At 42.3% G+C, this 120,957-nt stretch overlaps 6 protein-coding genes across 10 annotated transcripts in view; 2 read left to right on the forward strand and 4 right to left on the reverse strand.

Annotated features, from left to right (window-relative positions):
* Positions 1-1,894, forward strand: part of cd5 (CD5 molecule) — a 15,478-nt gene extending 13,584 nt beyond the window's left edge. The window contains exons 5-6 of the mRNA XM_084379828.1: positions 303-368; positions 500-1,894. Coding sequence (XP_084235954.1) covers positions 303-368; positions 500-570 — 137 coding nt within the window. The 3' untranslated portion in view covers positions 571-1,894. The remainder of the gene's footprint in view (positions 1-302; positions 369-499) is intronic.
* Positions 1,895-14,255: 12,361 nt separating this feature from the next.
* Positions 14,256-29,388, forward strand: tmem132a (transmembrane protein 132A; the record flags this gene model as incomplete). Its single annotated transcript, XM_084364358.1, has 13 exons — positions 14,256-14,343; positions 19,519-19,745; positions 19,875-20,087; positions 20,171-20,352; positions 21,462-21,599; positions 21,724-21,987; positions 23,380-23,532; positions 23,878-24,073; positions 24,212-24,355; positions 25,620-25,822; positions 26,655-26,874; positions 27,083-27,274; positions 28,429-29,388. The coding sequence occupies 13 exons, from the start codon at positions 14,256-14,258 to the stop codon at positions 29,386-29,388; spliced, it is 3,180 nt and encodes a 1,059-aa protein (XP_084220484.1).
* Positions 29,389-32,330: 2,942 nt separating this feature from the next.
* Positions 32,331-58,009, reverse strand: LOC311271721 (uncharacterized protein). Of its 2 annotated transcripts, none has more exons than XM_084377513.1 (8): positions 57,511-58,009; positions 49,657-49,760; positions 49,422-49,539; positions 48,109-48,266; positions 42,354-42,441; positions 40,974-41,089; positions 36,083-36,491; positions 32,331-35,122 (listed from the first exon to the last, which is right to left on the reverse strand). In XM_084377513.1, the coding sequence occupies exons 1-8, from the start codon at positions 57,803-57,805 to the stop codon at positions 34,443-34,445; spliced, it is 1,968 nt and encodes a 655-aa protein (XP_084233639.1). In that variant the 5' UTR covers positions 57,806-58,009; the 3' UTR covers positions 32,331-34,442. The 2 variants fall into 2 exon arrangements, with proteins under 2 accessions (XP_084233639.1, XP_084233638.1); XM_084377512.1 differs by having other exon boundaries at positions 32,331-35,125.
* A 4,103-nt stretch (positions 58,010-62,112) lies between these two features.
* On the reverse strand, positions 62,113-67,810 carry LOC311250927 (uncharacterized protein). 2 transcript variants are annotated; one of them, XM_084343082.1, is made up of 4 exons: positions 67,293-67,810; positions 65,846-65,922; positions 65,461-65,572; positions 62,113-65,299 (listed from the first exon to the last, which is right to left on the reverse strand). In XM_084343082.1, the coding sequence occupies exons 1-4, from the start codon at positions 67,567-67,569 to the stop codon at positions 64,263-64,265; spliced, it is 1,503 nt and encodes a 500-aa protein (XP_084199208.1). In that variant the 5' UTR covers positions 67,570-67,810; the 3' UTR covers positions 62,113-64,262. The 2 variants fall into 2 exon arrangements, with proteins under 2 accessions (XP_084199208.1, XP_084199207.1); XM_084343081.1 differs by having other exon boundaries at positions 65,461-65,575.
* Positions 67,811-70,891: 3,081 nt separating this feature from the next.
* LOC311267426 (uncharacterized protein) lies at positions 70,892-82,561 on the reverse strand. 3 transcript variants are annotated; one of them, XM_084370498.1, is made up of 4 exons: positions 82,443-82,561; positions 79,275-79,339; positions 78,860-78,980; positions 70,892-72,259 (listed from the first exon to the last, which is right to left on the reverse strand). In XM_084370498.1, exons 1-4 carry the CDS (start codon positions 82,459-82,461, stop codon positions 71,013-71,015), a joined length of 1,452 nt encoding a protein of 483 aa, XP_084226624.1. In that variant the 5' UTR covers positions 82,462-82,561; the 3' UTR covers positions 70,892-71,012. The 3 variants fall into 3 exon arrangements, with proteins under 3 accessions (XP_084226624.1, XP_084226623.1, XP_084226622.1); XM_084370497.1 differs by lacking the exon at positions 82,443-82,561 and adding an exon at positions 81,468-82,039 and having other exon boundaries at positions 79,275-79,324; XM_084370496.1 differs by lacking the exon at positions 82,443-82,561 and adding an exon at positions 81,468-82,035.
* A 10,581-nt stretch (positions 82,562-93,142) lies between these two features.
* Positions 93,143-108,732, reverse strand: LOC311264208 (uncharacterized protein). Its single transcript, XM_084364892.1, has 5 exons — positions 108,294-108,732; positions 106,904-107,034; positions 103,711-103,908; positions 96,188-96,254; positions 93,143-94,453 (listed from the first exon to the last, which is right to left on the reverse strand). The coding sequence occupies exons 1-5, from the start codon at positions 108,580-108,582 to the stop codon at positions 93,468-93,470; spliced, it is 1,671 nt and encodes a 556-aa protein (XP_084221018.1). The 5' UTR covers positions 108,583-108,732; the 3' UTR covers positions 93,143-93,467.
* Positions 108,733-120,957: the final 12,225 nt, after the last annotated feature.

A 120,957-nucleotide genomic window follows, 5' to 3' on the forward strand; every position in this document is an offset into this window, starting at 1 on the left:
GGGCAATTGGAGACACACACATTGAGTCTGAACCATTGATGATTAATTAGAGCTGGATTTTTGCCTGGAAACTCACAGGCAGGGCCAGCAAGGGCAACTCAACTGCGCATAGTCAGTGGGCTGCATAATCGATTTTGAACCCTGTCAGGCCAGCAATTCTCAATGGACTCAAGTGGGCCATCTTTGGGTTCAGAATACAGATCCATAATACATCCATGGCATACATTAAGAACAATAGAAACAATGACACCAGATTTATCCTTTTAATGTTTGTCTCCCATCTGTTTATGTCTCTGTCTCAGTGTCTTACCATCGAGGGAAAACTGCAGTTAAAAACAATGATGGAGAGAAGAGACACTCCTACCCTGGTAACACACACACACACACATACTATACACATGTAGAATGTTAAACCAACCACGCAGTTGGCTCAATGCTCCTCCAGCAGACATTCTATTGGTTTAAATCTGGACGCTCTTCCTGTGTGTTGTCAAATCAGCTCTGGAGCGACTGGCAGTCAGTGACAGCAGAGAGCCTTCATCCAACAGGAACAGTGACTACAACTTCTGACACACCTCTTCTTCCATCTCCATCATCATCATCATTATCACCATCACCATCATCATCATCATCATTATCACCATCATCTATATGTGGGCTGAATATTTTGTATTTTCATATGTGACTATTTCAGGATTGTATCTTTGTGAAGGAATATCACCCTGGTTTGTTGAGGAATTATTTACTAAGAAACTCAAGACCACATGAAAGTGATAATTCATTTCTTGTTATACCTGCATTTGTTGTATCAGATACTAAAATATTCTGAGGACCAATAGTCAGTATTAATAAGCATCAATGTACATTATCATATTTAAGCTCAATTTTGCATCCCTTTTATAAACAAAACTTGAAAATGACACCAAAACAACTTATAGTATCATTCTGACTAAAGTAATGTTGAGATATTCTAATGGAACCTGAAATATTTTTTAGGGAAGCACATTTTATTTGTCATGGTATACTGCACTCTTACATTCTGGTTTAAGTCTTTAGCAATGGAGCTTCTTAAATAACAACATGCAACATCTCAAAAAATCCTGAAGGCTGTTGCCAGTTTTGAGCTCCATCCAGGTGACTATTTGATATATGGCCGTCTAGTTAGCTTATTTGCTAACAAGTGCCAACAATTTGAATCAGACAGCTTTGGAGTTGTTGGAAGATGTATTTTTCCCTTTTAGCTAGGCTAGCAGCTTCCTCCTTCTTCTAGTCTTTGTGCTTAGCAGAGCTAAACGCATTCAGAACTCATCTCTGTACTGGACATACAATAATAAAACTGACTAGTTTCCAAAATGTTGGAACATTCTTCAATTTAAAAATTCATGAAAAACAATGATTAAGTGACATCTGATTCACTGACATTGTAACATGAATAAATGAATAGTAGTGAATTTCTTTTGCTGACAGTTTGTCATTTTGGATTAATATTGTGAACTTTTTATTTTCAGGAGACTTTTTTCTAAGTTGTGTTTGACCTGATTTGTTGTTTCTGAAGGAGGGGAATGGAAAATGTTGCAGATTTTGGAGAACACAGAAAGACAGAGAGGAGGAAGAGGAGGAGAGAGTGAGAGATGAAGGTGGTTACTAAGTGCAGATGTGTGGTTTCCTCTGCCGTTGACACCAACTTCCTGTTTATGTTATTTCTGTCATAACCTCTATATCTTTCTCCCTCTCCCCAGTCTCCTCTATCTTTCTCTTCCTTGTTGTTTCTTCCAGTCTCTCCTCTTTCTTTTCAATCTTCTCTTGTCTTTTCCTTTCCTACTTCTGTTCTTTTCTTCCTAGCACTTTCTCTCTTTGTTCTCCTTCAGAGTCAGACTTGTGGTTCATTGTTCATTTATCTGTTCATCATCACACAACATAATCTAATCAATTTGATTCAAATTTTAATTAATAAACTTATTAAAAAGTGTATATCCTACCTTTTACTTTCATACCCATACCAGTGGCTGACCAGTGTTTACTTACAGTGTTAACTTGGCATTGTATTATCTCGTACATTACCAGTTACTGTATATATACATAATTATATACATGAAAAGCCTATTCATAAAAAGTGATGCAGTTTTCCACATTTCATATTTTTTGTTTTATTTAAACGCATAATGGATTCATTTCTGCTGTTGCCGCTAGTTAACATCGCTATGACTCTTGCCCCAAAGTGGGGTCAATGAGTGCGGGTCGGGGTAAATTGGGCACTCTAGAGGTAAACGGCCACTGTTTAATACTGATATTTAAATGACACAAAATCAAACAATTTTGAGATGAAATTTGATTTAGACTGGTCTAAGTCCAGGTGTGTGTGTGTGTGTGTGTGTGTGTGTGTGTGTGTGTGTGTATGGCGGTAGAATCGTGTCATAATGCGTGCGCACCTATCAACTGAACGTGTCACACGCGCGTGCTTTGACGCCTGTGCAGCAAGCAGCGCCTGACGTGTAATGTAGTTTCCTCATTGACTTATAATGGTCCCCCGTTCACACGCACGTTCACGCGTATGACTGCTGCACGCCGGTAATCACATGACGCGTAGTGACTACGTGTAACATTCATGCGTTTTTATGCGAACGCACGCATTAACGCTCGCATGAAGATAATTGAACATTTTTGTCACACGCTCACATGTAGGCGGAAATGACGTGCGCAAACTATGTCACGCGTAACTATGGCGGTAGAATCGTGTCATAATGCGTGCGCACCTATCAACTGAACGTGTCACACGCGCGTGCTTTGACGCCTGTGCAGCGAGCAGCGCCTGACGTGTAATGTAGTTTCCTCATTGACTTATAATGGTCCCCCGTTCACACGCACGTTCACGCGTATGACTGCTGCACGCCGGTAATCACACTACGCGTAGTGACTACGCGTAACATTCATGCGTTTTTATGCGAACGCACGCACGCACGCACGCATGAAGATAATTGAACATTTTTGTCACACGCTCACATGTAGGCGGAAATGACGTGCGCAAACTATGTCACGCGTAACAAGATGCTGCGTGCGTATGAAGCAGCGTGCGCACGTCTGTCTGTCACTGTTTGACAAATGTTGTCACGCGTTCACACACGCGTGCGGTCGCAGTTTCTGATGTGCGACCGGAAGTTGATCTGCACCGTGCGCAACACACCGCGTACGTGAACGCCTCGCGTAGTCGGCCTTTTCATTTTATTGAAGTGTCGTCAACCAGGGGAGGCAGCAGTGAGCCAGACACTGCTGCCAGCATCTCAAAAGAAGAATGAGAAGGAGGAGAAGTGTTTTTTTTGTTTTATATATATATATATATATATATATATGTATGTATAAAAAACGCTGCTGCTCGAGTCCTCAGTGGGACCAGGACGGTGGATCATTGATAAAAGTGCGTGCTTCCCCCGCCCCTCCCAACAAAAGTCCTGGGAGTGTGTTGCAGCTGTTCAGGTGCACAAACCTAACGCACCTCTCCAGCGGTCCCAGCAGTTCTCAATGAACTGATCACCTGCGGGGGGCGTGGTTAACTTACAAATGTTTGTCATTGATTTTGTGTCTTATGTGAGAAACAAAGTAAAGAAACAGCAACAGAACTCTTTCTCTGTCTTCATGGAACAAATGAATCATGTCATGTAAAAGCCTGTATGTCTGTATCTCGTATTGGATCGATTGCGCCATCTACTGGATGAACATGGAACACAGAACAACTACGCGAGGCGTCCAAGTACGCGTTGTGTTGCGCACGGTGCAGATCAACTTCCGGTCGCACATCAGAAACTGCGACCGCACGCGTGTGTGAACGCGTGACAACATTTGTCAAACAGTGACAGACAGACGTGCGCACGCTGCTTCGTACGCACGCAGCTTCTTGTTATGCGTATGAAGGTATATCAATGTCAAAACAACCAGAGAGATGCGCAGCAACGGGTGTGTGCACGCATGAGAATTTTGTTATGCGTGCGTGCGTGCGTTGTTACGTGCAGACTGTATTTCACGCGTAACAAGAAGCTGCGTGCGTACGAAGCTGCGTGCGTACGAAGCAGCGTGCGCACGTCTGTCTGTCACTGTTTGACAAATGTTGTCACGCGTTCACACACGCGTGCGGTCGCAGTTTCTGATGTGCGACCGGAAGTTGATCTGCACCGTGCGCAACACACCGCGTACGTGAACGCCTCGCGTAGTTGTTCTGTGTTCCATGTTCATCCAGTAGATGGAGCCATCGATCCAATACGAGATACAGACATACAGGCTTTTACATGACATGATTCATTTGTTCCATGAAGACAGAGAAAGAGTTCTGTTGCTGTTTCTTTTACTTTGTTTCTCACATGAGACACAAAATCATTGACAAACATTTGTAAGTTAACCACGCCCCCCGCAGGTGATCAGTTCATTGAGAACTGCTGGGACCGCTGGAGAGGTGCGTTAGGTTTGTGCACCTGAACAGCTGCAACACACTCCCAGGACTTTTGTTGGGAGGGGCGGGGGAAGCACGCACTTTTATCAATGATCCACCGTCCTGGTCCCACTGAGGACTCGAGCAGCAGCGTTTTTTATACATACATATATATACATATATATATATATAAAACAAAAAAAACACTTCTCCTCCTTCTCATTCTTCTTTTATAATTCTGGCAGCAGTGTCTGGCTCACTGCTGCCTCCCCTGGTTGACGACACTTCAATAAAATGAAAGGGCCAACTACGCGAGGCGTTCACGTACGTGGTGTGTTGCGCACGGTGCAGATCAACTTCCGGTCGCACATCAGAAACTGCGACCGCACGCGTGTGTGAACGCGTGACAACATTTGTCAAACAGTGACAGACAGACGTGCGCACGCTGCTTCATACGCACGCAGCATCTTGTTACGCGTGACATAGTTTGCGCACGTCATTTCCGCCTACATGTGAGCGTGTGACAAAAATGTTCAATTATCTTCATGCGAGCGTTAATGCGTGCGTGCGTGCGTTCGCATAAAAACGCATGAATGTTACGCGTAGTCACTACGCGTCGTGTGATTACCGGCGTGCAGCAGTCATACGCGTGAACGTGCGTGTGAACGGGGGACCATTATAAGTCAATGGGGAAACTACATTACACGTCAGGCGCTGCTTGCTGCACAGGCGTCAAAGCACGCGCGTGTGACACGTTCAGTTGATAGGTGCGCACGCATTATGACACGATTCTACCGCCATATTACGCGTGAAATACAGTCTGCACGTAACAACGCACGCACGCACGCATAACAAAATTCTCATGCGTGCACACACCCGTTGCTGCGCATCTCTCTGGTTGTTTTGACATTGATATACCTTCATAGTATATCAGTGTGTGTGTGTGTGTGTGAGCCTTTGGCTCAACTTGCTCCAACATCACTGGCACATTTTACCCCACAACCTCCATTTTGGCAAAACCATTTCACACAGTGGCTCAGATCCACAATTAATAATTTTCACAAATCTATTTTATTTAACATACAGGACTGAAAACTCTACAGGAGGGTGCTTATTTTACCCACTGGCTCGACTTACCCCGTTCTCCCATACAGGTGTTTTTCCGCTAGCAAAGCCAAACTGAGTTGCACCAATTTGCCTTTCCATCACCAGTTTCACTGCGCCGGGTTGAGCTGAGGTACGGTCACGATGGACCTGCTCTGGAGTAGGGCCAAGCTGGGCCCGCCCCGCCTCCAAGCAAGCTGCAGTGACGTCTCGTGACTGCAGCCAACCTGTAACAAGCACCCGTCTCCGTCTTTGTTCTTTCAAACATCTGCTTTGTTTTACTGTTTCATCGTTTTCACTTTCAGCTGGTTCAGGAGTCATGTTTAGTTACTGCTGCTGAAAACACAACTTTTCCTGTAATGCTGCTTCATAATAGAAGCTTTTAAATGACTAAATAACGGTGGGCTCTTACAGCTAAGAAGATATAGGAAATTAAATGTGTTTGTAACTGAATTAGTGGAGCCACTTTGTTAGCTGTGATTCTTTCATAGTACTGTGGGGATTGGGACAAGTGCGTCATTGGTTTAAGACACACCTTCAAGCAGGTAGACCAGTTGTGGAAATTCAAATCCCTGTTCTACCATGTCAAACCGAGAAGAGCAATGCCAGCAGATGTATATGGAAAAATGCCATACATGATGCTAATGTTATTGCATAGCAAGCTTCATAACAGCCTAACATTAGATAGCAGGGTACATAAATATGAACATTTGTGATATTAATATAGCGATAGTAATCATAATAAGGTGGCGAACAATGTTTCACTTTCCTCTCCACAGCCGAAACACATTAATTCATGGACCACCATGTCAACACCTGCTGTCACTGCTCACTTCTGCTGTGACATTGTGACTTTTCCATTCTGGGCCACCGTATTTGTAAGCATCGACTCCAAATAAATGATGATCCATATCTGGTTCCTGCTGCCAATCAATTAATGACACTAAGAGAGAGAGAAACATACACTGTTGTCTATCTATCTATCTATCTATCTATCTATCTATCTGTCTGTCTGTCTGTCTGTCTATCCGTCTGTCTGTTTATCCGTATGTCTGTCTCTCTGTCTATAATGTCTACACACAGAGAGAGAGAGAGAGAGAAAGAGAGAGTCTGTGTGTAGCCTACAGTACAGAGTCACATTTCACAGTGTGTTTGCATGTGTCGAGTGTGTGTCTCCATCTGTGTATGAGTGGGTGTATTGTGCCTCGTCCTCCCATGGTCAGGTCACGGTATGAGATGATAATCTGGCCTCATTGCAAATGTCCTATCCAGAGAAACAATGACAGATGACTGCAGATTACAGCTGCAGATTATCCAGCAGGGATTGACACAGGGGGGCAGACATGGGGGGAGAGGAGGAGAAAAAAAAGAGAAATATGTGTGAGTGTGTGGCATATACAGACAGATGAAGACATGCTAAAAGATAAAGGAAAAACAGACTGAAGAAGGGGCAGTTTGGGCAGGATAGACTGTCCATCAATTTTAACATTTAAAAATCAAAATCAACCATATTTATGTTACAGTACATATTTTGCAGTTTCTACTACTAACTTAGAATACCAGGAATTTATTTGTGCTCATTAAGAATACCAATGCGGAAAAATTATTAATATTTTCACATCCAATTATAATCTGCGTATCATCAGAGGGTTTGATTGACGGATGATCTCCGGGCAGCAAAAACACTAGCAATAAAAATCCAAAATATGAAACATTAAATTCACGATAAGCTATGAGCCATCTGGCCCTGTGAAACCAAACCCAAACACAGAAACAAATTCAACACAAGGCTCCCCAAATGACAGTCCACTGAGTGCCCCAGTGTCCTGCCCCCTGGCCTGCCACTGCCTCTGCTATGATAGAGCAACCAGCTGACTTGGCTGCTGGTGGCAGATCAAAATAAAAAGGGAGGTTCTGGGATTACCATTTTAACGGTCACTATTTTATGCAGCAGAAGGGCACCGAGTAAATGAAATGATAACCTAAATTAGGCCTGCATGAACATTAAGCCCAATAAGCTGTTTTTTATTGCAGCAATGAGTACGTAACTCTACACAGAGGTACATAGATGAGGAGGCAAACCTGTAAATAATGAGGCAGCAACAACAGAATAAGTCAGGAAATAGTGCAGGATATAGTTAGAGGTAAATAATGCTCTCTGCAGTATGTGAGATCTACCGAATACAAACAGGAACTGAATACTGTGACCTTCCGTTAGCACTGGAGCTGAAATGGTATCCCACATAATGAGACGGTTCTACTAAACTCTTGAACAATGAAAAATGTATCTAATTGAAAATACATTTGTATTTGTAGAAAATATTCACACACACAGCCGGAGTCAGGAGAAGGGATCCTGTTACATATCTGCTATCATTTGAAATGAATAAAAAGTTAATAAGACCCATGTTAGATTAATTATGTTGAGACGTCCGGCCATGGAGACCAGATTGTGTTCACATAAATTCTGCTCCACTCTCACCAGGATCCTGGGTGACACAAAAAATGAAAAAATAACTGACTGTAACTGTCCAGCTTACTTGTAATGGAAGTCCATGGTATTGATTAGCAGTCTGACAAAGATAAACCAATGTGTTTTGACTCAGACAAGTCTTCATCAGGGACCAAATGTCCATTTTATGTCTAAGACTGCCGATCAATACCATGAACATCCATTATAAGCAAGCCACACAGTCACTGTTTTTAAATTTTACTCACCAGATTTTTTGCTCTTATTATATTTCATTACTATTCCTGACTCATTGCATTCATTTGAATTATGGCTACTGACATTGTTGAACACCACGTTACATCCTGGGCTTTGGGCCACCCAGGACTATAGTTATAGGTTTAGCACCTTGAGCCACCCAACCGCACTCACATGAGTTTGGCATAAAACAGCACAGGTAAGAAGCTTAGTTTCTGAGGTAACACACTTTCACACTTAGTTTGGATATCACTGCCAGACACAAATGTTACAAGTGTGCTCTGCAATATGAAACTGGTGCTGGGGCTCATTTACCTATAAAATGCTGTAGCTGTAGCTGTAGTATTTTCAAATGTGTGAACACATCTGTCACGGACAATCTCCTGTTGTGTGCTGCATGTGTGAACAAGCAAATGTGGACAATATCCTGAGCTGAGTTTCTGGATATTGTCCAGAGTTCATATGTGAAAGGAGCTTAAGTCAATAATGAAAGGAGTCAAAGACAACAGCGTGAGAGATTAGAGTAAAAATATAACTGACCATGTAAGACTGATGAGAAAGCAGGCAAATCAAGTATCTGATTATGAGCACATAGTGTGAGAAACAAACATCAGATATAGAGAGATGGACAGAGAGCTTAAATCTGCTCTTTTTCTCTGAGCACATTGAAGCAGTCATTACATAAATGAACAAAACATTCAGAGCACACCAGCCACAGGCTAAAAAACATGCAGCAGCAGTCACACATGAATCTGGATTAATGGCCGTCACTTCAGTGAATCATACAGCAAGCAGCTAAACAAATGTGTGCTGCAGGTCTAGTACCATAATGTACAGTATGTACATGGCTCTGAGTAAACATCAGGTCAGTTAAATATGTGTATTCCCAACAGATTTTTAATTGATAAAAATATCACTGAATAACTAAAACATGTGGACCGGGTGCCTCTGGGGGTCTGGGCCCCTGGGCTATTGTCTGGTTTGGGTTAGGGTGATGGTTGCAGTGCAGGGAGAGCGCACAGCGTGGAGGATGCCACTACTGCTGACAGCATTTGTGAAGTCAGCATGACGGATGTCTCTCTCTCCTCACCTGCTGCTTCCTTTCTGACAGGAAGTTGGAGACCCATTGGAGGAAGGAGGCATGCTGATCTCAGTGAGTGTTTTTCAGTCCTGATCCCGGGGGGCCCCAGCGCTGCATGTTGCTCCAACAAGGAAACATCAGCACATATGAATTGGTCATTATCAGGCTTCAGCAGAACTTAATGACAAGCTGATAAGGTGTGTCCAGAGGTGCAGCTCTAAACAGCTGGTAGACCTCTGGTTTTATGCTATTGTAATTTACTTAAGCATGGCTCCTAGCTGATGTCTTTCAGCTGTTTTGAAAACCCAACATTTCCTAAATTTTAGTGCTTCATATTAAAACCTTTGAAATAACTATATAACTGGGGATTTACATTTAATTTATCGGAAAGGTGTTTCCGATTTTTTTTTATATGTGGATTTTAAATGTGTAGCTCCATCCAACGCAGGACTGACCATGTGGAGTATTGCAAGGTCTCCTGTTTGGTGAATGGAAAGGAAAACAACCGGAGGGAGAGGGAGTCTTGCTGTGGTAACTACCCCAGTCAAGTGTTTTGACCAGACCACCTGCCCCTTTACTGTTTTTGTAGTATCTGTCTACGTTATGTTGGGTTATGGCAACATTATTCTCAACCACAGTAATTGCTGAGGTCTGGTAACACAGCAACATTGCTAAAAATGGAGATTGTATTAACCTGTCACTAACTAGCCTCTATTTTTTGTTCATTGCTCGATAATTAACAGAGTGTATCTCTGCAACTAAGCTCTATTTCAATAATCAAGGTATAATAATAAAGGGAACACTTGAAATATTTGTTCAGATGTGTAAGTATAAGTATATGTCATTGGGTCCGAGTAAATTAAGTTGGCACACAGCATAAATGAAAGATTTTTTAAACAATTGTACAATTTTAGAATTAATATCCCTGAGGAATGATGCAGCTGCAGCTCCAAATCTCAAGCAAACCATAGCAAAACATCTGAACATGACCTCTGCCAACTTTAATGCTAATAAAGTGAATCAGAACAAAATTACAGAGGTTTTTGTACAGAGCACTTTGGCACCATCTGTGCCATTTAACATTTTCCTAGGTACCAAACTATATATTTCACTTATATGTTCACATAGTTGCTCAAACAGGTTAGAAGTATGGAGTGCAGTGAAAGTAGGTGGCGGTCTGTTTTGATGCTGTTTTTCATTTTTTCTCTCTCCTCTGGTAAGCTCCTCTTTCAGTGTCGGATCCATTGTCCTCTAAGCCCCTTCTGCTGCTCTATTACCTCTCTCACCGCAAACACACACACACACACACACACACACACACACACACACACACAGCTGTCACAGACATAGAGGAGGGGAGGGACAGAGAAATATGTATATACATATAGGGACAGAGACAGGAAGGGGGATCGTGAGATGGGATGGAGGGAGGAGAGAAGAAAAATTGAGGCGGAAGAAAAGAATATAATATTAATTAAATGAATGTGATGGTTCCCACACTCAAATATACAGCCTACCTCCTGATTCCCTTTTTAGTTCATTATGCTGTGTCTCAGGAAGAAAGCACTTTCATTATTAATCATTTATCTTTTTCTTTTTTGGCAGTAGATATAAAGTGGGAGGGAGGCTAAATGTGTTTGCAAGAATATCTATGTTTTTGTTTTATTTGTTAATTATCACATGTTTACATCCATAGTTAGATTCTTTAGGATGCAGACTTGCAGCAGGACAAAACTTCTCTGATGCTGACGACACACTGAGGTGTTTTCATGGAAGTTTGTCAACTGTCCTGTTGAATAACCTGTCCATGGGTCAAATCTCTTGCCTGCGCCCAGGCACTGTTAACTACCTCATCATCTTCTCACATTTCTCACGCATTAATTCCAACCCAAACACCAGAATAAATGTTGACAATGTACGTTTCTTCAAACCACAGACATGTTGTTCTTTTATATGTCTTTATGTACTGGTGTAAATGGTTTAAAGAGCCGATATAGTTATTAATCCCAAATCTGGTTCAATACTTAAACAGAATAAACAGGACGAGAGGCTGATGACTAACAAGAAACAAGTTATTCAGAGAATTGTAGATAGTAAAAAAGCACTAGTAAAAGGAGGGCCTAAAGCTACACAATAGTAATATTTAAACAACGAGTTGTGCAATTAGCTAGGCACTGCCAGTCACTTGATATAGATAGAAAAAGATACACTGGGAGAAATTTAAGGTACTGCTGATATATTTAAGGACCAAACACACACACGATGGAGACTGAATAAAACTCCTTAGGGCAAAACATCCCTGCACACGTTAAGACTCACAACACATTATTTAACTATAGATTCTCAAACTAATGGAGGTGATTCAGTTTGGTATAATAAGATGGTTTGCTTATCAGAATCATTCATTCACACTACAGGATTTTGTAACAATCATGATATCATTCCGCTGAAAGGCATCAAACAATAACACTGAATAATCACCAGGATCAAAAACAACTAATTTTGCATGCATTGTGTGTCATAAATTTACAGAAATGAAGTACTGTACATTTCCTCATTCAGTACACTAACAGCTGGCATATAGCCTATCAGGTGAAATGATGTTATATGATGATGTTAAATATATGTTATGTGATGTTATGTGATGTTATGTGATGTTGTTATGTGGTGTTATGTTATGTGATGTTATGTTGCGTTACATTACGTAACGTGATGTTACGTTATGTTAAGTGATGTTATGTTGCGTTACGTGACGTGTATTACGTGTTGTCACTTAACTATGTTAGGAAGTTGGAAGTGGAAATGGAAATGGAAATGTGATGTTATGTGATGTGATGTTACGTGATGTTATGTGATGTTATGTTATGTTATGTTGCGTTACGTTACATTACGTAACGTGATGTTTTGTGATGTTATGTTGTTATGTGATGTTGTTACGTTATGTTACGTTATGTTATGTTGCGTTACGTGTATTACGTGTTGTCACTTAACTATGTTAGGAAGTTAAAATGTTATGTGATGTGATGTTATGTAGTTATGTGATGTTGTGATGTGATGTTATGTGATGTGATGTAACATTACGTGATGTTATGTGATGTTATGTTATGTTGCGTTACGTTACGTAACGTGATGTTATGTTATTCATTACATGTTGTCACTTAACTATGTTAGGAAGTTAAAATAGCTCAATGTTGACTTTTAGTTTCACACTGGACATGAACAGCAATGTCCTGGATGAAAGTCCTGTGCTTCTTTATCCATATCATCCCCCCCGTCCTCCTCCCTCTGAATAAAGGCTGAATAAAGAACTAATGTAGAGATGCCACGGTCATCCCAGTCCAGCTGACAGTATGGGATTTACATCAGACTGCTCTGATAAGCATTTGGCTTTTACTGCTAAGCCTAAATTTACATATTATCATCTTAATGCATAGCCACTATACAATAAGCGGGGCTAAGAGAGACAGTTTGATTCTAATTGCAACACACACTACATACACACTCCTAACTTTAGTGTTTATGTAAGATTATAGTTAAAATGCATTCACCACCATGCACACACAGACATAGTGAAGCATTTGGGAAAGCTTTCATTTTTTTAATAAAGTGATGTTTTATTTGGCAAAATTGTTTGTAGAAAGAGGGGGAGGAGGGACAAGAGATAGGGATGGACAAATTGACTAACTCAGAGGGGAGGGGTGAGGAAGGGGATGGAGAGAGCAAGACAAAACCTATAAGAAGAAAAATGAGATTGTAAAGAAGGGGAGGGAGGAGGGACATGACAGAGAGAGGGGGGAGGATTATTTACCGTTTAAACGAATAAATCTGTATTGTGTGAATCTGGCACAGAGAGGGAGGGGAGAGAGGGGGGGGGGAGGTTCATAGCAGCAGCAGCAGCAGCAGACCAGCAGAGAAGAGCAAGAGGGACAAAACTGTACACACATAATTGTGTATTTTCTGGGACAGTTTTTATTGTATTAAGTATTTTTCAAGCCTGCTTAAAAATGCCTCGAGGGATAGGTGTAATCTGGAGCTGAAACAGACGGATACAGGTTGGTAAAAGGATGCGTGTGTGTGTGTGTGTGTGTGTGTGTGTGTGTGTGTGTGTGGAACTTTATGGTGTTGTATCATCTGACCTGTTCACAAAGATTGCTGTCATATGGGAACATGCACATTTATATATTTAGCTGCATGTTCTGCTGCCCGCTCTTTAATCTGGTGCAGAACATACAGTGTCTGCATTCAACCTACTTCCACCCACCTGAGGTGTGTGACTGTGACATTAAGTATGTAAAATTCCCTTCCTCTGTGGCTGCTGAGTGACAATAATAGGCTTACTATAGGCAGAGCTGACCCCACCCTTTCTGGGGACCTCAGCACATTTTCACTTTTCTTTTATAAAAACACTGTTTTTTAACACTTACTGTACATGGAGAACCAGCATCTTTAATGGAATATTCCTTCATTATGTGCACATGGCTAACAGTATTGATATGGTTCAACATACTACATGGAACTTTCAACTGGATATGAAACACTCTCAAAATAATACAGATGCCTCTTTATGACCTTAAAAGGAAACCATCAGTGAGAAGTTTGGCTGTTTCTGTATATTCATTATAGTTCATCTTAATGCCTATTTTTAATCTGGGTCGGATTCCAGTTTACCTTGTTGGATAAGTCATAAAATTAAAACAGTTGTTTTATGGTGGAGTGCTGAGGATGAATTGAGGAGCACCTGGCTAAGATTAGAGATTGTCATCATGGCATCTTAACCCTAAAACCTAAAGTACAACTTAGGTAAGGGGAATGTGGACGAACAGTTAAAATGTCAAACACTTCCTGGACCAGTACTGTATGAGAATATGTAATCCAGAATAGTGTCATATTGATTGAATCCACAGCGGACTTGTCACATGATACTGTGTTGCATCAGGTCTGTAGGGATGGCAGATGTCAGCTGGGCCGGTGTGCGGTGGGGCAGAAGACGAGAGGAGAAAAGCATGCTGCTGCTCTTTTGGATTTTCGCAGAACGTGAGTCTTCATTGTGGTAACAGTTTTTTCATCAGTGGGACATTATAGAGTCTCAGTAGGGTGGACTTTTGCAGAGCTCAACATCTTGTTTATGTTGTGTTAGTCCTGCTCTTTTCAGCCATGAGTTCTGGGACACTGTTTTTATCCTCTCCAGACATGCTTTATGATATTTTAAAATGTTTCTTTGATGCTGATTAGTGCCTGATATAATTTTCAAACAAAAAGTTTAACTACACATGCCTCCATCTCTTTCCTTGTGTAATATGTTATGAAATGTATTCTGCAATATGTTAATATTGCTGACCTATAAGTTTAACTGCTGGACACAAGATGTCTCCTGGTTCAATGAAAAGTTCATTCTCAGTTTTTGTGTTCTGGAGGCTTCAGTCTTCCACGTGTTAGAGCAACATGTTGTAGAAATAGGTATTTTTTGTGATTTGGTGGTCTTCACAATTGGCGTTTCTGTGAAAGTTTTTCACGACGTAACATTGTTACGTCTTGAAAACATATTCCTTGATGTAAACATGAATGCTCAGAGGCATTTTCGCCATGTGGCAATCAAAGTTTGCACAAATGCGGCACACAGCTCATAACACCAAGCTAACGTCACCTGAACCAAAGACAATAATGCTATGATAACCTATTTTCCCCTCAGGGATTAATAAAGTTATCTATCTATCTATCTATCTATCTATTTGTCTGTCTATCTAAACACCTGGCAGTAACACACGACCAGCTAAACCGCTGACTTGGTTTATGATTAAAAGCTAGCAAGCTGACAACTTGGCTAACAGCCAATAGCAAACCAGCTAACTTTACTGACTGTTCAACAGCAACAAGTCCAGCTCCGTGTTTGTCGTTGGTGATATGCGGTCTTATTCAGTGAAGCGCTCTTCAACAACTACAAGCCAGTCTGGGATTCTCGCCTCTTGCTGGGCTACTCTCTTTTTTCTCTTCTTAGTTTCTTCTTAGTCCGCATCCCCTCTGTCCTGATGTCCGTAGAGGCTGCTTAGCCCAGTTCTGTTGCCTGCTCGCCTGGCTCCGGTTCTGGTGCCCATTCCCTACACAGACTTGAAAAAGTCCTCCTCCCAGTAGGGCTGGGTAAAAAAATCGATTCAATCGATTTCATTTAAATTTTGCAATATCGATTCAGAGGGCATGAGATCAATTTTTTTTTCCATGAACCCCAGTGTCTCGTGCGCGATGAAGCAGCGGCGCGTTTACGTCAGGTTGACGTTCACAAGCGTGCATACATACAATGGCCGACGCAGGTAAAACTCCGCTCAGCAAGCCGTCCCAACTTCAGTCTGACGTCTGGAACCATTTCGGATTTAAAACAACACAGGACAAAGGGCTGGATAAAACCAAAGTGGTGGAGGTCAGTTATTGTAGAAATACTACAAACCTCAGAAACCATTTGACAAGGTATCACACTACGCTAACGTTAGCTTCCGACAACAAGCCATCTGGGGCAAAACAAAAGAAACTGAGGGAATCACTGACATTACCAGCCGATTCTCCGCGGGCCATAAAGATAACAGAGGCCATCGCAACTTTTGTTTGCATAGATTTACGCCCGTACTCGGTAGTGGAAAACGAGGGCTTCAAGCGGCTCGTTCAGGTGCTCGAACCACACTACGTTATGGTGCAACGTAAACATCTGACTGAAACTGTTATCCCCATGATGTATACATGTGTGAAAGATGACATCCTAACGAAAATGCAGTCAGCAGAGAGGGTCGCCATAACCTGTGACACCTGGACATCAGTGTCAACCCAGTCGTACATGACAGTGACTTCTCACTACATCGACAATGAGTGGTGCCTCATGTCTCATGTGCTACAGACCACTGAGGTTCTCACGAGCCACACCGCTATAAATATAGCTGATATGTTGACGGAGGCCATACAGGAGTGGGGGCTGACCAGCAAAGACCCAGCAGTCGTGACGGACAACGCTGCAAATACGGTTCGTGCGGTGGACATAATGCAGCTAATGCTTCGCGCACACATTGAACTTAGCCTCACAAGCAGGTCTAAAAATCCCAGCCGTGTCACGTCTGCTTGCTCGAGTGAGGCGTAGAGCAACGTTCTTTCACCGGAGTACGATGGCAAACCACATACTTAAAGAAAAACAGAAGCTGCTTCAACTGCCAGCGCACAAGCTAACAGTAGACGTTGTGACTAGGTGGAACAGTGCACTGGACATGCTGGAGGGCTTTTTAGAACAACAGCCAGCTATCTCTGCCACTCTCCTTTCACAAGACGTGCGCAGGAATGAAAAAGATCTGTGCACCTTAACAGAGGAGGATGTAACGATTGCCGAAGATTTGGTGCGGGTCTTGAAACCAATGAAAGAAGCTACACTGGCAATGTCGGAGGACAAGCAACCAACTCTGTCTGTCATCGCCCCACTTTCGCCCTGCTGCAGGAGGCCTTGACCCCCAGCCTCGAAGACTCCACCGTGGTGAGGGACTTGAAGGCTGCTGCAAAGAATAACTTGAGCAAAAGGTATGCTAGGGTCTCTCTCTTTCTGTGTGTGTGTGTGTGTGTGTGTGTGTGTGTGTGCAATAGTCAGTGGTAGGCCAAATCAAAACATTACAAAAGCAAAGTTTTGTATTTTATATGTGCATTTTCTTCTCATTTTACTGACTAGTTGTAGCAGTTAATAATTTATAATCCATGCACTTTTTTGTTTGTATGTGTGAGATTGTATATTTGTATGCATGCCATGTTTATCCTTATACTGTGATAACAAAAATAATTTGTGAAATGTCTTTAAGATATGATGCACAGAAGGACACATTGTATGCAGCATCAGCGCTGGATCCTCGCTTTAAGGCCCTACCATCCCTGTCTGCTAAAGAGCGAGATGACACCTTATCCAGACTGCAGACTGAGGCTGCCACTGCTGCACGTGATGTAAGTATTTTTTAAAAAACTGTTCAATTTAATAAGAATGTTTTCATTGAGAATTAAAAGATTCTCTATTGGATTATAAGGAATATTATATAATATAAAAGAGTTCATGAATGATTTTCAATCTATTTGTTTATTTATTAATTTATTTCTGTTTTTGTTTTTTTCTGTCTTATTCAACAGCAAAATACTGATGGTAATGATGCTGATGAAGAAGCTGAAGGGACCGGGGAAGCGACTTTGCCCAAGAAGCCCAAGAAATCCAGCACCTTGGAGTATCTCCTTGGGGCAGTCTACTTACCGACAGAAAACTCAGATACAGGAAGATACAGAAGATACAGGAAGGAAAAACCTGCTGGGCTGAATGAAAATCCTCTGACCTGGTGGAGGTCAAATGGAAGGGAGTATCCACTGTTGGCTCGCCTGGCGAAGCAATACCTTTGTGTCCCAGGGACCAGTATTGCGTCGGAGAGGGTGTTTTTAACTGCGGGTGATATTGTCACTGCAAAAAGGAGCTGCCTAACCCCAGATCATGTCAATGAGCTCCTTTTCCTAAACCAGAATCTCACAATTACCAAGTGAGAACAAAGTCACAATAACAGGACTTGACTTTAGACAGTTGAAGTTTACTTTTAGTTTTGTTACCATTGTTATTATTTTTGCACTTTAAGAAACAATGCCTTAATGCAATTTGCAGTGATGGAATGTTGTAGTTCAAGTACACTTTCACTTGCAATTCCTTTCCAATGTCAAAATTGCACTTTTGAGACTTGAGACAGTTTTGTTTACAGTTCAAGTTTAAACTGTCCAATTTACAAGTTTGCACTTAAAACCTGTTGTTTATGGTGAAGAGAAAAAATAAAGTACATTTGTATTTTGTAACACAGTTGAGCCATTTTCATTATTTAAGAGTAGATTGAATCGAATCGAATCGAATCGTGATTAATCGATTCAGAACCTTATGAATCGAAATCGAATCAATTTAGCAAATTGGCCACGATACCCAGCCCTACCTCCCAGTGCTTCAAGGCTCCCCACTGTTGTTTTGAGCAGAGTCTGTTATCAGAGCTAACTCTTAAGAGTAAAATATGATCCAGTTTCACCAAAATCAGTGATAGCTGGTGCTGTGTGTGATGTACTGCCCTAAAGCGTTTCACTCTGAGTTTCAACCCTCTCACTGGAGTTATATAGTGCAAAAACAAGTGATAGGCGGCAGAGTGGCTGAGACAGAAACACCATTAACCCTATTACAAGACACTGTAACATCAAAAGAACTTTGAAGCTGTTATTTTAAAACAGAAATAGAAAACTTTTCAACTTTCCCCCCTCCTAGTGTTTGCCTGTGGTATTGTTTCTGGCGCCACTGTCGCAAAGACAGCGCTAGCAGCATGGCTAAATGTCCAAAGCAGAAAACAGCTGTAAGATTCCCAATTTGCTCCCAATTTGAGTAAAACAGGTGGTTGTACTAATAAGTAGGCAGGTTTTATTACTTGCTGATCTAGTAGAAATAAAGTCTAAAGACCTGCTGGTAAGGGAGAACACATATCAGCGAGGAAACAGACTTTGGCATGACACCAGAGCGCTCTCCATCAAGTGAATGCCCCTCCGTTCACTCTTGTTTTACCTTGGTTACCTCTTCCTCTTCACCTTCTTTGCCGCCTCCATCAGCAGGATTCTTTTTCTTTTGCAGTGTAGAGTTTCCACAGTTATTCCAGTTGTTCCACCGTTACCTGGGGAGAGAGACCAGGGAAAACAATGCCTCTTCCTGTTTTTGCTGCAGGAAAATCAAACCTGGCAGCAAACCAAATAGCTTAGTGAAAGTGAGGTTTATAGGCAGCCAATCTGTGGTTGCCTACAAACTGTGTCAATCAGCTGTAGAAAAATGATAGTGTTAATTTTCTACAGCCACTACACTGTGCAGTCAGAATTTATTTAAGAATTTAAAGCACTGAAGTTGTCCATTGTCAGTTTGAAGTAAAATGGCTACATGAAGTTGCTTAACTCCTTATTGGGCCTTGATTTCTTCCAAAGTGGTTGTGATATTATAAATCCTGCAGGTGTTGATCTGAGATTTAAAGTAGATGTGAAAACAACTACATGGATGTCACTCTGCACAGTGAAGGTACAAGAAGCAAAACACATGAGTGGAGGGGGACTTAAAGTTACAAAAGCAGGATTTCTGACTTTCATAATGCCTGAATCTCTAACCCTTTGGTTCTCACCTCCTTCCTGTTCTTCCTGTATTTCTTCCCCAAGTCCCTCCATCCCTCCTGCAGCCTCCTCTCCCTCTCTCTCTGCCAGTCCACATGTCGGTTGTCCCTCCTCGTTGGCAGTTCCTCCCTCTGTCCCAGGCAGAGCTGGGCCCTCTCTTCTCCAACTCCAGCCCTTTTTCCTTCTCCCAGAGCCTGTTCATGGTGCCCCCACATGGCCGGGCACCCAGACCAGGCCTGCAAGCTTCATTTGGCCCTTACTCAGTTACACAGGTAAGGGTTAAAGTTACAGGACAGTTGAGAGTAACTGTTTGATGAGTTGACTGAAGATGGCAATGTACGCTAATCCTACATCAAGTGCTGAAGCTAACCAGCCACACACCTGTCTTTCTCTTTCCACAGCTCATATCAGAGCCTGTCCTCCCATTTTCTCCCCTTCTGTCCGCCTCCCTCCTTTCAGAGCATGTGGAGAGAGAGAGGGATGAGAGTGGGCAGGAGAGGTTTAGGGTGAGGACACTGTTCCACAAGCGGGGCGACACCAGCACCCGAGGGACATGCATCACCCTGCATGCCTTCAAGGAGACAGGGGAACACAAGGCCTCCTGTATGACACAGGTAAGAAACAAGGTTCTCTCAGCTTAGTGCATCCGTCATTCACTTCACCATTTCATCTTTAATCTGTCCTGGCTGTTTCCTAGCCTCCTCTAGGGCTGTGCGTGGTAACTCTTACACTGCCCAGTGACTGGTTTGAGGATCAACACACCAACCAATCGCTTCAGTGGCACAGTAGCTTCCACCCTCGTCGCCGACTGCAGAAGCGGGAACGGCATCATCACAGCAACTTTGTCAACCGTCAGGGTGCAACTCCTCCTTCATTGAGGTGAGATCTTAAAAATTAAACATTTTGTATTAGTTCACTTTCATTATCAGCCAACTCGATTGGAATGGGTTAAAACAGGAATGTAGAATAAACACAGCATTTATGTTTGGTGTCTAGGATCTGACCTTGTCACTCCCCACAAAGAAACATCTCACTCAGTATAGCAGAGAGTGGGGAGTGACTATAATAATCAGTGCAGACTGGCAGGGTAGGAGCTGGTTGCTAATGTTTGTCTATAAAGCACTGACAGTGTCCAGGTAATGAAGCCGTTTTCTTTTTTATTTGATGACTTGATTGATAGGTGAAGTTGTACTTGTTGCATCTTGAGCTGTTGTAACAAGTGAATTTCCCTGTTGTGGGATAAATAAAGCCAATCTAATCTAATCTAATCTAATCTACTATAATTAGTGATTTAAAAATTGTAGTCACTCACACAGCTTGTTACTGGGAAAAGTAATAATATTAGAGTGATATATTACTACTGAGTAATGCATTACTGCCAAACACTGGTTAGGAAAACTCTCTCACTCCAACAGCATCTTTTTGTGTCTGTTCAGGTGAACATTCTCCGTTATAGCACCTGACTGTAACATCACCAATCTTGCTTCAGTCGCATTGACTGCTTCCCATTTTGGTTGATGAGTCTTTGCTTTAACAGGGCATCTAACATCATGTAATATATAAATAAATAATTTCTTCTTTATTTCCATCATGTACCATTGCTGCAACGGCTGTTGTAATTTCCAGCTAATGTTTCACATCTGTTGTCTTGATGCTCTGCTGTGTGAAATTCTTTTTATTCTTGGATATCGTTTTTGTGAATGAAACTTGCCCACAATTGAAGTCAAACAAGCAACCTTACATGGAATTGTAGGGGAATCCATTATGCTAATGATCAAATCTTACAAGCAAGTTTAGTGAATCCCACTTTGAATATGAAGCCAACTGTCTTTAAACAAGAGGAACTGGTCCAGTTATAACAGAAATATTTTGCTTGCACAGATAAGTTTGAAACAGTTTCCATGGAGCCTTGATTTCCTCAGAGTCATTGGTGATGCTTATCCTTTTAGGTCTGTTGTTTTACGAGATTAATATACATCTTCATTCAGATACCAATCAGCTGTTAATGGAGACACCCGGATGCATGGGCCACGGGCCTTCAGGTACCAACGGGGTCCTGCGAGAAACCAAATACAGCTTTACTACTCCTCCTTTGACACAGTGGCCGACTTCGAGCTGACACAAGGGTACGTCTGTGGTGAGAGAGACTCTTTGACTTTTGAGTTTTTTCATTGCTGCTCAAGAATTAATTTCTGTCTTTCATTCTCCAACATCTGTCGATCTCCTCGTACCCACTGACCATCCATTTAGATGTGTGGAGGACAGAGCAGCTTCATCCCAGAGGCAGCTCTTCCATATCAAAGCAGTGACACTGAAGGAGAAGGAGGAGAAAGAAAGAGAGGAGAGCAGGACCAAAGAACAAGAAACCTGTTTGAGCGGAGAGGAAGAGGAGGAGCTTTACCTGGACTCCCATGTCCTGATTAGCTATCACAGGGGCCTGGCTCTAATAGGACAGCCAGTCAGAGTGTCTGTAAATCTGAGAGCCAACTTCAGTGCTGAGTTTGTTGTCATAAGGTGAATACAAAATGATATGTCAACCCTACTTTCACCTTCTAAAAGGGACACTTCACCCCAAATCATACTTATTCTCTTACCTGGGGTGCTATTTATCCATCTAGAATGTTTTGTGTGAGTTGCCAAGTTTTCTTTAGATATCAGCCATTGAGATATCTGCCTTCTCTCCAGTATAACGGTACTTGATGACTCTCCGCTTGTGTGATTGAAACTCAATAGCAATGATAATCCGCAGACCTTGTTATGAGCAGTTTCAAACAAGAACTGTTTTCTGTCTACCAAACTACACCCGCCAACTATATCATGGCACAGAAAGAAGCTTGCATCTACTCATGGATGAGAGGATAGTGCTTGTGGAATTAATGGCGTCCTCAGCTGAGCTGTAACATTAGCCAGCTTAGTTAGCTAGTTAACTAGCCTGTCATCCATGAGTAGATGCACACTTCCTTCTGATGCTAGTTGTATTGATTGTTGGGATTAATTATATATGCTCGCTGAGGTACTTGGCTCAGTGTTTTATCAGTCCTGTGCCGATGACACTCAACTCTATTTATCTGTTAGGCTCAGTGACGTCTCTCATTTAACCACTGTGCACAAATGCCTGGCCAAAATTATGAATTAGATGTCTCAGAAATTGCTTAATTTAAATCACAGGAAACCTGAAGTTCTGTTTTTCTCCACAGATCAGGTCTCTACAAATGTTTTAGATTACCAACTGAAATCTGATAAATACATCAGTTAGTTGTACCTTGGTCAAGACTGAAAACATGAGGGGACTGCGTTCACTGTCCTGGGTCCCAGGCAGTGGAACAGTTTCCCCCTGGGAAATAGCTCAATGAACTCTTGTTGGTATTAAAAGTCAAAAATGGACCTTTCTCTAAGCATTATTGTGCTTGAGTTGTGTGAATTTGTGGCACCACTTTATAATTGTTTTTATTGTGCTAATTATTACTGTGCTACTTTCTCTTGTTGTAATGTTTGTGTCTCACTCATGTATTGCCCTTTTAACCTTTCTATTCTCTTGTAAATGGTTGGTCATCTAGGTTTTTAAGGTGCTATATAAAATGAATCTTACTTACTTACTTCTTTGCATGAAACTGCTTATAACAAGGGTCTGTGGATTAGTACTGGAGACATGATTTTTAAGAAGAGACATTGTAGTTGAGTCTTTCAAATGTGTTTTTTCGCCACTTTGAGCACCAGCAGCTGAGAGCCATCTAGTTTTCCATTATACTGGAGAGAAGGCAGACATCTCCAAAACTCAGCAACTCACACCACCACATTTATATGGATAAACAGTATTACAGGTAAGAGGAAAATACGATTTTTAAATTTGAAAATGCTGATGATGTGTTTCACACTGTATCATTAACTGCCAACAAACTCTCATAGACTGAAGGTGAAGAAGGGCTTGGTGTCGATGGTGGCCCAGAGAACTCTGACCTCTGACCTTTGGGCAGTGACTCTGGAAAAAAGCCAAGGCTCCAAACACGACGTGCTGTCCATCTTCTGCCACAAACACAGCACACTCAAGCAAACACACAAGTAGGTCAAGAGTTTAATTCCACCTCATTTCAGTGTTTCAATAAGCCATTACATGCAAATATGCAGATGAGAGAATGAAGCAAGTTCATTTTGCCAATCTCATGATAACTATTAGCAATTCACCTGCAACTGTACCAATCTGTACATTTAAAGACAACACAACCTCCCTCCAATAAGAAACAGTTCAGGTGCAGAGAAGCTGACAACAGTAATCATATTTACTGTATCAGAACTTTTCCCTTTTCTAGGTACAATCACGTTTGCTTTGAAAGTAGCCTTACTTAATCACTATGTAACCAAGGTAAACTACTGGCGGCTAAGTCTCTGATCTCTGTTGCCCTGCAGTCCCACTCTCCTCCAGCAGGTGGTGTGTCTGTCAGTCGACGGCCTGAGGCAGAGTTTCGGTGTTGCCATGGCAGTGCCTGCTAACTGGTGGGTGGAGTACTCTGGGCGTAACAACCCTCTATCGCCACACAGTGCAGGAGTGAGCATCTTCTCATTTGCTGATCGTCACATCTTTGGAATCGCTCCCATTACAGAGGTGCTTAATTCACTCATTCATTCAATCAATCACAACCCAAGGATAATCATTTTCAATATGTATGATCCTTTAAGCTCTATCTAATCTGAATTATTAAACATCACTTTGATTGTGTGTTTTCTTATCCTCTGTCATCAGGGTAACACAATAATCAACACAGCCATACTGACCAACCAGCGGGTGTCACTTCCTGTCATTGTCCTGGCCATAAGTCGTGATGGGAAGGTGTCAGACGTTACGTCCGCAGCCACATGTCGCTCCACCAACGAGAACACCGTCAAGGTTTGCCTTGGATAAAAGTGTCATGTTTGTAGTGTAAAGGGTGTAACATAGTCGAACACAAAAAGATCAGTCAAAAGATTTGAACCCTTGTCTCAGTTCAAGGATGATCTTTGGCACCAAACTTCCATTTCCAAGGTCAAGAATTAACTAATGCTCAATTTTATCTATCTTAGCTTATCTTAGAATAAAAGCTGGAAGCAGGAGGATAATGGCTGATGTTAACAAAGATAAATAACAGTGTATTCATAGTAAAGCATATTTATTCCAAAAACAAATAAACACAAATATTGTTGTATTGCGACCTCTCCCAAAAGACAGATGTTGTTATCTCACATGCTATCAAGGGTAAGTTTCAACATCACAGTATTCTCCTGTCATACAAAACTGTGTACTGCTTAAAAGGAACTTTACTCATATAATTATTCTTCTATTGATAGACAAATCTGTAGTATTTCAAATGTAAATAATACATATGGTGTCTGAGATACTGTTTATATCATGTTAATGTCATTATTGAAGGAAAGAAGTAAAACATTGATATAAAACAATAATGTATGTACTGTACATATCTCCTTTAAAGGATAACTACCGTTTTTACAACCTGGACCTTATTTCTAGCAAAACATATGATCATTTACTCACCCAGATAACTTTGGTGTCATTTGGCATCGTTCGGACGAAATTAGATCCAGTGTAGCGCCGGTATATCCATATAATGCGAGTGACGGGGCACCGACACACAGCCTCTATATAACTCATTATCTGCCACGAAACTAGTTGATTTCACCAATATTTTGTTATGATATGCTAGTGCTATTCCCCTCTGAGTCCGGGCTCGTCTGTTGTTAACATCCGGGGTCTGTAGGTTGACCTACTACCTCTGACCTGGAAGATGTCGTCTCTGAGCTGCGCACGCACCCGCGACAGCCGGCTTGTTTACATGTAGCTGCTGCTGCTAGTTTGACCCCGGATGTTGATAACAGAGGCAGTGGCAGATAATGCTCATATAAGCTGCGCTTCGGTGCCCCGTCACTCGCATTATATGGATATACCGGCGCTCCACTGGATCTAATTTCGTCCGAACGACGCCAAATGACACCAAAGTTATCTGGGTGAGTAAATCATCGTATTTTATGCTAGAAATAAGGTCCAGGTTGTAAAAAACGGTAGTTATCCTTTAATCACTGGTGACAGACACTGGTGTAATTGGAATCTTCTCCATTTTTTCTCCATCTGTCCATATCCATCTCAATTCTAACCACAGGTGTCCAGTGATTGCTCCACCCTCTTTGTGGATGGCAGTGAATCAGGGTTGGGTAACACCTGTGCAACAGTGGAGTTTCTACTCGGGGCGCTACATGGCTCTGTGTGTCTGGAGGTGTGGGCTCCTTCAGTGCCCCTGCGAGTGTCCTTGTCAGACCCCGTTCTCAATGCCATTGATGGTTGGAACCACTTCACAGAGAGAGGGTAGGAGACAGCTCCAGTGTGTCTTCACTGTGGTTTATTCAGCCGCTTTATAAACTTTATTGGCTTGAGGTATTCTCTCAGTGGCAGCCACATTTGTTTTCTTTAATGCACAGGCAGTGAAACCCCACTGGACTCTGGCAAAATGAGATACATGCAACAGAATAATCACTTGTTTTTGTAACTATTCACTAAAGAGAATATCCACGATGATGAGCCTTAGATCACAGTGTTAGCTAAAGCTGGAACAGCTTGAGGAAGGTTGTGATTTTTTATTTCTCTTGACCAAAATATAGTTTAGCTGGCTGTAGCCTACATATAGTGATGTGCAGATATACATTAGAAATTTGTAGTGCCATTATCAGTCTGAAAGGGCTCTTAAAGGTGTTCACATTCAGCAGTACTTGCCAAACACATTGCGCGTATCCTTGAAGTATTTCCTGCCTCATACAACATATATAGTATTTTAAATCCAGCACCGATAGCATCCATATTTTCCAGCTCACTTAGCTGAACAGCCAATCAGAGTCATTTCTCTAACTAATGGACTCCGCTGGCATGCTCAGTCAGCCGGAAAGTCACCAACAAAGGCTGACTCGTGTTTGGAACACACCGCAAAATCTAGGCCCACAAACACCCACCAACGGCCCCCAAATTGGCCCTTACTCCAAACACTGCTCACAGGAACACTGCTAATAGAGGTCAGTAACCCCACAGGAATCCAGTAAGGCTTGTTGAGGCAGAGAGCTTTACTCTCAGATTTCCTTTAGAGATCCAAGGTTACTATGAATAACTTTATGTATTCTACTCACAAACATTGAGTGTTTCTCCTCAGGTGTGTGCCGGTGTATCAGCGCTCCTCAGTCCAGGTTCTGACTCAGTTCACAGCTCAGGACTCCAGCAGCCGAACCACATACCTCCTGGGTTCATCGGATTGGTTTGTGGATGTTACGGAGCTGGTTCTTGACTCACTGAGAATAGAAGACCCTCGAGTGGCTTACCTTGGCGCCCAGAACAACCTGATTGGTTTACAACCAGGAAAGACGTCACTCTATGTATGTGACAGTTGTGCATGAATTCAGTTAGCCACCTTCACTTACACAGCAACATCATCATTATCATCATCATCATCATCATCATCATCATCATCATCATAATCATCATCATCATCATCATCATCCTTATTTCTCTCTCCCTCTCTCTCTCTTTGTGTGTCTCTCCTCTCTCTGTGTGTGTCTCACCCTCTCTCTCTCTCTCTCTCAGGTCATCTCTGAGCAGTGGGATGGCGTGCTGGGCAGATGTGACATCACTGTGACCTCTGACCCTGTTACCCCTGGTGACCTGTCTGTGCAGGTGGTCAGTGGCCTTGGCATGTCAGTCAAAGCGAGCCCTGCCCACCCTTCCATCATCACAACAACAGTGACAGCCTACAACATCCTGTACAACCACCACCAGGTGAGAGGAAGGGTGATTTCTGAAGCAAAGATAAATCGTTCACACAGAGAAGGCACTATAAATGAAGCAGGGATCCAGATAATAGCACTGAGGTGTGGCCAGCACAAGGAAGTTTCTTGACCCCAACCTCCTCCTTATGTGCTATATTTTCCGTATCACCTTCATCCACAGTTGTAACTTTCTGAAAACCAGCAATCTAATGAGTCTGAGCATGCTGACGATATGTACTTGGCCGCATGTGCCAAGCTCTCTGTAAAACATGCCTTTTTAACATACTGCACACAATTGCTTCTGTGTACAACTGACCACAACACTATAAAAGCCTTTAAGAAGGAACAGGAAGGACAGTGTGAAAGTGTGCGGCAGTGACAGCAAGCTTTACACCCTGCTGCAATGCTTTTTTGCTGTGAAGCTCCAGAAATGTTTTGTAGAATATGAATCTTGTAGAGTAGATAATGACTGAATTTTCAATTTGGGCTGACCTGTCCCTTTAGGATGTGGTCAGCCCCCTACCCAAACTATTACGTTTCAAGCTTACTGATGCCTTCAACGGTTACTGTCAGCACATGTCCTGCACATGTTTCCCATGTAACAACTACAACAACTACAAGGGAAGGGTCATGCCTTTTAGACAGTGGAAGACTTTTAATGTAAAAGAACGCTGCAGGGAGTCTTGAGTTTGAATGACAGCAGCTTAAAACTGAAAAAGAAAAAAAAATGGCAATGCAGAATTAAGGAAGGTATTTCTTTTCTATTTTCTATTTCTGACTGATGTGTATGACGGGACAGGTTTTTGTACTGATGGAATGAGTCTCATACATTGTGTATGTACATTCTACTTAATTTATCAAGACAACCAGGAGGAAGTGTTTGTATTAATAGTGAAACTAAAACAGGAGCAGAAGACAGAGGCTTTTACTAAAATCTGATCAAATGTGCTCATAATAACAGGTGTAAGTATGAATAAAGACCTGGTTCTTTCTGAAGCTGAGGTAGATTTAGGGCACTGTTGAGACTTCACTGTTGGCTGATAGTTGAAAACAACTGGCTAACTGTAATGTTTCCACTATGTTTAAAGGAAGAATGTGAAACAGTTAAGCAGACAATGACTTTAAAGATCTAATAATCTCTCCATCCATGTTGTGTCTCTCCAGGAGGCGTCCATCAGCGTCTGGCTCCAGTTCAGTGATGACACCGCCTCCCTCCTCTCCTCCTTCAGTGACCTTCCCTATTTCCTCCGTCTCTCCTCATTGGCTGAGACTGTGGTTGTGGTGACGCCCGGCTCTAACCAACGTATCTTTGCCCAGGGGGATGGAGGTGGGCCTTTACTGCGTGCAGAACTTCTGGTTTCAACCTGCACTGAGAAGCTAATCATCTCCAACTCTATCAGTGAAGGCGACAGTGATTGGATGGAGACGGGAGGTGGAGAAGGCGGGACCAGGAGGCTGGCGAGAGGATCTGGTTGGATAAGAGTCAACCTAGACCTAGGCTTCCTGCAGCCAGTAGGGGACAAGAATGACGAGGGCGAGGAGTTTGAGTTTGACATTTCAGACACACTGGTTGAGTCAGACAGCGACATCTATGCATCGAACTTTGACGAAGACGAAAGTGGGAATGTAAGCAGTGACTACTCTGACAAAATCAGTGGGAGGATGACCAATAGAAACTGGAATAGGGTGGGGAATGGAGGGATGGTCAGTCGAAACAATCTGGAAAGAGCTGTGCTGATGCCCAACCAGGAGGAGGGCGCGGTGTACTTCTCCCCGAGCCATGAGAAAGAAGGAGAGAGGAAGGAGGAGGAAGGACAGGGAGCTCAAGAGCTCGAGCTCGGTGTGGGAGCTGTCCTCTCTCTGCTGTGTCTCTCTGCTGTCCTCTTCTTGGCAAACTGTCTGCCCTGCGCCCTGCGGGACAGGAGGAGGACAATGAAAGAGGCAGAGAGGGAAGTAGAACTAGAGGGAGGCGCAAACGAAGAGGAGGCGGAGGACAGGAAGAAGACAGAGGTAGAGGACTGGGAGGCAAAGGAGAGGAAGAAGACAGAAGCTGAAGACAACATAGCGCAGCACCAGGCAGAGAATCATAAAGAGGACATTAAAGAAGTAGAGCTCATTTGCTGATATGTGTGAGCGATCAAACTGTATCATCCGTTCAAACCACAACATCACTCTCATAGACAGTTTACAGTTTGTGATCACTCTGCTCAATATTTATTTGTTACCCACAGTGGAACACATGACACCACCTCATTTTGGTGTGACATCACTTGTGATGTGGCAGCAAAGTCTGTTGCCCTTTAATCAAGGGCTGGCAAGTCAATTAAGGGAACTATCATTTTGCATCCTTACAATACAAGAAATGGTCTTGTATTTGTAAATTGTCTTTTGGCCTGTGGCTCACCATTAAGTTTCAGTTTTGACCCTCCAAGGGAAAACATTTTGCCCCCCTCCCCCGTCACTCTAGCCCTTATTCAGTCCAGCCATAGAGTGTGTTTTGGTCCATGTGTTATCACTGGTTACACACATTAATGGGCCTGAAAACAAGTCAATAGATATTTTATTGCTTCTGCTAAACAAATGAGAATTTGGAAGATTATGTTTCAGAAATATATAGATATATATTCAGCCTCACTCGTATCTTTTTTTGTGAACTGATAAAACTGATAAATCATGCTTTGTTAAATCTTCACAGTCCCTATGAGAGTGTTCAACGTCCCATAAAATGTAAATATGTTGAATAATTACTTTGTATTTAGAAACTATGTGTTTAACTCTAAACCTGATGTTTTATTTTCAGACCACATTGTGTGTCGTTTTGTCAGTTGTATTTTTGCTTTCATATCAGTGTGTCTAAAATAAAGCATGCTGTATTTGATGAAATGGAGCTGTTTGACATGCAAAACAGGGAATAAAGAGCAGTCATGGGTGAGTTGACTTGTGTAGGGCATGGGGCTGTGTTGGATATGAGTGTAGCCTAAATTATTAGATCATTATTATTATCATTAAAATATTAACTATGCTAGACTTAATCAGAGTAGATTTTTCTGTGTTTTGCTACTGTATGAAATCATAACATTGAAGAAGTTTGAGTAAACAGACACACATATTTGAACATTTTCACCAACACTGGGGTGACATTTGAATTTTATCCGGATATACCTACTGTGCTTTCTACTATGCTAATAAAAAAATAGGCTGCCATGCCCTCCAGAGGCGTAAAGGTGGAACACGACGTATTGAACGTCAGGCAGTACTGAGAAGATTAGGAAGGTGTGTCCAACAAACATGTTACAGCATGTGTCCGCAGAAGACAGGCCGCCGTTTCACGTAGAACTGGCTGCGATGGAGGATAACATGACATTTCACCCAGGGCTGCAGATTTGGGAGCTCAAACTCTGGAGGTGAAGTAAACGATGTGTGACGTAACCTCATGGTGCACTGTTAAATTATTATGTAGTCGCGTGGTTAAATGGTTAAACGGCAAACTTTTAACTTAGGAAGTCGCCCTACGAAATGAGAACGTAGCTCAATAAAACATGTCAAAATAGTCATCAGAAATGCACGGGACAGTTGATCTAAGTAGGCGAATGTCTGTATGAAGGATCTCGTGAGCAGAGTGGCGCAGCGGAAGCGTGCTGGGCCCATAACCCAGAGGTCGATGGATCGAAACCATCCTCTGCTATGTTTTTCCTTCGCCTTTAAATTTTGTTTAGTTTTATTAAACATAATAATTATTGTAAAAAGACATTTCAATTGTAATCGATACTATTAAAACAAATTCCTTGTGCGGAACAGTATCAAACGCTTTGCAGTGACATGTGACAAAAGGTTAGCTTCAAATCCACAAGATCCGCGCGCACATCTTCGAACCATCATGTCATTTTGTGACTCAGAAAAACGGGCCACTTTTGTTGAACAGGGAAACTAACTACACAGAAACTGCTGCTACTGCGTTACATTTAGCTAACACCCCCCTTTTTACAGTTTTTCTCGATTGTTTACACATTTTCTGAAAGCATGCCTCATACTCTCAGAACTCTACACACACACAATGGGCAAAACCCCTCACTTCTCCTGCAAAATGAAACTTTACATTCAAAACAATGTTATTTCTTCTCAAAATGATATTTTGTTTTCAAATGACACACAAACCATCATATGAATAGACATTTATAAGAACCAGTTGAACTCTGATGTGCTCAATGTAAAACACTATGATGAATGGAAAACACTTCTTCTCCATTCATCATTCACCTTTTTTGTTCAGTGTTACACTTACTACAGACAGTGCATACATAAGTGTGTTGTAAAATATTTTAGAATATTGTTTTTATACTCAGAACACACAAATACACAGTAACAAATATATTTTATTTTTTTTACATCCCAACCAACACAAAGTTGCACATACAGTGGTCGACATACAAAACAACAGAAGAATTTGCAGTTACAGTAAAAAACAAACAAAACTATGCTGCTCCTCTCTTCTGTTTCGGTCGGGCCACAGCAGCTCATCCACATTGCATCATCATGTTGCCCTTCTATGCTAAAGCTCTGATTGCTAATTGTAAAACTGTGTGACAGGTGTTTGCCCATGTGATGAGTCAGTGTGCATAGTAGGGCAATTAACTTTAGAATTTTGAATAACAGTGTGTTCCTTGTGAAAACAAGAGATTTTCTCCATGGAAATTGTGCCAAATGCAGAGAATTGTGCGTAGTGTTCTGAAAAAAGTGTGTTTTAGAACTGCAATTTGAGCGTAAAGCAGGAATTGTGCTTGTAGTTTAGCAGAATTGGTTCAGGGGGTTGGTGCACAAGTTTCATGTGGAGGTCATTGTGTCTCAAGTACCAGTAATTGTGTGTAAACAATTGAGAAAAACTGTAATGTGGCTCATTCATTATGATGTTTCAACCAAAACCTAACTTACATGTGGTAAAAAGTCTGGAGTCCTGTAAAATTATTGGTCTCTCCCCTGATGGTGCTCAAGCTCGACACACATGCTGAGCTTCTGATGGATGGAGTCTTTTACTTTATTTCTGTGACAATTAATGATAGGAGACCACCTCAACATAACAACTTTATTGTGCATATCAACAAAATATACTTGAAGTGTTCACAGTAAAAAATCATCTCAACTACAGACCTCGCTGCTGACAGAGGCTCATGGTATGGTGGGACATATAAAGACAGCAAAAAATGAGGACAAAAGTACATGAGTGAGAAAGTGTGACCATATAGTGTAATGTTAACAAGAGTGTGTGGAATGGTGCTGATTCTCTAAAAAGTATAAAACCACATTTCCCATAAACCCTAAAACCTACTCCTAATCCATCTTTTGTTTTGGATTATGCTGAATCTATGTAGAGAACTGTAACAACCGCATTGGTCTAATTTGTTTACAGTAATTATACTAATGTCTCAAAATTATTACTTATCTATAAATTACATTAATGAAAACACATCATAATGACATCTTTCAGAGTCATTTCAGTAGTCACAATGAGAAGATTTTGGCTTGGGCTGGCACCATTAAAACTCTTTGAACAGTCATATTGTCTGTGTTATTGAACCATATGCAGTCAGATCACATTCTACTACAAACATATGTGTTTCCAGTCTGAAGGTGAACTGGTGGTGGCACAACACCAGGGTATTTTTGTCTACAACCGAGAAGTTAGAGGAAGACCAGAGAAAAATGTTAATCCCATTAAGTACAAGTCAAGTATAAATGACATTACTAGCAACACTTTTCCAAAGCACACCATAGGCTGCTGGAATTTCTGATGTACTTTCATTGACTTTTAGCAGATCAACTTGCAGACACTTGAAAAAGAAGAATCACAGTCAACATTGTTTCTACAGTCGTTGTACAGGTCAGCTTATTGTTGCATGGTATTACAGGGCTGACGTCCAAATCAATCTGCATTCAAGCAACATTAAAGGTTCAGTGTGTGGGATTTAGGGGGCTCTACTGGCAGAAAAATTGGTGTATAATCAGCTTAAACTAAGAATCGCTGTGTTTCTGTTACAACAAACCTTTTATCATAAAAGGTAGAGGGTCTTTCCACAGTCCCATTGTGTTGCACCACCATGTTTCTAGTAGCTCAGAACAGACGAATCAAACACTACCCAGGTGGTTGAAGTCTGCAGCACCACCACTAGATGTCACTAAATCCCACAAACTGGACCTCTGACTAAAACAGGTGACTGCCTGGAAAAGCACATTCAAAACTCTACAACAACATAACCTACTTTGGTAAATGGTTGTTAGTAATGTAAAGTACTAATGAATCGTAGTGTGTGAGCAGGTTTGGCCCTGTAACTGCGGGCCTATAGCTAAACAGTGTTTCTTCACAGACAAAAAGCATCTGGAAAATATTAAAGACGGAATAAGTAAATATGGTAACAGTTTCACACTTTGTATTGTTGTACTACTATTAAAACCAGGGGTTTCTCTCATTCAAAACTAGGGTCTCCCAATCCGATCCAAAATAGAGGAGGAATAAACGCCAATAATCACATCAGATTCTGCTCTGATCTGACGGGAGGAGAGCTCAGAGATTACTTTTTAACTTTTGGGATTAAAAAGTGGATTTATCTTCAGTCCTGTTTATCAACCTGACTGCAGCAGTGATCCGTGGAGGTGACATCCATTGTCGAGTGTACACTCACACTCACACCCTCCCTAGCTTACAGCTACTGTAAATGAATCTGGCGATTAGGGGCATAAACACTTGCGCTACAAATTATCCCATGGTCAAACTTGATTCAGTGGTAGTGAATACATCATTAAACAACCACCATTGCTGATGAAAAGCTATGTGACTCAGGCAAAAATGTTTATGGACTAGGTAATGTTTTCCAGTTTTATTCATGTTACGTTTGGTCTCATTCTCTGACTTCATCCTCTCTGTCAGAGTGACAGGCGACCAAATGAAATGCACCGTTACCTTAAATAAACTTGGGGACTTCTCTGAGTTTGAACAATGTTGGAAACATTTGGGATAATGTAAGAACACAACTTAACAAAATATATAACAAAGTCTCGTCATTAATAGACATTTCAATGCACTGTATATCTTTAATAATAAAGAAATGACAATGTGCCTCTGTGTTTGTGAATTAAATAGTATTAACTATAACAGTCCTGTCATCCACAGTCTATCTACTCTGTGATCAACCCAGACCTAACCCTCCCCTGGCCTGTGGGCCACAGCCTGTGGCAGACTGCTGGTGTGTCCTCAGGTTGCAGATCCAAGCAAACCTCTTCCCACACTGGTCACAGCTGAAGGGTTTCTCCCCAGTGTGAACTCTCTGGTGCTTCTTCAGGTTCCCGGCCTCTGAGAAGCGTTTCCCGCAGGTGTCGCAGCGGAAAGGTTTCTCCCCTGTGTGGACTCTCTCATGAGCCTCCAAGTTGGAAAGGCCGGAGAAAGCCTTGCCACAGGATCGACATACATAGCTCTTTCTGCGACGCTCACCAGGAACAATGCTGGCACCCTGGCTTTGACTGTGGTGAGCCAAGAGGCTGGCTTGATGCTGTGCAGCTATGGCCACCTCGAGGCTGGCCAATACTGCTGTGGTACCCCTGACAGGTAAAGCTGACTGTGGAGCCATCGTGGAGCTCATAGTCCTACTGGTTGAGCTGATACCAGAGATACTTGTTTTATCAGCACTGCCAGTGTTACTGACAGCAGCTGTGCTGGAGGACAGTGTGGTCTGTTGTTGCTGTGACATCCTGTTGGTGCTGCGATGCTGCTGCAGCAGCTGAGCCTTGGCACTTCTTATCATGGCTGATGTTCTGCTCCATGGAGGCTGGGAAGATGGAGCCTGCATCCTCAGAGGTATGGACACAGTCCCTGCTGACAGAGTTGGGAGCAGAGAAAACAATGTGTCAGCACACATCCACGACATCATTCTCTCTGAATGATTCAAACATGACACTGTACACACACTCAAATAAATGAGAATCTGCTACCGCACTGGACAGTAAAAAAAGAAAACACCATGTCATTTTAATGGTGCAATATGTATGTGCGATATTTACAATAAGGGCCAAATAATAAAGAATTTATTTATTATTTAAAAAACACCAATGATTTAGAATTTGTTGTGGCCATTTCACAAAGTTTTTTAAGTTTCTCCTACCTAAACAACTCTTAAAATCAGAAGACTTGTTAAGGGAGCATGGTGATATTGTGGTTACTAGCTCAATGGTTGGATCAGTTGAAAGTTGTTCACAAACATCTGCTGCTTATGTTGGCAGGTTAAATGGTGAATGGACTTGTATTTCTTTAGCGCTTTTACACAGCCACAAGAGCTAAGCCAGTTAAGACAGCCCAAACATGTAATTATCATTACAGTGAACCACATGGAAATCAGACAGCCTTGAATCCATTATGACTGTTGTTGTGGCTTCTTCATGCTTTTTCACGGAGGACATCAGTTGCGTAAGCGGGCCAGGACACTTGTACACACAGCTAAAAGAATGTGGTCATGTGTGACCCAGACCATCTTTGAATGTGGTCTGAGTGGTCGGATCTCAAATGTGTCCTCAATTTATCTTGGGGGTGTTCACAGGTGCACTTAGAGCTGTCCCCCTGTGATCGGATCACTCAGGTTAATGTTAATATCATGTCTGAAAACAGGGCCTCTGTGTCTAGCACTCCATTCAAAATCTTGAATTATATGATCTTTATTCACGTTTGTTGCAGCAGTTATCAGCTCCTGACATGATCATTTCTACAAACCAACAAGAAAAGAAAAACAAAAACATTGGCACATGAAGGCTCTACAAAGGAGAGTAGACGATCCCTCACCTTGTGACGCCGATGGCTGGATGTGAACTCTGGAATGGTCGGATTCAGAGGAAAAACTCTGGCCTCCACTCATCCTCACTGCTGAGGAAACTGAGCCTTGTGGAGGCTGAAGCACATGCTGAGGTTGTGGTTCGCCCTCCACAATAATAACTCCATCCTGGTCACACTCTGCTGAGTCATCCACGGTGAAAGAACATGAAGGGCCACCAGGGGCCGATACAGAGTCACCATCAGGGGCCCAGCGGGTGAAGAATGTCTCCAGTTCAAACAGTGAGTATTCAGAGTTCAGAGGGTTGTTGTTACCGGATCTCTGTTGTTGTGTGTTGGGGCTAGCTGGTGTGTTGGTGTCTGGTACCCTCAGCTGGACTGCCACTATACTGCTAGGGTCTTGTGACTGAGGTGCTGCAGACTGGGGACGGGAAGGGGTTTGTGAGCAGAAGAGAGATGTATTAAAACCAGATGTTAATGACTTCAATCTCATCAGGGTTCAGTTGGACACATGGGGAAACATGCTCCCTCACTTTCTTGTAGAGAGTTAGAGGAGGAAAGAGGCCACTCTCATGTCTGTCTGTCAGAACGGAGCTGGACAATTCATACACAATTATCAAGGATGTAAAGATGAACGGATGTATCCACACCAGACATGATAAGATGCAAAGGGGCTGCTCTCACAGGTCTATACCATGTAATATTTATGTAGCATTATGTCAATTCAGCCGTTCATCACAAAAGAGGAGTAACCTTGGAAATGCAATCTGCTGCTGCTGTTGCTATCAAGAGATGTCAAATCCTGTACCACAGTAGTATAAACTGCTGTTCAGTGTGGATGAGTGGGAGTAATGCAACTATTTCTAGAAATTAAGAGGAAAACTTAAATATAATACTAAAGCTAGAGATTATTAGCTTAGCTTAGGCTAAAGACTAGAAGCAGGGGGAAAAAGTTAGTCTAGCTCTTGACAAAGGTAACAAATATACCTACCACACTAGAGTTTACTAATGAACATGTATCTTGTTTATTTATTCCACACACAATCAGATGACAAGTTGTGTTTTTATGAGGAATTACATGCTTCTATTTCGGGCTGGATGCACTGAATACCATGACCAGTTACATGACAAGTCCCCCTACAGCCACAACTTATCATCTTGACATTACATTTGTGTACTGATCAAACAAGATCAAACAAGATATAATGACAGAATTTAATTTTTGGGTGAACTGTTCCTTCAAGTAACTGAGTGGTTCCAGTAATGATTGGTCTATGAAAGCATGTAGTCCTCTGCCCCTAAAAAAGGCTCTTATAGTCCCAAAATAGGACAGTGTTGGTTCATAATGTGACTGTAGTGGTTTTTTTAATATCTGGGACATCTTGATAACAGAATGACGAGCATTAATCTGCACAGACAGATGTCACCTCATACCCAACTGCTGTCATAATTCATCTCTGCATCTTGTGGCTGGAAAACTGCCACTCATGACAAGACACAATTGTAAAGGCTCACATTACACCACACAACACTATCTGATGGCTTCTCCTGAGGGTGACAGTGCAGAAATGCTCAAAGTGTCAAAAAACTAAAGGGGCCATTCTGTGAAAAGCACCTCTTCGCTTCAGAAATGTGGTGAAATCTAATTCTACTTGAAGGCATATAGACATCTGTGTGAAATCTGTATGGTCATTATGAACTACAACACTGTATTAGTTATAGACTTGATAATATTGTGTCACAATTTTGTAATGTATGGTTTAAAATAAAAACACAAATTCACAAGTTGAGTTTTAATCCAGTTTTAATGATTTACATTGCAAACTGTGAACATTCAGCAGGATTTACAAAATTGTGACACAATAGAAAAAGCCAGTGTTACATTAACAGTATATATTTAGGCTACAATGGCTTATATCTTACATAATAGTCACACTTTAAAAAGACACATTCCTCAAGAAGAAAATTATTCCTGTAGATGAAACAAAGAAAGTCCTGCATTACTGAGAGCAAACTGAATCCATTTCCACTGGAAGAACAGGATTAAAATATGTTCAAAATGTCACAATGTTACTGAGCCAACATTTCCCCAAACTCACCATTCTGTCCTGCACTGAAATTTCTCATTACATCAGTGATTGCAAATTTTCTGTAGTTTGGGCTTGTTTTGTACATCTGTATCCATGACAACCTTCAGCTAATTCAAATACAGCCCAGGCCCCGTAACCCTCGAACTACTGGCTTGGCCTTTTAATTATCTCCAATTCAGAGAGATCCTGCCTTCATCTGTAACAGGCTAAGAGTAGAGACAAGCCTAACTTACCTAAGAATATTTGATTATTTGTGATTGTGTGATCACACGACATATACACCAACAGAAATATGTCATGCTCGCCACTCTGCTGCCCGTTCTAAGACAAATGCGGTTTTATTCACTAATTATTTCCAATCCAGGGGCGGATCTACTGGGGTGGCTCAAAAATGTCTGGCCACCCCAGCTGCTCGTCACCATTCAAAAATATATGTATGAAAAGCTGTAGCTGGTGCAAAACTGTGATGTCCGATGAGTAAACGCGCGAAGAGATGACACTCCCTGCAGAAACAAAGAATTGGTGAATAGTTCACTCTAGAACAAAATTCAGTCATTATCGACTCACCCTCATGCCGATGAGAAGTTTGGTGTAGTTTCTTATTCCTGTGCAGCTGGAGACCCGCGGGGGTACCCTCCAGCAGGAATAATCCATATAACAAGCGTCAATTGTGCCCGAGAGGAAAAGGTCCATAAAACTACACAAACACTTTGTAATATTCCTCCGTACTGCTCGTCCGCTGCAATCCAAGTGTCCTGAAGTGGCGACATCCAGAGTTTACTCGAAACAACATCATTTAGTACATTTTTCTAGCCTAAACAGTCACTATGCTATATCTGCCTGGAGGCACGCTCCGCGTTCACACAAGTCTCCCTCACAGCCGATTGCACTACGGAGGCTGCGCCGGACAAGATGAACGAGACTCGCGATAGATACACACCGGTATTTACTTCCTGCTTTGAGCAACCGAGCGACACACAAACACAAGAGGGATCTGCCTGCACTAGTGATTTGAAACTTTGAAACTCACAGCAGGATGTAAATACTGGTGTGTATCTATCGCGAGTCTCGTTCATCTTGTCCGGCACAGCTTCCGGAGACTCGCGTGAACGCGGAGCGTGCCTTCAGGCAGATATAGCATAGTGACTGCTCAGGCTAGAAAAATTTACTAAATGACGTCGTTTCGAGTAAACTCTGGATGTCGCCACTTCAGGACGGAGGAATATTACAAAGTTTTTGTTTAGTTTTATGGACCTTTTCCTCTCGGGCGCCACTTACGCTCGTTATATGGATTATTCCTGCCGGAAGGTCCCCCGCAGGTCTCCAGCTGCACTTTGAGGAATAAGAAACTACACCAAACTTCTCATCAGCATGTGGGTGAGTCGATAATGACTGAATTTTGTTTTAGAGTGAACTATTCCTTTAAGTTGCCAATTTCAACTGGCTGAAATACAGAACAGCCAAAGAGGGATAGTGGCAGTGTTGTTTTGTTGTTTAGTAATACCGACTTGTGTTGACTGTGTGACTATACCCAAACTTTCACCGGTGCTTATGTGTGTTTCTGTCCCTCCTGTCCTTGGTAGGCTTTTAATGTGAAACACCTGTCCAGGTGGTGAGATGACAGTGGCTTAACAGCAATTGAAAAAAAATAAGCAACTGTCAATCAAGCACAGATTTTTCACATTAAAAGTCTCAAAACCCCTCCTGTTCCTGGTAGGCTTTGCATTTGAAATACATGTTAGTAGTGTTGAGTTTCAAAGACAAAGTTACTGGAATTAATTTTTTACATTTCCTGAATAAGAACAGGTTTTCTGAAGGAAAGAGAAAGTCTTCTCATCAGAACATTGAGTATGACATGACTGTACTGCAATGATGGAATTAATGTTGTCAAATCTGTGGGGACATTATACTGAATTTACCTTGAGGGCCATTATAGTGCAGCTAATTCCACCCGTCCTTGATGTTTATTAGGGACCAGTCTTTATTTGGTTACAATGGCTATTATTTAACACCATGTAAATACCTTTTTATTTGATAAATTAAAGTAATTTAGTAAATTGAAGAGCTATTTGTGTTGTTTGACACTGTGGTCGCTATCTTGCTCTTGTGTAAAATATAAAGCTTGTATTTTTGACTCTTTTTGAAACATAATAACAGCATGCTAAGATCTTGGTCTACATCTGTGGATGGTGTCTCTTTTGGTGTTTTTTCAGGTTGCTGGGATCAGAGAATCTCTCGGGGCAGAGCAAGCACTGGTACGGTCTCTCCCCAGTGTGGATGTTCTTGTGGATCTTCAGGTTCCAGAACTGTGAGAATTTTTTGCCACAGATACTACAGCCATACGGCCTCTCTCCTGTATGAGTCCTGAGGTGGGATTCTAAATTTGCCGGGGAGCTGAATGCTTTACTGCAGAACCTACAGATGCAAACCCTTTTCCTGGGGATTTTCTGCTGCATTTCAGCACTGCTAAAACCTCCCTGAACCTGACTTTGACCTGGATCCAGGAACTGTTGGGGCCCCTGTATCTGACCTAAAACCTGAACAGGGCTGGACTCCTCTGACAGATCGATAACAGGAGGCTGCTGCTGAAAGGACACAGAGGTGTGGAAGCCTATGGAGCTCTCAGCAGCCAATCCCCTTCCTGCTGAATTCTCAACAGCCAATCCCCTCCCAGAGCTGCCCGGCTCTGCTACAATGAGTGTGTTGGGCAAGTATGACAGGGGGACGCAGTGTGATGATGGCCCTGGGATGCTGTCGTCATGACAATAACTACCCCCCCCATTAGTCCACAGTGAAGAACGGCCATAGCTGACCTCTGAGAAGCCCCGCCCAGACTCCTGCAGGTCAGACAGCTGATTGGTGGAGACATGTGTAGTTTCATCAAATGGCATGCCTGCTCTATAGTCATCAGTGCTCGACTCCACCAACCCTGGAAACAAAGAGAGAGGTACTGAGTGATTTTGTGATTAAACTTGTCAGTGCTGGGTGGAGTGGCTCTACATGCAAACCTACTCCCTTACATAAACTACACAGAAAAGTTGTATTTTTTCCATTCCAGTTCAGAAATTTAGCATGTCTACCTCCATATCTCAAATAGTTGAATTATGCTCCCATGAGATCAGTAATCAGTATCATACTGGCTTAAAAAATCAGGTTCTTGGACAAACAGGAAATCTGTTTGGATGCCATTAAATTGTATATTTCCTAATTTTCCTATCTAGAAAGACTTGTTGATCCGATGTGACTGAACTGGTCTAAACTAGGGAACAATGAATTAATTTGATGAGGACATGTCAAATGTGTGGTTTCTTCAAGGATTAAAGTGTGTGAATAAAGGGAATAGAGAATTTGTGGGTGGGTCGAGTGCCCCCTTATTTTGCTTGAGCCCCTACCCCCCCAAAATGTGCACGTCCCTGGGCTGACAATATGACAAAGAGGCATTTGGCACTTCTATCCTTTAGGTGTGTGAGGTTTCATCTTTCTTGCTTGAAGCATCTTTTTGGCTTGAGTGTAGTGTTTGACTTTTATGTTGATAAACTGGTATCTTATCACTGATATTTTGTTTTATAATTATTATGATGATATTATTGTAATGTCTCACTTGTAGTTGCTTTTCCAATATTAATCTAGTTTGCTACCGTACAGGAAGGAGGCATTTCATTTTGAAATTGATAACAAACACAAGTAGCCATGCTGGGTAAGAATAACTATAAAGACTGTCTACATGAGTGGAGCTGAGGTGGAGCAGGTAAACCGTTCTAGGTTTCTGAAAATCAACATCACAGGGAACCTAACATGGCCACCATACATCCCCACCCATGTTAAAAATAAAAAAAAAGCACAGAATCTATGATGCTTCTTCCAGAAAGTTCTTGTCAACTTTTACAGAGGAGCAATAAAAAGCATCCTGACTTGAATCCCGAACAGTACTGGTGAAGTGAGATGTCTGCACAGAGCCCAAAGATTCTAAAAGACAACATCCACCCAGACACAGTCTGTTTACCCAAAGATACAGAAGTATCTGCTGCTGTACCACCAGACTACAGAGCAGCTTCTTTCCTCAGGCTGTGGGGCTCCTGAACTCATCCTCCACAGCTAACCATAAAAAAATATGTTGTGTACTGACAAATAGATGAATCTTGAATATGTACTTTGTATTGTAAGGATCATTACAGTTGGATGTGTCCACTCACCCTCCTGTATGCTGAGGCCTGTCTGGCTCCTTGTCACTGGCTCCACCTCCTCCACCTTCACCAGCACCACATCTGGCTCCTCCTCCTTCTACACATACAGTAAAGAGATTAAATGTTGGATGTTACTGCACCACAGACACACAACATTAGAGCAACTTCATACCAAACATGATGACCTAAACAAAAAAGTCCAGCTGGTATTTGCTTATTACAGACATATCAGTACAGCAATATACATCATGTAGGACTGCAGAGTGAGGCATAATATAACAATATATTGATTATGCAGCTTTTATAAGGAAATTTAATTTCATTACAAAAACGATATTGGGCAGCACTGGGCTGGGCTCTAATCCAATGCTCAATTTATTATTAAGAGCTTCATGCGGGAGAAATAACAACATATATTCCGCTGATACCAAACCTGAATAAGTTACTTGAAGCCCATTATAACTATTCAAATGTTGCAACATCTGCTTTCATGATTCTTTAGAGAATTAAAAGGTGTAATTTGTAAGAAATGGTCAGACTTTGAAGGTAGCTCCAAAACTATAGGGGGCAGCCGGACCGCTAACTGCTGCTCACCATACAGTTTGCTTTAGCTAACTTAGGCTGTCGTGACTAGCTGCCGTTAGCAGCTCAGTTAGTGTAATAGCTCAGTTAGCTGTGGAGCTAAGTGGCCCCATTAGCTTCCAGGATTACGACATTGGAAGACAGGGAGAGTTAGCACAAGCAATGGGGCTCTGCTCAACCACCCCCCAGTAAGCATGGCTAGACACTAGACTGGGGATACAGTATGGAGGTGATTTACAGTGGATGACCAGGACTATGACTCCGGGGATGAGAAGACATGGAAGGCGGGGACAGGAGAGGCATGAAGTGGCAGAGAGAGAGTCAGACATCAGCAGGGTCAAAACATTTTGTCTAGGGGAATGAAGCTGTGAACTACTGCTGGTGAGTAAGAAGAAATTGTAGATCCAGTGTTTAGGCATTCTCTGATGAGAGTTAGTTGAAATATTCGTATCTCGGAATGTCTGGCGGACATCTCCGCTTGGACAACTGCGCACCACCTCAAGCTCAACCTTAGTTAAAACTGAACTCCTCTTCATCCCAGGGAAAGACTGCCCTCGCATGGACCTGTCAGTCACTGTCAAGGATGGCACAGTATCGCCTTCATCTATTGTGAGGAACCTGGGTGTAATCCTCGACGACAGAATATCCTGCACCCCCAACTGCACCGTGGTGGCTCGATCCTGCAGATTTGCCCTCTACAACATCCGCAGGATCTGGTCTTTCCTCACAAAGGACGCAAAGCAACTCCTGGACTCCCAAGCTCAACGACTGAACAGCTGCAAAGTTTCCAGAACGCTGCAGCGCGCCTCATTTTCAATCTACCCAAATTCTCTCATGTGACCACCACCTCCGTGACTTCCACTGACTTCCTGTTGCGGCCCATATCCGATTCAAGACGATGGTGCTGGCCTTCAAGGCCGTCAACGGAACTGCACCCATCTACCTCCAAACACTGGTCAGACCACACGCCCCAGCGCGAGCACTTTGCTATACTACATCAGCTGGCCGGCTGGTACCGCCATCGCTGAGAGCAAACCAAGGTCGCTCAGCAAAGTCTTGACTCTTCCATGTTCTGGCACCTCAGTGGTGGAACGAACTTCGACCAATGTCAGGACAGCAGAGTCACTCGCCATCTTCCGCAAAAGACTCAAGACTCACTGTTCAGACTTCACCTCGACCCTGCATACCAAAAAAAAAATGGTCAGATGAGGGCTTGAAAATTGTTTCTATTTTTTCTTTTCTACTTTATCGACGGTGATATGTTGTGGTTTCTTTCTTGTGACAAATGTACTTATCGTAAGTCGCTTTGGACAAAAGCGTCTATTAAATGCCCTAAATGTAAATGTTCATGTAAATTTTCACATCTTACTCTGTGAACTGAGGATTTATTTGGACCAAACCAGAGGTGATTGTGGAAAGACAACAGAAGACTGTTCTGGTGACTTTGATTCAGTTTATGTCAGTATGTTTTACGATGAGTTAAAGAAGCGATTAAGCTCGTGTTAGTTCAGTAAGAGAGAGAAAGTGGAATTCAGACGGTGTGCGGTTGTATTTTTCTGTTAAGTAAAATAAATGTAAATATATTTCCTTTTTTGACATTTTGTGAGTTTATTTTGTCGACTTATGAGACTAAATAGTGAACTGGCTGCTTTTACATCTCCCAGCTGAAACTACAAGGTCCATCAGACTCACCTCTTGAGGTACAAAGTGGTATTAAGTGACAGGATGGGCAGGGGCTAGCTGGTTAGCATGCTAACTTCTACAACACAGTAAATGGACATCTTTGACAGAACGTCAACACTGTTGTTTCATTCTGTTGATTATGTACGTTTATTTTTTTGAATGTTTTGAGCTAAAATTATTAAATTATTGGGACAAGTGGTTCAGAGGAACTAGTTTAGAAATACTCAGTCACTGATTTAAACCAGCCTTGGATTGAGGAGCAGTGACAGTTTACTGTTGCTGTATACAAAGTGGAGCTACAAGTCAATCTTTCTCCATACAAGTGATGCAAATCTGATGTCATTCATCTGAGAGTCAAAGTCATGACAACTTCATTTTGACAGAAGTGGTTCATAAAAAAAGACTTTCCAGTGGTTTAAGAAGCATATTTTATTCCATAAATGAAACGCTGCATACAAAATGTGTAATGTTTCAGCTATAAAACACATGAAATGTGTTACATTTAGAATAACAATCCACTCCTGAACAATGCTCTCAAACTTTTACTTTTTTTGTGGAAGTACATGCATAGCATTTTCAGAAAGAGTAAATGACTGATTACTGGCCAAGACTGAATTCCAACATCAGAACTTATTATTCATTCCAACCAAATAACCCAAATAAACTACAGTGTGTACATACTCTAGTTTATTTGGACTCCATCCCACATGAACTGTCCTGCTGCTTCGAATACTCACTGGAGCGCCAAATATGGATTATTCTGCCACTCCTGTTTCAAGTGATGTTTTAGGAAACAACTTTTTGTTTGAGAGTTGAACAGTATATGTGCGTTTTTAAAGATCAGTAGGATCCAATGGGTTTGGAGAGGAAAACCACAAACGGAGCCTTTTCCTTTAAGATGGTTTTGGGAAATGGGGGGTGACAGATTACAGGACAAACCACATTTCACAATCTCATACATATAAAAGTGGAAGTGGAACCAGTTGTTCTCCTATAGGCCACTTTGTACCATATAAAGATCAGTCAGTCAGTGCTGCTTCACCTACTGCTGACTGATACTTATTCTAGTTTAGTCTTTAAATATGCAGCTTTGTGTGACACCAAATTCTGAGGCATAACATGATTTTCTCAGGTTGACTTGATCGAGTTTGCATGGCAGAACAGCTGCCTTACTTAAAGAGTAACTAAACCCCCAGGTTTCAGCTGAGGTGCATCTAGGCTGGAAATTCAAAAAATGCCTCGATTCTGAGCGGGGCTCCAGGAGCAGTAAAGACACGGACACAGATCCCCCCCCCACCCCCCCTTCTCCCACACGCCCAGTCAGTCTGTGCAGCCTCCAACAGAGCCTCCAACAGAGCCTCCAAAACGTCATCGGCCTCCATCTCAGCCAATAACAAAATTAGATTGTAATAGCCGGGTTTCAACCCACAGAGGGCAGTCACTCTTACATTTTTACAACAAAATACACCAAATTGAAATAGTTTGACTAAAATGTCAAGAGTTGGACCAGAATCATTCAACAACACTACTTCATACCCAAATACATTTGTTTTCAGTAGAATAAAGTGGTTTGGGGGTTTAGTTACTCTTTAAGAGAAGTGTGCATAAAGCTAAACAGCACTGTCTAAACCTGTGTTAAAGAAAATGTGGCTGTTAAGAATCTAATGTAAAGCTGAGAGTTAATTCAGACCTGGTATTCCCATCCGTCCTGAGTGATCCCATCACAAGTGCACAGTGGTCAGTTCACACCTGGCATTAATAGTGAGCACTTGTGGTCAGATCTCACTTCTCCAGGTTCTAGTAATTACAGCACTATTGTTAATATTTAATCATTTGATCATGGTTAAAGGGCTACTTGCACTGGGCCTTGTTTTTTTGTTGTGTTATCTGGATGGTAATATTCAGTGTATCCATCTCTGGTGGTAATGTTCTTACTGTGGTGGTCCACCTCTCCTGAATCAATGCAGATGTTTGTTCACAAACAGGTTAAGAGAGCCCTAACACATACTTTACATTACAGTAAAATGAAAATCAAACAGAAGTCATCTTCTTATTCTTCCTTTTCTTTTTGTGTAGGCAGACCTTCAATGTGAGCGTGGGCACATATGCGTACACACGGCTTAAAGAATGTGGTCACATGCAGTCCAGACCACCTCTGAATGTGGTCTGGGTGATCGGATCTCAAATGTGTCCTCAATGCGTCTTGGGGGTCTTAGAGTGTCTACTTAGAGCTCTGTGATCGCATCACCCAGGACAGATGATAATACCAGGTCTGATCAGCCTCTCAGATTCTTTAAGGTTAACACATAAATCACCGGACAAACCACAGTTTAAAATATCCTACATATACGGCCGATGACAAGGCAGAACATCCAGCAGCAAAGCTTCTCTTCGCTCACCTTTTGGAAAGGGATTTACCATGTTCTGCAATGCAAAGCGCCAGCTGTGTGTGTGTGTGTGTGTGTGTGTGTGTGTGGGTGTAGGAAACAGATACAACAACACATTTCAGGTCTATATGCTGGTGTCCCCACTTATCAATCTGACCTTCACTAGACTAGAAGACTGTGTGTAGAGACACATTTTTAATAAGACTGATTTAAAGACTGTGAAATTCAAACTGTCCGTCATTAAGCTGCTTCCCCTCACTATAGCAGAAATACTCTAATTCTAATTAATATTTTCTTATTTCTGTCTTTGAAAACAAAGTGACATTTAAAACATTGTTTTTCTTAACTATTGTGAAATCTGTTTATAAAGTTCTTCAGAAGGTCCTCGGCATAAATTATTTTCTTTCTGTTGAGCAAAGCAGTCTCTGCTGAATTAGTACACAGGCCTCAAGTAAGATGACAGTTCAGGTCTGTTCCCAGTTCTCCACTACAGTATTAATTTCAGGGTGGCTCTTTTGCTGGTGTGTTTTCAGGTTTCTAATCCAGGCAAATCCCCTGCCACACAGCCCACAGCTGTAGGGTTTCTCTCCAGTGTGAACTCTCTGGTGTTTTCTCAGGTTCCCGGCCTCAGAGAACATCTTCCCACAGGTTGAGCAGCTGAAAGGCTTCTCCCCTGTGTGGACGCGTTGGTGGATCTCCACTTTCTTGGGCCGGTTAAAAGCCTTACCACAGTAGCTGCAAACAAACCGTCTTTCCTTGGTGCCGGATCGATGGTCTACTTTGCTGCTGTCACTGGAGAGCTGGGGAAAGGGGAAACCGGGGCCGTAACGAGTCCAGCCATTAATACTGGCAGAGGTCGATGGGAAATCAGCCGCTGCCATCGAGTATGAACAAGATGGCCTCCTTCCTTCCACTTCCACCCCCGAATGCTCATCAAAAAACTCCTCAACCAACAAGTTAGCGCTCTTATCATTGTCACATAACACGTCAAACTGTGAGTCATTGCTGCCGTCTTCGATATACTGGTGTGGGTTTATTGTTTCCTGCAGTGAGTCTCTGCCCTCGACAGAGGCACTGAGTTCACACTTAAGGAGAGGAGAGGAGTCACTGACCTCCACTCCTCTGCTGCTGCTGCTGGTACGCCTCGTCCTGCTGCTCTGGCTCTGGCACTGGATCTGGGACTGCGACTGGCAGGAAGTGGACTGGGTGTCCTGCTGTTCAATGCTGGCTCTCTGTCCTGCAGCTCCACGAGGCACACACTCCACCACTCCTTTACAGAGACCATGTGGGGCAGAGAATGGAGAAAAAAATGAATTGATAATATTTTAGTGTTACAGATGAAATTACTTACATAATTAATATTCATGGCTCATAAGATACTATTTATGCAATAATCTGTATTAATCACCATTAGTAGCCAACATGGTTAATTCATCATAATGTACATTTCCAAAGCACTGATTCAACAGTTCACTTTCTTAATGTCACCTTCTCTTTTTACCCCCCAAAAATGTAGGCACTGAGGACAGCTGCTGTGTCTCAAGCGCCTTCTGAACTTTAAGGTCTCAGCCATTGTTACAGAGGAGCTCTTCATTCACCACCAGGACTGGACAATATGATCAGGGAAGAACGGGGGGGGGGGCTAAACGGGGGGATTGTTGGTGGAAAGTTCATTAGTATACATCATCCATTATCCACGAGTATTTGGATTTTTAGGACTCGAGGTGGTGGCTCGTAGTGCTTTTGTCCACATGGGTTGCCAGAATCAACAAAAAATAAAAGTTCCTTGAAGCCGTTTTCAATAATAAATAATAATAATTCAATAATTAAATTCAATAATAATATTAATATCATAAACGTGCGACGACCAATAAGCTAATGGCTAGCTCTAACGACTACTTCTCAACAAAGAAAATCTTCAGTCAGGGGCAGGCCTAGTTCTCACATCAGTGTAGAGCCCTAGAAGACGGTATGGAGTTTTCAATAGGACTGATACCACAAAACCAGAGGCTGCTTTTAGTGTGGGCAGGGATGTTAATGATGCCAACCTAAGGCAAGTCCTGCTGAGCCTATCAGATCAAGTCTCAACTCTAGTTCTACCTGCATGTTGGCAAAAACTCAAACAATACACATTGATGACACAGACAATTTAGCATCTATGTCAAGAAACATTTGCACTCTCTCAGAGCAACCTGAGATAACCTTGATGACATCACTTTGACATCATCACAGTGGTTTTCTCAGACTTGCTAAAGTTCCTCTTATGTCAGAGAAGACATCATTTTATATGGTAGGTAGGACTCACCATCACTAGTAAACTGACCCTGTGTGAGGCTTGAATGTTTTTCAGTGGGACAGTACTGTAAAATACTGAGCCTTACACACGGTTGTCTTCTATACACATGCATCAGGACTTTGTACTCACCATCATCTCCTATAAGCGGCACGTCGTCCTCTGTTCCTTCAACTTGTGACATGTTTGCCTCCACCTTCTCCTCCTTTACCAGCACTGCCTCTGGCTCCACCAGCTCCACATCTGGAGACTTCAAAACATGGAAGGTTTGTCACTCGCTCAGCAAAGACCAGTTTCATATTCATGCAACAACATCCATTTCAAATCAAAGCAGCCAGTCCTCCACAGTGCCTTGTGGTGTGCTTACATTACTCTGGATGCTTTCAGAGTGGATCAGCTTGCTAGCTGTGTCCCCAGCAGCAACTCTGCCAGACCACAGAGGAACATCCATCTGTCGCTCAAACACGCCATCTACACAGACACAAGAAAAATGTCTATTTAGAAACACTGGCAGTGTATATTCTAATGATCAGTGCTGACAGTAGGGGTGGGTATTGTTAACATGTATACATATAAAATATGAAATGTATATATGTTTTTTAAATATTATATATATTATACATATTAGCTATTAGTAATATATTGTTAATTGATATTTATTAAATGTATCAATATTATAATGTTTTACTCTATAGCTATATTAGCTTAATCTCCCATTAAACAGTCAAATCACCGATCTGTGGGGGTCTCATCAACAACCATTACTTTAATCACAAATAATGAATTTTTCACTGTAATGAGCAATTCTTCACCATTACTGATATACATAAGTTTAAAGAAACATGTTTTCCATAGGAATTACACACCATATTCTCTCGTGAATGACAGTGACAATGACCACTTATTGTAATTCTCTCTCTCTGGGATGTGTCATACCTTTTCTCATTTGAATTTATTAACTGTTGTTGTGAACTACTTTACACAATGGTTGCAAAAATTACAGTAAAATGAAAATCAAACAGAAGTCATCTTATTATTATTCCTTTTCTTTTTGTGTAGGCAGACCTTCAATGTGAGCATGGGCACATATGCGCACACACATGCGTACACACGGCTGATAGAATGTGGTCAGTCCAGACCACCTCCGAATGTGGTCTGGGTGATCGGATCTCCAATGTGTCCTCAATGCGTCTTGGGGGTGTTCACACCTTAGTGTCTACTTAGAGCTGTCCATCTGTGATCGCATCACTCAGTGTTTTCAGGTTTCTTATCCAGGCGAATCCCCTGCCACACAGCCCACAGCTGTAGGGTTTCTCTCCAGTGTGAACTCTCTGGTGTTTTCTCAGGTTCCCGGCCTCAGAGAACATCTTCCCACAGGTTGAGCAGCTGAAAGGCTTCTCCCATGTTCTCCCCAACTTTGTGAAATGGCTACGGCAAATTTTAACTCATTGGTGCCTTCTTGTAAATTCGGTTTCTGTCCTCATTAGAAGTGTCACTTACTTTGCGACATATAGCTATAGCTATGAAAGCCTGTTACTTCTTCACCGGACTCCCTTAAGAAAAACACACACACATCCAATTAAAAAACTTGTTGTGTTAGGAGAAACTGAATGAATGTTGTGAAACGCTGTCTACAACACATTCTTAACTATTTGGGCCTACTTATTCATTTGGCAAACGTTATACATGAAGAATTATTTTCTTTGCGTAAAAGAACTATCCGTATGTTCGTATGATGTGATGCACCACTCATTTAATGTCAGCCATGGTATGCACTATTATCTTATTTATCTATTTCCCTCCTAACATTGGTTAGGGTTACTTATCATAGAGATACCCACAAAGCTCATATTATGACCCGAACCCTAGTTTGAATGATGCTTTCACCATGTCAGCTGACTAATGGTTACTAATGTCTGTAAAATGTAATTAACTTTGTGTGGGCTCTTGCTAGCATAACATATCTGAGGTAGATCGGGAAACCGGAGAGGAACTACGAGCTAGACTGTTGAAAACTGCATTTCTCTGTCTGTGTGTAATGTACTTTCACTGGAAGTTTTGAAAGATTGCTTGTGTTCCCACGCTTACATGCAAAAGACCTGTTGCACCTGTGGCAACGAGCATTGTCTACATGGATTCTCGTGAAGTATAACAACACTTTTGAATGTTTGGCTCTCTCCATCATTGCCGCTCGGAGCAAGTGTCTGTGTCGGCATGTGTGAGAGACAGACAGACAGGCAGTAAGAGCCCAGCCTGCCCCCTGCACAGGACAGGCTCCGACACAGAATATAGCAGAACCGATAACGTCAGAGCTCATTGATACCACAGCCTTTCTAAATTTATCCCCGGGGCCTGTTTAATACCGGGGTTTCGGTACCCATCCCTAGCTGACAGTGTGACTACAGTGGAGACAGAAATGGGAAAATACACAAAAGAAAGTGTCTTTCCCACCATTTAACAGTTGTCTTTAAATAAGTATCGAAATACACCCAGACATATGGTTGCTCAGGCATGTTAATCAGTATTTTATTCTGACAATCAAGCAAATCATGGCTGTGTGTAATATTGTATTATTTTGTGATGGACACAAAAGCACCACTTGAGATGAATACTGATGTGGCTCTATGTCTGCTGGATGTGTAAGTAGACACTGTCTCTTGACTAGCTGACCATAACAGAGAAGAAAATAAGAATAAGCTTGTGATGACATTAGAACCGTAGTGCTCTCAACAGGTCCTGTAGCATCATGTGTGTTTCTAATACACAAAGAGCTGCAGCGATTAATCTGTTGATCGATAAGTTGTCACCTAATAACTTGATTGACTATTAGATAATCCGTTATCGATAATCAGTGTGGGCAATTTTTTAAGAAAAAGTCTAACTTTTCTGATGATCGACATCAACGGTTTCACTTATGGCTCAAAAATGTTCTGTTTGTATTGGTATAATTTTACATCATTACAACTAGGGCAGTCTGCATTTTCTTTTGTTTAATTAAGCTGGGCTCATCAGCAGGAAAGCATCTAACCTGAGTGATCCAATCAGAAGTGGACAGTTCACACCTGGTGTTAGAATGCGTCTCGACACGTGTCTCAAGTGACCACTTATGACTGGATCTCATTTCCCTTCGCTATAGTGGTTTACTAGATCAATGGTTGGATCAGTTGAAACAGACATGTTCACAAACATCTGTTGCTAACATTGGCAGGTTGAGAGAGTCCAAACATGTAATTTACATTACAGTAAAGCACATGGAAGTCAGACAGTGTGTAATCCATTCTGCCTGTTGTTGCCTCTTCTTCTGCGTTCACACTGCTGAAAGAATGTGCTCACATGAAGTCCAGACCACCTCTGAATGTGGTCTGAGGGCACACTTACACTTGGCCCAGTTGCACCGTAACATGCCAAAGCATGATTGTCCCTCCTCCCCAGTCCCGAGCTGGCCTGCTCTCACATGGCTCCGGCCGCAACCAGGCTTGATCACGGTCACCTCTTGTATATACGTCACCACTTCGTAGCGCAGTCACAACACAATTGAACAGCAGAGAGAACATGACTTTACTGACTTTTTTGTGGCTTATTCTGTGTCATCTTGGTCATAGACTTCCCTCTCACGTTCCTGGATTTCTTGATATTGCATTAGGGCTGAACGATTTATCGTTTTCTGATCGAAATTGCGAAAGCTGCGGTTTTTGCAGCGCTCCTGACTGACCCAGGATCTGTTGTGTCAACTATTTTACACATACATGCTGTCTCCCTATCATCCCGCCAAGCTCACCAATCAGAAGCGGCATGCTACTTGTGGACAGGTCACGCTAACCAATCAGTATTAACCTGCTCCTTAACGTGTTCTGAAATGGCTTCAGCTGGACCAGAAGCGGAGTTAGGGGATTTAATCCCCAAGAAAAACAGCACGTCGGTCATTTGGGAGTATTTTGGGTTTGAGGCTGCAGACCATGGATCTATAATATAACCTGGATATGACGACGCCTCTCAGCAGGCACGCCGATTTTTTCCAGTGGCCACTCGCGGTATTGCAACAAAAAATCCCATGGGGCCCAGAAAGCATTTTTCCCATAAGCCGTAATAGTAAAAGAGAAGCCTGTAAAACTGTTCTCAGGACACCTCCAGCTGTCACCACTGTTAATTGCTAATCTTTGTATTCCATTTTTTTAAGTCATGGACTTTTAAACCGTCAAAAAGTTTTCTAAAGGCCAGAAAAGCCCCCCCAAAGTCTCATTTTCAATGGTGACGTCACAGCTGTGTGCGTGAACTCCCAAGCGCGGTCGTGCTGTGTCTCGGGAGCGAGGATGCCTGTTGGCTTAATGACAGCTCTGAACGGGGCTAAACGTGGTGGGAAAAGTGAATTAAACGACTCCAGGGTGAGTCTTTTTCGAGACAGAGTTGTGATACAAGTTTCATATTTTAATGCCATGTATTTTTAAATGCAATTTTAAAGGTATTTTGGCGTTAAATCACCCGCTTAATGACCACATTTTCACTTACTGCCGTCCACTGCTGTGGAAAAGTCAAAAAGTTATTTACCATGCATGTGATAGTGTCGGTGATGATGACTGTTTAATATCCTTTTCATCCTGTCATAACGACCTTTTATTACGGTTTGAACCGTCTCAGTCTGATGGCCTGGAGTCATGCAGTCTGCAGCAGAGCATACTGATGATGATGCAAGTATAAACGACAACGCAATAAATAATAAAGCTGAATAAAATAGAAAAAAAAGATAAAATGAATTAAGAAATGCACATTTTAGTTACGTAATGTCAAAGCATTCTCTATTTAAAGAAAGTAAAAAACAACAGTTAACATGCAGTCACATGTTATACTCTCACTTGGCTCTTACAAACTATTTTTCTCAGGTTTGCAGACTGTAATCACAAATTAAACAATTTTTACTTGGGACAGATTTGTTTGAGCCTTGGAAATATTTTACAATTATTTTTTTTATACATATATGAACAATCAACTTAATGCACATGAATAATGGCACTTGCACTTCGGTAGATATTTGCACTTTATTGGATTCGCACACAACATTGTTTACACATCACAGCAGCTCCACCTGAAAGGGAGAGTCAGGATCCTGAATAGAGGGAGACTGGACATGCTGTATCACTTTGTTAGTATTTGGTGGAACATGTGCCATCATTACTGTGGCTCACATGTGTAGAATATAGTGCCATAGGTGTGTGCATTTAGTTGAGTCACTGTGTTCAGTATGAAACACTAAACAGACAGTCGCTCTGGCCACAGGCTCAGCTCTCTCGTCTCGGTGAAAAAAAAAAAGCTCCCATCTCTGTGGCACCGTGAGTCCACGACACGTTACGCGCCCCGTAACATGTAATCTGTTGTTTATGACAGATCGGACTACACAAATACACACATCATAACATGTATATGATAATCCATCGATCCACTGATTGACTTCGCTGAAAACAAATGCATACGACCGGGAGGAGGGTTAGGAAAACAGCGGAGAACAACGTTTTATCCTTACTTAAAAAAAATGAAACAACACAAATTTACCATGTATAGTCTATAACCATGACTTTGAGAACATCATCGGTTGATGTGCGCTATAAATCCATCATTTGATTGTGTAGATTTGTCGTTACCAGTCAAACTCATCCACAAGCACTCATGAGCGCGCAGCGCTTGTCCAGAAAGCAATTTGCTCGTTCTCATTGCCCCAGGGCATGATGGGAGGCCCCAGAGCATCATGGGGGGTGACTCAACTGCGCATGCTCTATGGGCCCCATAACGCGGAAGTAAACCCGGAAGTCAGAAACTTTTTCGGCGTATGCGCCAGGCGAGCAACTCCGTTGAAATCAACGGCGGCCATTTTCCGGTCCTGTATCCACTAATAATACATCCATGCTGCAGACGTGCACCAGAAACAGGTACTGTGCAAAACCTGTCGCGCTAAAGTTGCAACATCCAGCGGAAACACAACCAATTTCTACCAGAACTTGAAAAATCACCACAGGCATTTGTATGACGAGTGGATGACGAAAAAGTCAGGTGAAAATGATACTGAGGCCCACTGTAGCAAACAGACTACAATTACAGCATCTTTCGCCAGTGTAACTCTATATATAAATATCTAATATATAATATTTTGAAGCAATTTTTAACTTTAGTTTTCATCCTTGCATTAAAGTAATAGCATTTAATGTTTTAATGTTACTGTACATTGTGAATATTGCACTGCAGCTTGATTTGAAGGAAATCGTGAATCAAATCGAAATCGCAATATCTGCCAGAAAAATCGCAATCAGATCTTTTCCTAAAATTGTTCAGCCCTATTATGCATGCCCATGTGCTTGGGCATGGTACAGATTGCCTAGTGTGAGTGCGCTCTGAGTGATTGGATCTTAAATGTGTCCTCAATGCATCTTGGGGGTGTTCACACCTATACTAAGAGCCGTCCACCTGTGATTGGATCACTTAGGACAATGATGATACCATGTCTGAACAGGGCCTCTGTGTTCATGCCACACCACCAACTTCACAGCTTACTTGTTTATAATGCAACAATTAGTCACTGCTCACACTCATACAGCCCACAGCTCCACCACAAAACTTCAGGTTCTCCTCAGACTGTACTGCAGTGTACAGACTGGCTCTACGGTGAACAAGCCTGGGGCAAAACCACAGTGTTCACCTGGCAACTGACTGCTGCCAGGTTTACAGTAGTATGTTTTGAAATTAATTTAAAGCAAAGGACAAACTCTAACAATCAATATAACAAAATTCATTTATTTTAGAAATTCTGTAGCTGCAACATTTGTAAAATGCAGACAGCATCAGAGTGTTGACAGATTTCAATGTCTGGGGGTAGCAAGAATCTATGCGAGTGTACAACTTGTATTTGATTTGAGACAGCCTCAGACCTTCTTTTAGCCGTGAAACAGCTGCCAACTGTGACAACACACTCAGAAGGTTTCTCTACACACCATGGCTAGCAATACAGTGGGAAGGGTTGTTGTTAATGTGATTTAAGTTTAAAAATGACAATAAGGGAATATTAGCACAGTCCTACTTATGTTAGGAAAACAGGAGAGAAACATCAAGTTACGGGCAAAGACAAACATACACACAGTGTGGGTCTAGTCACTTTCCTGCTTCTTTTAATGGTGTAAAGTTTTCACAGAAATAACACATTTCTGGGTGTACTCAATGGTGTGACCTGGCTTCAACGCTGTGTTGAGGACAGGATCAGGAGTGTGACAATACCGTTTCTAATCAATACTAGTACAGTAACTATGATCAAAGTGTTTCATGATTATTGATTGATTTAAGTCAGTTGTGAAACTAAATGGATATTTAAAGTGAGTTTTGGTAAGTCAGTTTAAAGAAATCCGAGATGGAATGACAATCCAAGCAGCTAAACCATAGTCACATGACACATTGAAACACGAGAATCAACTGCATGACTGTGCATGAGTACATACTGAGCCCTGACCTGATACTAGAATCACTATAATGGTGACAATGGTGATAATCAGCCATCTACATCTGGTGCACATACATTTTATGAGCCAACAGCTTTGTTTTTTTCTATTTTTAAATGTAATTTTGAATTGATGCTTATACAGATTCATATGATCCTATATAACAAACAGTTGTTATGTCAAAGCTGTCATAAGAGGGTAGGTAGGGTAGTAACATGATATGCATGATAAAGATATTCTTGACAAAGGCCATTATTGAACATTATGTAGTAACAAATCATGCAATTAAGAGGCTGGGGCACTGAGCAGATAGGTACTACACAAGTACTAAGCATTAAGTTCATCATTAACACTCATACATTCAATAAAATATTACTTAAAGGAGCACTCTGTAGTATTGGTGAAGAAATGTTAATGAGAAGATAAAGACCTTCATTGGCTGATTTTTTCTGCCTAAACATACCAAATAATCAAACTCTCAAACTGACCTTGAGGGAACAATTTATACTATTTTACTTTGTTTATATGTGGCGGACCCTGCCACCTTTCTAGCTTCAAACAGTGTTCTGTGACTTTATTTTCCTCTGAGTACAGCTTGGTTATTCACTTGTGGAAAAAATAAATATTTCTGAGATTGTATTATTACCTAATTTATAATGTAAATAATACAATTTGAATACAGTTGGAATTTCTACACAGTGCCCCTTTAAGCCGTCCACTCTCCTGCATTATTATGATAATAATCTTACCTGTGGACGGTGAGGACCCTCGCAGCCTGTCGCTGGTGTTTATCTGCACCCTCGGTCGGCTGCTGTTCATGGCGCTCTCACGGAGCCTCCTCTCGGCGTTTCCCCGGGCCATCTTCAGCTCCAGCAGATGCAGTTTCCTCTTCAGGGCTTTGTTCTCTCTCTGGCATTGCGACATCTGTAAACTCACCACCGCATAGTCGTCGTCCACCAGTTTACAAATCTCCGCCACTGCTGCATTAGCCAGAACCTCCATAATGGAGGCTAGCTGCGTCTGAAAGGCCAGACGGCTGGACATTGTTGCTGCAGTCGGTGGCTCTCTGGCTGCTCCGTCGCGTTGAAATGTCCGTGTTAACTCCTCTTGCAGGGCTGGGTGTGTTGGAGCTTCGGTCAAATCATTACAGCAATAGTGGAAATACTACTCGTTTAAATTTTGACTAGGCAAAAGATGGCTAATCTAGGTAGCTTCTCCTACACTCACAAGCTGCAACCGCAAACACATGGCGTCACTTCCGGCTTTAGAAACATTACCTTAAGTACTGGAGTATTTCCTCACATGAATTTAATAACAGCCACTCCTCTCTTTATATGCTGCTTGTTGGTTGTTTATTTCACGGCATGGCTCAACATTTTATTTCCAATAGTCTTCATATATGGCATGTTAAATAGTATATTAACCGGGTCATGATCCGTAGTAGTAGTGGCGCACCACTAAACAAAATGTTATATCTAATTGTTAAAAATATGTTTATGTTAAAAAAGGTTAAACGTTAAATCTTAACATTAAATCCAGATCTAAATGTTTAATCCTAATGTCAATTTTAAATCTAAATGTTAAAAATATGTAAAAATGTATACTTGAAACGATTAAAAATTTTACAAAAATTATCAACAGAATGTGAAATTTGACATCATGATGCCTATGTATTCTTTTGCAGAGAAGTCTACTTAAGTTAGCATGCTAACCAGCTAGCTGCGGCCAGTCCTGGTCCATAGCTTATGTGCTGGTGGTCGATTACAAAAGCACATGTTGACTACGAACAGTTACATTTATTTATACATTTGTGTTTATATACATCTCCTAAAAACTACTTATATTGCAGCTTGGGACTTAGGCTGACATACAGTAGATTGACTTGAAGTGATTTTATTTCTGCACATAACAACAAAAACAAGGGTCGTTTGCTCACTTTAGTCTGCCATCACATTTTTCTCTGCTGCTGAAAAACGTATTAATTACCAGCCGCAACAGCATCAACTGATGGGCCAGAATTAGGGAGGTAGTAAGGGGGAAAGGGGGCATTGGCCCCCCCGCTCTACAACCATGGCCGAGATTTGTTTTTAGTTGCCAATCACTGTAACGTAGTGCCAATCACCCCCACCCACTTTACAGGTGTGCCATTGAGATCAAAATGAAGGCCAAGTTGGAAAATGGGCATGGTCTTAGAATGGGGGCTGAGCAGTAGGGGAAACTCTACTGCACATATTCAATAGGTAACCAGGAAGTAAACACACAAGCAAGAAAACATTTTTTGGCAGATGTGCTACACAAGCAGTTCTCATTGGTTTGAATGGGCACCATCTTTCCATCTGGTATCTAGTTCTATATAAATCTATGGTTGGCCCTGACACTTTAAGCCCCTGGCCCAAATTCCTATATATATTTCCAGAGACACCTATTATAGTGAGAACTAGAGGCAGGTTTGAGTACTTTGCCAGTTGTGTGTGTGTGTGTGTGTGTGTGTGTGTGTGTGTGTGTGTGTGTGTGTGTGTGTGTGTGTGTGTGTGTGTGTGTGTGTCTGTGTGTCTGTCTGTCTGTCTGTGGACAGATTTTGTAAATGTGATAGCACATAACTGTGCAAGATGAAGTCCCAAACTTTACAGGTTTGTAGTTCAGATTACAATAAAGGCAGAGTTGATGATGTGTGATTGTGGTCTGACCCATGAGTACTGACTACTCATTTAATAATGTAGTAATCACAGCTGAGTACTCGTGGGTCAGAAATTGAACATGTTGACGGGCACTCTAAGCAGTTTTACATGCAAAGGGATGATATTGTAAATAGAAAGTTAACTAGCTCTCATCCTACCAACACATTGAACATACAGTACAAGGACTACAGGCTGGGGGTGCCGAGAGAGCCCAAGAATAACTTGTGTGAGAAACACATGCCAAAAACACAATTTCTTGAAAAATCCCATACATAAATCTGATATATGAAATACTACATATATAGTGTGTGTCCATTTATGTCTCACAAATATATGCTTGCATTTGTGATGTGTATATAACATCATATATACTCATATAGCTTATGAGAATGCATCTACAAGATGTCTCAACTTATTTTAAAAAGTCTTAATATATAACGTGAATTAAAACTTAATTCTCTTGTTTTTTCACATGTGCTGCTCCACCTCCTGAGCCACAGACATCCAGCCTGCCATCAAACTATGAAGCAGCTTCTGTCCTCTGGCTGTGATGCTCATCCTCAGCACTCCACCATGAATAATTTATCTTTGTGACTTGATTATTTATTAATTAGTTTGTGTAGTTTTTGTTTTATTGCCATAGCATTTCACTGTTTGGGTAAGGGTGGACATCTACTTGGACATCTCCCTGCAGAACTTGTCAGTGAGTGCATCAAGGGAGTTGCAAACTGCATTAAACGTATTCCAATCAGTGTGTTAAGACACTGTTGTAGTATTTCAGTGGCATGCATGATCAGTGTAGTCAGAGCTGATAGGGTCATCCCCGAAACCCAGTTTTTCATCTCCCTGTGGTAGGTATATTTCCCCATGGTGGTGTTCCAGTGATGTTGACATCCCATAGGCTATATCTGCTGGACTGCACACTGTAAATACTTTTTAGCTGTTTCATCTTAAAATGTAAGTTCAATGGCTGAATTTGAGTTAACTTGAAAAGTCAGGTTAAAGTCTTCTTTTACATTTTCTTATTCCTGGGGTGATCGAACTCTGTACAGTACATTCATCCAAGTCATCATTTGAAGTCAAAACACTACCTCATCTTTTTATGTTCTGAAGTGGTTTGAAAAAAAAAAAAAAATGTTACTATTTAAAAATTCATTGAGTTGAATAAAAAACAGTTTTTCTAAAAATTTTGCTTAAAAAAGGTAAGTTGGATACAGGTCTGTAGTTGTTAAGAGTGTTGGGATCTAAGTTACTCTTCTTCAGAAAGGGCCTCACCACTGCTGTTTTAAAGGCAGCAGGGAAGACGCCAGTCTGGAGAGAGCAATTCACAATGCTTAACAACTCATCCTCAAAAAATCCATAAAATGTTTTAAAAAGTGATGTGGGAATGGGATCTAAAAGGCAGGTTGTTGGGTTAACTTGGGAGAAAACTCTACCAAGCATCCCTGCATCAACCAGGACAAATTGCTCCAGTGTTTCCTCAGGTAAAAAGAACGGTTCAGAAGTGTCACACACTGTCTTCTGTTTGGATAAAAGATTGGATCTGATAAAATCAATCTTACTTCTGAAGTGGTCTGCGAAGTCCTCACATTGAGAGACTGTTGGGAAACCAGAGGACTGTTTAAAATCAGGGTTGGTTAAGAGGTCAATAGTGAAAAAAAGAATTTTGGGGTTGTTTTTGTGGTCTGTAATGAGTTTTGAAAAGTGGGATATTCTTGCCTGTTTGACAGTGTTATTGTAGATTTTGAGTTGTTCACGGAGTATTTCCAGATGGATTGTCAGCTTAGTGCTTCCCCATTTCCTTTCTGCACTCCTGCATTTTCTTTTCAGTTGTTTTATCTTGTCGTTTCTCCACGGGGGTGTGAGTTTATGTTTGATAATCAACATTAATCAACTTGAAGTATATAAAACATGTTTATTTACGTTAAGTTTATTAGAAATGATAAGTTGATTCCAATAAATTGCGTAATGACTTTTTATGGCTGTATTTCTGTTGACAGGATGCTTTCCTGACATATACTGTGGAAGAGACAAAAGATCAAGACGTGTGCGTGTGCGCACACAGACACACACACACGTTACTATATGGAACACTTCATAAAACTTTGTTTTTATTTGTATTTGTATATATCTACAATGAAACAGGAGATCTGACTGCACTTAACACATTTAAAAGTTATCCATCATGTTTGATTGTTTCTAGAAAATTTGCAAAAAAAAAGGGAGTCAACTTATCAGATGTCAAGTAAGTTTTACAATATATTTTATTTCTGTGTAATACAAATCAGCTGCTCAGCTGTTGCCACTTTGAGTGTGAGTGAAGTCCGAGATGACAGAAGTTACTTCTACTCAACTGGCAGTCACACTCTTCATTTATCAATTTTGTATATTTCTGATATTCAGGTTTGCGCATGGATTCATGTAGTAGCTTTTGTCACTGAATCAAAACGGGATGAGGAAACCTGCAGTTATCAATCATGTAAAACCACAATTCTGTGGTATATACATTTTTCGTCACTTCTCATCACTGTCAAGTGTCAAGTAAAATCCACACATACTACCATTACCCTAACCCTTTACTTTATCTACTGTAAGACAAGTAACTTCTTCTCCTGTCCCCGTATTTTTTCAATTGAACGGCTCAAAACAAAACTGAGGAGTCCAGACGACTGAGAAGGTCCAGTCCTTTATACGTGAAGTCATATTACACAAATGATGCCCACTGCACAGTGAAGTCCATTGCAAACTGTTTACATGTTTAATGACACCCATACATTTTAACACACTGGAACATGTCATGAAAGAATACTAAAAGGCAAAATATCTGTTTTAGCTGTGCAACAGCTAGTGCCAATTACATCCAAACACCTACACATACAAACACAACTCTCTGATATATATATGTGATTACTTTACATCTTTTTACAGTCCTTTGTTACTGGATTGAGAAAAAGAATGATTGACATTAAAAAGTTAAATCTCAGGCTTCATCCTGTGAAGAGTTGAGAAAGGGACATTAAAACATTGCAGGACAGCGTCAACAGTGCTTTGTCCCTAAAAAATAAAATATTTTGATTTCACTGCCCAATTCTGGATTCAAACCTAGAGGTCAACCTTCTGGACAACGCATTACATCTTCCCCTATTCTTGGGGGATGAATAGTAAATAAATACACTGTAAATCAGTGTGACAGACATCATGAACACAATCATACATGAGAAAGTGCAGGCCTGCACTACAAGTGCCAACATTTACCATTCAATAGCAGGCTGTCTCGAAAAGGCCACTCATTCATGGTATTGTAGAAATATGAGAAACGGTGTGGATGATACGACAAATACATCATGATAAACAAAATCTGTATCAGCACTGCCTCCTAATTTATGGCTTTAACAGTTAGTCATGGGAACATTTAAAGTGCTTTAAAGGAAGAGTCTGACATTATGCATAATAGACATATTTACCCACAGTCAGAAAAGAAGATGGATATTATATAATTTTTGAGCATCCAATACCAGATCCAGGACTAAATTAACCATACAGGCATCCTGTCATATCTGTTGCAGTGTGTGCAGAAATAAAGTGCCAGCAGTCCTTAAACAAACAACAGCTGGCAGTGTCTAGAAATATGAATCTGGCTTTAGAAATGGGCCAAAAAATGTTTTTCTTAAAAAGGGGAATTCCAATATTTCTAAACCTGGGCCCTATATTTATATATTTGGTGAGTAAATTATTCATACTACAAAAGTTCAGGAAACAGGACAGCAGATCTCCTCAGCTAGCAGCCACGACACGACTGCAAAGTAATCCTTCGGGGCAACTCCGACTGTCAAAGTTACATCCACTAAAAGTGTTTTTGTCACTGACAGGCTCAGGAGTGTCTGACAACATTACAGTAATGATTCTTACAGAGAGCGACCTTTTAGTTAAATAATAGATTTTTTTTTCACAGTCACAGCTGACTATTAAACCAATTAGGACAATCTAGATGAGGCAACAACTGTAACAACTCACCTGCGAGATTTCAGAACAAGACACGACAGTTCACTCCTTCAACTAGACAAAAAGGATCTTACACTTTAACAAAAAGGTCTCTCTCCAGGAATCATTTCTGTAATATTGTCAGACGCAACCTGAGCAACCTGAGCCTGTCAGTGACAAAAACAAGCACTTTTAGTGGACGTAACTTTAGTTGGAGTTGCTCCAAAGGATTATGTTGCAGCCACTGCAGCTTTGTCGCGCCATTCAGCTGAGGCGATCTACTGAACTGATTCCAAAACTTTGTGAGTATGAATGAATTACACACCAAAACATGTAAATATAGGGCAAAGGTTTAAAAATCCTGGTGTTTCTCACGCTGTTAATGATGGCTGTGTACCATCATCATCAGCCAAAACGATCCCAGATAAACTAAGACCCTCTCCCTTCTGGATCAGCCAGCGTGGGTAAGTTATGTAAACCAGACAGTCTGTCACAAACAGGACCATTTAATGACAAATGACAGGTTAAGTGCTATCAACACTGTCTCAGGCACTCGTTTACAGTCCACTCTGTGATCCCCTCAGTTTGAAACAAGGAGTAAGAAAAGGTTGAGAGGGCTTTAGGGGAAAAAAACCTTAAAACAGAAGTCACATATTACTGCTATAATCTAGGACAAATATCACCTCTACGTGCCATGATATCACCAGATACAGACTCGCCTCTCATTTGCTTACATAAGATGCTATAATTCCCATATGAAGGGGTTTCAATCATTCACCCTTCAGAGTCCAAACTGTACGAGGATCACTTCCAGATGAAATCCACCTCCTCCAGCAGTCTGTCTACAGGCCACACTGGGACTGCTGCCGGTGTCTGCGTACGCTACACATTTGGCTGAAAGACTGTCCGCAGCGTGAGCAGCTGTAGGGCTTCTCCTGCGTGTGGACTGTGCGGTGCCTCTTCAGATGGCTGGACGAGATGAAACTCTTCCCACACAGCGAACATCGATAACGCCTCTCCCCAGTGTGGATGAGGAGGTGGACCCGCAGGTTGTTGGGCTGGGCAAAGCCCTTTCCACAGTGGGGGCAGGTGTAAGGTCTTTCCCCTGTGTGCACCCGTTGGTGCAGCTCCAGGGCGGCTGCACTGGGGAAGATACGACCACACACGGCGCACACCACAGGTTCTTTAGTTCCAGCAGCACTGCTCCTGTAAGGCCGCCTCTGGCTGGTCGTTGTGACAGAAGGAGCTGCAGGGGGAGGGGGGGGAGGAGGCGGTGGAGGGGGCGCGGCTACGACAGCAGCGGCGGCGGCAGCGGCAGCAGCCATGTCAAAGGAGGCAGCAAAAGCTGCCATTTCATGAGCGCCACCTGTGAAGAGCATGGTCGGAGGGCCATCTAGACTGTCTCCTCCTCCCTGAGAGGGGAAGGAGGCAGAGGGGTGGCCGGTTTCTGTGTTCCCCAAACCCAGTTGTGCTACTGCGTACGCTGCACCAAGATGGCTGACCCTCTCCTGCATCCAGGCCAGGTCCAGGCCCAGGCTGTTGAGGCGGTCGGGGCTGGGCTCATCTGAGGCTACAGGGGCTGACAGCTGAGAGGGATGGAGTTCGTCTTCTGTAGGATCACCTGTCTCGAGCTCTGGCTTCATAGCACCATCTGTTAGGCTCCCACCCAGGTCCCTGCGTACACTCTCAGGGGCTGGAACCCCCCCACTGCTGACTGTTAAACTGTTGCTTAGAGGCTTGCTGGTTTTACGTTTTGCTCTAGGCCTGCAGGTGAGGTCCATTGTGGCGTCAATGGGGGGAGAGGAGGGCTGGACCGTGGAGGTGACACTGGTGCCAAGAACAATGTCACTGGGTGGGGTTTCCTCACTGGGCTCCAGGGCTGAAGAAGGACAGGTAAGGGCAAATTGACTAAGGTGTACTAATGGAGAAGAAGTAAGCAGGCGTCTGCAGTACAGACATGGTGCAAATATTTCATCAACATTGAACCCATCAGAAGAATCAGTGACACACTGATTTAATCATGTAGCAAACCACACTCACCAGTAGACAGACCACATTCCGCCCTGATGTTGACCTCCACCTTGAGGTCCAGGTTGCAGTCGTCTCTCTCCACTTTCTCCTGCTTCACCAGGGGCAACACCTTGGTGTCCTCCTGCTGTCATACAGTGAAAAGCAGCTGGAACATGACAACACTTCTGCATTCATCAGGTTCTGCTATCACAGTTCAGGATGAACCTAGAACTCAGACATCTGACCATGCTCATATGTCTGGGCTACCTGAAATGTATCACGTCATGGAGACAAGTCAGAAATCGTCCACTACACTTTGTGCTATGCAAGACTGTGAAGGGAACAGCACAAGCATTGTAGGAACCTTTCAGACTCACCATCTGTAGCTGCCCTGAAACAGCTGATTAATCTTTACCTTTGAAACATGTTGAAAGGGTTCGTCTTCAGAGGAGGTAGGAAGAGGTGGCACCAGAGGCTGATGGTCGTCAGGTACTGAAAGATAGTACAGGAAACTGAGCTTGTATTATCCACAGGTCTCGCTGCCTCAGACAGTCACATTGTGCTATCTGATTTCTGGTCGTAAATGCTCGGTTCTTGTATAAAAATCAGAGGTAGACCGATTATGGGCCCTGGATGATTATCAGGCCAATATTCACCAATTATCAGTATCAGTGATTTTCCTGTCTGATTGCAGATAAAATAAACTGATTTAAAAGTGTTCTACTTTGGCTCTGATGCAGCTTCCTCTCACACACTGCTCCACCCTCAACACTAACTGAATGGTAACATGTCACAATTAATAGCCTATAAACACTGAATAATCTGAATCTGTAAAGGAACTAGTAACTAAATGTAACAAATAAATGTAGTGGAGAGGAAGTATAAAGTAGCAGAAAATGGAAATACCAGAAAACTGTACTTAAGAAAAGAACTTAGTAAAAAATATCCTCTGCTCAGCAGTCTGTCACATGATACATCGATAACATGTAGTGGTGTAGTAGTGTGAGAAACACAACATGCTACAAGGCACAAGGTAGATTTATTTATCATTCTACAACACAGGGTCGAACAACAAACGGCTAGTCGTAGTCCCTTTGTAGCCTGAGGAAGAAGCTGCTCTGTAGTCTGGTGGTACAGTACGGCTCACTGCAGGGCTCCAATATCCACATCTTTAATGCACCACAATAGTGACTACTGTGACGCTGAAGCCGTACAGTGTGAGCTGACTTTTTGTTTGTTTTGCTCATTTTTGACTTTTGCTTTAGTTTTTATGTGTGTGGCGTAGACGTCAAATCTCACAGAAACATCTCCAGATATAACTGAATTGTATTCTGACTCAGTGTGGTCGCCAGCCTGACTGTTGTATTATGATAGAGTTGACAGAATGTGAAGGTGGGTGCTGCTTTATCGCCTGGCTTCAGCTTCAAGAGGGACACATTTGTCAAACCATAGTTTTACTACATTCAGTATTCCACTTCTGTGCTTATACAGTAAATGACATCTTTCTAAATGAATGTCCCTGACCCTATGAAATACAGCACACAAACTGTGACCAGAGACATGAAGGAATATGAGTTAAGAGGAGCCCAGCAGATATCTGCAAACATGGACACCACTGGGGGTAAATTAGAAGAGAGCATTTTGGTTTTTGACCTGAACTGACACAGATCCAGTCTACTCCAACCAGGCCAGCCCGCCATATGACATGATGTGTGCATGCATGAAGCTGGTGTCCACATCAGTGCAGGGGGCATTAGAGCACATCAGTGTGTCAGCGTCAGTGTGCTGTTCTATAGATGAGCTCATGCTGTGTGTCTGTCATGATGTCTGCAGCCCTGCCTCCTGCCCCTCCATCTGTTTACCTTCGGGTGGCCTAAAATGAACGGCGTGCATTTCCTCCCGCTGACTCCGTCTCCTCATTTTCCTCTCGTAGCTCCGCATCTTCACGTCCATTTCTCGCAGTTTCTGTCGCAGGGTATCGTTCTCCTTCTCGCTCTTCTCCCGCTCCTGGTCCATCTGGGAGCGCAGCGCCGCGTAGCCATCGTCCACCAGTTTACAGATCTCTGCCACCGCAGAATTGGCCAATATCTCTATAATCGAGGCGATTTGCGCTTGAAAGCCGACACAGTCCGCCATCATCGCCAGGTCTGTGTGTCTGCTCCTGCACGGACAGATGCGCGCGGCGGACGGCTGCTGCTGCTGCGGTGCACGGCCGTGAACAGATCCACACACCGCCGAGAGGCGGCTGACATGCGATAAGCTCCGTGTAATTCACACTGTCTACCGTATGTAATGTGTTCAAGACAGTTGTGGCTCATTGAGGTGAGAGAGTCGCCTCCTGATGACGTCAGTTTGTTGTTCAGCATCACTTCACAGGCAGCTGTGTCTGAGCAGACTGGACAGGAGGTCTGAAGAGGGACAGATGAGCAGCGCTGCTGGCTGTATGCTGGACACTTTTACTGTGAAGTGGATCCAAAACTATCCGCTTTAATCTAACATTGATCCGAATGCAACAATCACACCAGGTGTTTAAACGCTGCATCTGTCATCTGCAACCACGGTTTGAATTATTAGCCACGCACCGTGTCACAGCAGGCAGGTAACTACCAGTTAGTGCAAAGGAGCGGACAGCAACACATAGTAAACCTGTCATGGCAAGAAGAAACTTAAGTAGACACTGTTGGGTGCAAGTGGTTGAAAGAGACCTGTTAAAAGAATGGCAAGTGGTCAGATGGACATATACAGGGTCAGATAAAGTCTGACAGTCTTTTTGGTCATTTTCTTACAATAAACAAAGAGATAGTAAAATGTTTTGTGCTGTATGTTCTCCCACTTAGCCACTACGTTTGTCATTCCACTGTATTTTGCCTTTATCACAATTAGGTATACACATCTCAATTAACCTTATAGATGTAATAACAAAACTAAATCATTAAGATCAAGGCGAGGTTGGTGTTGAGCTTGTTCACCTGCCAGAGAGAACTTTTTAATCGTTCATCAAAAATAACAAATGGGAACCTGTTAGATCAGAAATAGATTCCTCTTCTAGAGAGTCACAGTGCTAAAGAGGTGAGTTGTGATTCGTGATTTAAACGTGGACAGGCTGGAGTGTTTAGGAAGAGAGCTCCAGATATATCCATAAGTACAAAGAGCACTGCCTTTAAAATAAATGGGAAACAATTAAGAGCACTTATGGGAGTTAAGCTGTTGTTTTTCAGTGTGTTCATGACATTCAGACAGAGGCTGCCACAGTTTGACCTACTTTAGAAAGTGGCAGTCAGTAGCTTGAGTCTATACAGCACCTGCTGCTCAAGTTACACTGCTATGTTGCATATGTGTAGTGGGTGGCTACACCTACTACTTTTTTTTATTAATATTTTCTAAAAAATAATTTGTAAACATGTATGTACTCAAATACTTCAAATGTTTAGTTTCAAAGTGTCATAAAAATATAACAGGTTGATTCAGTAAAGGTGCACTACGTAGTCTGAGGAAGGCACGAGAAAGACGAGAAGAATGTTGAATAAACTCAATAAACAAAATATCCTCAAAGGACAACACAATATCATACTGTTGTACTTTGTTTATGTCAGCAGGACCTTCTCAGCAGCCCAGTTCCAGCTTCAAACAGTGCTCTGGGCACCCTTCTACCCTTGAGGATGGCTTGTTTATATGGAAATATACAGTATCAAGTTACTATTTCTGAGTTTGTATCAGTACCTTATTAATTTTGTTAATAACACTTTTCCCCCAAACTACATAGTGCACCTTTAAATATAACTAAAATGTTGTCCTCTCTGTGCTCCATCAATCACAATACAAACTAGAGTTTATCTATTTTGAAAATTAATTTAAGTTGAAAATTGAATGAATAATTTGGTAGTTGTATTAATTAAATGTCTGCCTATTATAACATAACACCTATTATCTGTTCATCTGTCTATCTGGAGCCTTGTGTAATGACTTTAACCATAAATGTAATTTTATTTATTCTAATTCAATATTAATGGATTATTATTTGTGTTCTACCTTGAGTAAACAATCTATTACTATTCTGGAACCAGTTGTGAGGTCCTTCCTTGAAATAAAGCTCAGTGCTTCACTGGATTCTGCAGTTTCTAAGCAGACTTAAAAATGATGACATTCAAATGCTCAGTAATAAAGAACATTTCCTTACACATACACCGATCAGGCATAACATTATGACCACCTGCCTAATATTGTGAAGGTTCCCCTTGTGCAGCCAAAACAGCTCTGACCTGTCAAGACATGGACTTAAGAGCTCTGAGGGTGTCCTGTGGTGTCTGGCACCAGGGTGTTTTATAGTGGATCCTCTGGGTGCTGTATGTTGGGGGGTCGAGGCCTCCATGGATCAGACCTGCTCCAGCACCTCTTACAGATGCTCGATCAGATTGGGATCTGGGGAATTTGGAGGCCCGGTCAACACCTTGGACCCTTTATTGTGTTCCTCGAGCTGTTCACAGGTGGCCCTTTAACAACTTAATTCCGGTCCTTTGATCAAAATGAATGAGTGTTAGTAGGCGGCTAATTGGCCTATTTATCAGTTGAGTCTTTTGCTCAGCACAAAAATAGTTATTTCCTTTAAAGGTTTTAACCCAGACTGTTTTTTAAGTAAAGGGAATTTATGAGAATCAAACTGACAACTTACTTCTCAGAATAAAAATATGCATTGTTTCCCCCGGTACTTTTATATATATATATATATATATATATATATATACAGTATATTAATTGTGAAAACTCATTAACAAAAAGCAGAGAAAAAATTGCATTGTTTAAACACATTTAGATTATGAGCACCTGGATGTTCCACAGCACTACTGGTCCCCTTGGCACGCTTTTTTCAAATCTGGCCCTGCTGTAAATGTACCAATGAACATACATGGAATCATATTTACAGCAAAAATTAATATTATTCCTCAATTCCGCACCTACAATTTTTTATAAAGAAAACACTAGAAAACATTTGTTTTACAAGTGTTCATACAGAATGGTCTGAAAACTGGATTATTACTTAGAAGAAGCTAAGTGTGCTTTTATATGATGGATACAAGAACCAGAAAATTAACATAAAAGCCTTGATTCTGTTTGATAAGTTTCATATTTTTACATCACGTTTTCCAAATCTCTCAGGGTATTTGATTTATTTACTATTGAACTTGGAATTTACACTCAAGTCTCTTAGCTTGATTAATAATTACAAATTAATTACAGTAATTAATGTAATTAATCAGCTTCAGAGCTATTTTAAGAGATATGCGTGTTAAATCATTCTTTTTTGGACATTTTATTTCATTATTTTTATACTGTGATGATGGAAGGGATGTGTGATTCAGGATACTATTACCCTCGCTACATACAGTATGTTCCAATAAAGTTTAAAAAAAAAAACATGATTCATTCACACAGGCCGAATTAAAACAGACCAAACACCTGGAGGTACTTATTTTCTGAATGTTTTATTGTAAACCTGAAGGTGTATAAAAAGTACAGTAGCACAGGAACAACATTCAGTCAATAAAATGACTTCGTACACACTTGGCACGTCAGCTCCTGTGTGTTCACTTGCTGATATGGACGCTGTGGTGGCGAACCAGGTTTCCCAGCACAGAGAAGCTCTTGCCACACTTGGTGCAGCTGTAGGGTCTCTCTCCGGTGTGGACGGCCTGGTGCACCTTCAGGCTGCAGGCCTGTGAGAATCGTTTCCCACACAGGCTGCAGCTGTAACGCTTCTCCCCCGTGTGGACGCTCATGTGTCTCTTAATGTGGCTGGACTGGGAGAATCGCTTGCCACACAGAGCGCAGCTGAACGGTTTCTCCCCGGTGTGCACCCGCTGGTGGGTTTTCAGCTGGTGCGGGTGAATGAAGGGCTTCTTACAGAGGTGGCAGTGGTAGATCTTCTCCCCAGCATGAGAACGCTGGTGCACCACCACGTCTCTGGAGGTAGAAAAGTGGTGGGTGCACTGCTGGCAGCTGAACACTTGCTTCGTGCTGCTGGGAAAGTCTCTGCTCTTATAGTCAGACAAGGTTTTACTAAAGGAGGCAGCGGTTAGAGAGTCTGACATGGATGAGTTACCAATACCGCTCAGGAAAGAAAAAGATGAGGATGACAGTGGCTCCTCCACACCTGTGATTCCATCTGTGGAGTGTCTGTGAGGAGCTGTGAGAGATTGGGCCACCTCCGGAGAGGAGAACAGGTCATCGAAGGAGCAGGAGTCCAGGCTGCTGGTGTCTGGTTCTGCTGCTCCACTCTCTGTGTGGTGATCACTGTTGGTGTTAGTTAATCTGCTGTTACTCACACACTCACGTCTCATGACAGAAACTAAAGGGGTCTTAAAAGCTTCAGTCCACAAAAGTTCAGACTCCAGTTTGACTGCTGTTGACACTGCCTCCCCCCTCCAGTCTGCTGCAGCACCACATAAACCCTTCACTCCAGTGTTAGTCAGTGACAGCTCTGAATCCAGTGGAGTCTCTACATCAGGAACTTCACTGCTACTGTATTCAGCAGACACAGATTCGCAGGGATCTGCAACATTTTTTTCTTCTTTTTCGGTCAAGTCTGTCATTTTCCTGCCTCTGTTTGGGCCAGAACCTCTTGGTGCAGCTCTGTGGCTCTGCTCTGCTGGATTAGAGTACAGATCCAGAGTACTGGCCTCTACCGCTCCTTCTCCCTCCACCTGCTGCTGAGCTTCAGCTCCGGCAAAGTCCTGTTTTTCATCCCAACCTGACACACTGACTCTGGGGCTTTCTGCTTGAACACTCAGAGGGCGGTCACCATCATCAGCAAGAGAGAGAGCTGGAGGTCCAACTAAAGAGTAAACAGAGAGAAAAAGACAAAGATTACTTCCGTTGTTCATTCTCATTCAGACTGTTCATGTAACTGTTGATCATCAACAGCAACAGTTTACATAGAACGGAGGGATGTTTTTTTTTAAACCAATACTGATAATATTGATAAGAGAACCGATAATTTCACATTTCTGTATCTAAAAAAGAAGTAGACAACCTGTAGTTTATCCACAGCTGATGGTCAGAAAAGGCTACCTGGGAATTCCAGTGGATGCATGTTTGTTGGGAAACGGCTCTGCTACGTTTTTTTCAATAATAACAGATGTGATATTACGTATGTGTTATAAACACAACAACAATCAGACAAAAGGTTAGTGTTCCCAACCGGAGGATTAGAAGAAGTGCTTGGATTTGTCTCTTTTTAGAGATTTTTGTGCTGGCATCAACACGGTGTGTTTTATTATGAAAATTAACAACATGTTATGTTGTTGTGTGTGACTTCCTGTCTGCTCTGCTGAATAGATGCGTCTTGCTCCGGCATCCGGTAGAAATACAGCGGGGAAAATAAGTATTGAACGTGTCACCATTTTTCTCAGTAAATATATTTCTGATTGGGCTAATGACATGAAATTGTCACCAGATATCGGTAACAACCCAAGTAATCCACACATACAAAGAAATCAAAACATACATGTCCATAACTTAAGTTATGTGTAATAAAGTGGAATGACAGGGAAAAAGTATTGAACACGCTTACTGAAATTTATTTAATACTTAGTAGAAAAACCTAGTCGCATGCATTGCTTAGGTGTGATTTTGGCCCATTCTTCAACACAAACTGTCTTCAAATCTTGAAAATTCCAGGGGCCTCTTATATGAACTCTGATCTTCAGTTCTTTCCATAGATTTTCAATTGGATTCAGGTCGGGTGATTGATTGGGCCATTCTAGCAGCTTTATTTTTCTTTCTCTGAAACCAATTGAGAGTTTCCTTGGCTGTGTGTTTGGGATCATTCTCTTGTTGGAATGTCCACCCTCGTTTCATCTTCAGCATCCTGGTAGATGGCAGCAGATTCTTATCAAAATTGTCTCGATACATATATATTCTGCATAAAATGTGTTCTGATCTTCATCTAAGTCGCAACAATAGACAAACACAGTCTACTTAATCTAATACCACACAAACAATTATATGTTTTCATGTTTTTATTGAACACAACATGTTAACATTCACAGTGCAGTTTGGAAAAAGTATGTGCACCCCTAGGCTAATGACTTCTCCAAGAGCGAATTGGAGTCAGGAGTCAGCCAACCTGGAGTACAAGGTGTTGGTTAAAGCTGCCCTGCCCTATAAAAAACACACACCAGTTTTGAGTTTGCTATTCCCAAGAAGCATTGCCTGATGTGAAACATGCCTCGCACAAAAGAGCTCTCAGAAGCCCTATGATTAAGAATTGTTGACTTGCATGAAGCTGTAAAAGGGTTACAAAAGTATCTCTAAAATCCTTGATGTTCATCAGTTCACGGTAAGACAAATTGTCTGTAAATGGAGAAAGTTCAGCACTGTTGCTACTCTCCCTAAAAGTGGCTGTCCTGTAAAGATGACTGCAAGAGCACAGCGCAGAATGCTCAATGAGGTGAAGAAGAATCCTAGAGTGTCAGCTAAAGACTTGAGCTAGATACACAAATCTCTGGCACATGCTAACATCTCTGCTGACGAATCTATGATACGTGAAACACTAAAAAAGAATGGAGTTCATGGGAGGACACCGTGGAGGAAGCCACTGCTGTCCAAAAAAAACATTGCTGCATGTTTGAAGTTTGCAAAAGAGCACCTGGATGTTCCACAGCACTACTGGCAAAACATCCTGTGGACAGATGAAACCAAAGTTGAGTTGTTTGGAAGGAACACACAACACTATGTGTGGAGAAAAAAAGGCACAGCACACCAACATCAAAACCTCATCCCAACTGTGAAGTGTGGTGGAGGGGGCATCATGGTTTGGGGCTGCTTTGCTGCCTCAGGGCCTGGACAGATTGCTATCATCAACAGAAAAATGAATTCCCAAATTTATCAAGACATTTTGCAGAAAAACTTAAGGCCATCTGTCCACCAATTGAAGCTCAACAGAAGATGGGTGATGCAACAGGACAACGACCCAAAGCACAGAAGTAAATCAACAACAGAATGGCTTCAACAGAAGAAAATACGCCTTCTGGAGTGGCCCATTCAGAGTCCTGACCTCAACCCGATTGAGATGCTGTGGCATGACCTCAAGAGAGCGATTCACATCAGACATCCCAAGAATATTGCTGAACTGAAACAGTTTTGTAAAGAGGAATGGTCCAAAATTCCTCCTGACAGTCGTGCAGGTCTGATCTGCACTACAGGAAACGTTTGGTTGAGGTTCTTGCTGCCAAAGGAGGGTCAACCAGTTATTAAATCCAAGGGTTCACATACTTTTTCCAAACTGCACTGTGAATGTTTACATGTTGTGTTCAATAAAAACATGAAAACATATAATTGTTTGTGTGGCATTAGTTTAGGCAGACTGTGTTTGTCTATTGTTGTGACTTAGATGAAGATCAGAACATGTTTTATGACCAGTTTATGCAGAATCCAGGTAATTCCAAAGGGTTCACATACTTTTTCTTGCAACTGTATATTCTCCCAGTATTTCATAGGCTTGTCCAAATGTTGTGCAGCAAACTTTAAACAAGCTTCAACATTCTTTTTCTTCAACAATGGAGTCTTGCATGGTGAGCGTGCATAGAGGCCATGGCGTACATTACTTTTTTTTTTTTAAACAACTGTCCCTGATAATTCCAGGTCTTTCTGAAGCTCTCCGCGAGTGGTCCTTGGCTCTTGGACAACTCTTCTGATTATTCTTTTGACTCCTCTGTCAGAAATCTTGCAAGGAGCACCTGGTCATGGCCGGTTTATGGTGAAATGATGTTCTTTCCACTTCCAAGTAATGGCCCCAATGGTGCTCACTGGAACATTCAGAAGTTTAGAAACCCGTCTGTAACCACTGCCATCAGTATGTTTTGCAACAATAAGGTTGCGATGGTCTTGAGAGAGCTCTTTGCTTTTACCCATCATAAAATGCCCATTGTGTGACACCGTGGTAATGAGAAACCTTTTTATAGGCCATCAATTAGGACTAAACCAGCTGATATTAATTTGCACTGATAGGGGGCAGTATTGCTTTCTAAATACTGACAGATTTCAGCTGGTTTCTTGGCTTTCCATGCCTTTTTGCACCTCCTTTTCTTCATGTGATCAATGCTTATTCCCTGTGTCATTTCACTTTATTACACATAACTTAATTTATGGACTTATATATGTTTTGATTTATTTGTATGTGTGGATTACTTGGGTTGTTACTGACATCTGGCGACAATCTCATGTCAATAACCCCATCAGAAATATATTTACTGAGAAAAATGTTGACGCGTTCAACACTTAATTTTCCCGCTGTAGAAGCTTTGCGTATCTGCTACAGAAGGGTCCGGACTGCTGGAGCTGCAATGGAGTAGAAACGCAATGCAGCGGAGCCAGTGGAAGTGCTCACATAGACTAGAGTGAAACCTATCAGCTCCACTGCCGTGGCGGAGTGGAGACAGACTGAACACGGATCTTGTGGAATTTAGGGGTAAGATGTAGTGAGCAAAGATGGAGGATTTAATATTCTACAACTCCAAAAAGATTTGTTGTGTTAAAACTTGTAGACTTTCTCCCTCCTCTCTGAACCTCGTGGAATAGGTTTTGCAAGTTACAAACGCGTTGTCGTCTTCTGAAACTGTAAAACATGGTTACATGTTCTCTAGTCCAGTGGTTCTCAACTGGTGGGTCCCGACCCAAAAGTGGGTCGCAGACCCGTTCTGGATGGGTCGCGGACAGCTGGTCAAAAAAAGTAAATAATATTTAATGCGTATCTGATGTTTGACATGTCTTTTATTTTGAAAAATGATTTATTTTGAAAGGCACGCGTCAGACACGTGCAGCCACCTAGGCGCGGATAGCCATGGTAACTGCCATTTGATTGACGCTCACTGTCTGTGTTGCAATGGCGAAGCGTAAATATGACCCGGTGTATTTAAAATGCGTATTTTCGTACATTGAGGATAATAAGGGACAGAAACCCCAGTGTGTTATATGTAGTGAAGTGCTTGCAAATGAGAGCATGAAACCATCGAAACTGAAGCGCCATTTGGATACTAAACATCCTGCATGTAAAGACAAGCCGGTGGAGTTTTTTCAAAGACAACTCCAGAAGCTGAGGACTTCGCAGAAGTGTCTGACAGCGTCTTGCTCCAAACAAGAGGAAGCTCTCCGTGCCTCTTACCACGTAGCTCACCATATTGCGAAGGCAAAGAAACCCCACACAATAGCCGAAGAGCTTATTTTACCTGCAGCCATGGATATGGTGAGAGAGGTGATGGGTCAATCAGCGGCAGACAAGCTGAAAACCATACCGCTGTCCAATGATACTATAGCTCGACGTATTCATGACATGTCTGGTAATATTAAAGAACAGACCACAGCCCGCGTCCAAGCAAGCCCCTACTATGCCCTGCAGATGGACGAATCCACCGATGTATCTAACCATGCAATTTTGTTGGTTTATGTGAGACACATATTGGATGGTGATTTGCAGGAACAGTTTCTCTGCAGCAGAGATCTCCCTACCACTACAAAGGCAGAGGACATTTTCAACAGTGTGGACTTGTATTTGAGCTCAGTGGGCCTGAGCTGGGAATACTTCGTGGGAATCACGACTGATGGCGCGGCTACCATGACCGGGAAACATTCCGGTGTGGTGAAGCAAATTCTGGAGAGAGCACCGAATGCGACATGGAACCACTGCTTTTTGCACCGTGAAGCGCTGGCGGCCAAGGATATGGTGCCGGAGCTCGACGAGGCCTTGAAAGATGTCATCAAAGTGGTGAACCACATAAAACGGAGTGCAAAAAACAGCTGCTGCTTCTCAAAGCTGTGTAAAGACTTGGGCTCCGAGCACATGCAAGTGTTGTATCACTCAGAAGTCCGCTGGCTATCGCGGGGTAAGGTGTTGTCACGTTTTTATGAACTTAAAACAGAAAGCGCCACCTTCCTCTCAGAGAATAACTCCCCATATGCTGAACTGTTTGACAACGAAATCTGGCTGGCACGAGTTGCATATCTTGCTGATGTGTTTAAGCACCTCAACGCATTAAATGTGTCTATGCAAGGAAGAGGACATAATATTTTTGAACAGTCCGACAAAATCGCTGCGTTCCAGAAAAAGATCAAACTGTGGGTAAATCATTTATCCAAAGACAGACTGGACATGTTTCCCAATGCTTGCCATGAAGTACAGCAGCTGGACACTGCGGCCAAAAATGACTTGAAAAAAGCCCTCAGTGCGCATCTTACTAAACTTCAAGCTCGGTTTGACAACTACTTCCCTGAGAAATACAGAGATAATGATGCTTGGATACGCGACCCCTTCCGCATCGACATGGAAAGCATCACATTGCCGAGCAACGAAGAGCATCAGCTGGTGGAGCTGTCATGTGACCAGACGATGAACAAGAGATTTGGCGAGGTAACCCTTTCCCACTTCTGGTGCAGCGATGTGATGAGTGAGTATCCATCCCTCGCGACTCTTGCAGTCAAAACGCTCCTACCATTCAGCACAACCTATCTGTGTGAAAGTGGCTTTTCCACCTTGTTGCAGCTCAAATCAAAGCAGAGAAACAGACTGGACACTGAGCATGATCTGAGGGTAGCTCTGTCTACTGTCCTCCCAGACTTTGAAACTCTCATCAAGAATAAACCACATGCCCAGCTGTCTCACTGACTGTGCACTTTTGATTATTTTATTCACTTGTCATGGTATTCCTCATGTGGCCTGAATGCAGGGACCTTGTTTGTTTTGTGGGTCTTGTGCAATTTGATATTCACTTTTGTCTGCATGCAGTTGCATGGTCCTCCTCCTTCTGAATGTGCTTTGAATGCAGAGATAGATGTCAAATATCTCATTTTGCTGGTCAACATTTTGATACTTCATGTTTGATACTTATTTCATTCAATTCTGTACGCAGTTGTCATGGTTCTCTGGTGTTTTGAAACACACTTTGCTCAATAAAAATGAGTATATTTATGTTAAAGACTTGAGTTTTCAAAGGCTTTTTAAAAAATACATTTGCTTAGTTTGAAGGACTATAAAAGTGGGTCGCGACTTAATGACCATGGGAAAATGTGGGTCCTAGAGTGAGACCAGTTGAGAACCCCTGCTCTAGTCTATGCTGCATGGCTCTACATAAGTGCCCCAGTTCTGATCAGTCTTTCTTTGTATTATGTCCTCTAGTTATCATCAAGAACATCATTATCAGCCAAAAGACGATCATTTATCAGTCAGATATATATCGTGTATCCCTGTTATCATGCTTTACTCCACACCTTCATATAAAAATGTATTTGATTTTCATTTTTCTCCTTTAGGAAAGAGGCTTCAGTAGCAACCAGCTGATCTATCTACTCATTAAATGTTTCTGTCTGTTTCTTCCTTTTTGGTGTTTGATATAAAGAAGTCAAACACTCTGTACAGTATCATACAGTCTTTCATACATACTGCTGCTGGAAGGCGTCTGATGGTCTTCCAGTACACTGCAGCCTGTCAGCTCCTCCTCCAGCCTTTCCTTCTTTATCACAACCACCTCTGGCTCCCCCGGCTGCTCTGTCAGAACCGCCGGCTGGCAGACACAAAGCATGTATGTAAAGTCATTACTGCTGCTGCATTATTAATCTGATACATGCTGATGAAACTTATCAGCAGCCATGATTGCTCCAAAATCCTTTTCTGTTTTTCATTTATTAAATTCTACATGCATACTTTTTAAAACGTGCCTTCAACACTATCTTTATTTTAACAGGTTACAATTAAGCTAGCATGCTTTTCTCACTTCCGTCATTTTTATGACATGATGGAAGAGAGAAGAAGAGATGTAGTAAGAAAGGCTGATCTTTGCACAGACAGCAGCACTGACCTGTGACTGCTGGATGTCAGTCTTCTCCAGTGGGCTGGACTTGACTTCTTCTGCAAAGTGAACATCTGTTCAAAGTAAATCACAGCAGGTTGTTATAATATGTTCACTGTTCCATTGTCACAAGTTACATGTGCATTTTGCCAAGTATCATGCGATTAAACCCTCAGTATCTACAGTGAGGAAAACTTTAGTTACTGAGTCAACACACAAGCAGGCTACTGTTTATATACACTAACTATTGACACACAACAAGTCACGAGTCACCCTCTGTAGCGACTACTATCCATTTTAAGGCCGCCAACAGGCTACTTAGCTCTTATCTGTAACTCATTCCAACAAATCAATGATGTTCAGATTCGTTTAACTTAGGGATGGACAATAATATCGGCAAGCTATCGGTATCGGCTGATATCGGATATCGGATAACACACCGATTTAATAAGCCGGTAAATAAATAGACTGCTGCTCCCTTGATTAAATCAGATTAAATGCCCGACGGCGCGAGGATTATGTGCGCAGCGCGATGTGACACGTCACCTACATCAACCTGCAGCAGAGCGAGGGAGAAGGGTTTACCACAGACATCTGGACATCTGTTAGCCTTTTTAGCATGCTGAGCTTCAGGGCACAACGGATAGATGAAAACTTTGAACTTAAAAAAGCTGTCCTTCATTCACAAGAGTGCCGAGGATCTCACACTGCAGCCGCAATCGCAACTGCTTTTGATGGCATGTTTGCAAAGTGGAAAATCACAAAGGAGAAAGTGCATGTAGTGGTGAGAGACAACGCACGCAACATGGCAAAAGCGGTGATGGAGTTAGGCATGCCAAGTTTGCCGTGCATGGCACACACCTTGCAGCTTAGGGTGAACAAAGGTGTGTTGCCTCAGCGCAGCATCGCAGATGTTTTAAGCTTTGTATTTTATGTCTGCATTTACTGGTGGGCCTGTTATTCCACTACAGAAGAGACTTGATGGTCCCTGCAAGTAGGTGTGGGGAAAAAAAGAGTATATATTATATATATCGGTATCAATATCGGTTATCGGCATATCGTATATCAGCAAAAAAATCCAATATCGTGCATCCCAACTGTTTATTTTGTAGTAAAGTCTGACAAGCAATAATTATCAAAGCAAGACCTGACTGTCAACAGCAAATATTGGAGCCTGATTCACTCTCTTTGTCCAACTCCTGCCGTGAAGTGAACAGGTAAATAATGTGTAACCACACCCAGGTGCCAAATACCGGATGTGACAGTTGTGGGAGAAAAATGAATGGCCCAGAACACTCTGGCCTTACAGGATAAGATGTCATACGCACCCTGTATAAAGGTTAGGCACGATAAGGTATGGATGAGGGCATAGTGACGTCTGATCTATGAGTTTATATCTCAAACTCGTAGGATGGCCTTCGATCTAGGATAGCAGACTTACCGTCTTCTACACATGTATCTTTTCATTTTATTATTTTAAATATTATTTACATTATTTCATTAAGTATACAAAAACACTTTAAATTAAAGACATCTTTAAATGTCTTCATCAAAAACAGTATAGTAAACATAAACCACAAAAAACAAAAACAAATAAAAAATAAGCTGCCTGTGGGCCGTGGTTCTGCTGAGGCCAACAACATAACTTATTGTTCGAGATGTGTTGGTACAGCTAGCACGTTGTAAAAAGAGTTGCTCCATGTAAGTGATGTGGTGTTACAGAAGAAGGCTTTATTGTTAAATAACTGAAAAATAATTATTATATCATTCCAACATGAGAATGTTCTGCACAAACAGTTAAAGTGAAAACATTAAAACAAGAGCATTTTCTCAAAACAACAAAAAGATGAGTAATGTTTGTCACCAATGGGCTGCCAAAGCTGTTAACACACGTGCACCCCTGCACCCAACCACACACAGGTACTATGTTTCAGTACTATTACTCAGTATTACTCCACTCAGGACGTATACTGATTGTTTTGTTAAATGTTGTGTATATTTAAGCTTTGACTGGATAGTTTTCAAGAGACAAAAACATACATACTGAGCACATTACTGTAACGTGCTCGATCATAGTCTCGGGGCAGCAGCTGTTTCCCTGCTGTGGGAAAATAACTGTAGTGTTAATGCTGTTAAGAAGCAAAATGTTTGACTGGACCCTGGTGACACAAAGTTGGGTTACTTTCTGCTGGAGCAGCTAACCTCCTCTCCCGGTGCAGGTCACATCCAGCGGAGGGGTGCTGGGCTCTCTGTGGGGTCGCTCTCCTGGACTGACCTCCATCAGTCGCAGCCTGCTCTTCAGGGCTAGGTTCTCCCTGTGGCTCCGGGTTATTTCCAGCCTCAGGGTGGCAAACTCATCGTCCACCAGCTGACAGATCTCAGCCACCGCCGCGTTAGCTAACACCTCCATGATAGACGCTAGTTGAGTGTGGAAATCCACATAACTCGCCATCCTGTCCTAGCGGTACGGACGGACGGCGCTGCTTAACTTCGGCGTTTCTCACAGCAAATCTACTTTCAAGTTGTATGTTGTAAATTAAGTCATATGGTCATAGATGAGACATGTGAGCGGGGACAATGACAGTACTCCTCTGTATAACTGACATTCCTAAAAACTGCTTCTAAAAGAAAATTGTGTTTCTGTTTACTTCCGGTTATGCCGCAAGGCTGTTCCTTCGCGTACCGCAATTACCCGAGTATAGGCGAATATTAAAAATACTTGAAAGAACTGGTGAGGCTTTGTTAGTAAAAAAAACCAAGGTGGGTTAACCCTGCTACTACTGCGGTGAAGCCAGCCGTGGTTCACGTTTGCTTGGTTAAGTCAGCCGCCCCTTTTTTTCCAGTGCGCAAATGATCTAACGTTTACGGTAATCGTAATGAAACTGCTCTGAAGAGCCGACGGTACTGGATTTGGAGCAGCTTGCAGTCTCACAACCAGACCCATGAAACATACGATATGACAGCAGTTCCCTGCAGTTTTACATCCCACATTCATACTCTGATTAGCTGTTTTCAGAGAAAAAGCTCTAAAAGCCCTCTGTTCACTACCTGCTCAGCAGCCAACAGCTAACAGACAGTCAGACACCAGCTACTGAACATTGTGCAGTATTTAGCAGAGGCTTGGTGGAGACCAAATCAGAGCCAAGAGCGAAAGAATATTGGGAGAATATTACTGACATTCATCAGGAGGACACATACATAACTCCAAATGGATGACAATGTTGCTCTGAATCTGCTGGACATGTAAATAAGCACATGGCTGCACATATCAACGCGAAAGGTGATGGTCAGTGTTGTTTCCTTTGTTGTTCGTCATCCGCTTATCCAGGGTCGGATCGCACTGGCAGCAGGCGTAGTAGGGTAGTACAGCATTTAAAGGACAGGTGTGTAGAATTTAGTGGCATCTAGCAATGAGGTTGCAAAGTGCAAAGAACTGAACACCCCTCATCTCCCTCTCCCCCACAATGGTCGCTATAAAGGCCCTCTCTCTTACCAGTGTTTGACTTACATTTACATTTAGAGCATTTAGTAGATGCTTTTGTCCAAAGCGACTTACAATAAGTACATTTGTCACAAGAAAGAAACCACAACACCACCGTCGATAAAGTAGAGAAGAAAAAATAGAAACATTTTTCAAGCCCCCATCTGAGCAAAGTAGCTGCTATTTATCAAGGATACCTTAAAGCTATAGTTGATAATCCTATTCAGAAACACTTTTTGTTACACTGGGTGAAATGGTCCTTCCATCCTGAGAGTAGTCCATACATAATGTGTTCAGAAAAAGGAACGAAATAAATCAGACCTCTGTGGCAGCTGCAGGCCTGTAAAAACTCTGACCAATCCCTGCCTCTCGGTGCGAGTGGAAAGAACCAATCAGATGCCTTCATGTCTCGTCCTGCCCACGTCCCTCCCTCCTCCCTGCATGCACTCATCATATGTCACCGTTGTCAGAAATATTCAGCACACTCCATATGGAGTTAGCAGGAGAGAACAATGGCAGAGAAAATGCAGCCAAAAGTAGCACTTCCAGTGTTACTTGTAACCAGTGGTGGACAGTAACGAAGTAAATTTACTTGAGTACTGTACTTAAGTACAGTTTTTGAGTATCTGTACTTTACTTAAGTATTATTTTTTGGGGATACTTTTACTTTCACTCCACTACATTTGAGGGACAAATATTGTACTTTTTACTCCACTACATTTCTATTGATGCTGTCGTTACTCGCTACTTTTGAGCTTACGTCAGCTGATGATTTTTTTTTTTTTGTGTGTGCAAAATTCAGAGAAAATGAACTGTTTCTGCTGATTCGCGTATGGTTTGTCTTAGTCGTATTGCCGTACCTGTACTACGTCATGCCATACGAAGAAATGGAGGAAGAAACTGGAGAAACACGGGGGAAACTCCCACCGAGCACCCGTGGCCTTATCTCAAACCCATGTTTGATTCGTTTCAGTTTAAATGTTTGTTGTGCTTATCGCGAACAAATTATATCACGGCCTACAAAAACTCGTCTTCCAACCTGAAAAAGCACGTCGCGGTATGTAAAGTTGTTACTAACGTTAGCTAGCTTAATGTTGGTTAAATTGCAGATGAACATTTTAAACGTAATTGTATGTGTTTGTAGTGTCATAGTTGCCATTTTTAAACGGTTTAAAAATATGGCAACTGTTGCAGTGCAGTTGAATGATTGAGTTGACTTTCTGTTCATGTTTTTTATACAATTCATATCAAAGAGTCCAAGGTAGGGGTTAGGTGTGTGTGTGTGTGTGTGTGTGTGTGTGTGTGTGTGTGTGAGAGAGAGAGAGATAGAGTGGGTGTGTGTGAGAGAGAGAGAGTGGGTGTGTGTGTGTGTGTGTGTGTGAGAGAGAGAGAGAGTGAGTGTGTGTGTGTGTGTGTGTGTGTGTGAGAGAGAGAGAGTGTGTGTGTGTGTGTGTGTGTGTGTGTGTGTGTGTGTGTGAGAGAGAGAGAGAGAGAGAGTGTGTGTGTGGGTGTGAGAGAGAGAGAGTGTGTGTGGGTGTGTGTGTGAGAGAGAGAGAGTGTGTGTGGGTGTGAGAGAGAGAGAGTGTGTGTGGGTGTGAGAGAGAGAGAGTGTGTGTGAGTGTGAGTGTGAGAGAGAGAGAGAGAGTAGCATAGAGTGAGTATAGTATATATTTCATTTGTTGGTGAATGCAGCTGAGTCTGTGTTCTGAGGCTTCTTGCCTTTATTTGTTTATTTTTGAGCTATAAACATGTCTGTAGCAGAATCGCATCAGTGTATTGTATAATGACATTAAGCTACTTTCCTTTCCTGTATTTCCTGAGATATTCTTTAAATACTTTTACTTAAGTAATTTTTTAAGCAAATAATTTAGTACTTTTACTTAAGTAATATTTTGACTAAGCTACTTTTACTTGTATTGGAGTAATATTTGACAAGGAGTATCTGTACTTTTACTCAAGTAGTGAAGTTGTGTACTCTGTCCACCTCTGCTTGTAACGGCTCGCCCCGCTGAACGGGCTAAGAAAAGAAAGCCAGAGGCAGAAAAGGCTGCAACGAAAAAGGCTTTGGATAAAGCCAGAGGGAAAACCAGAGTCAACATCGGTTCAGCTTTTGAACGGTGGAGACAACTGAGGGAGCTGAAGGGCCTAAGAAGTGATGCAGAGGTTGCTGTCTTTCTGTTGGACAGGTAATTCTTTGTTTTGCTTCGGGGGGATTTGTTATTTCCATGAAATATGTAACGTTAGCCAACTTAGCTACTTTTGTAGCTCGTATTAGCCCAATGCTAACATTAGCTTCTCTGTCAGTGTAAGCCAGTAACGTTACAGGTCGTCGGTACATACTGCTTATCTAATTTATAGGATCTGTGCTTCCTGCACGGAGCATTGAGGGCGGGAGACTGGGGACAGTTGCAACACTTTTTACATTACTCTCAGTTACTCAGAGACTATTTGGACTAGGCTCACCAAATCTTTACATATTAAACCTACATATGTCTGCTAAATGCCCATACCATTTCAAGATGGCTACATATAACATATCAATCACAATATTTATTTGAATAGAGGAATTCAGATGTTGCAACTGACCCCAAACCTGGGGACAGTTGCAACACGGATCAGGGACGGTTGCAACATATAAAAAAAACCATTAAATTTCACTAATTATCTTCTGCTTTTTGTCTAAATAAGCACAGTATACAATATTAACGTATTTAATAAGTTTTGTTTTGTATAAAACATAGGCCTACCTTGAGTCAATGTGCAGATGTTACTGAAGCTATAAAAACTCAATATTTCATTTTGGGACAAAAAGAATGGAATAATTTGCAATACAAAAAACATTTATTAAACATGTGAACAAACAGTGAACTGTTTTAGTGAACAAAATTCACATTGTTTTAAAAACTCCAGTGAATATAAACTTTGACTTTAAGTTTTATTAAAGGCACACAAATGTTGAAAAAATAAGAGAGCAACACTCGCCTCTCCCCAACAAATCTGCTGCCTTGTGAACAATTCCACCAGCTCCTGAACAATTCTGTAGAACCCAGAACATTTCTGCTGGCTCACAGAGAGAATCAAAAAGAATGGGAATTCAGTCATTCAGAGTCACAGTTGTGATATGTGTAGACATCAGCCCCAGGTGTGCAATCTTTATGTGCCCAGGACTTGCACATCCAGCACTGCAGCCACACTTCCCTAGATTTGGAGAAAGAAAGAGAAAGAGAAATCTTCAAAAAAACAGTTGTGTGGTCTGTTTTGATATGACTAGCCTAATTAGCATGGGGACAGTTGCAACAGTTGCAACCGTCCCCATGGTATCAGTCATGACAAAACACCATGTGCTAGCTAGCCACATTGACATTGACACATGTAAACCATGTCATTTAATAGTCAACAAAACAGTGATTCAAACTAGGTAGGTTTGGATTAATTCATACAAAAGATTAGGACAGTATGACAAAAATACAGCTCATGAAAAAAGTTACTTTCATACCTCTAAAACAACTTTGTCTTGATAGAAGCAGGACCAGATGCTCAATATGGTCTCTCTCTTCTTGGTGGGCAGAGGGTCTAACTGAGCATGTGCAGTGTGAGTGTCATCACTCTAGCATGTTTCTGATTGGAGAAATACGGCTTGTTGCAACCGTCCCTTGTTGCAACTGTCCCCAGTCTCCCCTACATGAGGTAGCTTGGTTGATGTCCAAAATGTGCTGAAATACTCGGCGGGGGAGTGGGAAGGGAGTCATGCTATGCAGGGTCGAGGTGAAGTCTGAACAAGTGAGTCTTGAGTCTTGAGTCTTGCGGAAGATGGCGAGTGATTCTGCTGTCCTGACATTGGTCGGGAGTTCGTTCCACCACTGGGGCGCCAGAGCAGAGAAGAGTCGCGACTTCGCTGAGCGGCTTTTGTTTGCTCTTAGCGATGGCGGTACCAGCCGGCCAGCTGATGTAGTAGAGCGAAGTGCTTGCCCTGGGGCATGTGGTCTGACCAGTGTTTGGAGGAAGATGGGTGCAGTTCCGTTGACGGCCTTGAAGGTCAGCACCATGGTCTTGTATCTGATGCGGGCCGCAACAGGAAGCCAGTGGAGGTCACGGAGGAGGGGGGTCACATGGGAGAATTTGGGTAGATTGAAAACAAGGCGCGCTGCAGTGTTCTGGATACTTTGCAACAGTTTAGTCGAAGAGGCTGGGAGTCCAGCCAAGAGCGAGTTGCAGTAGTCCAGGCGGGAGATGACCAGCGATTGGACCAGGAGTTGCGTTGCGTCCTTTGTGAGGAAAGACCGGATCCTGCGGATGTTGTAGAGGGCAAATCTGCAGGATCGGGGCACCACGGTGATGTTTGGGGTGCAGGATAGTCCCTCGTCAAGGATTACGCCCAGGTTCCTCGCAGTCGATGAAGGTGACACTGTGACGTCCTCGACAGTGACTGACAGGTCCATGTGAGGGCAGTCTTTACCCGAGATGAAGAGGAGTTCAGTTTTACTAAAGTTGAGCTTGAGATGTTGTGCAGTTGTCCAAGCTGAGATGTCTGCCAGACATTCCGAGATGCATGTGGCAACGTGGGTATTGGAGGATTGGGGAAAGGAGAGGAACAGTTGGGTGTCGTCAGCATAACAGTGGTAAGGGAATCCATGTGATGTGATGCAGAGCCTAGTGATCTAGTGTATAGTTAAAACAGAAGCAGTCCTAGTACTGAGGCTTGAGGGACACCAGTTTCCAGGGAGCAGGGTTTGGACAAGGAACCATTCTACATGACCTGAAAGGTGCAATTTGTCAGGTATGATGTGAACCAGGTTAGAGCAGAGTCAGCGATGCCAGGTTCAGCCAGAGTGGAGAGGAGGATTTGGTGGTTGACTGTGTCAAATCAGAGGATAAGTCGAGGAGGATGAGGACTGACGAGTGGGACGAGGCTCTGGCAGCACGGAGTGACTCAGTCACTGTGAGGAGGGCCGTTTCAGTGGAGTGAGCAATCCTGAAGCCTGACTGATTAGGATCAAGGAGGTCATTGTGTGAAAGGTAGGAGGACAGTTGGTTGTAGACGGCATGTTCCAGGGTTTTACAGAGGAATGAGAGAAGAGATACAGGTCTGTAGATTCGGATGTCAGCCGAGTCTAGGGTGGGTTTCTTTAGGAGTGGCTTTACTGTAGCTGTCTTGAAAGGAGCTGGAATATGGCCTGAAGTGAGGGAGGAGTTGATCAGAGTTGTGAGGAAAGGCAAGATGTTGTGGGAGATATTTTGGAGAAGGGTGGAGGGAGTCGGGTCAAGGGAACAGGTGGTGGCACGGTTAGACGTCACTAGTGTGTGAACATCTTCAGAGGAGAGAGGGCTGAAGCAGGTAAGGCTGTCATAGGTGAGGGTTGGGAGAGGTGCTTTCTGGGAGGTCATAGGAGTAAATGAGGAGCTGATGTCTTTTACTTTCTTGGTAAAGTAAGTTGCAAAGTCATCAGCAGTGAGGGAGGGGTAGGAGGGGTGAGGAGCGAAGAGAATCTCTGGGTGGATGTTGAAGTCCCCCAGGACAACGAGTGGTGTGCCATTGTCAGGGGAGCAGCTTAGGAGGGCGTCCATTAGGGTTGGGCCGATGGACGATGGACGACCATCGTCCATCGTGATTGATGACTGACATCACGATGGGAAACCAACATCGTGATACCCCGCCCCCACCCCACCAGGCACGCACTAATTACAGTCTGCACTGATCAATCCTTTATTTGATATTGATTTGAGAATCCAGAATAAAAAATAAAGAATATCTTGTTATTTCATTATTTGTTTATGAATGTGATACAAAAAGGGACACAGCTGACTGTATGTCACAGCTGGCTGCAGCATTTTACAGCAACCTGACACAAAGAATGAGTCTCCAAATTGAGGAAGAGGCTGTGTGTATTTGCGCATGCGAGACAGCAGCGGTAACTTCATTAACACCAGATCATCGGGATCTGAAGGTGATTAATTTTCTGTTTTGTTCATTGGATCATTTTGTCCCTCAGACCGAATCAGAGGCTGCTAACAGCTGAGATGAGATGAGATGAGATGAGATGAACGGCATATATGTATGGTGTTAATGAAGCCATTCAGTCATTGCAAACAAACATTTCAACGAATACAAAAATATGAACGTTTTTCTGACAACAATGACATTGTTTTAGTCAGACAGTTGAACATGAGCCTGTTCAAATTTCCAGGTTTCTGGCCAGAAACACAAGCATGTTGACTTACCTGGTTTTAATAGGCTGCGGAGTGGCGTGACTATACTGCCAGCTGTGCTGAAGACTCGCTCAGATGCAGTGCCGGTAGCACATATGCACAAATATTTGCGTGCCAACCTGGCCATGAGCAGAAAGCGCTTCTCGTTGGTTTTCCACCAGGTCAGTGGATCCTCTTCTCCATCAATGCTCATTTCCTGTAGGAACATAGTCATTTCTGATTCTGCCTTTTGGTTATCCGTGAGCATCGCAGATGCAGCTGCTCTCTTTCCAAGGAGGCTGTCCAATTTACCTTTTTTTTTCTTGGGCATGGTGGTGGCGCCGGCATCGGGTTCTTCGTCTCCAGCATGTGGGGGACCCGCCGCAGCTGGTGTACTTGGCAATGCAGCTGTTGTTGCCACGATTTCTTCCATCAGTTCTGTTTTTGTGACATCAAGTTCGTGCGGTTTCATGTGATCACCTCGGTACCTTGGGTCAAGCAGTGTTGCTTTGTGCGTTATTTTCTGAATTGCGTCCTCGCTATATCTGCTTTCCATTTGGTGCAGCATGAAGCGCTTCAGGTCAGCTGTGAGTTTGGGGTCTTGCTCTGACTCCTCCAGCACATCTTTTAGGTGGGATATCATGGGCAGCAGTGAGGAAACCGTAACATAATTTTCTCCAGACAGAATATCTGTGAAGTCCGCTACTGGCTTCAATGCGCTGTTCACCGCTTCTAACACAGCTATGTCCTGCCATGTGATCTGGTGGAACGGGCAGCGGCTTTTGTCCTCGGCAAACACCCGTTTGATGGCTTGCACTTGTTCGAGCATTCTTTCCACCATTTGCTGTTTTGAGCCCCATTGTGTAGGACAGTCCTGTAAATAAAGACACATAAATCACTAATGGTTAACTAACGCATAACTAACGGTAAATTGTAGCCTAAGCTTTAAATAGGGAATTTAAATAATTAAAGACCAAATATAGTACGTATACGGCGGAACTACACACAAAACAGTTACCAGATGTTTTTAAATTATTATTACCGTGATCAATGAGTGCTCAGGGAGGTTCATGTCCACTTGCGCTTTCCGCAGCTCACGTCGTCTGACCCAGCTGAGGGAAAAGCTTCTGTTGACTGCGCGACAAACCTCGAAAGCCCGGTCAGTGCTTGTCTTGTGGTGCTGAAGTGAATTGTTCATGGCAAGATTTAGATTGTGTCCGAAGCAACTTAACCACGGCTAGCCTAACTGTCTGATGGCTGAAACAATATTGGCTCCGTTATCCGTAGAGGATGATTTTTGCTTCATTTATTTTCCATTCATGGATTGTCTCACGAAGTGCCTCTTCCAAATTGTAGGCGGTATGGCTTTCAGGCATGAAGCTTGTTTGTAGGCACTTTGGTTGGAGTCTCCACTCTTTGTCGACATAATGCGCAGTCACTGACATATAGGGCATCATGTTACAGCTGGACCACACGTCAGTTGTCAACGCCAAATAATCCACATCGGACAGGGCTTCCAAGATGCATGATTGAATGTCATTAAACATTTTTGGGACTGCCACATTTGAAAAAAACTTCCGACCAGGCAACTCGTATTGCTTATCAAATGTGTGCAGCATGGCCTTAAATGAGGGTTTCTCCACAGTTTTAAAAGCAACCATTTCTTTTGCGAGGTAGCGAGTTACAACATCTGTACACTGTCTCCATCTTTCACTGTCACGCTTGTATTTTGAGGATTTTGCAAATGTCCCAGTTATCGTTTGTTGGCTGTGGCTAACCTTTTTAAAGGGCCCAGCACGTGTTGGCAATGTAGAGTACTCCACTGGATGATGCAGGCGCAGGTGTTCGTGTAGATTGGTAGTCTGTCCATCTTTTACTCGAACTACATTGGCACAGATCTTGCACACAGCTTCTGTGGTGTCTTTGGGCTATCCATTTTCATCAGGCCTAAAGCCAAAAAACTGCCAAACAGGCAAAGTTGTGCCCTTCTTCACAACCAATGCAGCCATTTTGGTTATGTTGTTACGTCGCTCTGAGGAGCAGCGCAAGATGTGGTTTTTTTTTAATAAAAAAAAAAAGTGCGCTGCTTTCAAGCAATCCCCCCCCCCCCGCAGACGATAGTATCGTCCATCACGATATTTCACTACAGACATCGTCAGATACCAGTTACTGAGACATCGCCCATCCCTAGCGTCCATCTCATCATAGATGTTGCAGTTGAGCTGATGTTGAGCTGCAGATCTGGGTAGGTGGTCGAGGGTAAGGGCCTGGTAGGACCACGTGGGTGAGATGAGGAGTCGTGTTCCTCCTCCTCGACCGGTTTGTCTCGGGGAGTGTGAGAATGAGTAGGTAGTTGAGAGGGCAGCTGAAGGGAGGCATAGGCTGAAATGGTGTCCGCCTTCTTGACTGCAGATTGGCAGTTCCTTAGCCCCCGTAGTACTTCAAGTTCAGTACCGGTGGAGAATGTTGGGTAACAGAGATTGGCTGGGTTACAGCCTCGAGTGGGTCTCCAGTGAAATCTTCTCCAGTTTGATGTCCTGACTGGGATTGGCAGGGACTCATGGCTGTGATGGGTGATGGACAGTGAGTTATTTGGACTTCCTCGATAGAGTCCCGCAGAGAGACTCCCTATGTCCTTGTTCGGCTGTCCTGACGCTGCAGCTGGCGCTGTAGTGACTAGCCCATATGTGCTAGACTTACCTCATGCAGACTTTTTTTAATAAAAAAAAAAAAGTGCGCTGCTTTCAAGCAATCCCCCCCCCCCCCCCCCCGCAGACGATAGTATCGTCCATCACGATATTTCACTACAGACATCGTCAGATACCAGTTACTGAGACATCGCCCATCCCTAGCGTCCATCTCATCATAGATGTTGCAGTTGAGCTGATGTTGAGCTGCAGATCTGGGTAGGTGGTCGAGGGTAAGGGCCTGGTAGGACCACGTGGGTGAGATGAGGAGTCGTGTTCCTCCTCCTCGACCGGTTTGTCTCGGGGAGTGTGAGAATGAGTAGGTAGCTGAGAGGGCAGCTGAAGGGAGGCATAGGCTGAAATGGTGTCCGCCTTCTTGACTGCAGATTGGCAGTTCCTTAGCCCCCGTAGTACTTCAAGTTCAGTACCGGTGGAGAATGTTGGGTAACAGAGATTGGCTGGGTTACAGCCTCGAGTGGGTCTCCAGTGAAATCTTCTCCAGTTTGATGTCCTGACTGGGATTGGCAGGGACTCATGGCTGTGATGGGTGATGGACAGTGAGTTATTTGGACTTCCTCGATAGAGTCCCGCAGAGAGACTCCCTATGTCCTTGTTCGGCTGTCCTGACGCTGCAGCTGACGCTGTAGTGACTAGCCCATATGTGCTAGACTTACCTCATGCAGACTTAGCTACGCCCTGCAATCAAGCTTATTCAACACACCTGACTTGGCAGAAACTCACTGATAGCTACTTAGCTTCAATGGTTTCACAACAATTGACACAAAAAGTATCTAGACAAGATTAAATATTTCAACTAACTTTCCTCACAGAATGCCTAAACACTGAATCTACAATTTCTACGTACTCACCAGCAGCAGTTCACAGCTTCCTTCAACTGGACAAAATGTATCTTGTCCTTTATGGGCAGACTCCACTCCCTCTGAAGATATAAAGGGCTCATTCCAATGTAACAGAAACAAGATTCTTAGTTTTAGATGAATATATACTGATGAAAACACAAGAATGAACATCATGTTCCATTTGTGCCCCTGAATTCTACACACTGGAATTTTAAGCATTAAATTTGAGCATTTCTACTTTGCATTTCATGTTTTCCATGTTACTTTGCAGATTATCATCATAGAACACCCATTTGTCAATTATTTTAACAGTTTCCTTTTCCCTTTCATGCAACAGTAATTTATTCACAGTTGTTCTTCCCAATGTCCCTTTAATTTGATCTCTGGGTGAAATGATCCTCTATATGATGAATTCACTGGGTGTCATCACCTCTCTTCTCAGCTGCTTGTGCAAACAGTCTGTTCAACGGATCAAAATTTTTGTGTCTCAAAGCAGCTAGATGAGCAAATTAAATTTATTTAACCTCAAAGTAAAGAGAGCTGTTACCTTGACGTGCACCTATGATGACAGAGATGTTCTCTTTGCATTTCATGAAATGGCTACAAGTGCTATGCTACCACAATCAGCTCTAATTTCTTATTTCTCTAGAAACAACACAGTACATCATTACTCTTTTTTTTTAATCAAATCTTTTCAAAACAAACCCTGACTCAGTAATTACAGGAAGATGGAAGACACATGTAAAACATTTTACAAAGTGAATCCAAAAAAACAAGAACAAAGTGACACTAAATGTAAATCTTTTAAGGACATGATGGACCAAATGCTGTTGGAATGGAGGGCACACATCTCATCTATCCACAGGGGCTGGACACAATAATATGAACACCTGTTTTAACAGTCATAAAGTAGCCTTGACTGGCTGGAAGATGTTCATGTTTATTTCTTCCCTCCAGTACATACAGACCTGTCTCTGTGTCACTTGCTCTACTTGGTGGTGTGCAGTGCCTGATGCCTGATGAGGTTGCTGAGGAAGGAGAAGTTCTTGCCACACTTGGAGCAATGGAACCTCTTCTCCCCAGTGTGGACGCTCTGGTGGACCTTCAGGTTGGTGGAGGTGGAGAACTGCTTCCCACAGTGGGGGCAGGGGAACGGCCTCTCGCCTGTGTGGACCATCTGATGGCGCTTGAGGCTGCAGACTTGGCCGAAGCTCTTCCCGCACTGGACACACTGGTATGGCTTCTCCCCTGTGTGGACACGCTCGTGGATGCGCAGCTGGCATTGGTGGGCGTAGCGTCGTGAACAGAAGGTGCAGGCGTAGGGTAGGCAGAGCGGCTGCTGCTGGGGCTGTGCTGACACAGACTCCTGGTTCTGACTGCTAGATGATCCATAAAGGTGACTCTGACTGGAGAAGTTTACGTTGTCCATCGGCCTGATCCCAGACCAGGAATGCTGGGTTTGCTGCTGCTGGGAGTCCACTGTCCCCATGGTAACAGGTTGGTTGTTAAAGGTAGAAATGTGATGACGGTAGGCGGCATCACTTTCAAACATCACATCACCAGGTGGCTCATTGATCTGAATACACAGCAGCGGCTGATAATGCGAATTCACACTGCTGCTGCTCTGACCTGTGAGAGGTGTCTCTTCCTCAGCTCCTCCATCTCCACCTTGTCCAGAGGACACCGCCCCACCGCAGCTGACCTCCGCTGCATGTGGAAGTGAGTTGATGACAATGACGTTGAGCTTGGATGCAGGGTTTGCCTGATCCATTTTGCACTGAGGCCTTTCAGAAACACCGGAGAAACCAGAAGCATGGTTGGTCCTTATTTGGTGAAATGATGAGTTTCCTGCCACGGTTTCAGATGTGAATGTGGAACAAGATGGCCGCTCCATATCTTCAGTCTGCCTGCTCTCCTGCCATTCCAGCAGCGTTTGGGAAGAACTGTGTTTCTCTGAGGTGTCACCTGATGAGCCTGAAGCAAAGAAAACAGAAAAAGATTTTTTTTTTGTGGTATTGAAAATTGTGAGAAGATTCTAGAAAGCATTTATGAGAATTGGTGTCATAAATCATTCTACAAACTCTCAAAAAACACAGACATTTTGAGCAGATTATTTTAATTTGGTAATATCCTGCTATTGCCTGTATTGCCACATAACAATGACATTTTGGAAAACATTTATGGAAATGATGACCTCCAATTTAAACTGTGAGGGTCCAGACACACCAAACCAAAATCAAAGAAGTACTTGCAATGAAGGCTGACTGTTGCGTCGCCTCACTTTGCCTTTGTCTTGGCCAAAAAGCTACACCTGAGCACAACACAAAGACTACAGCCCAACACCCCTGGAAGTGTGCTGGGCTTTGAAGCCAATTCGGTATAGTGCCGTTAGCATGTAATTACAACGCCACAAGATGCACACTGGCCCAAAGACTTTTTCCCATTAGCTTACACTGTGAAAGAAACGGCTATTAAACACTGGATAAATGTTTCTGACCATCCCAATCACAGCAAAATGACTTGTTTCACTATCCGAAATTAAGTCATTTGGTAGGATAACATTTGAAAAGTCTGGACGAGCTGTACCAGTGTTTTATTTCAATTAAAGTTAGTGGAGGGCTAAACCAGAAGTAAGCTGCTCGACCTTAAGACTGAGGACTGCAGATATACAAACAGTTGTTATGATAAAGCAGCAGCTACTTCTAACAAGAACAGGTCTGATAAAAAGCTACAAATGACACTGGGGAAGAGGTAAGGCAAAAAAAATGAATGGATGAAATCACAGACACTACAGTAACAGAATCCAAGGACTTTCACTATCTTTTTCTATGCTCACCGACATCAACCGACCGTTGGCCCGGTGTGTCAACAAATCTAATATGCAGAGCCAGAGCTGCACGGATTGTATCCTTTAAGTGTTGTATCTAAACCTGATGTTTCTTTTCCCTCCGTGCTTCATTGTTCTTTATTGTTGTCCAAAACTATTAAAAACGCATCAGTGAGCCACACTGTTGCACTGGGTGACATGTCCCTTCATTACCATGAACACATAAACACACACTGTAGTGTATTTTGACTCAATCCCACATACATTGTCTAGCTGCTGGAAACTCTCACTGGAGCACCAGATGTGGATTAATCTCAGAATCAGAATCAGCTTTATTGCCAAGTATGTGTACACAAAAAGGAATTTGACTCCAGTTACATTTGCTCTTATTGTACAGGGAATAGTTTTTAAACATTAAAATCTTTAAGAAAAAATGCATCTACTGCTGAAAATATTACCCAATAAATGCAATGTCCTCCTGTTTGAGTAACATTTGTTAAAAACTACAGCGAACAGCTGTTTCAGGAAATTACTTTACAAGAATGAAACTATATACATATTTGTGAGGTGTTTTTACATCATCAGTAAGGAAAAATGGGCTTGGAACCAAGAGCCACAGACACTGACACATTGTTGGTTTGACTTGGTTAGTTACTGGGATATGTTGACAATAAGAATGTTCAATTGTTTTATCCGTTTTGCCTCCTTTCTGTGTTTTGCTATGCAACATCACAGAACAGCTAAGGAGGTAAACGTGGATGTTCATTGTAGTTTGTTGATGACTGTCAAAATAGAGCACCGTCACAGAGTGAGTGTATGACATTGCTTAGTGCAGTTGCACATGACACAGGAAACAATGTGACAGAAAAACAGACTGATACCTTGCACTTCATCCATCTGTTCCTCCTTGCTCTGAGGGCTGCTCGTGTTGGTCAGATATCCCTGGCCCTGGAAAGAGGAGGGAGGCGTTTAGCTGACACAAAGAACCCAAAAAGCTCTGACAGTGATAATTACTACTTGGGACTACTAATTAATTAGGTAGATATTGTCACTTAATGAAGATCAGTTATTCACTTTGAGTAAATCTTTTCAACTGCAGTGGAGAACTGCATTCACTGTGACTAAAACAGTAAATAACACATGAAATGACACAGTGAAACTCTTTTTTTAAAATTTATTGCCATATTTACACCACACTGTATGAATACATGAGTACAAATTTCTGCTTACATTCACCTCTCCTCTTTGGTGAACTAGCTGATTAAAAGGATAAATTTCAATGGTTAACCATGCAGTAACATGTGACTGACAGAAGGTCTAAAGTGTTAAAACAGTCAACAATAATGGTGCTTTAACAACATGTATAGAAACTTAACCACAGATTTGAAGCCTGTTTGCTGCAGAATGCAAATAGCGAGAGCATGCTCCAACTGCTCACATACTGTATTTATCCATTAATGTAGTATACAATATCATCCCAGTTGTTGTCAGCCTTGGTTAATATGACCAAAAGAGAAACAGGAATTCTTCTTGGAAAACAAAATGTAATGATAGGTTGAGAAAACTCATCTGACTCATTAAACTCTTTAAGAACTGAATGGAAAATAGAAATCTATTAATAAACACTTCTGATTCTAATATTCTCAGTCCACTGAGGCATTCATTAAAATAAACTGTCTTTGTGTGGTTATACAGTATATGTGTGTGCGTGTTTAAACACACAGGTACACGAGAGATCTGACTGCTAATTTCACAAAATACACTACCAGTCAAAAGTTTGGACACACCTTCTCATTCAATGGTTTTGCTTTATTGGTATTATTTTCTACATTGTAGATCAATACTGAAGACATCCAAACTATGAAGGAACACATATGGAATTATGTAGTAAACAAAAAAGTGTTGAACAAACCAGAATATGTTTTATATTTTATATTCTTCTAAATGTGTGTCCGAACTTTTGACTGGTAGAGTATATCCCAATTTAATGACATCACGGAAGGAACTGAAAAGAAAACATTTCTCTACATCCTATTTTCTGAGACTGCTGACTTGAACTACATGTTAGAGTGGTGGCTTCTGGTCACTCATACATACAGTATGTGTTAAAAGTTTACATCCACTTGTAAAGAACATATATCATGGAAGTCTTCAGTTCCAATGATTTCTACAGCTCTCATTTTTCTGTGATGGAATGAGTGGAGCACATACTACTTTGTCACAAAAACATTCATGAAGTTTGGTTCAATAATTAATTTATCAAAGGTCTTCTGAAAATGTGACCAAATCTATAAAAATATACATACAGTAATTTTAATATTTGGTTAAATCACCCTTGACCACTTTCACCTCAGTTAGGTGCTTTTGATCTCCATCCACAAGCTTCTGGTAGTCCTCTGGCTGAATTGTTAATCACTCCTCTTGACAGAATTGGTGAAGTTGAACTAAATTTGTTGGCTTCCTGGCACAGACTTGTTTCTTCACAGTCCACACGTTCTTGATGGGGTTCAAATCAGGACTTTGGGAAGACCATCCCAAATTCTCAATTCTAGCCTGATTTAGCCATACCTTTACCACTTTTGATGTGATTTTTGGGTTCATTGTCCTGTTGGAACACCCAACTCATCCAGACATATTGCTGCTCATTGTGGTCAAACAACTCAGTTTTAGTTTCATGTGACCACAGAGTTTTCCTCCAGAAGGTTTTTTCTTTGTCCATGTGATCATCAGCAAACTTCAGACGAGCTTTAAGGTGCTGCGTCTGGATCAAGAGCTTCCGTCTTCCACAGCAGCCTCTCAGCTCATGTTGATGTAAAACACACCTGCCTGTGGACACTGACACCTGTCCTCCAGCAGCTTCTAATTCATTGCAGACTTGTTTTTTGGTGGTTTTTGGTTGACTCTTGACCATCCTGACCAGTTTTCTCTCAGCAGCAGCTGATAGTTTGTGTTTTCTTGCTGATGGTGGCAGTGACACAACTGTGCCATGAGTTTTATACTTACAAACAGTTGTTTGTACAGTTGATCTTGGAACCTGTAACTGCTTTGAAATGGCTCCAGGTGACTTTCCTGACTTGTTCAAATGAATGATGTGCACTTTCAGATCAATGCTGAGCTCTTTAGACTTTCTCATTGTAGTGTTAGTGGCTGAGTCTAATGGGTGTATCAAACAAGCCCTATTAAAATGGGCCCAGAAAAGTAACCAGCTGTAATCAATCAGAATCACTCAGGAGAGGTTAAAGGATAACTACCGTTTTTTACAACCTGGACCTTATTTCTAGCAAACTATATGGTCATTTACTCACCCAGATAACTTTGGTGTCATTTGAAGTCGTTCGGACGAAATTAGATCCAGCGTAGCGCCGATATATCCATATAATGGGAGTAACGGGGCATCAACACACAGCCTCTATAACGCATTATCTGCCACGAAACTAGTTCATTTCACCAATATTTTGTTACGATATGCTAGTGCTATACCCCTCTGAGTCCGGGCCCGTCCGTTATCAACATCCGGGGTCAAACTAGCAGTAGCAGCTACAGGTAAACAAGCTGGGCTGTCCCGGGTGCGCGCGCAGCTCAGAGACGACATCTTCCAGGTCAGAGGTAGTAGGGCAACCTACAGACCCCGGATGTTGACAACAGACGAGCCCGGACTCAGAGGGGAATAGCACTAGCATATCGTAACAAAATATTGGTGAAATGAACTAGTTTCGTGGTAGATAATGCGTTATAGAGGCTGTGTGTTGATGCCCCGTTACTCGCATTATATGGATATATCGGCGCTACACTGGATCTAATTTCGTCCGAACGACGCCGAATGACACCAAAGTTATCTGGGTGAGTACATGACCATATATTTTGCTGGAAATAAGGTCCAGATTGTAAAAAACGGTAGTTATCCTTTAAGAGGCCATGCTACACAGAACATTTCATTCACACAATGTTCTATAATCACCAGAAATTATCATTTAAGTTATACAAGTTGTATGTAGATTTTTGAGCCAGCAGATTTAGTCACATTGTCAGAATGGACTTTAAATCTTGTTAAAAAACCTTAATAATGGGACACTTGCCCCTCTTCTCACAGTGAACGTCTGAATACATTTCATCAATCTCATCAATTATATAGAAAAGTAAATGATAAGTCTGACAGTGCACAAGAATAGAATGATGAGATGTTAAAGTTAGACTTATTTGCTCATATGCCGTACGGAACGTGTTGGAAATACATAAATTCATTGATGCAGCTGGCATGAATGAATGAAATGTGAAATAAAAGGAGAATAACAGCTGGTCAAATTAATCTCATGGCTCTAGAAGGGTTAGTAAGGGATTATTGAATAATGAATGTAATGAATATATATGTGTGTATGTGTGTGTGTGTACACACTTGTTCTTGCTACATAGTGAGGATCATGTTCTAAAGACAGAATGAGGACATTACTGGAAAGTGAGGACATTTTGGCCAGTCACTTCAGAAGGCCGTTTGACAACACACCCTCATATCGAAATGACTGAAAACAACATATATCCCCGTTCCAGAGATGACATGTCTGTTGCAGTGTACCAGAAACAGGCAGACTGGACATTCGACGTACCCTTGTACTTTTGTTAGGGTTAGGAAAACATTTTGGTTTGGGTCAATATAACTACGTCACGGTTGGTTACTTGTGTGACATAACTTCACTATGATAGTAAGTTAAAATAACTCACCGTTGACTTCTGGTTTCACACTGGACACAAACAGCGGTTCCCTGAAAGTCCTGTGCTTGTTTAACCCAAACATTCATCCCTGACCTCCTCCTTGTACTGACCTTCTCACTTTTTATTCTACTTCTCCTCACTTCCTCCTTTGCAGCTGTAATAACTACTCCAACTGCTAGAGGTCAACCGATATGGTGTTTTTTCTGATTAGGCAGGTTGATTTAAAGGTGAAGACTTGGTTTTAAGAGACAGGTTAGAAATTAGGTTTTGCTTGGGTTTCAGTGTTAATTTTGGCAGCCATTTTAGATTTGGTCTTTAGTTTTTAGATGAAAATTCTAATTAGATTTAGTCACATTTTAGTAATTTTACCCTTTATACTGTTAGTCTATTTTTAACGATTTTAGTCAACTTTTAATGAAAATGTTTTCCTCTTTAAACTTCTTAACTAATTAGGCTAATACGCCTCTGCATTATCAGCAGCGTCAGGTTTTTCCAAAAATGCCAGTTAGATCATGTTGTGTAGGTTGTACTTAATACTACCACTAAAATCACACTAGTGGTAAAACAATCAATATTCCTACTTGGCCTCTGAGCTTTGAAATCATACACAAATACAGTATCTTCCCAAAAAATTGCTGTGTCATCCAAGAACCAATACTTATACTCAAAAGTTACTGCAAATCCACACTGAGAGCTAAATACGTAAGTGAACACTCATCTCACAAGACAAGACGATACACAATATTGGGTTCATGAGAACGAGACGAAGACAATATTTTAACTGTTTTTAAGAAAACTTCAATGATGAAATATATGACTGGAAAAATAGTCTTTTATTAGATCGAAAGTCACAAAATGTAAAACAATGCAGGTCCATTCAGAAATGTTTTAACTAGTATCCATCATGTGATGAATGTCACTTCAGTTTTTCTTTCTGACAGAGTATTAATTATCATATGCAGTAAAAGACACAAACAGTATGTAAGCACTGTAAAAGGTTATGCCATAAACTCAACCGACTGTCTTCTCTCCTGTATGATTTCTCACGAGTCACACTGCCCAGCTTAAGATATTCTAGGCTGTAATTCACATTGTCAGTCCCAATAGCAATGCCATGGTTTGGCCTTTTAAGCTGCCAGTCAGCGACAGCTGTTTGTAAAAACTCCAGCTATGTTTGTCCCTGTATGGGACTCAAAAAGTGGGCGAGTCTGCATTACAACATTTACCATTTCCCAGGCATTTGTCAGCATTGTCTGGCCTTTCAGTGTTTTCTTCCCAGGTGTGGTTGATTGCAGTAGAGAGCTGTGGTGGTTCGGTGGGTGTTTATGCATAGTGCTCGTGTTAGCTGCGGTGTACGGCACTCATTTCTTACAGTGCTTACATATTGTTCATGTCTTGTCTGTCACTCTGTCGCTGTTTATTGTTTCCACCAGGTACCAAAGTGCTGCCACACAAACAATTTAAAAGTGGAGGGGGCATCTTCTATGCTAATTTGGAGTTAAACCTCAGACTCTTTCATGCTGGCTGCATTAGTCTGTTATGTACTGATATCACAAGACAGCTTTTCACCACATTTTAATATTGCTCTCTCGTGGCATGAGATCTTGTCACACTGCTACCATATGATAAAACAATTTATTTGTCCAACCAAAATGTTTACTTGTGATAATTGTAGTTCTGCATTTTTCACTCACAAGTTTGAAGCTAGTGAATTGACTTTGGCAAACACATTAACCCATCCAACGTTAGCCTGAAGACAGGCTCATTCATTCATTCATTATTTTGTTACCACAAACTAAAAACCAGCCGGGCTGAGTCAACATGGTTTTCAGGCACATTTGCCTCAAGTTTACACAGCCCAGTAACACTGACAGACTGGCTGACTTAGTTAGCAAATATATATGCTTAGTTCACATTAGGACTTAAATTAAATCTGCCAACTCACCATGGCATTAAAAGCCGGGTGGTACAACTTGAATGGTCTCTTCAGGTTGTTTGTATTCTTACTACTTATTCTTTAGCCACAGGTCATCTCTCAGTCAGTTTACTGCATTGTGTTTTCCTTTTTGCCAAATTATAAATAAAGTGTGTCATTGATAAACATTTCTTGGACATTTTTGTTAACAAAATTACTACGGCTGGGTTTAAGTTAGGGATAGGAGTTAGACATTTAATTATGATGGTTAAGTTTAGGGTAAGTGTTAGGGAATGCATTATGTCAATGAGGGTCCTCACAAGTACAGAAGTACAAGTATGTGTGTATATGTGTATTCTCATCAAAGGATTACATTCTATACTTTGTGTGATTTACTGAAATAATTATACCGTGTGGAATTATAATTCATACTGCACTGGAAAAGATTCACATGAATTCAGGTTCCAATTTTAAAATGATTTATGGTCTATATTTTTCTGCAATAGCCATTGATTGTATTTTCATTCTGTAATGCACTGTATAGTAATTTCTATTGTTCGTGTCCACCATCCCTTGACTAGATTTGAATTTCCTATATTTCAAATAAAATGATGAATGTTTTATGATGACACACAAACTTGAGAATCATGCAGACATGTCATAGGGCAGAAGCCCTACTGATATTTTGGAACATCACATTTGATTCTGATGACTGCATTTTCTTTTTTGTCTGCTCTGCATTTCTTCCATCTCGTCCTGTTCCAAATAAAATATGAAGTACTCTGAAAAGTCGTAAAAAAAAAAGTGTCAGGATTAAAAAGTGAAACTGTTGGTACGGTGTAAAAAAGCCTTGTCTAGTACTCTTCAGGGATAACTAAACTCTGGCTGTAAGACTTTGGTGTAGCAGTGTTGTGGGAGGTCTGGTCTGTGTCTTCAATGCTGGATCTTCTGGTGCCTCTTGAGGTTGCTGGGATGGGAGAAGCGCCTGCTGCAGATGGAGCAGCTGAAGGGCCTCTCTCCAGTGTGCACATTGCGGTGGATGTCCAGCTGGCTCTGGCACACAAAGCTCTTGCCACACAGCAGGCAGGTGTAGGGCTTCTCCCTGGTGTGCCTGGCCATGTGCTTCTGCAGGTCCGACTCCAGGAAGAAGCGCTTAGTGCAGCTGGTGCAGCCGTATGGACGCTCCATGGTGACGGCGTGGTAGAAAGCCATGTGGAAGCTGCTGGAGAAGGGTTTGTAGTGGCTGTGGTTGAGATGACTCATGGGGCGGTGCAGAGCCACCCTGTGTGCATTGCTGGAGGAGTTGATACTAAAGGTAGCTCCACCACTGGATGTTCCTGGAGTGTCACAAGGGAGAACAGACCCTGCCTGCACTGACCTAGGTCCTGCTGATTCCAGCCCAGTACACTGAATCATGGGTGATGTAGTTGTTGCATGTGTGTGTCTCCCTCTGCCTGCTTCTCTCTTTGTGTGGTCTACATCTGACCACTCACACTCCTCCCCCTCCTTGTCTGATGACCCCCCTCCATCAATGACTATCACCTCTGAAATGGAGGACTTGGAGGTGTCTAACACAGCCTCATTATCTTTTATGGCATCCATAATATCATTGCCGGAAGCTGGCATAGCGTCCCTGCATGGCCTCATGTCAGTGTCTGAGTTCAGTTGCTCACTGTTCCCTGCTCTGACATCACTTCCTGTTAGCTCCAGCTGGGAACTGGGAGTAGTGTCAGTTTCAGCTGTCCTGCCGACAACAAAGGTGACGATGTCAGATCCACTGACCTCCGTTTCGCTGAGGCGTCGGGCTGGCCGGCTGTCACTGGTGTCCTTTGAGGCGGTGGGGAGGGATGTGGCAGTGTCTGCATCACCTCTGCTGCTGTTGCAGGCGTCTACTGGCACGTCATGGTTGGTGGTTCCGGTCTCCATTGCTCCCTCCACCTTGACTATCAGGAGCTCCCCCTCCTCCTCTGGCTCTGCTGACTGAGAGGACAAACTAATTAAAAAATGTTTTTTGTAACTATTATGAGAACAATAATGTGTCTACAATAATATTTATTAATATCACAAGAATAAAGATGCTACTTATAGTTTTATACTAAAAGCTAAACAATGATAAAAGGATAACAGATGTTAAAACATGCCACATCGGTTCTTATAACATATTATCATATATTTTGATATACAGTAATATCAATGTAGCAAACATGAAATAGGTTATTGTTTTCCACAATAACAGAAGCCAACAAAGCAATGAAATATGCCTTGCAAATCATTATTGCACAATACTTCCTAAGAGCGTGTGCAGCTTGATTGTTATAGACTTAATAATAACTAAATACAGCAGAATGAACCAACTCTGATATAGCAGGTGGCTGTTTGCACCTTGAAAGTTGGTTTGCGATCCAACAACAAAACACAGAGAAGAACAACAACAACAACAAGCATGGCTTGTCGCACTTGATGACATAAGCTGGACAGAGCCATGCAGAGTAGACCAAAGAGTTGCTGTGCGGACATTGTTTACAGTTTCAGAAGACTCCAACATGATTGAAACACACGTTCCTTAAGGGTTAAAGTCTACAAGTTTTTTAGCACAACTAATCTTACTAGAGCTGTGGAATGTCAAAATCATCCATCTCTGCTCAATACATCCTAGCCCTTCTTATCCTCAGGTGTGGATAAACTACAGGGTATGAACTTCTTTTTAAAATACAAAAAAATGTCTGTTATCTCACAGAAGGCATGTAATAACATACAAACACTGAGAGTATATTTATAAACTCTATTCACCTCTCTTGTCTGGAATATAACAGCTGGACAGTGTGTCAGTAATGATATCACAGTGAGGTAAAAAAAATAACATTTTCCACCTCAGTATAACAATAAAAACTAGAAGCTGGCAATATCCTTTGCCACAGCCTCCGGGCGTGGCTGAGTTTTGGAGATAGCAGCTATAGAGACGTCTGCCCTTTCTTGAATATAATGGAGATCGGCTTGTGGTGCTTGAAAAACTCAACAGCAGTGTCTTTTTTCGAAAAATGAATTCCTGCAGTTTGACCATTTATTTGTCACATATACCTATAATCATCATCTTCAGGGCATGTCTATCAAGTAAATTTACACACAGCAGCAACACACACACCCACACACACCGGCGAAGATCCCAGAGCAAAATGGGTAAGTAAGCACACAGTCAAGTCGAGACCATTTTGCTTTGTTAGGGGAAAAAATTTGATCTCTCTAAAAAACCCAGTCATTGTGTTACCATGGGCAAAATATGTTTATTTCACCTAGTGATATAAACTGATAATTAATTCACTCAATACAATGACACCTACAGTGATACTAGTGGTCATTGTCACACTAGATGTCTTTGCAGTCTGAAGAACTTTATCTACGAATTTCCTCTCAATAAATGACAAAATATTTCTCCACAAACTAAGCCAACATGGTTAACAGTCAGTGGCTTCCCTGATGTCAAGCAGAAACTGCCCAGGTTTCCCATAAGAAACTCTAATATAGATGGTAAGTCCTGAAGTAAATGTAAAGGAACCCTTTTATAAAAATCTTGGAGTGCAACAATTTAGGAGTGATTCAGGGAGCAAAATTAAGAGTTTATTCTCAGCCAAATGGCAAGAGAATGTTCAAATTTCACCAGCCACTCAAGATTACCATTGTCTTTTGGCTGGTGTCTGAAGCAACTCTACCAGTCACTGGTGGCTTGTGCAAATGGCGTGCCCGGGGTTACATGTGATTAATCTGGTCTGACAGCCTACTGCTGGCAGTTGTTGTCGTTCTATGTTGTTTCAAGCACTAACAAACAGTGTGGATTGCAGGGAGCAGGAGATTTGCAGTGGAGATGACTTTATTGTTAAATGTGTGTTGGTGACAGGAAGACCCTACTGACTCTTTCTTCAACTTGTCTATCTCTGTCACTATCTCTACTCCCATCAAAAAACAATCATAGTTCTGGCGTAGCTAAGGAGCTGGTAAACATAGTTGGCATATGGTAACACTATAACCCTGTAAATTAGAAGCATGACTCCAGCTTCAAAAACTAAAACTGATGCTGCTTTATTAATAACATTTGGGCTACAACTAATTATATCCAATGACAGTAACTAGTGACTGTTGAAGGATAATTGTAAGTATTGATTGATCTTTTGATACGTGGTTTTTAATCAATCAACTGAAGGTCAAGAAACGCTCACAATCAAAGTCAGCTCCAAAACTATAGGGGACAGCGTAAACGCTAACTGCCACTCACTAAACTATACTATATATTTAGTCCATAAAATTGTTGGAAAATCTCTGTCATACTTTCTCCAAGTCCATGGAGTGTCTTAAAAATGTCTTGTTTTGCTCCATACATCAATTATCTGTATTGTTGCTAGTTATTTCCGTAACCTGCTCTGACATGAGACCCATGTGCATTAGATTCAGGTTTGAATTCAGATTGGACATGAGTGCATTAAAGTAACATTATGTAGAAATTGTAATTTTGTGCAATTTGGCGCCCCCCACAGTTTCTGTGTGTAACACCACTGTGGTAAACATTAATCCCAGGTGTGTAACATTTTGTCAGACATAATGTAGGTGCTAACTACAAACAAAACTCATTACATCATAACCATGGTGTCCTGTTCATTGTTACTTCTATGTAACGCTGCGATCCTACCCTCTCACTGAAGTGACATAGACCAGAAACAAGTGACAGAGACACCATTCACTCTGTTACAAGACACTGTACCATCAATATGATTTAGCTGCTGTTATTTGAAAGTACAAAAGTCAGTCATGTTGCTTTAAAGAAGGGTCATATACCACATCTTCCATGAAAGTTGCAAACACAAATTAAACGAAGACTTTTAGTGGTAGTATTGAGTGGATGCAATGCAAAGACATTTTCGAATCCTGCACATAGGAACCTATATGAAGATGTTTTCTGGTGTTGGTGCTCATCTGGGATATCTACCTCAGTTTTGGTGGTGGTGACGACCTCCTGATCAGGGTCCTGGTCCAGGTTAATGGGCTGGGTCTTCTGCACAGACTGGTGAGCCCCTGGACCACGGTTCAGAAACCTGGTCCTGCCCTGCAGAGACGGGCCTTGTGGAAGATCGGAAGGAGATTCATTAGCCACTGATTATTCCAACTAAACTCAATGTATCTGTATATAGGCTTAAAAAAATGTAAAGAAAGTAAAAAGTGGAAAAAAAAGTGTTGCACACTCTGCCTCCATATGCAGTTTACTTTTTAATCTGATGTCATTTTGGCCCTCAGGCCTTCTTCAAGATCAACACCGTGTTGCTTTGCATACAAAGCCAGAGTCTGCAACACTTTTTTTCCCCACTTCAGTCTACTTCCAGTGATCGGCACTTTATTACAGCCCTTAGTTTGAGTTACCTATGTATGAAAAAAACAACAAAGTGGCACAGCTGGTTGGTGGGACAAGCTGCAGAATTTTACTTTTGTACCATTTGTCAGACATTTTACCTTTATCAAAAAGTAGCAGCTGTAATTTGGATATTGTTGTTGTATGTTGCTCCTAAAACTGTTATTAAAAATGACACCGCAGCAATACTTTTTGAGGCAAATTTGGTGTTGGGGGAGCCAGTGAGTGGCTGTATTTGTTTTAAGAGGTGTTATATCAAGCCTCTGTGTTGTCAGAGATGTATACAGAAAATAAGGATGACAGAATCACCACACAGAGAAAACTAAACAGGATCCAGAATTGATCCGTGTGGTATTCCATATTTGATCTCAGTATTTTAGTTGATTAAGTAAAATTGGCAGAGACAAAGAACTTCCTGTTGGCCAGTCAGGATAAAAAGGGATACATTTCAGACAGTCGTTTAAATATTTTCAATATAAAAATTTGATCAGCACAACTTTAAGTCTGTGACTGGTTGCTTCCAGTAATGGTTGAACATGGTGAGAACAATGAGTGTGTCTGCTATGCCTTTTTATTAACAACACAGGGAGAACTATCAGTAACAGTGATACCAGCGTCAGCTCGATGTGTCTCCAAAGGATCATGCAGGGGTCTAAAGATTTTTGTAACAGAAACTTTTTCTGATATAATTTCCAATATTCCACCAAAATTAATCTACAGTAAAGTATATATAATTTAATATAATATAATACTGTAGTAATACTGTGGCTTATCCACAGATCACACTGTGACAGTTTTCATAGGGACTATTCAGAGGACTGATATCACGACTGGGAGGATTATTTCTGAAATTGATGTTGAATTTTATGAAGGCATTTTTTCATGTTGAGAGCAGTATACGTACCATACATTTTGAACATGTTTGTGACCGGAGTTTGTGCTGTCTACCATAATAGGCGTCGTGGCTACATACCGGCCAGCGGGTCCCTGTTCTGCCGGTTGAGGAGGCGGACCCCGGGGAAGCGGCTGCTGGTGGAGCCCTCCGCTCCCTTCACTCTTTCCACTCGGTACCTTGCGATTTGCAGCTCGAGCAGTTTGATTTTCCTCCGCAGGAACTCATTCTCCTTCTGGCTCCGGGACATTTCCAGATGAACCACCGCGTATCCGTCGTCCACAACTTTGCAAATTTCTGCCACGGCCGCGTTAGCCAGGACCTCCATGATGGAGGCAATCTGAGAATGGAAGTCCATGGCAGTCGACATCGTCAACACACGGCCTCTTAGTCGAAGAGACGTATATTTTCCTAAAAACAAGGCTGACCGTACTATACACGTCGCCGTGCTAACTGAAATGCATAACTACTTCAATATGTGAGCTACAGAGTCTTTTGTTGATATACTGGCTACGCGGAAGCGCTCATTTTACTCGTGTTTTTCCAGTAGGAACCTATGAATACAGTATGACAGCGCCCCCAGTGTCCAGGAGCTTACCTGCCGCACAGTACAGTATAGCCGTGGCCAGAAGTTTTGAGCATGACACAAGCACTGGTTTACACAAAGTTTGCTGCTTCAGTGTTTATAGATCTTTTTGTCAGATGTTACAATGGTATACTGAAGTATAATTACAAGCATTTCATAAGTGTCAAAGGCTTTTATTGACAATTACATTAAGTTTATGCAAAGAGTCAATATTTGCAGTGTTTACATTTACATTTAGGGCATTTAGCAGACGCTTTTGTCCAAAACAACTTTGTCACAAGAAAGAAACCACAACATATCACTGTTGATAAAGTAAGAATGAAAAAATAGAAAAAATTTTCAAGCCCTCGTCTGAGCATAGTAGCTACTAGGGCTGGCTTTTGACTAATATCCCAATATTTTTAGGCCATGTCACGATACCCGATATATATCTCAATATTTTGCCTTAGCCTTGAATTAACACTTTGATACATACAATCATGCCAGAATGATGATTCTACGTGTCTACATTAAAACATTCTTGTTCATACTGCATTAATATATGCTGATTTTAAACATTCATGTCAAAAGGATGAAATCACAACTAAACAAATTTATCAAAACTGTATTTATTAAATAGTTATTAAGCAGTGGCACAAACATCATGGATTTTCAAAACAAATAAAGTGCCTTTAATGCATGATGTAACTAATATGACGGTAAACAGTAAATAAACAGTAAAATAAAAATGAGCTGCATAATAGGAAATCAAATGGTGAAAATGAAAAGTTCACAGCTTTAGTTTTGGTTTCTTCTGTATGAAATGTATTGCCCAGCTCTTCTCTCACTTTAATGTGCAACTCAGGTAGAGCTTTCTCTGCAAAATATTCGCAACTAGGTATTTTATATCTTGGGTCAAGTGTGTTGATGAGCTTTCTGAATCCAGGCTTTTCAACCACACTCACTGGGGCCATGTCTTTCGCTATGTGGTGGGTTACTGCGGACGTGATCTACTTCTGTTTTTGACTATTTTTGTCGTATGGTGTTGTTCTGGTAAAAGGAACGCCAGACTCAACTGCGTCAGTGCTGGTTGCTTCGGCACTTTCTTCGATATGGCACTGGCTGGAGGTGAGCTCGCGCAGAGTTTCAAGCACTCGTCGTTTTGTAGCGGGCGGGTTCTCAAATGGTGATATAAGTTCGTTGTACTACCACCTTTTGTGGCGACGCTTTTGCGGCATACTTAAATATTCCGGTTATTTGTTCAACGTCCTCCCTCTTGTACCCAAACCACCGCCATTTGTCATAGCACCTGCTGCTGATGTTACCTGAGATCTCTGCTGCTATATGCTGCCGGGTGTATGACGTTGCACGCACGACAGAATGTGATGTAAGTAACTAGGTGCGCTTGTTTTATCTCTCTGTGCGGAGAGATGAGAAAGAGTGAGAGAAACCTGTAGTTCAGTGCCCGCGACTAAAAGCAGCTGCGTGACAATTGAATGTATACTCGAATATTTACGATATAGTCATTTTCTACATCCCACAGAGAACAAGCCGCAATACATCGAGTATATTCGAGATATCGCCCAGCCCTAGTAGCTACCTCCAAACACTGGTCAGACCACACGCCCCTGCGCGAGCACTTCGCTCTACTACATCAGCTGGCCGGCTGGTACCGCCATCGCTAAGAGCAAACAAAGGCCACTCAGCGAAGTCGCGACTCTTCTCTGTTCTGGCGCCCTAGTGGTGGAATGAACTCCCGACCAATGTCAGGACAGCAGAGTCACTCGCCATCTTCTGCAAAAGACTCAAGACTCACTTGTTCAGACCCCGCATAGCGTGACTCCCTCTCCAACCCCCGCCCCAAAGAGATAAAAAGTATATGCACTTGTATGTTCTTACCCTTAGCACTTAAATCATAGAACTTATTTGAGGTATCCTTGATAAATAGCAGCTACTTTGCTCAGATGAGGGCTTGAAAAATGTTTCTATTTTTTCTTTTCCGCTTTATCGACGGTGATATGTTATGGTTTCTTTCTTGTGACAAATGTACTCATTATAAGTCACTTTGGATAAAGGGTCTGCCAAATGCCCTAAATCTAAATCTAAATCTAAATCTAAATCTAGCTGGTATTTATCAAGGATACCTTGAGTACATAACTTGCTATGCTTTAAGTGCTAAGGGTAACAACATACATACATATATATATTATATATATATATATGTATATATATATGTATATATATATATATATATATATATATATATATATATATATATATATATATATATTTTAAAAAATTGGGGGGTGGGAGGAAGTCATGCTAGTTGGTCTGCGAGGTGAAATCTGAACAAGTGAGTCTTGAGTCTTTTGCGGAAGATGGCGAGTGACTCTCCTGTCCTGACATTGGTCGGGAGTTAATGCCACCACTGAGGCACCAGAACAAAGAAGAGTCTTGACTTCACTGAGTGACCTTTGTTTGCTCTCAGCGATACCAGCCAGCCAGCTGATGTAGTGGAGCGAAGTGCTCGCGCTGGGGCATGCGGTCTGACCAGTGTTTGGAGGTAGATGGGTGCAGTTCCGTTGATGACATTGAAGGCCAGCACCATCGTCTTGAATCGGATCCGACTGCAAGAGGAAGCCAGTGGAGGTCACGGAGGAGGGGGGTCACATGGGAGAATTTGGGTAGATTGAAAACAAGGCGCGCAACATTCTGCAGTGTTCTGGATACGCTGCATTGTTTAGTCGCAGAGGCTGGGAGTCCAAGAGAGAGGAAAGACCGGATCCTGCGGATGTTGTAGAGAGCAAATCTGCAGGATTGGGCCACAGCAGTGATGTTGGGGGTGCAGGATAGTCTGTCGTCGAAGATTACACCCAGGTTCCTCGCAGTCGATGAAGGCAATACTGTGACGTCCTCTACAGTGACTGACAGGTCCATACGAGGGCAGTGTTTCCCCAGGATGAAGAGGAGTTCAGTTTTACTAAGGTTGAGCTTGAGGTTGTGGGCAGTTGTCCAAGTGGAGATGTTTGCCAGACATTCCAAGATGCGCATTGCAACGTGGGTGTCGGAGGATGGGGAAAAGAGAGGAACAGTTGGGTGTTGTCTGCATTACAGTGCTAAGAGAATCCATGTGATGTGATTGCAGAGCCTAGTGATCTAGTGTATAGTTAAAACAGAAGTGGTCCTAGTACTGAGCCTTGAGGGACACCAGTTTCCAGAAAGCAGGGTTTGGACAAGGAGCCATTCCATATGACCTGAAAAGTGTGATTTGTCAGGTATGATGTGAACCAGGTTAGAGCAGAGTCAGCGATGCCAGGTTCAGCCAGAGTGGAGAGGAGGATTTGGTGGTTGACTGTGTCAAACGCAGAAGATAGGTTGAAGAGAAAGAGGACGTTTGAGTGGGATGATGATCATGCTGGTCAGGAGGTGAGGGGACAGAGAGTGTCTAAAGAGGAGGAGAGGGAGGATAACAGAGTGGAGGAGGCTTCCTCAGTGGACATTAGAGAGAATTGTTCTGTGGATGGTAGTGAGGAAAGAACAGTTGGGGAGAGAGGGATTTCAGGTTGAAATCTTCTCAGGTTTGATGTCCAGGCTGGGATTGGGTAGGACTCATGGCTGTGATGGGTGGTGGACAGTTAGTTACTTGGACTCCCGCAGTCTTCGTTCGGCTGTCCTGACACTGAGGCTGACGCTATAGTGATTAGCCCATATGTGCTAGATTTACCTCATGCAGGGTTAGCGCCGCCCTGCATCAAGCCTATTTACCACAGCTGAGTTGGCCGAAACTGGCTAATAACCACTCAGCTTCAACAGTTTCACAAGAATTTGTACAAAAGGTATCTAGACAAGATTAAATATTTCACCTAACCATCCTCACAGAATGCATAAACACTGGATCTACAATTACTTTCTGACTTACCAGCAGAAGTTTCACAGCTTCTTTCCCCTAGACAAATTGTAACTGTCGACACGGTGACAATGTTGTAAGTGTTGACCCTTCTTTTTCAAGACCTCTGCAATTCACCCTGGCATGCTGTCGAAACTTCTGGGCCACATCCTGACTGATGGCAGCCCATTCTTGCATAATCAATGCTTGGAGTTTGTCAGAATTTGTGGGTTTTTGTTTGTCCACCCGCCTCTTGAGGATTGACGACAAGCTCTCAATGGGCCTCATTCACCAATATCTTCTTAAGAATCTTCTTAGATTCTTTCTTAAGTTGTTCTTAAGAGGTTCCTTAAGAAAACCCTATGTCAGATTCATCAACGCGTTCGTAAGCCTCAGAATTGTTCGCAGCTGTGTTCCTACATTGATGAATGCCACCTCCTCGTAAATTGAGAGCACGTGCAAGGTGAGTCTAATTAACATAGGATTAGCATAGGTAACTGCCCATTAATGCCCATAAAAGAAACTGCAGGGCTGTGTAGACACTGATGCCGTAGTGGAGAGCAAACAGCAACAAAATGCCTACAGCAAAAAATAAATCAGTTGGAGCGCAGCAGGTGAAGTTTTTTTGTTTGTTTATTTTTTTAAAGTGAATTAGACTGTTAGACTGAAATTGTAATATTAATGCATTTTCTTCACAAGCGGGCAATTAATTGCGCTCGAACATGAACAGCGCGCCTGCAGTCTGGTCCCATCATTGAGTCAGGACGCACATCCTCACGGTGTTGTGGCTGAGGGGGAAGTGGCAAACCACGCTTCATAGCGTGGAAATGTGAGTAAGAGTACTCCTGAGTGTTCGTAGGATTTGTTCCTAAGAATAAATCCTGGATAAGAAAAAAATCATGAATGCCACAATCTTCGTAAAATCTTCGTAAGTGGGACTTAAGAACAAATTTGTTCGTAAGAGCGGTTCATGAATGAGGCCCAATGGGATTAAGGTATGGGAAGTTTCCTGGCAATGGACCCAAAATTTCTATGTTTTGTTCCCCGAGCCACTTAGTTATCACCTTTGCCTTATGGCAAGGTGCTCCATCATGCTGGAAAAGGCATTGTTCGTCACCAAACTGTTCTTGAATGGTTGGGAGAAGTTGCTCTTGAAGGATGTTTTGGTACCATTCTTTATTCATGGCTGTGTTCTTAGGCAAAATTGTGAGTGAGCCCACTCCCTTGGCTGAGAAGCAACCCCACACATGAATGGTCTCAGGATGCTTTACTGTTGGCATGACACAGGACTGATGGTAGCGCTCACATTTTCTTCGCCAGACAAGCTTTTTTCCGGATGCCCCAAACAATCCGAAAAGGGATTCATCAGAGAAAATTACTTTACCCCAGTCCTCAGCAGTCCAATCCCTGTACCTTTTGCAGAATATTAGTCTGTCCCTGATGTTTTTTTCTGGAGAAAAGTGGCTTATTTGCTGCCCTTCTTGACACCAGGCCATTCTCACAAAGTCTTCGCCTCACTGTGCATGCAGATGCTCTAACGCCTGCTGCCATTCCTGAGCAAGTTCTGCACTGGTGGTCCCCCGATCCTGCAGTTGAATCAACTTTAGGAGACAGTCCTGGCGCTTGCTGGACTTTCTTGGGCGCCCTGAAGCCTTCTTTACAACAATTGAACCTCTCTCCTTGAAGTTCCTGATGATCCGATAAATGGTAGATTTAGGTGCAATCTTACTAGCAGCAATATCCTTGCCTCTGAAGCCCTTTTTGTGTGAAGCAATGATGACTGTGATCCTTGCAGGTTACCATGGTTAACAGAGGAAGAACAATGATTTCAAGCACTACCCTCTCTCACTCTGCATAACATTCTGGAGTATATTATGCAATTTACCATCATAAAAACTGCGGCAGCAGACTTTGTGAAAATTAATATTTGTGTCATTCTCAAAACAGTCACTGTTATTTTGCAGTAATATAATAAAAGGTGGGTATTATGATGATATAAGTATTTAATGAGATGATAAAGTTATTCAACCATAAGAAATTTTGATGTATAATGAGGTCTCTATCCCTTCATATTTCTTTAATATCTCTGGTTGTATCAGTGTTGTCACATCAGTAAGCATCAATGTCATGAAAAACCTTCAATTGTCAGGTATCTAATTCACTGGATTAGTCCAAAATAGATATTTCATGTCTTTAAAACCCCACACAGACAGGTAATTATTAAAAATATTAAAACAAAAACCTGAATAAATAAGTGGAAAGACATAATGAATGCAAGGGCACTGCATTAATTAATTTACATTCAGTCATGCTGTGTGGCATGTATAAAATGCTGAGCAGACCAAGTTGATTCTGATTTTGTATCAAGATGGTGAACTGAAAAAAAATGTATAATAGTTACCTCTGAAATGTGGTGGAGTAGTCACACAAAGTACAAAAATATGGAAAAACTCATGTCCCTCAAAAGTGTTCTTAAGTGCAGTACTTAAAGCTTGGGTAGGTAATTATGTTCAAAAGCATTTTTTATCATATTTGATAACATTTCTTAACATCCTGACAGCAATCAAAATATGAAATGATCCATGGTCTCTGGCAGCGACAGGGCTGTAAAAACTTCATTCAATCAATTTCACCGCCCGTCAATTTTGTATGGACAGACTACCTGTCAATCAATCTGCCCTTACCTGACCACCCTGCCTACCCTGTGCTGACTCCGCGCATCACTCATTGCGCGTGACCGGGTCTATAAAACACACTGCTGGAGCTGTGACGGACTGTTTATGGCAGAGAAACTACAGCCACACTTCTCATCACCAGCGGTACCTACAGCAGCTCACACTGCTGAACAAAGAAAGAAAAGAAAGACTGAACTCGAAAAAACTCAAAAAAAATAAGTTAGATAGCGCAAGAAGTAAAATGAGAGTCAACATCGGAGTGGCTTTTCAGCGATGGAGACAACTGAAGCAGTCGAAGAGCTGAGGACGGACTCCATGGTAGCTGTGTCTCTGTTGGACAGGTAATGAGCTGGTTTGTTTTGTTGGGGAAATTACTCTGCATTATGTAGTCAACTTAATGTTAGCTCCTTATGTTACTGTCGTTTGTATTCACCCAACACTAACGTTAGCACTTTGTAGCTGACATTAGCTAGCTAGCTAGCTAAAGTAGCAGACTACTGCCTTATGAGACATATTTACATGTATCATCACTGTTTACACGCAGGCCAGCATTTACACGTACTGTGGATCTAATCCACACAGCAGTGTTCACAAATGCACTGCTACTAATTATTGTGTGCTGCACGTGTGAAAGGCCAAGTCCACTGTTCAGAGGTCCTGGAAAGATTACATACATCTGTGAATAAAGTTTGCATTGTCTTTGTGAGCCAATGTTGTAGCCAATGGTATTTCTATGACGTTCATTCATATAGCCTTTGAACTGGACGTTTTACAAATGTGCTGATGTCGCCTATTTCTGTGCTCTATAGTTGGGAGAGGGACGCATCAACTTCCAGCCTTGAAGCGTCAGTTCACAGCGGAACCATGCCCTGATGTTTCCACTATTTCTGCAGAGTCTCTCTGACAGGTGAGTGTAACTTGATGGTGATAGCAACTTGAATCAGACCACTGTTATTCATGTAATATGTGACTTGATGTGACCATCAAGTTGGTTTGCTTTATGTGCATGAATGTGCTCCTTAGCAGAGATACAATACAAAAAGAAATGGCATCATCTCATTAGCTGCACCAGGAAAATGCTTCAAGTACTGGTCCTAGCAGTCATGTGTTAGCCTACTGCTTGAGACTATTGCTTATTAGTAAGACATATTTTAAAAAGAAAGTAGACTTTTCATTTCAAATCATGATCTCACTGTGAGCTGACCACAGTAGAATGTGGGAAACACAGAATAAACCTGACAATCCCTATAAATAACCGCTTACCACCCATCACCCACCTACACACGTGGACAAAATTGTTGGTACCCTATCGTTGAAGAAAGAAAAACCCACAATGGTCACTGAAATAACTTGAAACTGACAAAAGTAATAACAAATAAAAAATTACTGAAAATTAACTAATGAGAATCAGACATTGCTTTTGAATTATGGTTCAACAGAATCATTTTAAAAAACAAACTAATGAAACTGGCCTGGACAAAAATGATGGTATCCTTAACTTAATATTTTGTTGCACAACCTTTTGAGGCAATTGCTGCAATCAAATGATTTCTGTAACTCTCAATGAGACTTCTGCACCTGCGACAGGTATTTTGGCCCACTCCTGCTCCGCCATGCAGTCTGACATTTTTTGAAGCACCAGCCCTTCATCTTTCTTCAATGTGATTCTGATTTGGGCACTTGTGTGTCCAAGTTAAGTGCCTGGTCCATATACTGTACAAACACAAATAGTTGTAGGTGGTGTTTATCAGGAGTCACTAAGCGTTTTTATACTGGACAGCAACCCGCCAATTTGGCTGTCCTTTTTGCGGCTAGGTCCGCGAATTTAGACAGACCGCGGTATATTGGGGGTCTGTTGTGGTCCGCCAATATGACGCCTAGAAGGGTACACTTTTTGCCACCTCCATTGCTATGTAAATCCAAGTCGTCGATGTGCCGGCAATTGCGTGACATGGGCGGAGGTGTCGATGATGTGCACTGTTGTTCGAGCCACAGCCGGGAGTTTTAAAAGCAGGAAACAGCTAATCACAGCAGTCAGTTCATCACTTCATCCGCAGACGTCAAGATGAGCAACTGGAAAGCCGCTGAGATCCGGGAGATGCTAACCATCACAGCCGAGAGAATCGTCAATAACCAGATCACTCGTCACTGTTCACGCCCAACTTCGTGTTTCACGTCACATCACATGTTTAGCCTACCCCAGTGGCGGCTTTTTTGAAAAGGAGGAATATTACACCTCCGTTTCACATGGACAAGACGGCAGATTGCAGCCTTTACCTGGCTGCAAATGTGCCACATTTTCTAACTAAAAGGGGCTACTGACATCACCAGTAATGTTCTACTTTAGATGCTGACCTGCTCATGAGCTTGAAGATCTTCTACTCAATGTATTACTCAATTAATTCACATTAATTTAGTCAGTCAGTCTGTTAATTAATTGATGAATTATTTGAACGATTAGTTAATTAATTAATTGAGCATTTAAGGAATTCATCTGTCTATATGTCTATATATATATATATATAGAGAGAGGGAGATATATATCTCTAAATATTTTTATATAGAGATATATAGAGCGATGTATATCTATATATATAGAGAGAAATATATCTCTATCGGTCCAGGGGGAGGACCTGGTAGGACCACGTGGGTGAGATGAGGAGTCCAGTTCCTCCTCCTCGACCAGTTTGTCTCGGGGAGTGTGGGAATGAGTAGGCAGTTGTGTGTGTGTGTGTATATATATATATATATATATATATATATATATATATATAGTAGTCAACAGACATCCCAGAAGAGACCTGGAGAAGGACACACAGAGGCTGCAGGGGAGGAATAAAGCAGCGCAATCCAAGAGCAAGGTTGAGACAACGGAGGCTTACAGAGAAGATAAGATTTAAGTGTCCCCTCTCTCATCATGGGTAACGTGAGATCGCTAGCTAACAACATGGAGGAGCTAACGGTGCTAGCCAGGAGTCAGAGGGAGTACCGGGAGTGTAGTTTAATATGCTTTACGGAGACATGGCTGCACCCCGACATTCCTGACAACAAAGTTTCCATCGAGGGCTATGAGACTGTTAGGGCCGACAGGGACTGCACTGGGAGCAGTAAGCGTAAAGGAGGGGGGCTGGCTGTTCTAGTTAACAACAGGTGGTGCAGTCCTGCTCATATTACCGTCAAAGAGCGCATCTGTTGCCTGGACATAGAACTGTCTGCCTTGGGAGTTTTCACATGTTATCGTGGTGACTGTTTTCCTCCCTCTGCCAACCCGAACAACGGCGTGTGACGTCATCCACTCAGCCATAGCCCGGTTACAGACCCAACACCTGAGTGCATTCATTGCTATCTCGGGTGACTTTAACCACGTCACCATGGATACAGTGCTGCCCAACTTCACACAGAATATGAGCTGTCCTACCAGAGAGCAGAGGACCCTGGACTTGCTGTATGCTAATGTGAAGGATGCATACAACTCCTCTCCCCTCCCCCCACTGGGTAGATCCGACCACAACCTGGTGCACCTCAACCCCTGTTAAGTGCCTCTGGTGAAAACCAGCCTGCAACCACAAGGACGGTGAGGAGATGGTCAGAGGAAGCTTATGAGACACTTCAGGGATGTTTTGAGGTCACGGACTGGCAGTCACTTTGTGAGCCGCATGGAGAGGACATTGATTGGCTCACAGAGTGAATCACGGACTATATCAACTTTTGTGTAGACTCCACTGTTCCAGCTGAGACTGTGCATTGTCACCCAAATAACAAGCCATTGGTACCAAAGGACATCAAAGAAATCCTCAATGAAAAGAAGAGGGCTTTCAGAGCTGGCAACAAGGAAGAGGTGAGAACAATACAGGGACGCCTGAAGGTGAAGATCAGGGAAGGTAAAGAAAACTACAAGAGGAAACTGGAGTGGAAACTTTAGCAGAACAACACAAGAAATGTCTGGAGAGGAATGAGGACCATCACTGGATTCAGGTCTGCTGGCAATAGAGGAGTTGAAAGCAGCGTGGACCGGGCCAACAAACTCAATCTGTTTTTTAACAGATTTGATACTCAGACCCCTGCACCCCCTGATAACACCACCATCAATCCCACTGCTGTCTACCAACTACCACCTTCTCCACCCCCTCCTCCTCCTTACAGCCTTTCATCCTCCTATGAGATCCCTCCCCACTCCTCCACCCCTGGTCTCCAAACTCACTACACACTACAACCAATTGACTCTACACTTCCCCCTCCCCTACCTGTCACCTCTATCACAGCTGACCACGTTAGGAGACAGCTGGTGAGACTCCACTCGGGCAAGGCTGCGGGTCCTGATGGTGTCAGCCCCAAGGTGCTCAAAGCCTGTGCCCCCCAGCTATGTGGAGTACTGCACCATGTCTTCAGCATGAGCCTGAGTCTACAGAGGGTCCCTGTGATGTGGAAGATGTCCTGCCTTGTCCCTGTGACGATGCGTCCCGGTGGCTTCAAGGACTACAGACCTGTGGCACTGACCTCCCACATCACGAAGACCCTGGAGAGACTCGTCTTGGAGCAGCTCCGGCCCTTGGTCAAACCACTCTTGGGTGGTTGAGGATGCCATCATATACCTGCTTAACCGTGTCTACACCCACCTGGACAAGCCGGCGAGCACTGTGAGAGTCATGTTTTTTTACTTCTCCAGTGCATTCAACACCATCCGTCCAGCTCTACTGGGTGAGAAGCTGACAGCAATGCAGGTGGATTCCCCCCTTGTGACCTGGATTATTGACTATCTGACTGGCAGACCACAGTATGTGCGCTTACAACACTGTGTATCAGACAGAGTGGTCAGCAACACCAGGGCCCCACAGGGGACTGTCCTCTCTCCCTTCCTCTTCACCCTCTACACCACGGACTTCAACAACTCCACAGAGACCTGTTTTCTCCAGAAGTTCTCGGATGACTCAGCAATAGTTGGATGTATCAGTGAAGGTGCTGAGGATGAGTACAGGACTGTTGTGGACCATCTACAGCTCAATGTGACAAAGACCAAGGAACTGGTTGTGGACCTGAGGAGGACCAAGGTGCCGTTGATCCCTGTTTCCATCCAGGGGGTCAGTGTGGACATTGCAGAGGATTATAAGTATCTGGGAGTCCACATTGATAATAAACTGGACTGGGTTAAGAACACACATGCCCTCTACAGGAAGGGACAGAGTCATCTCTATTTTCTGAGATGATTGAGGTCATTCAACATCTGCCAGATTATGCTCAGGATGTTTTATGAGTCTGTGGTGGCAAGTGCTATACTCTATGCTGTTGTGTGCTAGGGCACCAGGCTGAGGGTAGCGGACGCAAAAGGACTGAACAGACTGATCTGCAAGGCCAGTGACGTTGTGGGGGTGGAGCTGGACTCTCTGATGGTGGTGTCAGAGAGGAGGATGCTATCCAAGTTACATGTCATCTTGGACAATGGCTCTCATCCACTCCATGAAGTGTTGTTTCAGCCACAGGAGTACGTTCAGCACTAGACTGATCACACCAAGATGCACCACAGAGTGCCACAGGAAATCATTCCTGCCTGTGGCTATCAAACTGTTTAAGTCCTCGCTCTGAGTGTGGCATTATTGCTCTGTATATATGTACATTTCTTGT

Source organism: Pagrus pagrus, assembly GCF_965226575.1.
Source record: "Pagrus pagrus genome assembly, chromosome: 2".
NCBI classification, from domain to species: domain Eukaryota; kingdom Metazoa; phylum Chordata; class Actinopteri; order Spariformes; family Sparidae; genus Pagrus; species Pagrus pagrus.

What these genes read in the sequence shown, in the direction of transcription:
- LOC311271721 (XM_084377512.1), bottom strand. Translation starts at nt 57,805, where the DNA reads ATGTCCAGCCGTCTGGCCTTTCAGACGCAGCTAGCCTCCATTATGGAG. An exon ending in GCAGCAGCAGAGGAGTGGAG is followed by an intron (nt 42,442 to 48,108) that starts GTCAGTGACTCC and finishes CTGTATGTGTAG; the next exon opens with AAGGAGGAGGAGCCAGATGT. An exon ending in AGGCCTCAGCATACAGGAGG is followed by an intron (nt 41,090 to 42,353) that starts GTGAGTGGACAC and finishes CTTTGTTTCCAG; the next exon opens with GGTTGGTGGAGTCGAGCACT.
- LOC311250927 (XM_084343081.1), bottom strand. Translation starts at nt 67,569, where the DNA reads ATGATGGCGGACTGTGTCGGCTTTCAAGCGCAAATCGCCTCGATTATA. An exon ending in TCATTTTAGGCCACCCGAAG is followed by an intron (nt 65,923 to 67,292) that starts GTAAACAGATGG and finishes ACTATCTTTCAG; the next exon opens with TACCTGACGACCATCAGCCT. An exon ending in CCTTTCAACATGTTTCAAAG is followed by an intron (nt 65,576 to 65,845) that starts GTAAAGATTAAT and finishes ACTGTATGACAG; the next exon opens with CAGGAGGACACCAAGGTGTT.
- LOC311267426 (XM_084370496.1), bottom strand. Translation starts at nt 81,717, where the DNA reads ATGGCGAGTTATGTGGATTTCCACACTCAACTAGCGTCTATCATGGAG. An exon ending in CTGACATCCAGCAGTCACAG is followed by an intron (nt 78,981 to 79,274) that starts GTCAGTGCTGCT and finishes TGTGTCTGCCAG; the next exon opens with CCGGCGGTTCTGACAGAGCA. An exon ending in TCAGACGCCTTCCAGCAGCA is followed by an intron (nt 72,260 to 78,859) that starts GTATGTATGAAA and finishes TTTACTCTTTAG; the next exon opens with TTGGACCTCCAGCTCTCTCT.
- LOC311264208 (XM_084364892.1), bottom strand. Translation starts at nt 108,582, where the DNA reads ATGTCGACTGCCATGGACTTCCATTCTCAGATTGCCTCCATCATGGAG. An exon ending in GAACAGGGACCCGCTGGCCG is followed by an intron (nt 107,035 to 108,293) that starts GTATGTAGCCAC and finishes ATCTTCCACAAG; the next exon opens with GCCCGTCTCTGCAGGGCAGG. An exon ending in GACGCCTCAGCGAAACGGAG is followed by an intron (nt 96,255 to 103,710) that starts GTCAGTGGATCT and finishes TCCTCTTTCCAG; the next exon opens with GGCCAGGGATATCTGACCAA.